General features: G+C 32.3%; 13 protein-coding genes, 2 long non-coding RNA genes and 1 pseudogene across 21 annotated transcripts; 8 read left to right on the forward strand and 8 right to left on the reverse strand.

Moving 5' to 3' along the window:
- Positions 1 to 580: 580 nt before the first annotated feature.
- LOC114375794 lies at positions 581 to 2381 on the reverse strand. The gene is made up of 2 exons (XR_003658842.1): positions 2246 to 2381; positions 581 to 1072 (listed from the first exon to the last, which is right to left on the reverse strand). It is a non-coding gene; the product is annotated as an uncharacterized LOC114375794 (long non-coding RNA).
- Positions 631 to 2251, forward strand: LOC114375792. The gene is made up of 3 exons (XR_003658841.1): positions 631 to 837; positions 919 to 1062; positions 1765 to 2251. It is a non-coding gene; the product is annotated as an uncharacterized LOC114375792 (long non-coding RNA).
- A 3755-nt stretch (positions 2382 to 6136) lies between the features above and the next one.
- LOC114373552 (B-box zinc finger protein 18-like) lies at positions 6137 to 9396 on the reverse strand. 2 transcript variants are annotated; one of them, XM_028331033.1, is made up of 7 exons: positions 9219 to 9396; positions 8930 to 9046; positions 8436 to 8532; positions 8235 to 8350; positions 7330 to 7572; positions 6518 to 6544; positions 6137 to 6432 (listed from the first exon to the last, which is right to left on the reverse strand). In XM_028331033.1, exons 2-7 carry the CDS (start codon positions 9020 to 9022, stop codon positions 6427 to 6429), a joined length of 582 nt encoding a protein of 193 aa, XP_028186834.1. In that variant the 5' UTR covers positions 9023 to 9046; positions 9219 to 9396; the 3' UTR covers positions 6137 to 6426. The 2 variants fall into 2 exon arrangements, with proteins under 2 accessions (XP_028186834.1, XP_028186835.1); XM_028331034.1 differs by lacking the exon at positions 6518 to 6544 and having other exon boundaries at positions 9219 to 9394.
- Positions 9397 to 11571: 2175 nt separating this feature from the next.
- On the reverse strand, positions 11572 to 13114 carry LOC114374526. The gene is made up of 3 exons (XM_028332183.1): positions 12768 to 13114; positions 12550 to 12667; positions 11572 to 12143 (listed from the first exon to the last, which is right to left on the reverse strand). Exons 1-3 carry the CDS (start codon positions 12935 to 12937, stop codon positions 11853 to 11855), a joined length of 579 nt encoding a protein of 192 aa, XP_028187984.1. The 5' UTR covers positions 12938 to 13114; the 3' UTR covers positions 11572 to 11852.
- A 6715-nt stretch (positions 13115 to 19829) lies between these two features.
- On the forward strand, positions 19830 to 28565 carry LOC114375556 (kinesin-like protein KIN-7G). 3 transcript variants are annotated; one of them, XM_028333383.1, is made up of 14 exons: positions 19830 to 20063; positions 20962 to 21374; positions 21686 to 21775; positions 21889 to 21989; positions 22072 to 22185; positions 22256 to 22337; positions 22490 to 22557; positions 22653 to 22718; positions 22832 to 22956; positions 24588 to 24924; positions 26190 to 26294; positions 26396 to 27319; positions 27518 to 27834; positions 27939 to 28565. In XM_028333383.1, exons 2-14 carry the CDS (start codon positions 21164 to 21166, stop codon positions 28258 to 28260), a joined length of 2862 nt encoding a protein of 953 aa, XP_028189184.1. In that variant the 5' UTR covers positions 19830 to 20063; positions 20962 to 21163; the 3' UTR covers positions 28261 to 28565. The 3 variants fall into 3 exon arrangements, with proteins under 3 accessions (XP_028189184.1, XP_028189185.1, XP_028189186.1); XM_028333384.1 differs by lacking the exon at positions 19830 to 20063 and adding an exon at positions 20091 to 20644; XM_028333385.1 differs by lacking the exons at positions 19830 to 20063; positions 20962 to 21374 and adding an exon at positions 21428 to 21509.
- A 4962-nt stretch (positions 28566 to 33527) lies between these two features.
- On the forward strand, positions 33528 to 38089 carry LOC114377341 (annotated as a pseudogene). Its single transcript, XR_003659066.1, has one exon. The product of XR_003659066.1 is annotated as a probable LRR receptor-like serine/threonine-protein kinase At4g36180 (transcript).
- A 4089-nt stretch (positions 38090 to 42178) lies between these two features.
- Positions 42179 to 44200, reverse strand: LOC114376741 (V-type proton ATPase 16 kDa proteolipid subunit-like). The gene is made up of 2 exons (XM_028334990.1): positions 43779 to 44200; positions 42179 to 42577 (listed from the first exon to the last, which is right to left on the reverse strand). The coding sequence occupies exons 1-2, from the start codon at positions 44138 to 44140 to the stop codon at positions 42445 to 42447; spliced, it is 495 nt and encodes a 164-aa protein (XP_028190791.1). The 5' UTR covers positions 44141 to 44200; the 3' UTR covers positions 42179 to 42444.
- Positions 44201 to 61920: 17720 nt separating this feature from the next.
- On the forward strand, positions 61921 to 66793 carry LOC114376940 (NAC domain-containing protein 37-like). 2 transcript variants are annotated; one of them, XM_028335280.1, is made up of 4 exons: positions 61921 to 62075; positions 63840 to 64076; positions 64344 to 64615; positions 65747 to 66793. In XM_028335280.1, the coding sequence occupies exons 2-4, from the start codon at positions 63914 to 63916 to the stop codon at positions 66356 to 66358; spliced, it is 1047 nt and encodes a 348-aa protein (XP_028191081.1). In that variant the 5' UTR covers positions 61921 to 62075; positions 63840 to 63913; the 3' UTR covers positions 66359 to 66793. The 2 variants fall into 2 exon arrangements, with proteins under 2 accessions (XP_028191081.1, XP_028191080.1); XM_028335279.1 differs by having other exon boundaries at positions 61922 to 62075; positions 63897 to 64076.
- Positions 66794 to 71698: 4905 nt separating this feature from the next.
- Positions 71699 to 72687, reverse strand: LOC114376941 (histone H1-like). The gene is made up of 2 exons (XM_028335281.1): positions 72450 to 72687; positions 71699 to 72351 (listed from the first exon to the last, which is right to left on the reverse strand). The coding sequence occupies exons 1-2, from the start codon at positions 72600 to 72602 to the stop codon at positions 71926 to 71928; spliced, it is 579 nt and encodes a 192-aa protein (XP_028191082.1). The 5' UTR covers positions 72603 to 72687; the 3' UTR covers positions 71699 to 71925.
- A 2410-nt stretch (positions 72688 to 75097) lies between these two features.
- LOC114373956 lies at positions 75098 to 79866 on the forward strand. Of its 2 annotated transcripts, none has more exons than XM_028331536.1 (6): positions 75098 to 75293; positions 75381 to 75464; positions 75573 to 75657; positions 77238 to 77326; positions 78670 to 78781; positions 79148 to 79866. In XM_028331536.1, exons 1-6 carry the CDS (start codon positions 75258 to 75260, stop codon positions 79366 to 79368), a joined length of 627 nt encoding a protein of 208 aa, XP_028187337.1. In that variant the 5' UTR covers positions 75098 to 75257; the 3' UTR covers positions 79369 to 79866. The 2 variants fall into 2 exon arrangements, with proteins under 2 accessions (XP_028187337.1, XP_028187338.1); XM_028331537.1 differs by having other exon boundaries at positions 75128 to 75293; positions 77244 to 77326.
- A 301-nt stretch (positions 79867 to 80167) lies between these two features.
- On the reverse strand, positions 80168 to 81604 carry LOC114373955 (GDP-mannose 4,6 dehydratase 1-like). The gene has a single exon (XM_028331535.1). It carries the CDS (start codon positions 81487 to 81489, stop codon positions 80392 to 80394), a length of 1098 nt encoding a protein of 365 aa, XP_028187336.1. The 5' UTR covers positions 81490 to 81604; the 3' UTR covers positions 80168 to 80391.
- A 1698-nt stretch (positions 81605 to 83302) lies between these two features.
- On the forward strand, positions 83303 to 86934 carry LOC114376003 (zinc finger CCCH domain-containing protein 6-like). The gene is made up of 4 exons (XM_028333896.1): positions 83303 to 83567; positions 85003 to 85194; positions 85395 to 85519; positions 85622 to 86934. The coding sequence occupies exons 1-4, from the start codon at positions 83508 to 83510 to the stop codon at positions 86724 to 86726; spliced, it is 1482 nt and encodes a 493-aa protein (XP_028189697.1). The 5' UTR covers positions 83303 to 83507; the 3' UTR covers positions 86727 to 86934.
- A 4600-nt stretch (positions 86935 to 91534) lies between these two features.
- Positions 91535 to 94600, forward strand: LOC114373954 (zinc finger CCCH domain-containing protein 30-like). Its single transcript, XM_028331534.1, has 4 exons — positions 91535 to 91721; positions 93089 to 93277; positions 93461 to 93585; positions 93694 to 94600. The coding sequence occupies exons 1-4, from the start codon at positions 91662 to 91664 to the stop codon at positions 94367 to 94369; spliced, it is 1050 nt and encodes a 349-aa protein (XP_028187335.1). The 5' UTR covers positions 91535 to 91661; the 3' UTR covers positions 94370 to 94600.
- Positions 94601 to 101296: 6696 nt separating this feature from the next.
- Positions 101297 to 102849, reverse strand: LOC114376945 (60S ribosomal protein L8-3). Its single transcript, XM_028335286.1, has 2 exons — positions 102325 to 102849; positions 101297 to 101865 (listed from the first exon to the last, which is right to left on the reverse strand). The coding sequence occupies exons 1-2, from the start codon at positions 102762 to 102764 to the stop codon at positions 101520 to 101522; spliced, it is 786 nt and encodes a 261-aa protein (XP_028191087.1). The 5' UTR covers positions 102765 to 102849; the 3' UTR covers positions 101297 to 101519.
- A 1423-nt stretch (positions 102850 to 104272) lies between these two features.
- LOC114375035 (filament-like plant protein 4) lies at positions 104273 to 108935 on the forward strand. Its single transcript, XM_028332772.1, has 6 exons — positions 104273 to 104493; positions 105315 to 105460; positions 105560 to 105761; positions 105921 to 107472; positions 107593 to 107641; positions 108272 to 108935. Exons 2-6 carry the CDS (start codon positions 105329 to 105331, stop codon positions 108602 to 108604), a joined length of 2268 nt encoding a protein of 755 aa, XP_028188573.1. The 5' UTR covers positions 104273 to 104493; positions 105315 to 105328; the 3' UTR covers positions 108605 to 108935.
- Positions 108936 to 113489: 4554 nt separating this feature from the next.
- On the reverse strand, positions 113490 to 114368 carry LOC114373448 (auxin-responsive protein SAUR50-like). The gene has a single exon (XM_028330909.1). It carries the CDS (start codon positions 114097 to 114099, stop codon positions 113785 to 113787), a length of 315 nt encoding a protein of 104 aa, XP_028186710.1. The 5' UTR covers positions 114100 to 114368; the 3' UTR covers positions 113490 to 113784.
- Between the last annotated feature and the right edge of the window lie 10601 nt (positions 114369 to 124969).

Raw genomic sequence — 124969 nt, forward strand, 5'->3', positions numbered from 1 at the left:
TGCCCCTTGTTGTCACGTATCAAAATTCTAGCATCATAATAAATATATTTGATTAGTGTCTAATGGTTCCATGAAAAGCCAAATTAGAGAAGTCAGTTGGCAAATAAAATTCAAAGGGTTGCATTTGCATATCAATCCCCAAACAATCATCATAATCACGATTACTATTACGATTATTTGACACCATCACCATGTAAGATATATATTTTTTTTTGAAAAGGACACTATTAAAGATAAGACTTAGCATTAATGCTAATAATTATCCTATTTTGGCTCTTTAGAACCATTAATATATATGGATTCGTATACATATATAGAACGAAAAACAAATCATTGGTTTCAAGCTGTATTTGTTTTGCTTATCGCTTTTCTTGCAGCCGGTTCTTGTCACATCAAAGGTCACGACAAGGAGGCAAAGTTATCTAAACCCAAACGACCCTGGAACTGTTACTATTCAATGACACAGTTATTAATGGGTTACTAACATATATCCAACTTTTTTCCATTTTATTTTATTTTTCTCTTTGTTTCTTTCTTTTATTTTTCTATTTCTTTCGACTTGAATACCCAAAAAATTGGATGCAAAAATTTGCCACTATAAATATAATGAACTGGCAGGAAATAAAAAGTAGAAGACAGAGAAAAACAACAAAATAACAACGTCCAAAATACACAAGAGTTAATGTTCATATCATATCACACTTTTTGAGAGAAAATGGCCTCTGCTTGTGTCCTCAAGTGAGCACCTGTTCTAATTTCCAATGGCCCCATCTGCATTGGCTATTAAAGGAAGCAGCGTGGGGTATAGCACGCAATGCTGCCTTCTCCCAGTTTAAGGTAAGTATATCACAGTCACAATGTGCATTAAGTCATTTCGAGGTGTTGGTGCTTGCTGACAAAGCAACCATTATTTTGCAGGACAATAGGTTGGTACCAATGGTTGAACCTGAGATCCTCTTTGATGGGGGGATCATGGGATTGACATGACTTTTGAAGTAACTCACAAGTTTTGGACAAAGGAAATGTGTCATTTGAAGAAATCCTCCGAAACCAAAAAGCATGGTAACTCCTGCTGCAGAGTGCAAGGATAAGGCTACCCCTTATTAATATAATTTGAGTGCTATAATAGAAAATAATAGTAATATCTAAAAGGATTCCTTGAACAATCATTTAAAAATCTAGATGCTCTAGGAGTAGTTTTAACTGCGTTATTATTATGAATGAGACTAGTTAACTCTCATGGTAAGTTGAGAAGAGTTGATGAACAAAATATCGTGTTAAAAGTTGGGGATCCACAAATGACCACGCCTCTTGTCTTGCTCACATCCGTATGTAGGTGTTGACTTTAAAATCGGATCACTTAGCCCTTTGATTATGGCTAACGGTTAATTTGATGATTTCCTTGCTTGGTGATTTTCTCACAGATGATCGCTTTAGGAGAATTAAAAACAAAAGAGAGAGTTGAAGACAATGGTAGCTAGAGTTTTTATTGTATATATAAGTCAGCTAAATTAGAAGAAAGTAAAGAGTAAATATATACAAGAGGAAGAAGATATCTACTAGGCTCGGCTTGGAGCATATATGCATAACTGCATAAGGTCATAATAAAAATAAATAGAAAAAAGATTAAACTATTCTTAACTGAAAATAAATAATAAAAATACATAAAAGATCGTAATGACTATATTATTTATCTGTTAAATAAAAAGTTTTATTGTTACTATACATCTATTTAAAAATTTATATATATATGATATTAAACAGGTTTGGAATGACCCGAAGCATAACCTGAACTTGTTTACAAAGTGCATTGGACTTAATTTCAAAATCCGAACTTGTCCTAATCAACTTCGTGCCATGCCAAGTTAGTGGGATACATTCACTGGTCACATTCAAGCTCAATACTACCGTCGAGATTTTGCTAGTCAAGAAATGAAAGTGATAAGTGGAATATGTGATTTAGTAAACAATTCAACATTTGATGAAATGACAATCAATCTTAATGTGCTTGGGGCATTCTTGGAAGATTGAGCTGCGAGTAATTTGTATAGCATGTACTTATGTAGGAGTTGGGCCAAAAAAAGAGATATCCATAGCACACATCCAAACATTTCTGCAATGGTGGATGCCATGACATGATACTTGATTTTTGTACAAGAGCGAGAGATAATGGTTTACTTCCTACTCTTTTAAGAAGTGAGAGAATGATCTCCTAAAAAAATGTAAAAGTCTGTGGTGGACTTACAATTAGTGAAATCACCACCCCGATGACACGCATTCTTGTGTATATTTTCGTCATTCATCATCATGTCGAACGAAGAATCATGATTTTGATGTTAGGGGGCATCTTGCATGTGATAACTGCAGTGTAACAAATTAAAGACAGCTAGTGAAGCAAATTAACGCCTTCTATATAAGCTCGTCAAACCAAGGCACAATGAATAGACAATGGTTGTATTAACCTACCTAGCTGGTACTACTTAAATATGCGTTTAGTAGCTGAATTTAAATCTCATCACCAACAGTAATATACTAATAAATAACATCAAATAATAAAGGTCTTAAACCTTCATGTATATAAATAATTTAGATTTCTAATCAACCAACAACAATGAACACAAGTTATATTGACTTGTGTTGATCTCTTAATTAAATGATCCATAATTTAATCCTTGAAATAAATTACGGTCTCCTAGAAACATTAATGAAATTTATGTCTAACTGCTAAGAATATTTTTACTAGCATAGGTAAGTGCGTGGCTAGGGAGAATAGTGGTTAGATAATAATTGGCGCTCTCAGTTGCAGACAAGCGGATCTAGCAGCGGAAGCACGACAGCAATGTTACTTGTCTGAATTCTCGTCGTCGTTTTGGACACTATTGTCTCCTTTCCTTTCCACGCCGCCCTCCTTTTGCTAGCCGTGAAATGCTCAAAATAAATACCCCTTCATAGATTTTGTAAATAAAAACATATCTTTTGGAACATCATTTTATACACCAAGGAATAGTAGTAATGTTTAATAATCTCATAGCATACTATTTTTAACGTACATAAAAAAAATTATATTAAATATATACATTTACTTTTTCAATAAATTAAAGTTACATGCAATTTATTTATTTAAAATTCTATACTAATAATATTGTCATAATTATCTTATTTAGTTCTCACATTAATTTTTGTCAACCTTTTATCCTTTATATATAATTACACATATATTATTACATAACTAAAAGAAAAATAACCATATATATATGAAACTAATTACCTTCTTGCGTCTCTCACATATTTACCTTTTAATTACTATAAAATATAAATAATTTATAACCTTTCACATCTTTCATTTATCAAATGTAGGTATCGAGTATTTTTTATTTATTTTTTGTATGCGTGTGCTTGTAATAATAATTCTTATATCCAGTAAACACGGCCGGATATCAATAGCAATATTAATCCATATGTGCAACATTACCGACATTATTTGTCTGTGTTGACAAAACAACCTCAATCATATATTTGATATAGAATCCCCCAAATAATACTACTATAATGAATCACACATGCATTGTTACTTACGATAAAACAATCAAAACCATAAATTTTGTCCCGTACCTCTATTCTATGGCCTTTGTCTCTTGAAAGCAGCTGCCCTATTTGTCTTCAGTGCTCAAACTTTTCTTGCACAGCATCGAGTAACATGGGCTTGTGCATAATAAATCTTTAATTCAATAGTTTAAAATGAAATTTAGGTCTTTTCTAAAGTCACTAAATTAGATAAAATAAAAAATTCAACTGTTGATAATTAATTATTGTTATTCTAATACACTTATAATTTATTTATTTTTGTGACCTATAATTTATTACCCATATATAGAATATTACTAGTTCACAAATATTAAGATTACTTACTTATTCTCTAATGCAAAATTTTCAATTTAGAAGAATCAAATCCATAAATTAAAATGAGTTATATTATTTATATAACATTTTTTTATAAAATTGATAATGTTTTTTCTTTATCATATTTATCATTTTTATCTTATACTTTTTTCTCTCTCTTAATTTATTGTATACATTGTATAAATATAATTTTTCTTTAATTAGGTCTTTCATGTTGATTAGGATCGGATTTAGTTTCTGAATATGTACGTATAAGAAAAAACTTATTCAGAGAAACAAAATTCACTTTAATAATATTAATATCATATAATTTAACAAATGATATGTTAGATTTATTTTAAAATGACAAAATATAAATTGATCATTTCTAATCTCCTCTCTTCTATACTCTACCTACAAAATCTCCTCTCTTCTTGACCAAGGCTAGTGGATAAGTTGTTAAGGAGATAATGGGTAATATTTAATTCCTGAAAAAGAGGAATAATTTTTTGCGAAAGATAAAAACTACTCTTCATATAAAATTCCAGAGTCCGTAAGCACAGTCAATAAAATCAATACCCCATCTTTAGTGGCTTTAGGCTGGAAAGCACTTTATGCGCGTGCTATGATTTCAACATTTCTAAAAGTTTCATATGCAAGAGCTTTTACTCTAGGTTAGATATCTAAATCTTTATTCATTTTGTGGTGACATGCATGTGGTTGGGTGATTTTGTTCTAAATCCTCACAATATATTATTTAAAATATAAGTAAATATTTATGATTAGGTTATATATATTTAAGATGCGATTGAGTATCACTTCCTTGACTTTGATCCTAAATAGTCCATCTCCCCCATGTGTGGTTCCTCTCCACTGAAAATTTCTAGTGAGTGAGACCGTGAGAGATACATACATACAGTATTTTTCTTTTTTTTCTTTTCTATTTCTCCTTTTCACCTATTTATTATCCCAAATTAGATTTGATTTCTCTAAATTGTTGAAATAAACTTAAAAAAAATAAAAAAGTGCAACAATAATTAATGATTAAATAATACGCAATTAACATTTTAATAATTTCATAGTTTAACTTTCATGTATGTATATGTTTTATCACAATTTTTATCGCATACTTATTTATCTAATTTAAAACATCTAGTCACTTAAAAGAATTCAGATTCTTTATTAAAAATAAATAAATCAAATTCTTGTTCATTTTAAGGAGAATGTGCAATCTCTACTTTGGTAATTGCCCAAGTTTACATTCAAAAATCAAGTTACACTTGATAAATGTCAAGATATTTTTCTCCTTTTATATTTTTTTTTATATTATCCTCTGAGTTTTATATATTTTTTTATTTTATCACGTTTTATAATATATATAGAATTACAAAAATGAAAGCATGGATAAAATTGTTGAAAATTACTGTAACGAGTGGGTTTGCATCAGTCCGTACAGGTACCGTAACCATATCCGTCCAAGTCGAACACAGATAGATGATTTGGTTCCCCGAAAGGTCGAGAAAGTATTTGTATCTTGCAAAGGTGCTCAATTATTCACAAACCATAGCTGGAAACAAGACTCTACTTCCTATGATCCATCACGGATGTTTATAATAAAAATTAAAACCATATAAGAAAATTGAAAATTGAATTAAATAAAAACCAAACATATCCAAAACCGAAAAACTGAAGTTTTTTTTATTAGATTTCAAAATTTATATATATATATAAATTTATAATATCACTCATGTTTATATTTTATATTATAAAATTATCATATATAAGTATATGAATTTATAAAAAATATATATAATTAAAAATATTTTTTAGTAACAATACATATGTATAATAATCAAGTTATGTAAATTTATTTTTAATAATATACTAGTATTTTAACTTGTACAATACACAAGATAAATGTTTATTTTATCAAGTAAATAATTTTATTAAATAAAATCAAATATTTGAATATATAAAATATATTTTGTATTATACTGTGATATAAGGTTACTTTTAATTATATTGTATTTTAAAAAAAATTAAAAAATAATTTAAAAACATAGATGAAAAGATAAATTGAATCAAGATGGAATAATTCAATCAGCAGATACTATCACATATAACTCTACACCTCAAAGATGCAATAATTTCAACCATCAGATGTGGGTTGGCTCGCTAATTGTCGCATTTTATTTTTAAGAAATCAAATAACTATTTTCCCCCAGAATTTTCTAGGGGACGTAATGGCATACAAAACTGAAACCAGAAACAAAAGTCAACACACAATTCATTGAAAGGGGTCATAGATATACAGTTAACAATGCTTTGCAGTACAGAATATGATGTGTTGAACTACCAAATTAAATTCCTACATAGACGAATAAACTCCTCAAAAGATTTTAGTGCCTCATTTGCCAGAATATATAGGATATTAACAGAGTATGTCATCCCTTGTGACTAGCATGCATGAGAACAAAACGAAGCTTTTGCCATTGGTAGATTTTTGGTTTAGGATCCTGTCAGAACTGCATTGCCTAGTTGCACCATTTATGGCTGCAAAGAAAAAGGAAAGCGCTATATGTTTCAGTGCACATCATAACAAAGATGTGTTTAGTACTACAAATATTACACAACTTACAAAGGGTTCTACTTTCATCCAACTGCACTGAAGATGGAAAGAGGAACGATAGGTTATTGAAGTTTGAGTGAAAAAGGGGGAGGGGGTGTTCAATTATGATCGATATCATTATTCACATCAACTCTTCAACCACATGTAGTTTAAGTTTTATGAGAATTTATTGAATACCTGCTTCAGAAGGAAGCAATATGTAAAAGTTCAAAATATATTCTATACTTTATGAAGAATTTTCAAACCCACAATTACAAGTACATATCAATATTGGCCTAGCAAATTTTAATTGCTGCAGGTTGCAGCTGTAGAGGGGGAATTACATGCAGGGATCAGATGATGTTCCTTCAAGTATAGCGGGACATTTGATCCCAAGTAATTTGACAATCACATCACATGACGTTTCAATGAGTCCCATATCCCAATCAAAACTATTTGGACAAGTCTATATATTTAATGCACCAAGGATGAATTTAACACCACTAAGAAGAAGTGATCCATATTTAAATGAGATGGACTTGTAGTAATAGGGTTCATATTTTCAGTTTGCAAATATTTGCAGTATGGGGTTATTATTATTATTGCATCTTACTTTCATCCCATTTTTTTATTATCTCTTTCTTTTATTTCCCATCACATCAATGACATAATTTTATCATATCTATTTTTTTTTCTCTCTCTCTTCTTTTCATACATACACTCCATTTTGGGGGTGTATGCTCATGATTTTCCTTGCATAATCCCACTTATGTGAAACAAACCTTTACCAGAAAAGAAATTTCTAACTAGGCAGACAAAGTTTACTTCCCATGAACTCTAACCTGGTTATTTGATGCTTGTTCATGTATTCTATTAGGCTTCATGTTCAAATCAATCATTTTAGTTTCCATCTTGGTTTGCCCATCAGCATCAGGTCCTGGTGTTGGAACCATAGGCATCCTGTGATTTTGTTGCTTCTCTCCCATTTTTAGCTTGGGAAGTGGATTTTGTCCTCTTTTAGCCTCACCTGGTTCCAATGCTTGTGAAGCCGGATTTTCAGCATGACTAGATTTATCTCCTGGAAACTATGGAACAAGGAGACATTATACATTTTAAGGGAACCCAAAAGTATCAAGATAACAACTGAGTAAACCAGCACTTTAATTCCAGAGATTGAAAGCCTTGGTCAATTTAATTCTTGACTTTGCAAAATCCTCACTTTACTTCCTGACTTTGCAAACTTTAGTTCTTTTTCACTACATTTAGGATCAAAGTGAATGACATTTCACAAAATTAGGGACTAAAGTTAGCATTTTGTAAAGTTTTTTTTTTTTTAAATAGGTGCAACACAAGGGAGGGCGAGCCCTGGTACAGCAGTAAAGTTGTACCTTGGTGACTTGTTGGTCATGGGTTCGAATCCGGAAACAGCCTCTTTGCATATGCAAGGGTAAGGCTGCGTACAACATCCCTCCCCCATACCTTCGCATAGCGAAGAGCCTCTGGGCAATGGGGTACGAAGTTTTTTTTTAGGTGCAACACAAGGACTTCTCAAAAAGTCACTCATCCTAATACTACTCTCGCTCAAGCAACCTTAACTGTAGAGTTTTGATGAAATTCGGTGCATTAGTGCATTTTGTAAAGCTAGAAACCAAAATGACTGGTACTTACAAACTTTGGGACTAAAATGGGGGTTTACGCAATAAACAAATTAAGACCAATCCATGGTGGAAAGGAGAGGCTCACTCACCTCAACTCTTTGCCTGAACAGAAGATATCTTCCATGCGTTCTTTTACCACCAACATGAACAATCATATCACACTGCAAACAAAGGGAACTTCCATCTGTCTCGCAATAGAAGAAAGCTACATCCAGATTGAAAGGGCAAACAACACATAAGCAATAAGCATCACAGGAACACAATAAGAACAGAAAGAGGAAAGTGCCTACCTGGTGCATTCTCACATATGTCACACCGTGGCACATCACTTGGACTTGCAAGACCAACCCTCACATGCCTACTAGCTAGCTTATTGCACATGTGAACCTGTCAGCTCCAAAAGATTAATCTTCGACCCATTGGTTGAAACATGTTGACCATAACAAGTTAACAACCAACACCAAATTAAGGTAAAAACAAACTCGGATTTCCAATTCACATGACACCACAAAAAAAGATCAAATCGGATCGAAGCCCTTCAATTTGTTACCCCATACAAGTCTTGCCCATGATTTTAATAATATTGGTACATTACCAATGAAACATCATAATTGTGACACTTTTAGAAACATCAGATCACAACATTAAAAACCACTGATCTCTAACCGAAACACCATCACATAATTACAAAACAGAAAAATCAACAACAACAAAATGAGCACCAGATATCCACAAAGAAGATCTAGCTCATAAATAAAATATTGATACTAGTAGAATCTACTACCTTCTCATCACAGGCACGACAAAGTGCAGCCTCATCAGCGGCGCAGAAAACTATAGCCGCCGCACTCTCACAAGCATCACAAAGCGTTCGCATAATTGGACTCTCTCACTTTCATTGCTTCATCCAACAAATACAAAAGAAAGTTAAAGTCAGATACAGAACCATAATATATATATATATATATATATATATATATATATATATATATATATATATATATATATTAATTAATAATAATATGGACATAATATTAAAAAGAAAAGGGGCACAGAAGAAGACAGGTGTTCACCAAATCCATGTGGGTATGATAGTTTTGTTTTTCTCTGAATGTTATGTTATGTTGTTACTGGGGGAAGATGGAGGTGGTGGATGATGACTATGATTAGAGTGTAGGATAAAAAGAGAGGATTTTTGAAGGAGTGGGGGGACCTTGTTTGGGGGTTGATTCCAGAACTTTGCATAGACACAATAAATGAGTGTTTGTCAACTCTGTTGGCTTCAAACGTTACTTCGTAGCCACAAGTTCAAAGCCAATGTGGGGTTGACAGCAACTCAAGCCTCATTCTCAACCACCAATTAATTATTTGACATGGGTCCCACATCCTTCCTAAGCCTAACCATTTTGCCCCTCTCGTGTTTCCAGCCACAAACAAAGCAATGAAATTGAAACAAACGAATCTTCACACTCTCATTTGCTTCATTTTTTTCTCCTCTTCTGCACTCTAATTCCAATTTTTCTGCTATGTGTGGGGACTTTAATTTGAGTGCAAAACTTAAACTTGTTTGTGTAGTAGTCTACTGAAATTCCAATTCCATTCCAATGTGTACAATTACAAATCCACGAGACCTGACGCGTGTCTTTAGAAAAAGAAGACTCTTTCTGATTCCTGAATGAAGTTGGTTGGTTATCTTATCTTCCAACTTCCCTTTAAAGATACACACAATATTGCTAAGATTTCTCGTGCAACCGACTTTTTTGCGTTTTAGGGGGTTGATTCGTTAATATCTATGCTAGTGAATAAATGGAAGACTCGAAAAATATGGTTTTAAACATCCTTTTATATGTAGTTGGGTAAAGAAAAGAAAAAAAGAAGACTCTACATAGCTGTTCACAATCCATAATTAGAAGGACAATGAGACATTAACAAAATGGTAAGTTTTGTTGCTCCTAGAAGACTTGCCCATATGGAAATACAAGCGGACTCGAGATTTGTGTTCAGCTTGTCCTTAATACCTCTAATATTGCTCTACATCATCACATGTTTCATAAGTTCAGTCAAATTAGGCTAACATTTTCGGAAGCTAGCTATCTACCATTTTAGCTAATACTCTTTTAAAGTTTAGAATTCCCCGTCAATAATCTTCACATGTCTTTTTTTTTTTTTTTCCTTTTCTTTTTCTTTTTCCATGGTCGAAAAATGAGGGTTGTGCTGGATTACTTTTGTTCGTTGAGTACTGTCGGTTAGTACGGAAGGGATGCGTACGAAATGCATGAAACACTAACGTGGAACAGTGGTAATTTTTTAAACAAATATTGATTAAAAATTATATAAAACATGGTTTGATGGAAACCAAAGAGTTATTGTGTTTTATATAAAAAAAATGATTAATAAAAATATTATCTTTTTAGCTATACTATGACTTTGACCAGCATGATTTAACATGATTGTCATGTGATCATATTTTTTAATTATGAAGTTAGATATTCAATTTCTAAATTCTTATATAGCATCTCCAAAAATTAATTCCTAGCTCTCACCAAAAAATGTAGTGAGTTCAACAAAAATAAAAATGTTAGACTATGACTTTGTCTTGTAGTGATTATTGTAGTTTTTTTTGTGGGATGATTATTCTAGCATGCTATATATGACCACAATACAACTATAGAAGACAAAAGAAATTGAGTTTTTCATGAATCTACACATGACACATCAATCAACCCATTAATAATGCTTTTGGTCATTTTGGTTAGGATTATACTCTATTTTTTATCGAAAAATATTAATGATTAATTATTAGTTTTTTATTTTTTCATTCCTATAAATATTAAAATATTTGAAAGTTATTCGTGTAAAATTTTGAATATGTTTTTGTTTCTGTAAAATATAAATGTATAATATTTTGACTCGAAATTAAATTTACGAGATCTGTTTCAACTTGTCAATATCAGTGATTCAATATGTCAAGTTTCAGATGATATGTGGTAAGGATCTGACATTGACACATAGGATTGGATCTACCGAATCCAATTTCAAATCAAAATATCATATATTTTCATTTTGCGGAAACAAAATCATACTTAAAATCTCACAAAAATAAATTTCGATATTTATAGGAATAAAAAATATATTTTAACTTAATTTTTTTAATAAAAAAGATCCCACCCATAAATTTTACTTCCTTTCCTTAATCAATTAACCAACCTTACATCTTCAGAAGAATACTAGTATATTATTTCATGAATAATCGCTTGCTACTTTTTTGCATTGAATTTGAACCATTCATTTGGCAACCTTGTGCCTTTGCCAGCTCTACTTTGTGTTTTGTGGAAGCAGCACAATTGTTTGGTAGGCAGGAAATTCATCACCCATTGCCTCGTACGGAAAGAAAAGATAAAGACAAATCCGCTGGTGAACATAAGATACAACTTAGCAACTCACAATTTCTTTTATTCCAAACAAACCATGATGATACAATAACAATACAGATTTACCTTGGTCCACCATTCCCTTGCAAACCAAGATTTATAGACCACATAGAGGCTTAAGTTTCTATAGGTTTTAACAAAATTAATAACAATACAGATAAAAATTAATCTTTTTATCCCCCAACCAATCATTTTTTTTTATCTTATAAACAAAAAAGAAAGGTAGGAAGTGAAGTTATTGTTCTCCAATTGTTTAAAAAACAATAGGCAGCTTAGTTAAAAGGAGAAATTGATCATGTCGGTGCTCAAGCTTTCCATCATCACATTCTCCATGAATCCACACTTGTTGGGAGCAGCCTTCTTAAAGCTGTGGCCTCGAGGCTTGAAAGAGCAAGAAGAAATAGGAATGATTGGGATATTCTCACAGTTGCAGAGCTCAATCATGTAACCATCTGGGTCATGGAAGAACACCTGGTCCACCTGGATTCCTCCTTCCTCCACCACAGCTGTCACATACCTCATCCCCCTCTCTTCTAACCTCTTCTTAACAAGTTCAACATCAGTACACTGCCCAAAATCAAAGCATCGCATAAGTCATGATCCGTGTGAACATTTCATTAGTGATGCTGAAACTAGATTTAACTTTTGTTACCATGCTTATTCAATAAATTATAATCAGTTAATAAACTTAAAAAATAGAGTAAATAATCTCTACGTCCATAATGTAAAATATTTGTATATTATCATTTAATTATAAATTGTCATATATAATAAATTTATTAATTATGATAATAATTATTTTAAAAGTTATATGGATGATTTTTGATAAATCAATGGTATAAAATATTATATGTATAGAAATTAAACTAAAATAAATTATTAGAAAAAACTAAGAAACTTAAAAAAAGGTCACAAGCCCGTTTCACAAATTAAACTAAGCTTCTTATAAACTCTCTCTTAGAAGCCTAGTTACCTGGAATGAGATATGGTTGTCCTTGGGATTAATAGGCCTTTCTTCAACCACGCAGGTATCAAATTCATCAATGTTGGGATTCTCGATCAAGTGGATTCCAATACCATAATTGTAAAACCTACAAAAAGAAATGTAACACGTGACATGAATATCCCTTGTAACAAGATATTGGATATAGATAATAAAGTGAAGAGGTAGTGATAATTAATTAAGCTAACCAGGCTCCAGTGAACTTGAAAGAAGAAGGGCGTTTGATGGGAACAAAGCCCAAGACATCCTCATAAAACCTCATAGACTCCCACACTGATCTGCACAAAAGGGACACGTGGTTCAGTGAAAGCAGGGGAAGTGCTTCGCAGTTGCCAACTTCCTCAATTTCCATCTTCATTTTCTCTTGCTTTCAGCTTAATTAATTAATTTAATTTTGCTTGTGTATTCACTTCTCAACTTTGCAGTGAATGCCATTTGCGTAGATGGTTCAGTTCTTATATAAAGCATGGATTTTGCAACATTTTACTTGTTATGCCAGTAGGAACCTTCCTGGAAGGTTCTTTTGATCGAAGGAAACACAGCGAGATACTGCTTTCCTAGGCCTTAATTAATAGCATACTAGATTTGAACCTAGTTTTTCATTCTGTACGTGTGTTCATTTGTTTGTTCCGAACAAATGTTAAGAACTAACTTTTGAAAGAACTTAAAGTGAGGGAAAATAACAGTGTTGTAATTGGAAGAAAAGCTAAAGACAATAGTGATAGTGTAATTGGGCAACTGAGGATGGCAGAAGTAGCCTACAGTAACAAATTAAAGAACAAACTAGGTTCAAACTGTTACGAAATTTCTAAGATGCTTCCCTACACAAATTGACGTTGTCTACGTTCTGTGTCTACCGCATCTTCGTAATAACGTAGGTTGCTCTGTTCTGTACGGAGCCGCTCTTTCCTCTCCATATCACTTGTATGGAGACATCCGCACTGTTTGTTTGGCCTAAGCGGACTTTTTTTTTTCTTTCAAGATTAGTTTCTCACGATATTTGTTGGACAACTTTAATGGAGTAGAGTTTTTGTGTGAGTAGAGTTTTTTTATTATTATTCATATACACATTTTAAATCATTTCTTCGGTTCTTCCAAAATTAAAGGAAATAGCAAAAGATGCCTTACTTTTATTGTATACTTTTTTTTCCTAATTCAACATTTAGAATTTTTTTATGGAGTACATGGATGTGACTAATCCAAAGTTGAATTATAAGATAAATATTATTTTTATTTTATAAATAAGTAAAATATAAAAATAACAGAAATATTTTTTTTAAAATAGTTGTTTTCATTATCCCCTGTATCCAATTTTTTTGGCCAGTGCGCAACTGCGCATGTATGGGAAGGTAGGACAGCAGCAGGGCTTAATGGAAAACCCATCATAGTGTGATACAAAAGGGCTTTCTCGTGGTCCAAACAAGCAATATAATGGGGCTGAACATGTGTAGTCTCATTCATGGTCTCAACACATGTCGCAGGGCTTTATTCAATCAATCTAATATTTAATATCTTGGACTATTAATTTGTGAGCCCAAAATATAACACTTATATTTAAAATCCTATCTGTGCCAAGTACCTACCTAACCTTTTCAGATCAAAAGAAAATAATAATTTTTATAAAGTTTTAAGTTTAAATCTTAGAGTAAAATAAGTTATGTTGGGTGTAAAGAGTTTTTTTATATTATCATTCAATTATAACATATCATATATGATAAATTTATTGATTTTTATAATAATTATCATAAATATCATATTAACAATAATTTATGATTAAATTACATTATAAAATTATTCTAATACTTGATAATTAAACCCTTAAATCTTACTATTATTAAAAACAAAAGTTTCACAATACGATTACTCTTTAATGAAATTGTATAATATTTAGTGAAATAAATTATTTATTGGTTTACATAAACAAATAGTCACAAAAACAATTATATCACATTTAATTATTTTGAAATTTAATTAATCACTTAAATATAATAAAAGTATTTGAATTCGACTTCATAAAATATATGATTTTATGGTATGATGTTAGTACTATAGAGAAGGGAACTCACACATTAAGCTTTCCATTAAATGGTAGAGAGGGCAGGCTGGGCTCCTGATTGATGGGATGACATTTTGTCAACTCAACCTCTGGCAAAGCATATGTTGCAAAACTATATTCCTTCAAAATTTAAAATAATAGAATAGAAAAGTATATATATAAAAAAATAGAATAGAATAGAATTTCGTGGGCTCGTTCCCATCGTGTCTAATTAGCTATCCTCAATACTATATGTTTTGGTGAAATTTTCCAATTCGTTGGATAATGCTATTTTGTCAACTCAACGCGGCAAATGTGTTTAGTGCTCAGCACTTTCTTTGTTTGCAGTTTTGCACTCTTCAACCAGTAATATTGATTGAAAGTCATAATTAATTTTTATCGGAAAGTATTTGAGTATATATAAAATAATATTTACGTCATACTCAATGATAGATTAGGATTGTGCTAATAATTATTGGTTGATAGTTTTTAGTTACATACACGTTGTTAGGGGCTTTTAAGAATTGATTCAAAGAATTTCAATTTGTTTAAATAATCTGAAAAAATTGAACAAAATATTAATTAAAAATAAAAAATGCGTATCTTTATTTAATTCGGTTTAGTTTTTTATTTAGATACTTATAATTAAACTGAACTAAATAAATTGATACATTTAACTCCTATACTCAAATTTCTAACTAGGAAATTTGCATTTTTTTATGTAATGAGTCTTTCTTTTTTCTCTATTTTTAACTCAAAAAAGATTGAAAAATATTTAAAACTATTACCAATATTAGGAACAAAATATTGGAAGGACCCTTTTGACCAAATAAATTATTTTCAAAAAAAACTTTTTTTTCAAATTTAAATAATTCTTACTAATTTCTACATAGGTGATTAATTATAAATTATATACAATGAAAGCGAAATTCATCATTTTCACATAAGGGATCAAATTATATCAGTATAATTTTGACAATTATTATACTATTTTTTAACTTGATGTAGAATGATTTTTTTATTGAATTATATCTATGTATTATCAAGATTGTTTGTATCAAATTTTATCAAAATTGAACAACAACAAGAAGATAATTAAATGATTTATGTTTTAATATATTTTGAAATGTTTATATTACATTGATTTTAATTTATATAAAAGATGTATCAAATGATTTTTGATTAATATGAAATTTGCATATATGATTCATGTGAAAAGAACTTTTAATCCAACAGCCAGTTTTAAAAAAATATTATCCAATTAAAAATTATAAAATGATGTAGTAATTATCAAAATTATATCGATATAATTTGATATTTTCTTATATATATATAAAATTACACTATTATAAATTTATATTAATTATTGCACTATTTTAATAACTTTTAATTGGATATTTTTTTCAAACTAGCTATTATATTAAAAGTTTCTTTGGTAAAAAATTTACATTAACCCAAAATTACTTAATATCATTTCTAACGACTAAAATCGATATAATATATACTTTTAAAACATAAAAAAATGAATTATTTGATTATTTTTTTCAAATCTTACAAATTTTTATACAAACAATCAACATAATATTTAATTATAATTTCATAGTTGGATTGTTAAAAAATATATTTTATATAAAATTATTAATGATGTAATAATTAGTTTAAGTTACACATATAATTGATCCCCACTCAATAATTTTTTATACACTTGAGCCAAACTTTAAAATAAATTTACATACTAGAAAGAAAATTAAAACCCAATTTCAATAATAAATTGCCTTCACTCGTAGAGTGATGTATGAGAATGACGTGATTTGCATAAAACATAAAATAAAAGAACAAGACTCTCCTATATTTGTATGTATGTATTATGATATGATTTAATAACAAGTTTCTAATATTGATAATTTATTGGCTAGAAGAACTCCCAGCTGGCTAGTATGCAATTAAGTAAAGTCCAAATGTTGCATGCGATTGTGATTTGAGGTTCGCCAGACCTAATCCACGCGTGGAATCGCAATATTAGGCTATGAATCACTGTTAATTAGCCCATTTAATTAACAACTTAAGCTATTTGAATTCATTTGTCTGTTGGCAATCAAACTTGGACATGTTTAATTGAGAACATTACTCACCTAGCTATTGCACCTTAGCTAGCACCTATTTACGACAATCATATGTTCATTATTGCAACTAAAATTTGTTTTTGATTATGAATGACTTAAAATAGTTATACTTGCTCCTTTTTTTTTAACTAGTGTAGTGGATTGGCTTATTTTAATTTATTTTATTTCTGTTCAAAGAAGTAAGATAGTGGGAGACGTACTTTCCGCTTAGATATATATACTGTTTTCTAAATTGAAGTTTTATGTTTGTGTAAGTAATTTTAAAACTTAGTTTTTAAGATCTTTTACAAGTATATTTTTATATAAAAAAATATATTGAAAATATACAAATATTAATTGTGAGTACTTTTAATGGACTCTTATTAAAAGATGTTTTTTTATAAGAAAAATCCTCCTCACAAAAATTAAATTCTAAACCTTATTTAAAAAATCACGTTCCTTACCTTTTGAACAATGGGCGTTAATTCTCACATATCTAGCAAGTTAAGAATGTTAACGTGTCTGCCTGTCTGGGGATATATATATGTTAAAATATTAAAAATAAAATCTTTTAAACTAAAATATTTAATATTGTAAAATTTTATAAATTGATATTTTTTGTTTTTTTATAGAAGGACTAAGATAACATATTAAAAAATAACCTGTTTGGGCAGTGTCCGGTACGTATCTACGGGCCACATAGGGGTGATGTTCTTTGGGATATGTGGAACATGAGCGTCCGAAGAGTTTTTGGTTTCATTTAATTTCATAACAATATATGCAAATTGGTATAGCCTCAAGCGTGTTGTATCCAATTGTTTCAACAATTAATTTCCTCCCTTGGACATGTGGTCTGTAATAGATTACAGACCTTTCAAATTTAGACTTTTATAATATAGATAGGTACAGTCTATGATTGACAATGTTCATACAATCTAGGTTAGATTTCAATTCGTGGACCATATATACATAATAAATATATATAATCATGCAGATTATTTGTGGCTTTGGAAATACATTCACGAATTTTCTGCAAATTATGTAGTTATGGTGCTATATATATATATATATGGTTTCATGCATGTTTATACAGAAGGCAAAGTCTGAATTAATTATGTTGAATACAATTCTTTTAAGATGAAAGGCAATGCTTGATTTAGAGTTTAATTTTGGTATTATGTTAGCATAATTAAAGATTTTTACACTATTAACTAATTAAAAATCATCTTAATGGTCTAAATGATTTTTACACTATCATCATAAGAAAAATAAATTTTTAATTTGCTTATGACATTCCTAATTTTATTATTATTGAGAATGCCGCGTCTTTTACATCAAAAAATATGTTAGAACTTTTCAATTGCGAATGCCAGTAAATTACTAATATATACTATATGTATAATGAGAATAAAGTATATTTTTTTAGTAACTGTGGTCTATTATAGTTTAATTTAGTAAAAATAATTAGTGAATTAATTGAAATTTAAAAACTTACATTTTATTATTATATAATTTTTTATTTTATAAACAAACTTCTAACTAGTAACAGACCTGTGGCATCCATGTTTAGGTAATTATAGTTATATGTTTTTTAATTAATTTAAATTCTTATAATTTTTATTTACAAAGCCAGGGAACTGTCAAGTCATGTTTATTAAACAATGTATATAAATTTTAAATAAAAATATATATACTTTCACACATAAATGAAAAGTCGTTTGTATTCTAAACAGCTGGAGACATTACCATACTATACGAGCCACGCATCTATTTCCAGAAAACTATTTAAGAAAAAAAATTGTATATTTCATTATCACGGGTCACACCTGTGCCTAAGAAAAAAACCTTATTAAGAGGAGGAGACAACTCACCTGTAAATAGAATAGATCTTCGGAAGAAAATTAAAACTCTTTTGTAATCATATGCGATAATATATGTAAATCACGAGTCTAACTCTATCAAATCCAGTTAACTCAAAGCAATTTAATCTTTAAATACATATATAATAGAATTTCCTATACATGCAAGGCATGGACATTTGTTAGTTGCTTTTAACCTTTTAGTATCTATTTATATGTTTTAAAATTCTCTGTCGGCTATTAATCTAATCAATTGAATAGGGAAGAAAAAATGCAGAGAGAAGGACTAAGAAGTTAAAGAAGGAAGAGCACGTGTAGGCGTGCTGTTTGAGCACACAAAAGTCCAAATGCATAAATCATAGTTTTGTATTGTACATTGTAGTTGATTATGTAACATTCATTCATAGTACCACACCCATAGAACAATGGAGACCCTAGTGAATGAGATTTCTCTCTCCAACTCCACGTCCTTCACAACGTGCACATGGTTTGTTGAAGTTACTTGTTTTGGTCAAAAGGACCCCCAATAATCCTTTTCCATTGCCTCACCTTTGGGAATAATTGTGAGAACGTAATACTCAAACAAAGGTGTGTTCAACCACAAGGAGAAATCTTACACATTCTAATTAATTAAATTAGATAAAAGTACAGGAATCTCTCATAACCACTAACCAACAACATTGATCACCACCCCACAGTAATATCCACCTATCCTCTATTATCATAAAAGTTTGTTAGTTTTGATATATATAATCATACACTAAGCTCAATAAATCCATAAATTTTGGTTTCTAATTTTCAATAAATTTAAAATTAAAATAAATAAATTCTCCTATCATCATAATCAATCAGATTGTTAGATGCAAGAATCTTAAAAAGCTTTATTCTCCATGTCCAAAGTACTGAAACTAGTGACCATAGTGAGGCCATTGAAACTTGAAAGTAATTATAACACTTGTAAGATGTGGAAAAGTGGGGTGAAGCCACCACGTGCTTTACCCAACTTATGGGCTAGCTATGGCATTACATGATTCAAATCCTACTTTTCTTTTCACTGCTGCTCCCTGCTCAAAATTATGGACACTTTTATTACTTTATCAATTATAAACTCTGGACGCATTATACATGCAGTGAAAATTAAATGCAGGGTTGTGGGTAGATTGGTAATTTGAGGCCTAGTGATTATCATAGTCTAACTTCAACATGATGCTGTCTGTGTAGAGTTAATGTGTTATATAATGCAATGCAACAAATAAATTAAGAGGGAGACACCATAACCTCTGCTCTCAATTTCAAAAGCCTAGTCACAGCAACACTGAAATATCCACAGATGCACACTCCCTTTAGAAAAAGAAAGGAAAAAGGGAGAGAAAATGCTATTTCTGCTTTCTCTCTTTACTTTTAACTTTTTAAGCTCTCATTAGAGTTGTTCCCTGCATTTGCACCACAATGTTCATCTTTTCCACTTGAGAAACACATTTGCATGAGGTGAAGGAATATTCACATTTTCTATGGCGTGCTCTTTTCTTCATTTTTTTTGTTTTCATTTGTGTTGACTTTGAAGATTTAACTTCCACATTGTGTTCTCCACACCAATGAACGGAATGGAGGACCAAAATTCACTGAATTCTTCCTTGTGGCCGTGTTTGTGGTGGTGAAGACTAGAATCAGAAATGGAGTTTTCGTTTATGCTGAAAATATGAGATTCACTTGCAGTTGATATTTTCTACGTGACATCATTTTTTTCTGTCAGAGTAGCAATCCTTTCAGAATCTAGCTTCAATCTGATATTTTGCAGATTTTTGGGATTCTTTTTTTGTTTTTTGTTCATATCCTGTTTGTAGCATTTTCTTCAGTGTTCTATTTGGATCATGTACAGACTAAATTTAGAAGAAATGGAAAAAACAGCCAAAAAAGAAAAATAGACAGGATTTTTAGTGAGACAATTACATCCTTTCATTATTTCCACTTCCATTTTCAAACCTTCTCTCTCTGAATTCCACTGCACAAAAAGTTGGATGAAGAATTTTCCTTGAGAAATCGACCACCCCATGTCCTTATCACCTTTGGTAAATAAATTTCCTTTTGCAAAGTTCTTATTTCTAAACTTTTTTCTACATTCCATGTGATGAAGAATTTGACAGTCTGTTTCTTGGGATGGGGACCATTTCACAAAACTCCAAGCTTTCCACAAGAATACAGAAAACCACCGCATAATTTGTTCTCATAATTATAGGACCTTATGATATTAGTCAATCACTATTTAATATATTTTTTTCCTCCCTCTGACGTCTCTGACTATAATAAAAAATTAGTACTAAACAATATTTATCTTTATTGTTTCTGCTGAATGGAACGGTAATCTGTGATTAGTTTCTTGCGGCAGACAATGATTGGAGGAATGAAGGCTGAAACCTTGAGTGGTCCTTGTGTTTCGTACCATCTCAACAATGCAACACAAGCAGTGATAATTAACTGATAGTGAATACCAAAGTGGTATTTGGAATGCTCTGAATTCAATGACATTTGATATCATTCTCATCTTTGGAATTGGAGTTTAAGGCTAGTTTTTGAGGAGTGAGTGAGAAATGGATTCTGTTGGAGGGGAAGAGGCAATTCAAGAGCCTACAGACCATGATGAGAGGATTCTTGTTTCGGTTCGTCTTCGTCCCCTTAATGAAAAGGAGCTTGCAAGAAATGATGTTTCAGATTGGGAATGCATCAATGACACCACCATCATATACAGGAGCAACCTTTCAGCTACTGACAGGTCACTCTACCCAACAGCATATTCCTTTGGTATGAACACACTTCCTTAGTTCCTTCCATCATATTTGATTTAATTTACTTCCTATAATGTATCCCCTGAATGTGTCTATATTTGTAGCGATTCTTTTTTGTAAGGAAAGAACTAATGTACACTTGGAGTCTAAGGTGGGAATTTACCAAATGTTTCTGTTGTATGTTGCAAATCTGGTCATATATACTCATGAAGTTGGTCCATTGGTTTTGTTAATGAACTTATTATTATTATTATTATTATTCCAAGATCATAATTGGCTTTAATTGCTTTCCTCTTCTGATTTGCCTTGCTTTCCTTTTGGCTATAGACAGTGTGTTTCGAACAGATTCTTCTACAAGGCAGGTGTATGAAAAAGCAGCTAAGGAAGTTGCTCTTTCAGTTGTCGGTGGCATCAACTGTGAGTTTCTTCCCTTTCTATGCTTTTCCTCCTTCATCAGCATCATCAAAATCCACGGAACTTCTGTGTTAACGTCTTCTTTTGATCTCTCCCCCTGGTGTCTAATTGATCAGCAAGCATTTTTGCATATGGACAAACAAGTAGTGGGAAGACATACACCATGAGTGGCATAACTGAATACACAGTGGCAGACATTTTTAACTACATTGAAAAGGTAGATGAAATATGAACATGTCAATGCATTACCTTGTCTTTCTCAAAAACCATTTTTTTGATTTGGTTATACCTCTTTATAGCACACGGAAAGAGAATTCATGTTGAAGTTTTCGGCAATTGAGATTTATAATGAATCTGTAAGGGACCTCCTTAGTCCAGACTGTACCCCTCTCAGACTTCTCGATGATCCAGAGGTATGCATCTTCATCATTTTCTACAGAACTAGTATTTGTGCATTTTACTTACAGTTTGTTAATTTAACAGAGAGGGACAGTTGTTGAGAGACTGACTGAGGAAACTTTAGGAGATTGGAACCATTTTACAGAACTTATTTCTTTCTGTGAAGGTAAGGGTAAGGAGGGTTTGGATGGTTCTTGTTTCAATAGAGTTGCCTAGACTGAACATATATCTTTTTGTTATATTTTCCTCTTTAAAAAAATTTGTCCAGCTAGAGCTAACTGCTTAGTGCTTATCGTTCAATTGATTGCATTTTTGCAGCTCAAAGGCAGATAGGGGAGACAGCACTGAATGAAGCAAGCTCCAGATCTCATCAAATTCTAAGACTGGTATTTTATGTTGTTATTTCTTTTATAGGGATACCAACTTTATGAACTTTTGATGGCATTTCTTCTCTTACATTTCCTACAATGTGCTTCCTCAGACAATTGAAAGTTCTGCACGTGAATTCCTTGGAAATGACAAGTCTAGCTCTCTTTCTGCTTCAGTGGTATGATTGATTCCCTTAGTTTATAGGAAAATATTCCAAGAATCAGCTTCTTGTGTTAAAGAACATCTATAGCAATTCAAATAATTTTTTTCTTCTTCTTTTTCTGGGTACAGAATTTTGTTGATCTTGCTGGTAGCGAGCGAGCATCCCAAACCCATTCAGCTGGCACGAGATTGAAAGAGGGTTGCCACATAAATCGTAGCTTACTAACTCTAGGAACTGTTATCCGCAAACTCAGGTTAGCTTATGAAGATTGTGTTTCAATATTTGTGACATCCCTAATTGCAGAACATGACTACATATTCACTCAAAAAAAAATTTCTCTTGCCAAGGAGCCAAAAGCAGAACGTTTGTTTCACATGTAAGGCACATGCTACGGTGGTCAAGTGTGTAAACTTGTGTATGGTATACAAATTTTTTTAACCCTCAGATTACTCTTTTGGTACATCGTACTATCTTGAACTTCTCACACAATATCCTTCCTCTATACAAAGGAAAACGTTCATGAACCCATTTAGAGACCTTGGATTGCGGGAAAGCCTTCGTCGGACTCGGAAAGAACTACCCTCTCCCTTTCGTCCACAATCTCAATTCTCCGTCGCGGAAACCACCGTTACCGCCATCACCGCCGTCACCACCACCGACCTTGACCGCGCCATCATCGGATTTATGCCACCATCGCCGCCTCATTCCTCCGCCAATATCTTCTTCGCCTCCCACTCCTGCTCCGGCGTGGCGCCGACGCCGTCGTGTCTACTGCTCTTCTGTGACTGGAACATTGACCAGAACGACCTCGCCGAACGGCTTCCGTCGTTTTCTCGCCGGCGAGTCCCTCGTGCTGTCGAGATCCGAAAGCCTATCTCCGCCGCGACTGCCACCGCCAGAGAACCGTGACCGTGACAAGAGAAACGGAATCGCCATGGAGTGCGAGCGGCGAAGCCCTAACTCTTGCTCGATGAGGTTGTGGACGCGGCCAACGAAACCGACGCCATCGTCGGCACCGGAAAAACGCGATAAGAAGGAGGAAGAGGAGGAGGAGCTGGTGGCGTAGCAGGAACAGGGGCGCACGTTAGCACAATCAGGATATTGTGTGGAGGAGGAAGAATATTACGAGAGAAAAGTCCAAGATACTATGATGTATCAAAAAATAATCCAAGGATTAAAATAATTTGTGCATCATACATAAGTTTACATACTTACCACCTAGACTGTGCCCACATGTAATAATGTTATAATGTTGTTCACTTTTATAACCTCATGACTCTCTTTAGTTACATGAGACTACTGTTCTTGTAATGGCTTTTGGTAACCCCTTATCAATTGCCTCTTCAAGGTTACTGATCTTTCTAATTCTAACAGTAGCACCCACCACATATAGCTGTGTTGAATACAAAAGTAATAAGTAGATACAAATAGAGTTCATTTGTTTCATTGGCCTCTCCCGTCACTACTCACTTTTAGGCTTGTACATTTTTATCAAATGGTCTATATTCTATTATTTGTTTTCCTTTTCACTTTTGATGCAAATAGGTAGCAATAGCCAGTATTGGCAAATCATTGAAGGAACTATGATCTACTATATAGAGCCTCAAACTCCTACACACTTTATCATGCATTTACATTTTCCTTAGGACGGTTTAATTTGCCAATCACCCCCTGTTACTATATATTTTACTAATATGGAACATTAGAAGTAGACAAATGCTTTCAAGGCTAGTGTTTTCTTTTTTTAGAAACTTACTCCGTAATTCAATATAATCAATATTTGACATATTGGGAATAATTTATATAGTTTTATTTTGGAAAGGGGGGTTGAATATTTCTTCACTTTCATCTTTAAAAAAAAAAAAAAAAAAACTTTGCTTGCAGCAAGGGGAGAAATGGACATATTCCTTTCAGAGATTCAAAGCTAACCCGCATATTGCAGTCCTCATTAGGAGGCAATGCTAGAACTGCTATCATCTGCACCATGAGCCCTGCCCGGAGCCATGTTGAACAAACCAGAAACACACTCTTATTTGCAAGCTGTGCTAAAGAAGTGTCAACTAATGCACAAGTCAATGTAGTGGTGTCTGATAAAGCACTAGTCAAGCAATTACAAAAAGAGTTGGCTAGACTGGAAGATGAATTGAGAAATTCAGGGCCAGCCCACCTTACTTCTGAGACTGCAGCATTGTTGAGAGAAAAAGACCGTCAGATCGATATGGTAATAATAAATATTTTGCACCAAAACTCCTTATGTTTTATGGTTTACTATAGGATTGTAGTATGTATCTGACATCTCAAGGAAAATTGCTAATAGTGAAAACTCCTTGTACTACGAGCAGAGTATGAAGAAAAATATTTCATCTCTGTATTATTTCATATGAGAAGAGATACATTATACAGAAAGAAAAGGAAAAAGGAACTAAGAAATAGGACATTCCTATAACAAGGAATCCCAAAATTACAGGAATAAAATAAAAAGTAGAATAGTTGACGGTAATCCTCCCAACAATACTGTCACTGGATTGTTGATTCAATTGTTTGTTACTGATTCTGCAATGTTATTCTGTCCACATCTGAGCATACACCTTTTCTATTGTTGCATCTCCTTTGCTATATACTCCAATACTTATTTGTTATATTGAACTGTCCTTTTCTATTATGAAGCTTCCACCTAATATGTTTCCGGGAATGTTTCTTCTTGTGCCGAAAATTTGCAAGATTAAATTATTCTTACTTCTTTCCAGTAACAAATAATACTATAATAGACCATTTAATGCTTTTTAGTTATAAAACATGGGATATTTAACTTTGCAGCACTCCTTTCATACTTTTGTTCACTTGGACCCTCATGTTATCCATCATATATATGTATTTCCCTTTCTAGAATCTTGAATTAGAAAAGATATAGGCTTTTTTTTTAAGAAAATATATATTTCCTTAGGTCCTGATACTAATATAGAAAAAATTTGAATCCATCTTCCATTTTACATGCTTATTGGACACACCAAACATTTTATGGAAAGCATAATGGTACAGTCTACTTAGGATAATTTCTTTCATTTCACTAAATAATGGGTTTAAACTTTCTAGCTCCTTCTGATCCTAAGGAGAAAAGAGAAAAATCTTATCTTAACCTCAAATGTTTCTTTGTTGTCAACAACACCTGTGGTGTGGCCTTCAACAACTAGAAGAAAATGTAAGCTTAGGCAAGGGAGTTCTCATTTTAATACCGCTTACTGAAAGTCTGAAACATCTACTTTTCAACCATTTTTTTTCCTTTTCTTTTCATTTTTAATTTCATATTGAGGTGACAGCTTCAACAAATGTGCCTTTTATATATAGTCACCGAACATTCAATATATATAGCTCAAAGGAATGAAGACATTGAATTGAAACTTCCCAACCTATGAGCATGTGTTTCTTGTTGGTTGTAATTTGTGGATACGAACTCTCTTAATATGAACGTTGTTCCTTTCCATGCAGTTAAAGAAAGAGGTAAGAGAGCTGACCTTGCAGCGGGACCTTGCACAATCTCGAATAAGTGACATGCTCCGAGTGCATGGAGAAGATGTGGCTACAATAGAACTGGTGAGTATATTTGCCCGCCTTAAAGCATTGAAAGTTGTAACTGATATGCCTTTTCTTTTTTATAAAAAAACATCTAACCAATTTTCCTGTCTAATCTCCAGCAAAGTATGGATCCTCAATATCCAAATTTACACATGAGAAATTCATGGAACTTTGAAAATCAAAGAGAGGAGCCAAATGTATTAAGTCTTGATGGTGAAGAGAGTGTCAGGTCTTTTGATGCATCTCAATATTCAGATGGACATAGTTTTAGTTCTGATGAAAACTTATTCCAACTCCCTGACCTTGAAAAGAATCTTCTGGTCAGAAATTCTCCCCCAGGGTTGCCAGTCAAAAGGACTGATGCTGTACCGAATGATTTGGATCAGAAACGCATTGAAGAACAGCATGAAGAGGACAATTGTAAGGAAGTTAGATGCATTGAGTTGGAAGATGTAATCACAAACACACATAAACACTCAAATACATCAGATTTAAGATCAAATACATACACTGATTCTAATGCATCATCTCCTAGTGCAAACACAGCTATCTCAGGATTGATTGTAGTTGATAATAGAGACAAGGAAAAAGTAGTAGATTTGAGTTCATCTGGGTCAAAGGAAGACAAAAGATTGAACCATTTGCACCAAGATTTTGTTCTTCCCTCTCCAAAAGAAATTTCTGTGTGCATGACAGGAAACAGTACAAGTAGTTCTAGAACTTTGAAGTTGAGCCGAAGTAGAAGTTGTAAAGCAAGTATCATGAGGAATTTATCTTCAGATTGGTTTGAAGATGTAGACGTAATTCAGAACACTCCTCCAATAGGGATTGAAAAAGCCTTCCCTGGAAGACCGGAGGGCTTTCCGAAGAACATTTATGCACTAAACTATAATGCCAATGCAGAAAGGCTTTCATGTAATGGCCATGGGAATTCTGTACAAAATTCTTCTGTTGATGATGTACAGAATGTGAAATCCTCCACTAACAAGGAAAGAGAGGGAACAGAAAATATTAACAGGTTGAATTTACTGGCTGGCCATGAGGTAAGTTTTTATTGTACATTATTGATCTTATTTCCCATTCCAGTCTTGATGGCCAAATATCAGTTAACAGATCCAATTGATAATTCTTTTAACCATTGCTCTATTGATTCTGTTAATTTATAACTCTTCTTATCCCATTCATGGTATAGATATATTGAGAATTCAGTCATTGATTGTTTAATATATTTTGCATGACAGGTTCCGGGGACAGGATTGGATTATGCAAAGAATGTCAAAGATATTGGCTTGGACCCCATGCAAACTGATGGAGAAAGTCTCTCACACTCACACTGGCCTTCAAAATTCCAGAGGCTGCAAAGAGAGATCATTGAATTCTGGGATGCTTGTAATGTTTCATTGGTTCACAGGACTTACTTTTTCCTTCTATTCAAGGGGGAACCATCAGATTCTATTTATATGGAGGTAGAGTTGAGAAGACTATCATACCTCAAGCAAACGTTTTCCCAAGGCAATCAGACTGTGGAAGATGGACGAACCCTCGCACCTGAGTTAAGGTATTGAGGTTTTATTAAATTCTTTTGCAGATCTTTAAATTGAAATTTTACACTTAGTAAAATAATAGAACTTACAAGGTACAATGTCTTTCACTTGAAAACAGCATGAGATATCTTAGAAAAGAGAGGCAGATGCTGAGCAAGCAAATGCATAAGAGACTGTCTAAATATGATAGGCAGAACCTGTACTTGAGATGGGGCCTTCGTTTGAGTTCAAAGCATAGGAGTTTGCAGTTGGCCCATCAATTGTGGAGTGACACAAAAGACATGGACCACGTTAGAGACAGTGCATCAATTGTTGCAAAGCTGGTTGGTTTAGTAGAGCCAGAACAAGCATTTAAGGAGATGTTTGGACTCAACTTTACCCCACAACCTACGAGTAGGAAATCTTTTAGTTGGACAGCCAGTGTGAGGCACATTTTGTGACTTTGGATTTTACATTTTAGGTAGTTAGTTTGGTATGGCCATGTCAAAATTTCCCGGCTCTATATATAATGTAGATAATTATTTTTCTCCCCTTATCTTAGAAACAAATTGCTTTCTGTTGTATGCTTCTAACTCTGATTGCTATTGATTGAAAAGTGGTTTGTAAAGAATGTGCAATTCTAAGGTTGCAGATTTGTTCATCTGCCCTAGGTTGGGTCCAGGTAGAACATCATGAATGGTTCAATACGGATTGTTAGCTGGAAAAAAAATGCAATATGATTTTTTACGTGGGTGATTTATTGTAACAGTCCATTCTTTAGTTAACCTTGGGAATCATAAAACCTAGACGAGCAGAATCAGCCTTGAAAAAAATGAGAGTGATGGATAGTGGAAATGTGTTCCGAACTGTTCTGTTTTTTTAGATTTTTTATATAAATACTCTTGTCTAGTGATATTGAAAAAAAAAAAAACTTATATCTCACATTAGAGATAATATCAATATAAAGTATATAAGTGAGGTAATCCTCACATCATGATTCCACAAGTTAATTTTTGGAGTTAAGTTAATTAAATCTAAATTAATGTTCTAAGATGATATTAGGGTTTATTTTTAAAAAAATTCTTAAATAATACATCAAATTACTTCTTAAATTATAAATAATACACTTAATTTTGAGGATTAATTTTAATCTAATGAAGCCTTTGTATCCAAAAGTAAATGAAGTTACTATAATGCCCAAATTGGTATGTGAAGCTTTGGTTTGATTGTGTAGAGCCAAAACAATCTTGATATCTTTTTTTTTATTGACCTAATCAAAAGACTAATAGATCAAGTAACTCTAACACTTTGTTTGTTTTAATAAAATTAGGGTGGAAGGAAATGGGAAGGATGAAAGTTGTTAAATATCATTAATTCATGTTTGTTCTCTTTATACTTTTTATCATGTGACTCACTTTAGTTCATGTATTTTGATATATATATATATATATATATATATATATATATATGATTTTCCAATGTTATCCTGATATATATTGGATGGTGCAATTGTCAAATTCGTATTTTATCTTATTTTTTCTTTTATTTTTTAATTAATTAAACAAGTGAAAATATTTTCTTATATTCTTTCATAGTTTCATTAATGCAAACAACTTTAAAATTTCACATTAATTCATCTTAAATTTATCTTTTCAATTGCATTCCTCCTTGTTGCAATGGCAAAGTGTAAATGAGAGAAAATATAAAATATAGTATCTCAGGCGTTATTTTTGTTGTGCTCCAATCCTAATTGAAGCTTTGCCTTTGTAACTCGTATAATCCTTTAATGTAGTTCTTTATTATATTGATTATTCACTAAAACTCTCATTTTGATTGGAAAATAACATAAAAAACATTTTAAGGTATTGTATCTAAATTTTGCCCATAAGAGTAGGACTAAAGGTTTCAATAGTAATTTCCATTTTAGAAAGTAATGACAAGTAGAACTGATATAAATAGATAAGAGCATTTGCAACACGAGTATTTTCATAAGTTGTTTAAAGTTAAATGATGTTACTTAATATTTTTTTTCTATTAGAGCATCTGATTTCGAGTCTGTTTCTTAATATGGCAAACACATATTTTTATTGTGAAAAATTTAGAACAAAAATATGCTATCGTCAAGGGTATTTTCATTAAAAAAAATGAAAAATTAAAGGGTGAACCTGACAAAGTAGGATGTGAAAACAAAAGTTGCCATGAATTCGCATTTTAAAAAAAAAATCTAAATTATTATTATTTTTTATTTTTTTTGTGTGACAATCCAAATTGGAAGATGACGAGTCTTAACCTTAGTAGTCTGATTTTGTTGGGTTATAGGGCTAACTTACGAGCGCTAGTCCGTTTTTCCACAGTTTTTTTTAAGGGTTTCATAATGTCAATACAGGCGAGTATTGGCAGCATAGGGGGGAAGAACTAGTAGCAGCACTGGATTAGATAAGTTTTTCCTTAAAAGAAAATAAAATAGATTTTTTATTTTTTTACAAGATTAATAGATATTTTACATGAATGTGATGATGATAAAAAAAAAAATTCTAACAAAATAATATCATATAAGATGAAATATAACATGAATTTATAATTTGATTGTATGCCTTTTTCAATACATCGATCCTTGTGAAACTTTACTCGATCATGGTGAATTGAATTTTGTTCAAAGTCAATAGTTTATCTTAGACTCAATAAATATTTTATCCGATCAATGTCAATCAGAATTTGGTCAAATTCAATAATTTCTCTTCGATTCAATTAATATTGTATCCAATCAATAATCAATATGAAACCGAATTTACTCAGAGTGAATAAACTTAAATTAATATTTAATAACTATTTTTTTACAGAATTAAATATTTTTGTTGAAGAAATAATATCTCCAAATACTACGTATTAAAAAAGAATAAACAAATAGATACTTAGATAATTAGGAAATATGTTCTCAATTTTATTTTCATGAATAAAAAAATATTATGTCATTCTTAAAAATAAACAACTTTTATAAATTCATCGAGTTGAAAGGACAAGGGTTTGATTGATAAAAGAATAACACACAACTCTTATCTCAAAAGTTATAATTTGTATACACTTTACTATTCAAATTTATTTGTATCACGATAAATTAGTAATTGTTTACGTTATAAAAATTTAGTTTGTAATTTAGGTTAATTTCGTGAAAGAATGACTATTTTTATTCCTCTGAAGTATTAACTGATTTGTTAATAATTAATTTTTGTTGAAATTTTTTTATCGAACAATTTTAGTATAATTTTTCTTTCCTTTCAAGCGGCTTTTTCCTTCCACAAAAATTATTAAAAGATTTGAGTTTAGTTCCGCTTGAATCAACCACAATTTAACATTAATTTAAAAAAATAAGAACTAAATTAATATACATAGGCTTTTATTAAGAACTAAAACTATATAACTGTTAACTATTTTTAAGGATGGGATTATATATTTATTTACTTTTAAAAAGGCAATGTAAAAAATCACGTCCTACGATACGAATAACAATAAAGAAGTTTTTTCTTTCTGGGTGAAAATGAGTATTGAAACTGTTTTAAACTTTCATGGTTGAAAGAAACGAAAAAGGACAGGAACATTTTCACATTAAAGAGAGAGAAAAAAAATAAAAGGCTAATTTTATAGTACATTTTTATGATCTACATCCTGATTCTGGTTAAATGGTCAGAAGGTGGGGGAAAAACTATAGGATTCTTTCACAGGCTATAATGCACCCACCAATCTGGTCCCGCCTTGGCCATGGTCTGAGCTCTCTCTACACCAAATGTGGATGTAAGGTTCCTCTTCCCTTCCAATATCCTCAAACAAATAAAGTTGTTGGTCCAGCCTAATTAAATGTTGACAAGCTAGCATTGACAAAGATTTTAAATGGAATTTGTATGATGAGTGTGCCTTTATTATTCTGTTTACCCATCAAGGCTCTGTTGCCTTTGGTAATCAAATGGGGGAAAAAATGTTACCCGTTACCCTTCAATAATTCAATCACAAACACACGCATATATAGGTAAAATTGAATGCCCTTTATGGTTGATGAGATGATGCCCTCTACCACTAGGGCACACACCACAGTTTCTTAACACCGTAAAAAGCTTTAATTTGAGGCATGGCCAAATTCCATTTCTCACCCAATGCACCATATTGGTCACTCCTACTCCACCCAGCTAGCGAGGCCTATGATCAATTTCTGGCACTTATTCCTGGGTGGACCATTGTACAATTACTACAGAATTATAAACGGAGGATCATGTTGTTAAAGTGAAACCCTTTTTGGTTGGCATAATGCCTGCTCTAGCTTAATGGAGCATTCAATAGTGACCCTTTTCTTTCTCTTTTCTTCTTTCTCCCTTTCCTTATTATTTTTTTCTTTAATTACTAAAATAGTTGTAACCCAATGTCCAAAGGCACTGCATTGATTTAAAATTATTGACACGGGTTGTCTTTACATTGTCTAAATTTTCAACCAAAGAAGAGTATCAGTGTGTGGGACTATGAGATAGTATTTGTGGTCCACCAAATTATTGATTGACCTTAATTCAATTTGCTGCTTGGGATTTAACCTTTGCTGTACTTTCCCCACTATAACCTTTATATGGCTAATAGATTCAAAAGCCTAAGTAACAGTGGAAAACTTGGCTCCTTTTGCTTTCAACTTCAATCGATGTATTGACCATTCGATTGAAAGGGAAGACACAATGCATAAACTTTTAAACTTTTTAAAGAAACACCTAATGCCCAGCCAAAATGTTGGGGGTGAAACTATAAAGTGCCAAACATGAAGAAAAATAAAATGTCCCAACATGAAAATCCCCAGCTTCCCCAGATATATATATACTCAATCATTACCCTGTTGGCGATTGTTTCGGCCGGACCATAACACCATTCGTCCATTTTCATCTGAATGGCCCCAAGAGAGAAAAGACAATGCTTGAGGTAGACCACATCGCAATCCAAATCCCCAAACTAACAGAGAAAAAAATTATCGAAGAAATAACTTTTTTTATTTATAAAACATTGGCGTTTTTTTCTCAGGAATACCTATAAAGCTAATAACCTTAAGTCAAGCTGTATTAGGTAAAAAAAAAAAAAAAAAAACACAACTCAGGCTGTATTAATTCAAATTTTATTTGACTTTTTTTTACTTGATAAATTCTATTTGACTTTAAAAATTCAAATCAAATAATTCCCTTTCTTTAATTTAGCATTCCCTTATTCACATTAAATCTTGTAACCGTTTCCATAATTATAATAACTAACAAGAGTAATTTTATACTATCTTCTTATTACCATATTAAAAATATATTAAATAAAATATATATATTTAATGCCTTTTGAACATATATAGAATGTATTTAATACTTACTATATAAAAAAGTAAGCCAAATAGTAAAATCACAGAAATATATAAAATTATTCAACTAATTAACACCCTGAAAATAAAATTTATTCATTTCTTATTTATTCATAACACCCGAATTATTCAATATTGATCAATATAATTTAAAAAACAAAAATAAAGGAAAAATGAAAGGTAAAGAGAAACTCAATGATTGAATCCATATCACATCACATGAAGTTTGTAGACCCAACAGAACATCACACAAGTACAGTGGAAAGGGTTGTTGAAATGGTTCTAAGGAGAGAGGGAGACATAAATAAAATACTATTAATAATTAATTATAATAATATAATAATAAAGAACAGTCAAGACACTATGCAGTAACGAAAAAGACAGAGAGAGTAGAGAAGAGAAAACTGCGTTTTAAACGGAGACTTGCTCTGCCGAATCTGGAAAATACGCACACAACAGCCTCTGTGTGTGCAGTGTGCTAATGTACGCGGCACATGCATTTCACTAACCTCAACTCCCAATTATAACCTTCTCTTTATTCATTACTTCTGCAACAACGACGGTAACCATTAACCATGCCTGCTCTTTTTCTCCTCCTCATGGTGCTGTGCGCACCGCTCTTAACGTGCGCCGATCGCAGCGCCGTAACCGTCGCTGAGATCCAAGCCTTGACATCCTTCAAGCTCAACCTCCACGATCCCGCCGGAGCTCTCGACAGTTGGGATCCCTCGTCTCCGGCGGCGCCCTGCGACTGGCGCGGAGTCGGCTGCACCAACGACCGAGTCACGGAGCTGCGTCTGCCTTGTCTTCAACTCGGTGGCAGACTCAGTGAGCGTATCTCTGAGTTGCGCATGCTGCGTAAGATAAACCTTCGTTCAAACTCCTTCAACGGAACCATTCCTTCGTCGCTGTCCAAATGCACGCTCCTACGGTCAGTGTTCTTGCAGGATAATTTGTTTTCCGGCAACCTTCCACCGGAGATCGCGAACCTCACCGGCCTTCAGATTCTCAACGTCGCGCAGAACCATATCTCTGGCAGCGTCCCCGGCGAACTCCCTATCAGTCTCAAAACCCTCGACCTCTCGTCGAACGCTTTCTCCGGCGAGATTCCGAGCTCCATTGCGAACCTCTCTCAGCTTCAGTTGATAAATCTTTCCTACAATCAGTTTTCCGGCGAGATTCCGGCGAGCCTCGGGGAGCTTCAGCAGCTGCAGTACCTCTGGCTGGACCACAACCTCCTCGGAGGAACGCTTCCTTCGGCGCTCGCCAACTGCTCTGCGCTTTTGCATCTGAGCGTGGAGGGAAACGCGCTTACCGGCGTCGTTCCGTCGGCGATTTCGGCACTTCCGAGGCTTCAGGTGATGTCGCTCTCTCAGAACAATCTCACTGGCTCCATTCCGGGTTCCGTTTTCTGCAACGGTTCCGTCCACGCGCCGTCGCTGCGGATTGTTCATCTCGGATTCAACGGTTTCACGGATTTCGTGGGGCCTGAGACCAGCAGCACGTGTTTCAGCGTTCTTCAGGTTTTGGATATTCAGCACAATCGCATACGAGGCACGTTTCCGTTGTGGTTGACCAACGTGACCACGTTGACCGTGCTTGATGTTTCCAGCAATGCACTTTCCGGCGAGGTTCCGCCGGAAATCGGAAGCCTTATCAAGTTGGAGGAGTTGAAGATGGCTAAGAATTCCTTCACCGGCACCATTCCGGTGGAACTCAAAAAATGTGGGTCCCTAAGTGTCGTTGATTTTGAAGGCAACGGGTTTGGCGGAGAAGTTCCTTCGTTTTTCGGTGATATGATTGGCCTCAAGGTGTTGTCTCTTGGTGGGAACCATTTCTCTGGTTCGGTTCCGGTGAGTTTTGGTAACCTTTCATTTCTTGAAACATTGAGTTTGAGAGGTAATAGGTTGAATGGAAGTATGCCTGAGACGATAATGAGATTGAATAATTTGACGATACTGGACCTTAGTGGAAACAAATTTACTGGTCAAGTTTATACGAGTATTGGGAATTTGAATAGGTTAATGGTGCTCAATCTCAGTGGCAATGGCTTCTCTGGAAACATCCCTGCTAGTTTGGGGAGTCTTTTCAGGCTAACTACACTTGACTTGAGCAAACAGAATCTTTCTGGAGAGTTACCACTTGAACTCTCGGGGTTGCCCAGTCTGCAAGTTGTTGCACTTCAGGAGAACAAGTTATCTGGTGAGGTGCCTGAAGGGTTTAGCAGTTTGATGAGTTTGCAGTATGTGAATCTCAGTTCTAATGCCTTCTCTGGGCATATTCCTGAAAACTATGGCTTTCTTCGTTCCTTGCTTGTTCTTTCGTTATCTGATAATCACATTACAGGAACAATCCCTTCGGAGATTGGAAACTGCTCTGGTATTGAAATGCTTGAGCTTGGGTCAAATTCTTTGGCAGGTCACATTCCTGCTGATCTCTCTCGCCTCACCCTTTTGAAATTGCTTGATTTGAGTGGGAACAATTTAACTGGGGATGTTCCTGAGGAAATCTCCAAATGCTCGTCATTAACCACTTTGTTTGTGGATCACAACCATCTTTCAGGGGCCATACCTGGGTCATTGTCGGATCTATCAAACCTAACAATGTTGGATCTCTCTGCTAATAACTTGAGTGGGGTAATTCCGAGTAACCTTTCCATGATATCTGGTTTGGTGTACTTCAATGTCTCAGGAAATAACCTGGATGGTGAGATACCACCAACGTTGGGATCCTGGTTCAGCAACCCCTCTGTATTCGCAAATAATCAGGGTTTATGTGGGAAGCCATTGGACAAAAAATGTGAAGATATAAACGGTAAAAACAGAAAGAGGTTGATTGTGCTGGTGGTTGTCATTGCTTGTGGAGCTTTTGCTCTAGTTTTATTTTGCTGCTTCTACGTTTTCAGTCTGTTGAGATGGCGTAAAAGACTGAAACAAGGAGTATCGGGTGAAAAGAAAAAGAGTCCCGCTAGAGCCAGTTCTGGAACAAGTGCAGCTCGTAGCAGCAGTACTCAGAGTGGGGGACCAAAACTAGTGATGTTCAACACCAAAATTACACTTGCTGAGACCATTGAAGCAACAAGACAATTCGACGAAGAGAACGTGCTGAGCAGAACAAGGCATGGATTAGTGTTCAAGGCCTGCTACAACGATGGAATGGTCCTTTCCATTCGCAGGCTGCAAGATGGATCATTGGATGAGAACATGTTTAGAAAAGAAGCCGAGTCACTTGGCAAAGTCAAGAACCGAAATTTAACAGTTCTCAGAGGTTACTATGCAGGGCCACCTGACATGAGACTCCTAGTCTACGATTACATGCCCAATGGAAACCTTGCAACCCTCCTCCAAGAAGCTTCTCACCAAGATGGCCACGTTCTAAATTGGCCAATGCGTCACCTCATTGCCCTAGGAATTGCCCGTGGCTTAGCCTTCCTACACCAATCCTCAATTGTCCATGGCGACGTGAAGCCACAAAACGTCCTATTCGATGCAGATTTTGAAGCCCACTTATCAGATTTTGGGTTAGACAAGTTAACAAGAGCCACTCCAGGCGAGGCCTCCACTTCAACATCCGTTGGCACACTGGGTTACGTTTCTCCAGAAGCAGTCTTAACCGGGGAAGCCTCGAAGGAGAGTGATGTCTACAGCTTTGGCATTGTGTTGCTGGAACTACTGACAGGAAAACGACCTGTGATGTTCACCCAAGACGAAGACATAGTGAAGTGGGTAAAAAAACAACTTCAGAGGGGTCAAATAACGGAGCTATTAGAACCAGGTTTACTCGAGTTGGACCCAGAATCATCAGAGTGGGAAGAGTTTTTACTGGGTGTAAAAGTTGGGTTGCTTTGCACAGCACCTGACCTTCTTGATCGACCAACCATGTCCGACATTGTTTTCATGCTTGAAGGCTGCAGAGTTGGTCCTGATATCCCATCCTCCGCAGATCCCACCTCTCAACCTTCTCCGGCATAATAACCCAAAAACTGCAAACTTTTCTGATCCAACTTTTCATTTTTTTTGTTGTTTTAGTCAAAACCCTTTTAAGTTGATTTAAGAAGTGTAACATTGGTAGTTCGTGGTTGTTAACTTGTGTTTTTGTCTCCACCGGGATTCTTTCCCACCAAAGAAAAAAAAATAGAGAAAAGGGAACATTTTTTCCATTTTTGAGGGCCATTTTTACGGTCTGTTTCAACCTGGTGACTGAGATGGTATGAATGGATTATGATATATATCTCTCACTTTCTCGAGCTCTAAGTTAGTCAACGTCTTTGACAGATGCAGAGTAGATGCGATACAGTGGGATGAGTGAGGACAAGGGGGTGGGGCCCGCGAAGCGTTTCGCGCCAAAGCAACGCAACGGCATCGTATTGGTATTGTTCCCGTCTGAGGAACGGACCTGCGTTTTCTGACAAATCATGTGGTCTTGGCGCAGGTTCCGGCAACGGAGTTGGATGATGTAGCCGTTAACAGTGTGGGGTCCGAGGTACACACTGTTCCCAAGGGTTTGTTAATGCAGCTTGAAAAGACATGTACTAGTATTCAGTAATCAGTATTCTCCCTTGTTGCGCCACGTGGCTTTTTCTGCTAGATTCGCGAGTTCTTTATTTTTAGTGGAAAGAAAATAGAGCAAAGGCGTGAGGGATGGCGTTACGTTATGATTGGGCATTTGGCCCACTTTTCAACAACTTTGTGGGTCATGATATCATATCAAGCATTTATTTTTTGAATTGGATTCTGTCTGGTTACCATATTTCGCTTTTGGCACTTGGCATGTATTTGGGGATTCAGGGGTGGACGAAAATTAATAAATATAGACCATGTGTGATGTGTCTCTGCATTATTTTTTTTTTGCCATAGTTTTTTAAAATCGCTTTTGCTATTAAGGAACCTTCCTATTCATGATCCGATCAGGTTACGTGGGTGTAACTGTGTGAGTCCAAGTTCTTTTTTCTCTTTATCTGATGTACCCCATTTTTTAGTATGTGGGACTGACATGAAAATTGGTAAAGGAAGCGTACTAAATCATTTTATTTATTTATTAAAGTAGTAGAATATTACTAATTAAATATGCACAAGGATGTGGAATGTAAGATACAACTTGACTGACAGTGAAGACCAGAGTAGGGAGACACATGCTCCTAATACCGTGCAGTGACCGTTAAGGGTCCTTCCAAAATTTATAATTGTTTGAATCATGTGCGAAATGGAGAACTAGAAAGTGTTTAGATTTTTAGTATTTGAGATGGAAAAACGAGATATTATAAGTTTTTATTTTGTCTTAAACTTACTTGACTATTTGTAAACAGCTCAGATTTTATTTTCTCTTTTAAAAAATCAAGTTGACACCATCTAAAATAAAACGAGTTTACATCCTAGCGCAAAGCATGCGCATTGCGCCCCTCGATCACAAAAGTTTTTCACTGGGCATTCCTTTGTCTTGTATTATTTGTCTTTTACAGTAATATATGCTTCTTCCTTTTTCTTAAGCAGTAATATAAGCTTCTTAAACAGACAAAAAGATTATAATGTAGTTGTGAATCTGCATCCCATAGGCATAAAATCAACAAAACCACATTGCATGAGTACTAAAATTCTAAAACTATCATACATACAAGGGACTGGATCATAACTTGAAAATATCAAATACCAATCTCTCGAGTAGGAGGTGAAAAAAGGCATTTTTTATTTATTTGCAAAATCAATGTTGATTGTTAATTTATTAGTTTTTGTTTGTGAGAAGATTTCAAACTTATAACATTTTCCTCTCTCGTTTTTTCTTTCAACCACCATGTAAATCTTATAATTACTCCTAAAAAGGGCATATAATAGTCACACGCATAAAAAAAAAAAAAAAAAAACTCATGAAGAGAGAAGATCAGTAGTAGGGAAAATATAAAAACTTGGTGTACACTTTCATTCTTCAATTTCATCACCTCTCAACTCTCTCATATTGACTTGAGTGTTGAAATCTTACAAGTAATACCATATATACTCGCTAGAGTTTAAAAGAGTTATGAGAAGCGACTTCCGAAGAGAAACAGTGAAGATTCATTTCCTTGATTTGGTGTTGAACACAATCTATTTAAGTATTTGGATTGGATGATATATTGATAAATGAAAGTAATGCTAGAAAAAAATAACAATTTCTCAGTTTTTAAAAATGATGAATATTTTGAAAGTACTTCTTCACTTTTAGTCTAAGTTATAATTAACATTTAATAGCGGCTATAAACTTTTAAGAATCCAAAGTAAAGTATTTATAAATTAGGGGGACAAAAATAGGGCACGATGTCTAGGGGACAAAATCGAATTTGAAAAAACTTTAAAGACTAAAAATACATTTTATCTTTTTAGCATCTTCTTAAACCACATTTTCTAGAAGATTAAACCATTATTTTGCTAATAATGATCTTTAAGACAATGATTCAAGAAATCATTAAAAATATTAAAAATAAATAAATTATGCAGAAATATATCTATGCACATTTTAAAACAATCACTTCTAATTCATTAATTATTATCATTTTAAAACATACCATATAGTGTGTTGCGAGCTTGCATGTTATACAACATGTGCCATGCCAGTGTGCCAGTTAAAAAGGTACAATACATACAAAATTTTGGATGACTGTGGTGGCTAGAAGACAGCATATGGTAACCGGTAAGTTTCGCACGTTGAATAGAGCCAATTCACTATATGTTGTCACGTGAAAACCATGCATTTTTTTTTTGTGCTAACACTTCTACACATGGGATGAGACGATGAGTGCAACACAAGGGTAAAAAAAATATAAAATAAATGATAACGTCAGATAATAAAAAATAACTCCAAATTAAGAAATAACTCGTTTATACAGTTTTTGGTATATAGCTTATAAAATTGCTGTAGTCTAATAAAAAAAATCTCATCCTCAAACATGTAACAAGTCTGGATCAGGTAGGTATATAAATCCACATGTGAGCTCAAAATGAAGGCTTACAAGGCATATGGGCCTATAGAATCAAATATTCACCACACAACAATGGCCCATGAACCCTTAAAATTTAGGACTATTGTATCATGCACTCCCACTATTACATCATGTACCTTTTATTGTACTTTGAAAAGTCCATCCTCTGGAATGTAAATTTGCATTCCAGAAGAAAGGACTTTCCAAAATATAATGAGAAGTGCTGGATGCAATACTCAGAGTGCTGGAAACAAATTCCAAAATTTAGTTGCAATTCATGATTTATTCTGAAAGCAAAGATTCAGTCTGTAGACAAAGAAAAAAGAGAGAGAGAGACTGAAAACAGTGCTCTTTCTAAAAGCCTCTTTGATAGAAACTATTAACAAAATAATAAAATTATAATAATACACTATCATTTTCAGTTATGCATAACACATGGAAACAATCTTTCGTAATTAGTTATCACAAGCAAGCTCAATGCAATGTCAAGATCCTATGTTTTAAGAGTGATCAAGGATTTAATCTAGCCATCCAACATAATTGGCCCAATCCAACCTAAACCTCAAAAAATAAAATTGTATTAGGATCCATTAAGAAGATTATTTTAACTTATTTTATAACATAAACATTTGTACGAGTGTTTGAAATAATTTATGAAAATAAATTATGATATCAATAAATAATTTTCAATTTATTTCAAGAAATTTTTTAAATAACTTATGAAAACAACTTATAGTTTATATGAAAACAGTTTAACCTTAATTATAAAAATATATATACATGAGTTATTTTTTTATATGCAGGAAATTATACTTAAGTTCTTACATAATAAGTATCTATTCATTAAACGCTTAATTAAGTTGTCTACCCAAATTGATTCTTAGTTCAATTAATTAGATTTCATTGGATATAATATAACTATATGTGGGTATACGGTATGCAGTATGCAAACTAGCCCGTTTAACCCGCTACTTGTATAGGCCTAAGCCCAGTGAGCGTAAGCCCGTAATACAGGTTGGCTTGCTTAACTCACAGGTTTAACATATTTGGTCTGAGTTCAGGACTAACATGTTTAATCCACCTATTTTAAATAAATAGATAAATTGGCTAATAATTAATTACAAGATTTATATTTGATATGTATTAGGCTGAAACTTGAGACTATTTTATGTTAGTTATTTTTTATATTTATTTAATTATTTATTTAATTTTTCATATTTTTTGTTTAAGCCAACAAAATAGCCCACCAACGCACGAGCAATAGAAGGCTAGTACAAATCAAACATTATACTAATTCATTTATTTGTTAATCTATGTAGATCAAATTGATCCATATATCCAGCTCTATGTATAACCTAACCTTTTTATTTTTTTAAGAAAAGGTATAACCTAACCATCACTGAATCTCATTAAGTTGTGCAACCTCAAATTCAATTAAGCTAGCCCTACTATTTTTATTTTTTATTTTTTTTCTTATTCTTGCTATGTTATTTTAATTATATATGATGAAAATTTATATTCTAAAATGTCATTCTATTTTTATAAAAAAAAATTTATAAAAAAAATAGATATCCACCAACCCAAAGCCCTAACCTGATCCACCCTGAGTTTGACTCGATTAGTTCAAGTTAAATTGCTTGAAAATTCTGGCAATCCCTTTGTATTTGGGAGGAATTCCCCTCCCCTGATATTTCTACCCTCAAGTTGAGGGATAGCTCCCTATAGTCCTCTCTTTATTTTTCCAATGAAGTAAAAAAAAAAGTTGAAAATTTTGGCACTCAATCAAACCCTATCAGTTTTTCCTTCCCCCTTCAAACCGATCCAACAAAATCCGCGATCACCCCTAAATGTATTTTCCGTAACAAGCCACTCTTATACACAACGACACAAATAGCATCACTCATTTACAGTTTTACCCATTACTTGCACGAAATATTAAGTCGCTCATGGGTAAGAAACGATCCATAATGTTGAAAATCGTTATAGAAGAAATCGGATTAACATTTTACATCTCGATAAAACCATAAAAAAGGGGTCTTTAGGTTGTGGGGAGAGAGCTGAAGTGTTGAATGGTATACGACACAATACTAAATGTTATTGAAATAAACACAAACATGTTTTATTACAGAGATCTCTAATCTAGTTTGGACTCAAATTAAATACAATAAATGGAAAATAAATCGTTTGAGACACTTTATTTCAGGATAACCTCAATTTTATCATAAGACGGATGCAGAGCATCACAAAGCTACACTCTTAACATGACCTAGTCCCCGGCGACATTCACCATCCAATTCATGGTTCTGTGCGCAGCAAACAGGAAATTTTATACTAATCAGCTCTGGATTGGCCAGCACGTGAAGAGAGGATGATGCCAACAATGAGTCCATACAATGCCAACGCCTCAGCAAAGATGAGAATGAGAATCATCCCAACAAAAAGCTTTGGCTGTTGGGCATTTGCTCTACAAAAAACATTTTCAGCATGTCAAATTCAATAACTAAAATAGAAGTTAGACACAATCATCCAGTAAGAGTTGAACAATCTCTTGGTTAACAAAGCGTCAAAATATTGAAAGCAGTAGCAATACCAGCATTAGATAATTATGGGACATTCAATTCAATCGATAGACAAATATTAATCAGTATCCTACATGCTGCCAAAGAGGTTAGTCAGGTCATAATAGCCGTTTCTTCATTGTAAACTAGCAACCACGCAAAATAAATTGAAATCAATTCTACCCATAAAAAGTTTGTTGTTGTCCAAACTAATTACCATCATGCTTGGATACATGTCTCAACTCTCAAGGCCTCACAATCATCTTTACGAACATAAACATGATTTTACTGTCAAAATTTGTTTAGGTTTTGTTAAAAGTGATTTTGCTCCAAAAAGAATGTTAGACTAGAAGCAAAAGACAGAACAAAAAGTAGCTTTTCCAGTAGGAGTTGAGATGTTTGGACTTTGGATAAACAACTTAATTAAGCACCATATGAGTAACTGCTTATCATGTAAATATGTATGAATAAGTTGTTTCACCTAGTGGGATAAGGCTTTGTTGTTATTGTTGTTGTATTGAAAAGATAATTGGGTTAAATTATTTTCATATAAGTTGTAAGCTGTTTTTTTTCATAAGTAGAAAACAACACATGAACAAATCATAACTGTTTATAAGTTTTCTCAAACACTTAAAAACTGCTTATATTATTAGATAAGCCTAATTAAGCTGTAAATAAACTCCTCCAAACACACCCTAATAAGTTTTATTTGAAACTTGATTATAAGATAAAAGTTTTCAAACATATATATCACTTAACTTCAAACTCACATCTAATCAAAATCAAGTTTGAAACCGTTCAGTGAAGCACACATTACATCTAGGTATAAATCTTCACCAACACAATACACAAAGCAAACTACCTAGCACAAAGCATCCAATTTATCATGTCAATACACACTCTGCCCAATTCTGATATACAGAAGATCATCGATCATTGAAATTCTCATCACAAATTCAAAACCAGAAACAGTCAAAGTGTACTAAGTGATGTGGCCTTGAACTAAATACCTAACCATACGCAAGAAAATAATTATAACTATACGCATCTTATTCGATCATGTTATAAGTAAAAAGAAAAAGAAAAATAGAAAATGAGTGAGAATACCTAACACCGGCATCGCCAACAATGCCAATGGCCATGCCAGCGGAGAGGCCAGCGAGGCCGCAAGCGAGGCCGGAGGAGAGGTGAGCGTAGCCGTCGAAGAGGTAATAGGATTTGGCCTTAGGGTTAATACCGGTGCTGATGATGACGGCGATGATCAAGCCGTAGATTCCCAACACTCCGGCCATAACAACCGGGACGATGGATTTCATGACCAGCTCCGGTCTCATGACGCCCATCGACGCAACGCCGACCCCGCTCTTGGCCGTGCCGTACGCCGCTCCCATACAGGAGAATACTAGGGCGGCCGCCGCGCCCAGGAAGCCGAAGAACGGAGCAGTTTCATCGCCGCTGAAACCAGGCATTTTGCTTTCTGAAAATCAGAGTCAGATCTATTACTGCTTATTTGCTTTGCCTCTTCCGTCTCAGGCTTCGTTTTTTTGGACCAAACCAAAGGGAAGTTTCTTGAGTGGACCCCGCCAAGTCTCTCATCACCACTCACACCACATAACATGTCATCAAAATTCATTATTTTAAGCCACGCCACGGACCTAATTATTTATTTTCTTTTGGATTCATACTGCTCTTTCTCTTGCTATCAATAATCAAAATAAATGTTACATAAAAAAATAATCAAAATCATTAAATAAATATGTTGAGACACGTCAAATGAGATAATTATTTTTTATTTTAAAAAATGCAAAGAACATAATTTGATTATTATATTTCAGATAAATTATTAATATTAAAAAAATTAAATTATGTACATTTTTTTAAATAATTATGTCATTTTAAGTAACTTTTATTCTTACTCTTCTTCTTTTTTATTTATTAAGCATACCACTTAGTTTATAGAAATTTATCCATTTTGAGCAAAAATGATTGGTAAAATAGATAGAAGTCTCTTCTAACTTTCTTAACTATCTATGCATGATAAAATGATTGTTTTTATTGAGAAATAAAAGGAGAAAAATCTTATGTAAAATTAATTAAATATAAAGCAATTACTAGTAGTTAGTCATAGTTGAGTCCTTCAGACATTTTTACTACTTACTTATAAAGTGGAAAATTTTACAGATATTTCCTCTTTTTTATAAATATTTTTTTATATAATATTGAGGTTACATTTTACTATAAATATTTATATGTGAGCTTGGAGTCTTAATATTATTATGTCTCCCATTTAAGTGAATTACATTTACTTATTAATTGAACTACTAACCTCTAATGTTGCTTAATGATTTAAAATTGTTGCTTTAAATATTGACACCTAAATTAAAAGATAATTTAAGTAACAACAAAAAGAAGCATTTTCTAACCTCTTCAAACCTTTTTAATTTCTTTTATTATGATAAATTTTATCTAAAATATCATTTATGTTATTTGTTTATCCAGTTAATAGTATTTAAGAACTATACAAGTCACAATTAAAAAAGAATTTAATGATCATATTGAGAGTTTATGATTGGATGATATGGTAAAAAAAATTATATTCTTAGTATATAATTTTTTCTCATTAAAAAATGTAATAAACATAATAAAGTAAAAGAAAAAAAATACAATTCTTTGTAACAGAAGGATTAACAAAAATAGGACTAATAAATGTGATACCTTAACCCTCATAATTCAACAATTTTGACAGGGGGGGTTAAATTTTAAAAGTCATCGATCCACTTCACCCATTGTTCCATTCTGCTCAATCTAGCATCCAAAGGGGGTTAAGCAGGTTGAATCCATGAATTTTGTGTACTTTATTTTAATTATATAACTAAAAATTAAAAGATAAACGATTTTCATTGTTATTTTATGATTTTAATTTAATTATTGCCAAATTACTTTATCGTTTATAAGTGCAAAATTTTAAAATTTTTCTTTTTTTTTATTGTTTAAAATTTTGTGCAAAATATAATTTTCATCCTCCTATTTTTCTAAATCTATAATTTTAATTTTCTTATTTTTAATTGAGAAATTTTGTCCTTCATTTTTTAAAAATTTATAATTTTAATAATTTATTTTTTAATTAAGACATCTTGTCTACCATTTTTAAAAAATCTGTGACTCTAATCTCTTTTTCTCAATTTCAGATTTGATCATATATTTTTTAATTCTTTTTTTAACAAATTAAATTCATTAGTAATTAAATAATTTAAAATAAATATTTATATATGAATAATAAATAGACATGTGTTAGTGAATATTTATTGAGTACATATATTAATGTTTAAAATTGACCACAAAAATTAAAATTGTAATTTTTTTTAAAAAAATGACAAAATATCTCAATTAAAAAATAAGAAACTAAAATAATAATTTTTTTAAAAATACAAAATATTGAAAAATTGAAAGAAACATATTTAAGAAAATAAGATAACAATGTATTTTAGTCCTAAAACTTTAAATCCTGAAGCCTGTAGAGAAAAGTTTATTTTCCCGATTGGTATACAGTTAAACAAAGGTTTATGAAAGTCAATAAGCCGCAAGATTTATGGCTCAGTGCACCAAAAATATTTGAGGTCAAGTTTGAATTTTGGCCATCTATTCACCGATCAAAATAAAGCTAAGAGGAGACCGGATTGGGCTTATGGGTAAGTTTAAGCAGCCTTTAAATTTATAAATATTGGTCATAAAAAAAAAGCCTAGATTTCAATTTGAGTTAGTAACACTTTTTAACTTTTTTTAACACATACTCTCTTATTAGTTTAAATTTATTAAAAATTATTAAATTTTGTGAGTTTTCACATCTTATATAAATTTTTTTTTCATGATTTTATAATTTTTAATAACTGTTAAAATGAATTTGAAAATGCCCTACTACCCACTTTTCAAATTTAGGTTTTTGGACCCATAATGGAATGTGTCCATAATACTTTCATGGTCCATGTTTGTTAGTTTTGGTATTTGCCAATTGTTACATAAGAGCTTGTCGGGATGTTTTGGGCTTTAAGATATTTTTTTTCAGATTGAGAAAATTATTAAATATACTTCCTATACTGGGTCTTATTTTCTTATTTTTTGTTATTAAATGTACCAAAATATCCCCACCCCTTGCTTCCCCTTTTCCTTCTTTACTCACACTTCTCTTAAAAATGGAACCAATTTAAATTATAACAGATTCAATTTAAATTATAGGCTAAATTACTATTCTGGTCATCTAATTTATTTTCAGTGTTCGATTTGATCATCTAATTATCAAATGGTTCAATTAAGTCACTTCGTCCAAATCGACGTTAACAGTTTTAACACTTGTTACACGTGTCGCTCCCATACACTTTTTGGTAATCTAATAAGCTTTATTAAATAAAGTGGTGGTTAAAAATCGTCACTACTATTATTGTAGTTTTCTAAATTTAAAAAAAAAGTTTTGAATTATTATAAAATAAAAAACTCAAATCCCTAGTCTCTTCCTTGATGTTCTTTAAACTAGAACACACAACAAATAAGAACCCCAACCCATAACCAAAAAACCCCATGCAGCCTTCATCAAGATTTAGTGTTCCCATGAGATTGACATCAAGAAGAAGCACCACAAACACGTGCTTTGGAAGCAGCACATCGACAAGGCCAACATTGTCCACTACGTTCTTCATAGCTTCAAAGTCCCACACGTTCGTTGTGATCGTTGTCACCTCGTTCCCCATGGCAAGCCACATCATGTTTTGCGTCTCCTCTAGCTTCTTCGACGATGCATGAGGATCAATTCATGCACGCTCTTCATTGCGTGGCACGCCAACGCCAGTTTGGTGTCGTTCGATAGTTGCGCTTTGGCTTGGAATGAGGCTACCAAATTTAGAAGAAGCTTCTCCAAGCCATTGAAGACTTTGTAGTACAGACAACGAGAGTGGCTAGAAATACACGAGAACGCGAGACTTGTTGAGATCGAATGTTAGGATTTCAGATTGTTGTTCTTATTTCTCTTCCTTTTTTTTTTTGGATTTGGAATATGATTTGTATTTGAGATTTTGATTTATCTCATATTCAATTAGGGATTTTGATTGAATTTGAGATTTGATTTAGGATTTGGTTAGGATTTTATACGATATGCTCATTATTTTAGAGAATAAATTTATGTTTTTGCTTTTAAAAATAATTAGTGACAACTTTGAAACTGTCAATATGTGAAAACTAGATATTGATGATTTTCAAGCACCATAAAATATAAAATTGACACATATCTTTAATTCATTGACATGTTAACTTTAATGTGGATGAAATGACTTAATTGAATCATTTTTTTTTAAATTAGAGAACCTAATTGAACTATTTAATAATTAGAAGATCAAATCAAACATTAAAAATAAATTAGAGGATCAAAATAATAATTTAACCTAAATTATATCGCACTCCATAAATGGTATCTCCCTTAAAACGCAGTTAAGTATATATCCATCACTTGCGGTAACTTTCTCGACTCGTTTTTTTCTTTTACTCACTTTCATGTACTTCAAGTCTTCAACCGAGAAAAGGGAAAAGAAAAAGGAGGAGGTGTCGGGAGGGACGGGGTGTTGAGGTTATGTTCGTGAATGACATGTAATATTATGACTGATATGAGTTCAATAATAAGAATTAATAATAATAACCACTCAAGCATTGTCAACAACTAACCAAATAAACTATGGATACCATGCGTTAGAATGTTTGACACATAATGCAGGTTGATTTAGGTAATGGGATGAACAATTGAACATTAAACTCTTGCTTTCATCATTAATGTTGTTCTTTTAGACCATGCTTTCATCATTGAACTTATCTAAACATGTATAGCGATCAAATTAATCGTTTACAACACCTTAGGTTAAATAAAATAATAAATTTTCTTCATAAGATCAAAATTGTTATCATTGGCCAAGTTCTAATAATGTCTACTGGAAGTGTTACCTCATTTTCCGGACCTTCACATTGAAGAACCTGTTTCGGCCACACGTTCATTTCTGATATGTTATGGGTCTATGGGTCCTGAAAGATGTATGATAAAAGTCCAATGAAACCATCACTGAAATAATTATAAGAGGCATTGGCACTTTAATATGGAGGTGTAATTATTCTCAAGGCTTTCGTATCACTTTCTTTCTTGAGCTGTCCAATTTCCGTAGCAAATTGTAAATTTTAATTCGCATTCATACTAATGCCTCATCATTCACAATTCTTTTAGAGCATGAATTTTTTCTTGCATTCCATCTTATTGTCTGAGAAGAAGTTTTATGTAGACCTATTATTATTTGCACACGGATTGTTTGACTTAAATTTCAATGTGCCATCATTGTTATTTTATCTTTGCCATCACCAAAAAGATGTTAAACTAAAAGCATTGGCCCATTTAATTAAATGAACATTTCATGGTAAAATTGCAGCTTGCAACTACCAAAACAATTGTAGCTGGGTAATAAAGATCAAGACTTAAAAGAGTGTGTTTGGTACGTATGGGAACAGTAAGATTATGATTGGAACTGTTAAAGAAAAGTGGAATTTAATGTATGCTTGTCATGTAATACAAGGCGAGGAGTAAAACAAAGAGATCATCATTCGTATTCCATCTTTTATACAGTACATTTTATTAAGATCATTTTTAAGATTATCTCTTTCAATAAATATTTTATCATCCACGCTAATCTAAAATCTAATCTTTAATTATATATTTAAAGAATAAAGTTATTTATTAACTATGTTACATTATATTGATATTTAATATATTCTTTAACGAAATGTTTGTCTAAAAAAATGAGATGAGAAATGTTACGATAAAATTGTTTATGTTTACAAAGAATAATATATTGTTGAATAGATTTGATATATAATCGAATTCCTTTAATGTTATATTAATAGACGGGATTTGGTTTCACTAAATTGAGTAAGAATAAAGTAAGTAATTTCAAATGTTAGTTAAAAAAATAATGTTTATGACCATTTCATGAATGACTTTTTTTTACAAGATTTGACTATTTTAAGTGATTAATTAAATAATTTTAGCCACAATAAAAAATTTAATAGTTGTGTTATGTATATGTTTCTAATAATGTAAATCATGAATGAGTTAAAATATTTATCATTAATTTTATGATAAGTAATTGAAATTATTTATTTTTATCTTTACTTATTTTAGAAAAGCTAAATCTATACAGATAATATCAATTATTAATTTTCTTATCAATAACTAGGATTGCTAACTTTACTTTCTAAAACGATTAACATCACTCAAATCCAATAAATAATAACATATATTAAAATTAAATAACTTAAATATGTTTTTAATTCTTCTAAAACTAGTGAGTTTTAATTTTAGTCTTTCTAAATTATTATTTTTTAGTATTCATCCTTTAAATAGTTGAAATTTTATTTTTGAACCCATTTTTTAAAGAATTCTTTTGTCTAAATTATTATGAGACAATCGTTACTTATCAGCTTATATGTTTAACAAAAGGTCAAGTGTCCCTCTCATGTAACACCTGTAGCTGTGGGTAAATGTCAATATGTGAAGTCTAACCGTGGGTAAATGTCAATACGCGAAGTCTTCAAAAAAAATTTATTGATCCTTAAAATAAATATTATTTTTCTATATTAAAATAAACTTTTAAGAACAAAAATAGTGATTTGGAATTTTGAGAGGTTTAAATCAAAGAAAAGTATTTTACAGGGACCAAAGTTAAAAATAATAATTTTAAACACACTCATTTTATAGGAATTACAAATATGTTTAAGGGAAATTCAACCAACAATTTATATATATATCATGTCACTTTAATATATGGTGACCAGTTCAGTACTACTTTTACTTGTACTTAAAATTTAATTATCTCTGTACTAACATGCACTCATTCGTCACCGGAGTTTCACTCATTTAGTTAATGTTTAGTTCATGAATCATGATTCCAATCCAGAATTTTTTATCATTTTTAATTTATAAATTACCCCCGACATTACAATGAGGATAAATAAAAATAGTCATGTTCATATTTAATATTAAAATACGTAATATATGTAGAGAATATAAATTTGTAAATCTGTGCCTTAAGTAAGTTATAATAATCAAAATACATTTCATTAAATAATCAGTAAATTACAACCCCTATTGTACGAGATGCAAGTTAATAATTAAATTTTATGTTGTCTCCCTCTTCAAATACATAAATTGCTTCATTTAATTTAATATCAATAAAGTAAATTATATTCTCATCCCTAAGACATTGAAGTAATATACACTGCTAGCTCTATAATTTAGGTTAGACATAAAATTTAATTTACTTAATTTAACACTATTAAAGTAAATTGTATTTTTTAATGAAAGTAACAAAACTTTAACGAAAAATTTAAACATGGAATAATGTGTCCGAATTCTCAAATATGTTTGAAGAGTGCATATTTTAGGAAGAAATAAATCACAACTACACCAAACCTGAAAATGAAAGGTTCTTTCTTACCTTAATCGGAGACAACTATACATACTATCCATTCACATCCCTACTTCCACTGCGTTATTTTGCCTCTTTGGTCAGCATTCCGCGTTCCCCGCACGTTTGGCAAAGAAAGTCAAAATTACCCTATTGTTTGTCATGACTTAGAAGTTAGAATGCAATGTCGTGTAATTTTAGTTTGACAATGCATCACTAAATCCAGAATAGCAAACCCTTTTATTAGATTTTGACCTACAAAAGCTTGCCATGGCTAGGGATATTAATGAGCATGTTATTGCAAAGTTGCACTTGCGAAAACAGTTCAGGTTTCAGGACAAGCAAATAGGTACAGTGTGAGAATTATTTCAGGACAAGCTTGCCATTCACTTGTACTTTTATATTATTCTATTCTATTAAGTTTTTTTTAGAAGATTGTTTTATTAAGGTTAATTTAGTGGTAAATGAATAATTTTATGAATTACAAGTTTAAATTTCTGCCATAATATACAAAAAAGTATATATATTTTATTAGAGATTTTATGTCGAATTGTAATATACATAAAATAAAGTATATAAATTGAAAATAACTTTTATATTTAGAGGTAATTTTTAAGATTAAGCTAGAATCAATCCGAAATTGTTGGATTGTATAACAATTTATCATAGTAATTATTGTTTGGCTAATAAGGCTCTTCCCCTTATTGGATTATTATTAGATCACTCTCGATTGTTTAATTTTATAATTTCACGCTCTAAATATTTTTTTTCCACGTGAAAATAGTGTATGAGAGAGCTCACATTAATTAGTAATGTGATTAGAGTAAAACATATATGTAGAGGATAATTTTTACTTCTTAAAGTAACTTTTGAAATTAAGATATACCTAAACTCAAATTTTAAAAATAGTTTGCACTCTGCATTCAACTCTGTGGCATCATGTAAAGAAAACGTATACCCACTGTCCTCCTCAAGAAGTAGCAAATATCTTTCATTAATTAAGAGTGGCAAGTCTCAATCAGGACTTGGTAAGGAAGTTCATTGACTACAAATTGGCGATAAAGTAAGGGAAAAAGGTAATGCGAGGAGAATCACGCCTTTTTGACAAACTAGCACAAAGCAAAATTCCTTGTCAATTGCGAAATTTGAAACAGAAACATTAAGAGGCATGTCTGTGTAACACAAGCAACAAGAGATCTAACTAGTCAATTCCTAACGCGTTGCCATTGATTTGAATTGGACCCTCCACTGAACCTTAGAAAACTCTACTCAAACACGAGGCAAAGCTGGAACCTCTCTTCATTGTAATTCACCATGATCTTTGAAGGAGGACCCTTCCGCTAGCCTGTGACCATCATGCCATCTATTTGCCAATAGCCATTCTTTCTCAATCAGAGGCCCATTTTTGTGCCCCATCATATTTCATGCCTCGAGAGTTCGTGTTCAAATGAATTATCTATCCATCACTTTCAGTTATTGTTATCCTCGGTTTTCCTCTATCTAATTGTTGATAGGAACAAACCAAATCAAATACTATGACATTTAAGAGAACGCATCAACGTGTGTTTTTCTAGTTGAATTCGAGGCTTTATCAAATGTTTTATGACCACTTTATCTCACTAAGAATGAATAATCACGCATAATAATCTTGTGGACATCATAAAAGTATTCATTGACAATGAACACAACCTCCCATTAATTTAGACACATAGATTGCACCTCCTTTTCTTTCCTTTGATAATCCAATGGGTATCTCATCCTATAATCGTAATCATTCTAAACATCCAGAACAAATCTCTAATTGGTACAACACAATGCCTTCGTTTGAGAAAATTATTGGTATGATTTTCAAACAATTCTACCATTTTAGGACTAGTAACACAAATTGGAGGTTGGAATGTCCACTCTTGATAAAAACATAATAATCATCATTGCATAGAATGAAAAATTACAAGTTGATTAATGCTTTATAATTTCACACCCACAAATTTAGAAAAAAAAAGGGGGAGGGGGGAGGGGGGAGTTCTAAAAATGTGCATTAATCATGGTGTATTGAGATGCTCTAGAAAGTGAACATACATATTGTTATTGCTCTTCCAGTGAAATGTAAAAATTATAAGCACCTATAAGGGTGCAATCATAGTTCATGTCCCCCTTGAAAGAAGCTTGATATTCACACCTAGATGCAAACAGGGAGTGAAGTTGAAGACTTTGGCAAACCCCATTTGATTCTTTTATTTATTTATGTTTTTTTTTAATTCGTTTGACGCAGAGTTCAATTCAATATGGTGATTTCTCTTCACCAACCACCGTCAACTATAAATTAAAATTATATGACATAAAAATAAATAAAAGGGTAAGATGTAATTGATAGAAAGAGGGAAAGGTTTGGAGCAGAGTCCGTGTCATAAGGGGCTAAGATCCTTATAGGACCCCGCAAGGATCTCCACCTTTAGCTGGTTACGCTAAGTCGCTAACCTTTGTTTCTCTCCTATATATTTCTTATGGGATTTTTATATTAAAAAAAAAATAATGTGGACACGGTAAAATAAATATGTAAGAGAAAGCTAGATAGAGATAGTTAATTAATTAATTTCATTGTTCCTCACCGCCATAGCTGAGAGAGAGAGAGAAAGGAGGGAATGCTGTTGGTGGGGTCCACAGGAGGTCTTTATATGAGTTCAATGATGCAGTCCGCCCCATCATTGGAGACCCACGGCCGACCACCATCACCGTCCTACGTGGACTATGCCTGTCCACATCATTGTCTAAGCCATCCAATATTCTTTACTTGACTACAGATAAAGGAGTGTTTTAAATTTTAATTTTATTTAAGGTTATATTTCATTTAACTTTTTTTGGCTTGGTTTTTTTTTTCTTTTATAAAAGTGTTTCTAAATTAAAATTTAGGCCACATGCACTTAGATCAATTAATATAAAATTATATTTTACGATCATGTAGATTGATTTTGATTGTCCAAATTATTTTTACTTAATTTAAACAAAATTATTCCCAAAATATATACTCACGATCTCTATATCGAAAGGTTAAATTTATATTTAAATAATCTCTTAGTCCTATAAATATTTTTTTCAATCCTTTTTAAAAACTTGATTTTAATTCTTATAATTGTGTTTGTTTTTGTTTTAATTTTTGTGACACAGCAATATTCCTAATTTATTCACTTGTCAAATTATCAAAAAATTTGACGAGACAATCAAATGTAATTTTTTTAGTAAATGAAATTATTACAAAGTTAAACTTAGATCTAAACAAATATAATTTATCCAACTACTCAGAGGGAGAATGAGAATTCTGTGGTGAAGCATAATCCTATACTTTTCAAATAAGATTATCGGAAAGAATTATGATATCCAAAAAATTAAAATTTAAACTTAAATAACCTTTTGATCCTAAAAGATAGGGATTTTTTTATTTTATTTTAATCGCTTTTAAAAGATTGTTTTGATTTTAGTCTTAATAGTTTTTTTTAATCCTGTCAAGTCAAGGTGTCAAGTAATTAACAACGTTAAATGTCGTAACAATGACATTCAAAATTTAATAATTTGTCATATCATTAAAAAGCGTTTTACATGGCAGTTAAGTATAACTTTTTATAAATTATATTTTTAATTTCTCATATATTTTTTATAGCTAATTTCTCATATCTTAAATAACTAATGATGTTATATTAATTGATAAGAAATATAAAAGTCAAACTTGCTGCTTAGTGATGTAACAAATTAATCGGTTGTCAATTTCACTGTTATATAATAAGTTGTGATATATATATATATATATATATATATCAACCAAAAATTAGGAGATTAGACAGACGTGTTCCATGTATTATGATTCCAAAATCACTATTAATGAGTAATGATTTTGCGTAAAAGATATAGTTCTTTTTACTAACAATAAATTGTTCAATGCATTTAACTTCACTTTTCTGCTCCCAACCATAAGTCATCTTATGCCCGTGACGCCTAATCTGCTTTCTATTTCGTCACCAATTAGGCCACATATTTTACAGGATGGACCACCATAAAATAGAAGATTCCATCCAATACCCACCCCACAGTTATACCATTTGCCATGCATGTGGCTCTTGATCAAAATCACCCAGCAATTTACTATAATTGATGAAAGATATTTTTTTTTAAGGGTTATAAATGGATTTTCTGTAAGAAAAGTTATTGATTTAATTTAACAATTTTTTTATAAGAAAACTTTATATCCTATATATTATTCCACATATTTTTTTATTCAATCATAGCTCTCAATTCTTATTATTTTTAATTCTACTAAAATAAAATGAAATAGTTTTGGTTAATCCAACCATAAAGACAGATATGAAGAGAGGCAGCAACACTAACAATTGACCAAAATACAATCCTTAAACAAGACGGAAGTTATCTTCAGCAAACACTATATGGCTAGCGATCGAATTTCCAATGTTTTTTGTTTGACTGGGCGCATTTCCAATGCTAGCTGTGAGCCTGTGACCTATTTATTGTTTATGTTATCTTTAATGGCTCTGGTGTCTACTTTTTATTTTTCTTTCCGACCGATAAATTGGAAAGTATAGTTGGCAACTCCAAATTTTTTTCATAGGCTCATCGCGTGAGAGATATTTTAGTTTCAATGCCTCTTGCAAATTAACAATTAAAGGAGGATGAGACATCTCTGCTGGAAAAAAAAAATTCCGTAAGTTAAGCATATCATTGACAAATTAAGTAACAAGAGACCATAAGCAATGCCTAGATGAGACAGTAGGACACCATCTACTATTTTGCAAACTTTTTTTTTGTCAAGTTTTATTTTGCAAACCCTTAATCTCCTTAATCCTTTTAGGTAAGTGGAGCAGATAAGAATCTTCACAAAACGGGAGAAATGGTAGGAAGAAATTACCATGTGATAGAATTAACCGTAAGTCCGTAACCATACCATTTCAAAACATTGTATCCGGAATTCTTAACTTTTAAAAAAACTCAAATAATTTGAATAAGGTAGGAGCAAACTGATTTTGACTAAGAATTTGTTATAACTAGAAACTGATTAATTCTACTACTTATATTGATAGGGGCTTTTGCCAAACATAATAATAGTTAAAGATGTCGGATCTTCTTCAAGATATATGGCCCGGTGGAGACCACTTTGAATAAATAACCCACTAGTTCAATATCTTTGTCCAACTCGCTTCACTTTCTGTTAATAATCCTATTCCTCTAGAAGGAAACTGCTACACATATATTCAATAAAAAGGGCAGTAATAATTATTGCAAAATTAATTACATTCCAAGCTATCAAAACCCCTCAACCCACACCCCCATCTTCGTACTCGATAAAAGACCATGAAACAGGCCCCGATAACAAATCTTGTTCTTTCACCATTGGCCCAAGTGGTCCACACGACGTTGGCAATCTAAGAAAAAGGAATGAACTATTCACATATTAACACTTGTATATATATAAAAGAACCTCTAATTTTTACATGCCATTGCCGACATTTGATGCTCTTCTTCTATTCGTGTGTATATTATGCTTGATAGTTACTGATCCAATATCTATAGCATAATGATGTATATAAAAACAAAATATCATAGATTCCTCAATCTTCCACCCTTTAAGTCCATGTGTTTATTTTCTTTAATAGTTAAAGTAGCAGGAGTCGCCACTCTATCAACTGCTACTCTTGGGTGTGCAGCAATTGCCATATATTAAATGCCAGCTGATATTTGTTAATTTTTATATATTATTTTGTAAATATGTAATCATTTAATTAAAACATTATGAAAAGGATTAATTGGTATGAAAGGAATAATATTATTGTAATTTGAAGACTGATGCTAACTCCATTAAAAGAATTTTACTTCAACTATAATTCCGTTGGAGGACCAAAGAAGGTGGGGTTCCGGGGTAATCAAAGGCATGGCCTTAAGGAGGAATGTTTTTGAGTTATTTTTGTCTTTTCTTTGTTTATCTTCTACGTAAAGTTGAAAGACAAATTCACCAACCCGTGACTTACACGTTGGTTAATCACACTGTTGTTGATCAACTTACGTTTTCTCTCCTTTTCCATAGTTCCTTCCTAAAAATACTTGTCGAGAAATGATTTGGCTACCGTAAATTTGTACCTTGAAATGGACACTGTTAGGCTTCAGAAAAAGAAGGCCACGAAAGAAAAAGAATTTCGTAAGGTATTGCGCATAATCTGATTTTGTTATTCCACCATTAAGGCCATAAATAACCAAAGTGATAGCTATAACCTGTTTAAAACATTTAATTAGCAAAATATATTATCCTAACATTAATTTAATTAGCTGTTTTGCCAGATGAAGATAATGAACACTAATTTAGATGAAGCATAAAGAATTCTATCACTCACGTGGAAAACTGAATATTCTCACAAATCACAATGTTATATCTTCATCGTGAAGTTATGAAGCCGCATAAGATAAAGCATTTTCATTAAATGAACGTTTCTCAAGTTCCAACTGCAGTGAGTGTGTGTACACACACATATATATAAAATTTGAGTACAATTCTACTTGTGCCAACACAAAGTTGGTTAAAAAATTTCTTTATGCATCTCACATAAACTTATTTGTTAACATATTTTTTCCTGAAGAAATTAGTCTTCAATTACAAAATTTAGGAATTTACATTAGAGTTCATTATTAGACTAATAGTGAGCTATGTAAAGTGGACGAAACTAACGTGTCCAAGGTGGACAGTGGACTTAGATTGGGCTCTAGTGGATGTTAACTAGAATGTGTTCCCTAACAAAACAAAATTTGAGGCCTTTTGAATTTGGTTGATTCTCCAGCATGATTGAGAGACATTGTAGAGATAGATGAATACTTGCGAAAGACAATGGCGTAGCGGAAACTCCGTCAAATTGATGATATATTTACTGCATATCTATAGCATTAGCTAACGTTGTATTTTTATGAGTCTAGGATGGGACAGATTCCCTAATACAGAGTCCAAAGTTGTTCAAAGGCATTTGATACATAGATAAGTGATGTTTTCCTCAAAAAAAAAAAAAATATTATATATATATATATATATATATATATATATATATATATATATATATATATATATATTTGTAAAGTTTGAAATCTGATATTATTTATTATAGAGCGAAAAAGGAAAAAAGTAGGCATTATATCGAAAAAGATGAAATAAAAGGGTTATAGCTTATAACCAAAGAGTAATCAGGAAAGGGGAGAAGCTTTTTTCTATATTAATTTAAAGTTTAAATAGGATTTTTGTCTTTAAAAGTATGATGGATTTTAGGTTTGATTACTGTAAAAATATTATTTATTTTAATATACAATTATTTCTAAAAAAAACCATGTCAATCTTTTCTTACTTCTATTTGCAACTCATATGCTATGTGGTTGTTTTTTGGACACTGGATATAATGGCGGCGCCAGCTGGTAGAGAAATATATAGCATTCAGTAGTATACTCTTCATTTTGGTCGAGTTTCTCATGGGTTTAGTGGGGGTAGAGGATATAAGATCTCTTTTGTATTATCATGGAACTTTATATTCTCTAGGTTATCTCGTAATAGGGTAGGGTACTTCTTATACCTTTCATCCTCTTTTTTATAATTTTTTTTTAGTGACAAAAAAAAGAATTAAAATTACATTTTAAAAAAAATATTCATAGTAATTAATTGAATTCAAATATAAAAAAATTTGCAACAATATACATATATGTTCAACCAATTAAATTAAATTTTCTCGATTATTTATATTATTTTTATTAAATGCACAAACTGAAAATGATTATTTGTTTGATAAAAATTAAACCTATATACTGCAATATTTTTAAGCACTGGAAGCATATTTGATCTAATTGATAGATTTGGATTTGGGTTTATGACTTATGGAATGAATTATATGTATGCAGTGAATTTGTGTAGACCGATGACATAGATAACATCATTAGATAACAGAAAGGCACTGTGATAAAATTTAGTTATTTATTTGTTAAAAGGAAAGAAAAAAGAACTACAACACTACAGAAAGAGGAAGAGATCGATGCACCCCGAGCATTATCAAACACAACAAGAGAGAGCATAGGGGGAAAGGAAAGAGAGTGTGGTAACCGAATAGCTTCTATTTGCCTCTCTGCAAACATGATCTGAGGAGGTATGCCATTCTTAATCAGATAAGCTATTTTTTATATCCCTTATGATCGACGTTCTCCAGATAAAGTGAGGCAAATCTCCTTTAATCATTTGAACTGCAGCAAGAGTCCATTTCAAAGTGGAACAGAGGGAAGGTTTAGCTGCCTTGCAATTAGACACTAAGATAACAATAAAGTTCATTACAGTTGAAACTTGAAAGATTAGTATAAGATTTTTAAATATGATATCTGAGTACGTAATATGCATAAGGAGAAAATTTTAATGAGAAAAGCAAAACTCACTTCAATAATTTATATGTTTTGAAAGATAGTCTCGAATAGTTAATTGAAAATATGCATAGTTAAGAAAACAAAAACACTGTTTCTTCAGAAGGTCATTTGGGCTAACGTCGCATGTTGTCAATAGGCGGATAAAGTCCGTTAAATTTGCCATCTTAATGAACTAGACTAAAAAAATTGAAATAACTATCCGGATTTTGAAAAAATAGACTTGTTATCTGCATCATTCGTGGACAAAACATTAGAGGGATAAAGCTCCTTTTGCGAATAATCAAGAAACTTGCATATCAAATACTACAAAGTAGTATCTTGACTTTATTTTAAAACTAATTTTTAAAAGCCTATAAAGTCTGATGAATCGATCCGTTTAGCAAAATATTATTATTAATATGATATATAATATTATAATTATTTTATTCAAATTATAAAATTATTTTAGTAGTCTGATGATTTAAATTATTTTAATTAATGTTTGAAATATGTTAATTTCTATAAGCATAGTTGAGTAGCAAAAATATTGTATGTCACATGTAATGTTTGTTAATATATTGGTTTAAAATTATTTTATTATTTTTAATAAAAAAAATTATTTAAAAAATAATATAATAATATTTTTACACTTTTTAATATGAAATAAACTTTTAAATGGATTAACATGCTTATACAAAGATCAAACTCAAAATAACATGTTGCAACTTGAGTAATAAAGATATAAAAACATATCAAGTCAGACTTAGGTAGGATGCTCTCTAACCCAACCTATTTCCACCAATACAAGTACACACCAAAGGCTTGATAATATCATGATATTTATAGTTATGAAAGCCACAAATATCATTCATTTTTACTTATATATAAACCATTTTTACATAAAAATATAATATAATTTATTAAAATTATTATTTTTTACTCAATACTAAATTAGTTACTCAATAATATTATAAATAACATTAGTTTTAATTTTTACATAATATGAGAAAACAAATATATTAAGGTTAATTTATAAAATATATATTTATTATATATTGATTATGCGAGTGAAAAATTAGATAAATTTGAAATTTACTCACTCCATTATTATGATTTTTTTAGAATCATTATTATGATTATGTGCTATAAAATTAGACTCACATCCTTAATGATTTTAGAATTAAGTTAATTATTTTTTTTATCTTTTTTTTCTTGTTTAAATATTAATAAATATGAAATGTATAATTTATAAGAAAATATTTAAATATTTGAAAAATTACTTTGATAAGATAAAAAAAATATTTTAAAATTTTATTAGATATATTTATTCTAATGTTGGATAAAAGATAATTATGATATCAATTTATTAGATATAGTTAGAGTATTTTTTTAAAAAGACAAGAAAAATATATTAATAACACTCTAGCTTTTGTACAAGAAGTGCTAAAACCAAGTCCAAGAGGCCCAGTTCCACCGTAAAGCATTACAAAGCAACATTCTTTTAGCTAAATTTCGAGCATTTTATTTTCCTTAGATAAATTTAAAATTTATTAGATAATATTTAATTATAACTGATTAATTAAAAATTAATTAGATAATATTTTGCCATATTTTAGGGATTGAATTAAGAAGATTAGAGATAAAAGAGTTTTTTAATAAATCATTAAATTAAAAATAAAAATATCAGATTTACAAAAAGATTCCTAAACTTTAATCACAAAAAAGAAAAAATTAACCATGACAATGTAAGTTACATTGGCAATAAATGATTAAACTATACATAAACCACACCAATATAACCTATTCATAAGTCACACCAAAGTAACATATGCTTATTCAAATATCTAAATCATATTTGATTTTTTTTATAAAAAAAAACCCACAGATACAGACATAATTTTACAAATGTTTTATTTAGATTTTTATATTTTAGTACTCGCTACTCATTTTCTTTTCTCTCATTTTACCTTTCATTCATCTCTCCAGAATAATTCCATTCTTGGCTCTTTTTCTTTCCTTTTCATTCTTTTTTTTTTCTCACGCTTTCTTTTCTTTCTTTTTTTTTCACCCAACCAAATACTATCTTAAAAAGCTCGTTAGCATTTGATAAGTTTTAAATTAAAATAGAAAACAAAAGTATGGATTCATGTTATTTTATTATTCATTTTTCTCTTCAAATGAACGCAGACCGAAGGTAAAGAAGGAAAACGAAAAGAAACAAAAAGAAAAGGAAAAGGTAATGGTGTAGGAAAGATGGGCAAATGACGTCAGCTACTGGGGGACAGCCATAAACCCATGCGCAATTCAGCGGTCCTTCCTCTCTTCTTTTATATTCTTTACAAATCCCTCACTCACTCCTAACGGAATTTTTCTTACTTCTCTCTCTCTCTCTCCATCATCATTCATGTTGTTTTCTTCTACCAAGCTAGCCTAGCTTCTTCATCTCCTTCAATTTGTCTTCTCTTCATTAATTCCAATTGTCTTTAAACCGCTATCTCATCAGGTAAGCCTTGCATGTTTTTTCTTTCCACAATTCACCAAATACAAGGGTTATTTATTTCTTCTAAATTCAAGTCCATCAAAAGCTTTTCTTCTTCTTAATTTGCAGTATTGTTTTCATACATATAATCACTGTTTTCCAATCTCCCTTCACCGTTCCCTGGAAGTGTTAAATCAGCAAAGTATGGCAAAAACTACATGGAGTCTTAGTAAACTACTATATATAATAAATGTAGCATTTTAGTAATATATATCATCTTCTGTTTGCCCTTGAACTTGATCCCACAGAACTGCAGCTCCAAAACCAGTTTTTTCAATGTATATTTATAAAACTTTAATTTGTTTTTCTGATCACCAGTATTCTCCTTTACAGGTAATTCTTTGGAAAAACACAATTAGATACTAAATATAAATATCTCTCCATGATTTAGTGAAAACTAATCTAGACTTGATTGGTTTCAAGAAACCTTGATTCCATCTATATGTATTTTTTTTTAAACTTAATTAACCTAATGAATTATGAGTGTTTGTGATTGAAACCAGAGTTATGAGTGCAGCTAGGCTATAGGGTGGTAGGCCACAAAAGTAGTGGTTTTAGGGGTGAGCATATTTCCTCAAAGTCCGTCAAGAGAAGGGGTCAGAAGTGCCATGGAAATTCTCGACAAAGAGACAAAAAAGTCAGAGCCCCAGTTTCCGCGCTGAGACGAACCAAACCAACGACTCAACCTCAACACTAGTACTACTGTGCTTTCTATTTTCTCTCCCTCTTTTTCTCAACCCTTTGCTGCTTTTTAGTTTTTATCATCGCTCTCAGTCTCTGACCTTGATCCAATACAACGGTGCCTCTCTTTTTGCCTCCCAACCCCTTTTCTCTCTTTCGACAAACGCGTGCACATTTTGTGATCACGTCACTCCCCATTTCCCATTCCCTTTCTTTATTCATTCATTTCACCACTCTTTCCATCTCTACTAATACATGTGTTCATTTAATTAATTAGCCACCTCATACTAATCAGATGTAAGCATGAACATTCCGTTCTGTGCCACTGCCTCAAAAATGTTAATAATATTGTTTCCTGAAAAGTTGTTTTTGTTTGATTTATATATCCGTGTCATATAGTACTATATATGTGTTTTGTTGAGCTTAACTTATGTGTCTAATTATTTGGGAATATACATAATTATTAATGGTAATGCGGAATGGGGAACCCCGTTCTGTGATGAATCATTCTCACCATTCACTAACTCAAGACAACATCATTAGCACCAGCCTCTAGCTGTCCGTTTCTCACCCTAGCCCAAACTCACGGCTATGCTTATAAGTTTCAACTCCTTGTTTTTTTTTTTCATCAAAACCAAACTCTCATGATTAACTTGCTTCTCTCTTTCCCCTCCAACCCCTTATCTTTTTTTTAACCCGGCCCAGGGAAGAAAATCATTGTTTCTGAAATCATGGGGTTTTGTTTATAACACGCGCTTATATTTATTTCCTATTCAATTTAGTGAGTGTTGCTCACCACCAAATGAGCTTATGATTATCTCTGATAACACTTGTCACCTTTTCATATAAAAGGCCTTATACTATAGTATTTTTTTTTAAAAAAAAATAGTTTTATTAATGTTTGCCCTGTTATTTTTTTTTATCACTTCACTATAGTATTAGTCTTACTATTAGTCTATTACTAGTATTATCTCGAGGCTTCTCTTCTCTCTCGTGTATATATATACTAACACTCACATCACATATTGGTGTCGGTTATTATTTAAGCATGATGAAGAAAGTCAAGTGTGGTGGGTATTAATGGTGGTGGTGAATTTGATGCAGTACCAGTAATTGCTATCATGGAGTCGATGGAGTCATGTGTCCCACCAGGGTTTCGGTTCCACCCAACAGATGAAGAGCTTGTTGGTTATTATCTCAGGAAGAAAGTCGCTTCTCAGAAAATTGACCTTGATGTTATCAGAGAGATCGATCTATATCGTATTGAACCATGGGATCTCCAAGGTATATATATAAACATATATAGTTACATACAAACATATATATAGCACTACGTACATATCTTACACTACTGCATGCTTCTAATAATGTTTTTGTCGTCATCACTCATTTTAAATCGACTATTAGGGTTTTGAATGCTTCATTTTATTTTGTTTGTAAATTGAATGCTTCATATTTGATCTAACATTATAATTATTATTTGATCTAATGTTAGCAATAGATCTGAGTTAGTTTTTATTCTTTTTTTTGCTGATGTGAATGATATGGCAGAGAGATGCAGGATAGGGTATGAAGAGCAGAATGAGTGGTATTTCTTCAGCCACAAAGATAAAAAGTATCCAACAGGGACAAGAACTAATAGAGCTACCATGGCTGGGTTTTGGAAGGCGACAGGAAGAGACAAAGCAGTGTATGAAAGAGCAAAACTTATTGGGATGAGGAAGACCCTTGTTTTCTACAAAGGAAGAGCCCCTAATGGACAGAAAAGTGATTGGATCATGCACGAGTATAGGCTTGAATCTGATGAGAATGGACCTCCACAGGCAAGCATATGTTACTATGCATATTAATCTGTAGTGCATGAGTACTCTACCATTTATTCTTTTACGCGCTTTGACTTTTGTTACCAACTTAGTAATTTGAGTGGTTCAGTTTGAAGTGTTACGTTCAAACTTTGCTTTAGATGGCCGCCCGTTAATCATGGCATATTCCTTAAACTTTTCCTCTTTCACACACACATACACAAAAAAGCTACAATACATATAAGCTGGAGATCAAGCATTGTTTCTATTTTCTGTAGCTTTCTTAATGACGTCAAGGATTTTGAACTCTAAAATAATTTCCTTTCCCATCTTTATTTGAATAAAGTCTTACATAATATTTAATTATAAAAAAGATAAAATAAATTAATTTTTTTTATTGTTTAAAATTTACTTATACATCTTAACTTTTATAAAAAAATCTTTCATCTAAATTCTCTACAAATTGAAAAACATATATTAATTTTAACTTATTTTAACAAGTTTGATTTTATTTTTATTTTCTTCTTTTCTAAGTGTTTTATACTTTATAGAGTCATGATAGTAGTTATGATCTCTCTCTACTTTGTGGCTACACTGTTTTTGAATTTTTATTATATGCATTAGTTACTGTCTAGAAAGAATGCTTCATGTGAATTAATGAAAAGACTTCGTTAATTGTTAGCACTTAAGTTAATTCAATGCAATTGGTTTGTTTCTCTAGACTCACTTTCTTGGCTTTTTTAGTAGACCACTAACTTCTGAATAATCACCAAGGCACGTACATGCTTTCTCTCAACACAACTTTCACCAACAAGAAGTCAAAAATCACTGCTTTCAACAGCGAATAATTAAACTTGTTTCTTTAGCTTCCTTTTCTACTAGACACTTTTCTTCCCATTTTGATTGTCAAATCGTAGTTAATTATTTGACGACATATACCACCTCTCACCAAACAGATGGAAGATTTTTCAAAAGCTAAAGCAAAACCATACTTAAAACTTAAAAGGAGAAACATGCACCAATAAACTTTTCACTTTTTCTCCCCTAACATGTAGCAAATCTGGTCAACTCAAACAAAAAGAAAATACAAGTTATCTGTATTTTATTCTCTCTCAACTTTGGAGCTTAAATTGTGTGTCATGCATGCATCAGGAGGAAGGTTGGGTTGTGTGCAGAGCCTTCAAGAAGAAAACCACTGGGCAAACGAAGACTATAAATATTGAAGGATGGGAGTCAAGCTACTTCTATGACGAAGCAAGTGGGGCAACAAGCACTTTGGTCGATCCAATTGAACTCATTTCAAGGCAATCTCAGAGCTTTCTGGCTCAAAATTTCATGTGCAAGCAAGAGCTAGAAGCAGATAACTTGACTTGCATGCATCAAGATCCGTTTGTGCAACTTCCTCAGCTAGAAAGCCCGTCTTTGCCACTAGTAAAGAAGCCAAGCACAGTGTCCCTAGTATCAGACAATAATAACGAAGGTGAAGACAATCAAAACAGGTTGTTATTCAACAACAACAACACAAAGAAAGTCACTACTGATTGGAGAGCCCTTGACAAGTTTGTAGCCTCTCAACTAAGTCAAGAAGTAAACACGCATGAAACTAATGTTGGAGTACTCTCATCAAGCTTTGAACCCCATGATGATAACCACGACATGGCACTGCTGCTACTGCAGAGTAGTAGGGATGAAGGGAACAGGTTAAGCCCGTTTCTAAATACAAGCTCCGACTGTGACAATGGGATATGCGTATTCGAAAAATGATCCAAGAAGAAAAAGAAGTGCGTGGAAACGATTTTTAATTATTTGTAGTAGTACCATGTGTTAAATTAATGTTCTATGGATGCTGGGACAAAGACATACTATATTTTTGTAAAAAAAAAATATGTGTGGATCAGAAGAATTAAAACTCTCTATATATGCCCTTCTGCGTGAGTGAAGCATGTGTGCGCAAATTGAGATGCATGCGTCCAAGTGGCTCTAGAATTTAGGTAGTTTTTTATATATATTTTAAGTTATCACGATAAGCAGAAGGTACAGTAATAGCCTTGCCATAAAACGAGTCTTCTAGGCTCTCATGCCTAAGAAGGCAGGTGTGACAGCATATGTTTGTGATCCTTCAGAATTCTGCTGCTATTTTAAAATGCCTGTGTATTCTTTAATTTTCTCTGCTTAAGCATGTTGTACAATTGTTCTGCATTGATCTTTATGTCACGTGCATGCACAGCATAATATATATATATATGTATGTATGTATATGTGCGTTTGTGTGTTTACTGCCATATATACCTGTCAGTTGGCTAACCTGACTTCCATTTTATAGCTGAAAATGAACATGTTTTTTGTAAGATGTAATCCATATATAGTATTAAAGATGTAAAATCAGTTCATTAATCTTTACCTTATGATAACTTTAATTAAGTGATCTTTGGGAGGATCTGTGGTTAACACACGTAAAGGAGAGCCTTTCAACAAAAACAGAAAAACACGTAAAGAAAAATGTGACACGCAGAATATGTTATTGGTAGCTGCTATATATTCCACCTCGCTATAAAGATTATCTTCTATATATATAATAGTAAAGATTATGATTAAATCCGTGACTTTTCTTGACATATTTATAAGTGACAACTTCAAAGTTCTTATGCGTAATGCATGCTCAAACGCCAGTTAGTCATATCAGAACGCTAAAGCGATCGATATAGTTTAATCAAATGAAATAATGATGTGTTACTAGCTGATTTGTTTAATCAATATAGTTTGACTGCATAAAATTCACACAAAAACTTTTCGTCCACAAGTACATACAGTTGATCATATGAATGATCCATATACTTCAATAATTACGCAGAATATGTTATTGGCTCGCCACTTTCTTTTCATGCAAAGTTCTCAGTTCGTACTCGCATTAGAGACGTTTTGGACTCTCATATTTGAACAAACTTAAGTTTATGATATTTTGATTTATATATAATATTAAATTCTTATATGCGGGATTTACTATGTATATATCTACCTTATTAAACAGTTAATTATTGAAAGATAAATTTCATAAAAAAATTTGGCCAAAAGCCTCAATGGCTTGGTCCCTCACCAAGTCAAATAGGCTGGGGGGTTATAGTGACGGATCATCATTCATTATTTTATTCTAAGAAAAGTACTAAAAAAATACATGTTGTTGGCCAACAGTCACTCCTCATGATTAACCATTCCTCCCTAAAGGAAAAACTAAGAACTGTTCGTATTTTTCCTGGTCAAATAATAAACAGAACACAAGATAAACGAGAAAATGTACGTCAGTACATGTAAATCGTAATTGTTATCTAGAGATCAACATTCACAAAAGGAAAATCTCTATTTTTTATGTGTAAATATTAATTAGTTTGTTAATTTTATTAAAAATATCAATCAGAGAAATTCAAATTCTCGATTTCTTCTTTCTTCCTTTGTCCTTCTCTAAACACTATCTTCGGCCAATAATATATTAAAATATAAATAAATGAAGAGTTCTGCAAATATATGCTTGAGATGTTATCTTCAGTGTAGAAGTTTTAAAGAATTAATTAATTGTTCAAAACGTTAATAATTAAATTCAAATCATTCAAGCACTTTGCAGATTAATTAGCTTTTATAGCTAGGTGTATATATATTGTGATCAATTTCTCATAGTATGTATAGGTAAGATCAAAAAGAGAAAATGAACACTATATCCACCCCAAGTTGATAAAGAATAATATTTGATAACCAGACAAGCCTAAAGGACGGAGAGAAAGGAAACTAAATGAATGATTATGGGACAAAAGTTGAAATTGAAGTCAAAAACTGAAGATGAAAAGTAGCACCAATCACACATTTGAAAAACTATAAAGTATAAAATGGATAGTGTGCATGAATTAGATTCATCGTGGTCGTCGTTGGTCAGCATGGAGAGTTGTGGTGGGTCCGTATGTTGTCTAGCATGCGTTGCGCGCCATTGCTCCTGTTGAGCATGCTTTGTCTTACGGTGCACAAACCTCGCAGCCCCATGCAATTTTTTTTCTTCTTTTTACCTTTCTACCTTAAAAAGTTTCTTTTCTTTATTCTTCATTTTCCCGTAGTAGACTCTCTTCTGAAATTAACTTTGGTCGAAATCCTATGAAGAATATATGTGTCTGTTTATTCTTGTGTGTATATGTGCGTGTGTTCTTTTGTCAAGCACGTAGTTAAAATCTTTCAATGACATTTAAAGATAACTGATGTGACACTTGTAGTAATATGGTCAAAACTCAAAAAGAAGGCGTTTGTTTACAATTCTTGGTTTCTTTTCACATAAAAATTCTCTCTGGTTCCGATCGAAGAGAATCATCTTTATTCATAAGATTATGACAGTAGCTGCTTGCTACAGCCTATATTAGGTGGACCAAATGGTCCAATTTTACCACTTAATCAGCTTATTCCCACATTTGTGAGCCTTATATTTGTCTTTATTTGCTATAACACAGAAAAAAAGAATTGTATGTGCGTACCTTAACTATACCCTACACACAACCTTAAGGTGGTGGTTTCTAATTAGAGGCACATATAAAAGATTTAATGATTTTCCTTTTCTTTTATTTTGTACAGAATAAATTCGTCAGTTCTACTTTTATGATCAGCTAGTGACTGGAAGGACCAGATGGTCCAATTACCTCCGGACGGATACCCCTCCCCCGGCCCTAATCAGTTCACTCTAAATTCGTCGCAATATATTTGTTCTTACATATGTTGTTAAAAGGGACGGCAACCCCCAAACCATCAACTTTCCACATACATCATTATTATGCTTTGATACTATTATTTAATATAAATTAGTTGAATGTAAAACAAATACTTCCTAATATATATATATATATATATATATATAGAGAGAGAGAGAGAGAGAGGGAGAGGATCGATAAGAAACATATCAAGAGGTGTGAAGAGTTTTTTTCTTACCATATAATTAAAATAGATGGTCAAAATTAATTCATTTATAATGTATTATAATTAGAAATATACAATATTTATAAATATTAAATAAATCACCTAACATGTGATTGCGTGAAGTATATTAGGTGAGATGTGAGAGGATGAGAAGAAGAAATTTCAACATGAAATTAAAGGAAGACTAAAATTATAATGGATTAAAACTTTTCTTACTATTCATATAAGTGCTGATAAGGTAAACTATAGAGAAATCCGGTTGCCATATGGATCCTCTCATATAAGTGCTGATAAGGTAAACTATAGAGAAATTCGGTTGCCATATGGATCTCTTGACATATTAGGTGATCAAGGTCCAATTGAAGGGGCAAATTAAGACATTTTGGGTCGTAGATTACACTTGGTCCAAGGTCGTTATAGATATTTAGCCTTACATGGATTATTTGGGCTTACAATTACATTCTTGAAGTTGCTATATGCATTTTCCAAATCACTAAGTGCACCCACTTTGAAATTTTTGTTCATCTTTCACCCAAGAAACTCTATCTGTGGACTTTCTAGAACGTGTTCTCAACTAAAAGTTTAAGCATTCTGTAATGTAAAATTTGGTTAGTATTAAAATTTTAACACTTCCAAAAACTAATTTCCATAAGTGTTAAAATTACCATAACTTACTTTTTGGTACTGAAATTGAAGAAAGTAATGGTGACTAGTATGAAGATGCAAATCAAACTCCATGTATGCCAATAATTTTTCACTTTTGGATTGTGCAGTGCCCTTGGTCAAGCTTGATGACCTCACCAAAATTTGCAATTGTCGAATCAAAACATCAAAGAACCCCTCTATGGTGCGACAGATCATGATGTAGCAACCAGAGGTTGACGGCAAAAAAGTATCCTTCCATAAAAGGGGTAGTGGAGTCTCCCTAACTAGCAAGAAAGAGGATTTGTGCATCACCGATCTAGAGCAATCTACGATGACGACTGACATGTAGGAAGATACCATAGTCGATGATGGCCACGGGTGCATGGCAATTGGAAATGTGCAATTTTCAACTTTACTTTCTCAACACAAACACTTAGCGAAGTTTTGTTATGTCATATGCACTCTCTAGGGTATGCATATAACTCATTCGATGAGGGATATTTTTGAAAAATAAGACAAAAAATGCAAAGCTAAGCGTATTTAGTAGATAAGGGGAGTACACATAGCAATAATCTTGCATCATTTTATCCCAAATAATGGTTTTTTCAGGCAAAACAAGGTCATGTAGTTTCATCCCAAATAAAGTTTTTCTAGGTAAAACAAGATGATAGGATAGATGAAAGAGAAGTCCTATAATTGACTAACAAGACATGAAAACAATGTCACCTTAACTTCAGTTTCATCTGAAATAATGGTTAAGCATAACTTCTTTCACATCTCATTAGAGTTAGTAAAGTTTTGTAAACATTATCATTTTTTTATAAAAAAATGTTTTTGTATAAATATTCACAAAAAGTTATGAAAAGTAACAAAAATTGAGATTTTTGCTCCTAACAATAGTCTCTTCGTAGTCTGATGAGACATCCAATGAGGAGTAACACCAAAGAACAAATGTGATTACTTAACTACTTTTAGTTACAAGGACACATCATAGACACCAACCATATGTTGATGGTGTTGGTTAGGTTTTGTGTCTTCTATTACAACTTAAATAAAGAGGAATTTGGTCATTTTTAGGACTTAAGAGACTTTTCACATAATTAGACTTTTGGTGAAATTCTCATATTCCTTTTCTTGTTACAATGCATTTATAAAACAATTAGATAATGTTAGCTAGAGTTCAAAGATTCCTGTTTAAGCCTTAATGGGGAGAGCTTCCATGCCTTCTTGTCTCCCTTTCATGCTATGCTGTTGTTCATTTTGTTTGTAACAATGAAACCGTTATTTTGAGCTTCTAGTTTGTTCAGTTTAGCTTTAATTTCACGAGAAATAATATACACAACATCAAATCACTAAGGAAATATCACGTCCCACTTAATCATGATAGTTTAGTGGGCAACTATTTTAAGCCCAATCACAAACCACCAAAAATAAAAAAGAACAACCGGCCAATTAAAAACATTCAACCGCACCCGCATGGCATCACAAACCCTTTCGGCGTTCCAGAAAATTCGACGATAAAACCAACAGTGAAAAACAATCAACTTGAAAGAAGGAGATTGATAACAGTAAAATTCATCTCCAATTGATCACTTCTTAGAGCGAACATTGCAGAACACTAAACTATCTACGATCCTAAACCACACAACTATATTCAAGATTGTGCAACAAGGTTAACACACACCTTTTCATATCTACATATATTATATGCCAGAGTTTTAACTAAACAAGAAAAACATCAAACATCAAGCCGCAGCGACGGCAGCTTTACGGGCCCTCTTGGTCGGAGACCTAATGGACCTGGGCTGCTTGGGCTTCGCAGGCGTCGACACTTTCTTCGTTTTCTTCGGCCCGACCTTCTTCGCGGGCTTTTTAACCGCCTCGGTTTTCTTCGGAGCAACGGCGGTTGCGATTTTGTTTCGTTTCGGACGCGATTCCTTCGTCGCTTTGGCGGTGCTCTCCTTCACCTTCTTCGCGGCTTCGGCTAACTTGTACGAAGCCTTGATCTTGACGAGTTTCCCTCTCGCAGCTTGGTTCTTCAGTTGCAGACCTAGTATCTTCTTGAAATTCGCAGGAAGCACCGCCTTGTGCTTCTCCTCCATGTACTTCGCTATCGCATATGGACTCGATCCTCCTTTCTCGTTCAGAGCAATCAAAGCGTCCTTAATCATCTACAAACAATAAGACAACCAAAAAAAAAATCAACAAACAAAAAAATAACAATCACGTAATAATTGTGGATTCATGAAAGAAATTTACGCGAAATTACCTGGAGATATGGAGGATGAGAAGCAGTTTTGGCCTGTTTCGGCTTCTTTTCCTTCGGAGCCTTAGGTTTCTTCTCCTTGGCAAGCTTCGGCGCCTTCACCTCCTCCACCGGCTTTTCGACGGCGGGAACTTTAGCTTCTTCGGCGGCGGACATCTTCGACCGAATATTCAGTGAGTGGTTATTTTGTATTGGAGAGCGTTAACGGAAACTGTGGATTCTGATGATGACCCGAACGCTACCTTCGTGTTATAAATAGCGTCGGAGCAATCTGAGTGCTGGAAATATTGCTGCGTGCAATTGGCCGAGAGAGTGGCATGAGGATTGCCAGCGTGGCAAAGAGATATCTAGAACGTACACGTGGCGTCAATTTATAGCGTTGTTTATGGACAACGATAAAGGCGGTGATGTGACTGTGGCTGTGGATTGGAATGCCAACAGATTTTTATTTTGTTTTTTGTTATAAGTGAGTTTTGTTTGGTTAGCACGGACTAAATGGAGAACTAATCAAGGGTGTGTTTTCTTGAGGGTTTTCTTGGTTCATTTTCTTCAAGCATGCTTTGCTTCTCACCCAATTTTTTTTGCAGGATTAATCATAAGGGAGATTAGATTACAATGTGGGCACAATTAGGTTAATTGGTAGACATTTAGGACCCAAACAAAATAATCAAACACATATCCCCATTTTTCCATTGTTTAGTATAAAGCCTTTATCCCAATCAGTGTTTATGCTCTAGATAGTTAAAAATTGTAAAGCAGTCAAAAGCGGTTTTGAATGACTTGTAAGACAAGCATAAAGTATGTATAAAACTCATCCCAATTTTTTATTTTTAAAAAAAACTCGACTAAAACCTTCACCATTTTCTCACAAATTTGGATGTCATGAAATAGATAGTGCTATACAGTATTTTGTTAAGAGGTTTACTTTACATTAAGCTTAAAATCTGCAGGTTAACTTTATTTATTGAAGAAATCAGGTTATATTTTTTAAAGTTTGTTTATTTAATAAAAAGTTTGTATTTAGACAATTCATGTGTTTTATACGTAATAAAAAAATCTTACTTAATAAATAATAATAATATAAAATAAGCTTTTAAATAAAGTTAGATTTAAAAAAATTAAAATTATACCTTAAAAATAATATCAAATAAATAAGTCGTATCACTATTAAATTTAAGAAATAAGTTAAATTCATACTTTAAAAAAACTATTTAATTCTATCCATTTTAATACTTGCAAAGTTTAATTTTTACATGTATTAGATTGATTTTTTTAATTTATTTGCATAGTTTACTTTAAACCTCAGGGTTTAGGTTGATCAAAACAAAGACAACTAAAAATTTCAAAGATAAGATATTTAGTGTGCACTTTGCACACGAGAATGAAAATAATTTTTATTGTAGCATGATAATTTCGTACAAAATTTACAACAAAAATGTGTTTCTATCGTAATAGATAATATACATATAAAATATATAATGAAATATAGATTCTGCATCAAAATCCAGAACGAAAACATCTTTCTGTTAATAGAAAATATACATATAAAATACTCAATGAAATATAGATTATGCATCAAAATCTAGAATGAAAACATCTTTTCATTTTAATTTTTTTTTGCATATCCTGTATCATATCCGTTGTGAATTTTATACACAAACATACAACAAAAATATATTTTTGTGAAAAGAGTATTTAAAAAAAACAATAATAATAATAAATATTTCAGCCACTTGATGAGTACTACTAGCAATGGTAACAACTCCCAATAATTTATCTGACAGATGTTATTCCATCCTTATTGCTGTTGGCACCCCTGCATTGAAAATAAGCAGCTTGAAATTACTCTTTTACCCCACCGTTCCCTCGCCACCACCATTTCCTTATCACGGAAATACATTTTGGTTCATGTTGGTACGTAGTAATTTTAATTTCACTTCATTTATCTTTTAAAATTCTTTAATTTGAACGAGTGTAGAAGATTGCTAGCCCTTAATCTATTATAGGATTCGGTAAGAGACAAATTAATGATGTTGTTCATGAACTTGTTAGGGCGGCACAATCCTTACATTATATTTTTTTTTTTAAGACGACCTAATCCTTAGTCTCATTGTTATGATGTGATTTCTTGTTATAATAATTTGTGATGAATGAAATGGTATAAATATGTTTTTAAAAGAATTAATTTGAATTTTGTGAAATTTTAGGCTCTTGAAATTTTTAAGTAAATTTAGTTTGGTTTTTTTTTTTTTAACTTTGTTGAGTGATGTTTAGTTTAAGTATTTTTTTTTGTTTTAATTTTCACCTAAAATAAAAAAAATAAGTTTGCTTAAAATTTAAAATATATATTTTATTGAATATTTTCAAAAAGAAGTCAAAAATTAAAAATAATAAATTAATGTTTTTAACTTTTTATGAAAAAGTGAAAATACATTGATATCTTAAAAAAATTGTCTATACATATTTTCTAAATCATAAAAATTTGAAAATAAAAATTGAAAATAAACCCTCACCCCAATCACAAATGCCCAACTTCTCATATTTTAAATTTTTCATGGAATGAATTGATTAAATGGTTTTAAACTTTTTTTTTTATTTGAGATTAACTAATCAAAGCATTAAATTTCATCCAAAATAAAAGCATGACTTTTGTCCTTTTCAAAATGAATTTGATTAAATTGTTCCAGCGCACGAATTCGTGTTTGTGATGAGAAACATTTTCATTTCCTTCCCAAATTCACCCGCACGTGAGTGAGAGTTTCGTTTCAGAGACTGATTTTTGAGCTACGATTCCACACCGCATTGCCAAACATGGGTGCTTCAGAATCTACTCCCTCAAGCAGACAGGTATTTATTTAACTCTTTCAATTCCTTCTCTTAGTTAATTCTATCCTTCTTCATTCACTGAACTCTTTCGATTTGCTATGGCCGAAGACGCCAGATGACAAAATCACAACCATAACTGAGCGATCGGAAGCCTCTGACCCTATCTTGGAGCGCCTCAAATCTCTCAAAATTGTATGCACTCTTTTCTTCACATAACAAAACCAATCCTTATTGTGAGGGGTTTTTTTTGTCGTTGATTATTTTTATTTGTTTATGACTCACTTAATTGTTTCACTGCAGACACCGCCCATATTGACCTCACCCCCAACAGAGGGTACCTTAACTGATATTTTAGTGAGGAAGCCTTCGTCGTCCTCGGTTTCAGGTGATGATCTCTTATTTCTCAATCATTCTGTTATTCCTGATATTTGCAATAGAATTCAACAGAGGGCTTATTGGTCTAAAGTATCTTTTTTATGCATCTAGCGGTGCTCCTTTTGGTGGAATTTGTTTTTCCTAAAATGACTGTGGTAGGCTATTTGGCTAAACAATAATTCTGAAACTTTGGTTTTTAACTGTGCCAAATAGTGTCGTTTGGTCCACGTAGCTGACCTCACCTACTGGGATAAGACTTTGTTGTTTGTTGTTATGGTTGTAAAAATGATTGTGGTAACTTAGATGTTATTCCTGGCTCAAGACATCTTTACTTAACAATGGAATGTTTGTTGACGTGGCTATTTTTAAATAAAAATGAAAATGTAGAGTTCTATCTTCTCCCAGTTTTTGCTTTTACTCATGGTTTTAAATTGCGGCCACATCAGTCATATTTTCTGGCAATTGCCTGCTATGGAAAGGTTTTCTGGCTTACAGCAACACAACCAAATCCGCGACCATAACCGCAATTTAAAACCATGCTTTTACTGGTTGTGATTTCAACACATGTTGCATAGCTTCTGTTGCAACTGATTAGTTATTAAAAAAGTACTTTAGCTAGTTGGCAGTATTCATGAACTTTTCCTCTTAATACAAGCTATTAATTTACATGGGTATATATGACCCTGGAAAAAGGTTTCAGATTTGAAACTGAGCTGGTTTTGACTTATAACATTGACAAGGATATTGATAGGCTCAAAAGTGAAAGAGTAAACTGTAAGGTTTATTTATTCATTGAAAGATAGTATGCTCCTCTAACAGAAGGAATTTCCCTGGGTTACCACAGCAAGAAGGCACCGGAACCGGGGAAATTAACCTCCTGTTCAGAACAATAAGATCCTAATTCCCAAAATGGAAAATAAAAAAAACCTCCATGGTCTATCCATTCCCCATGACAGCTATAATAGAACGCAGTGTTGCTGTGCAATGCATTTCCTAACAGCAGCCAGCTCAACTCTCATCAATCGTGATTATTCCCTGTGCCCCACATCTTTTCCGCACATAAAGCTTCCACATTCGTGTTTGGTTGTTTGCTGAGGGTTCTGTTATGGGCATGCTATTCTTGACCCATAGACCTATCATATTAGCAAGGATCCTCTTATGGTTCTTACTGTGCTAATAATCCCAAGTCTACATCTGTAAATGCTTGAGAGTTTGAGGAATCATTTTGTTCTCTGTTAAACTTTTTACCACACATTCCCTTATCGTATAGTTCTCAAACAAGAGCTGAGAGCATAAATATGTCATGCGCTCGTGCTATATTGCAATATTAATAATTGCTGAAATGCTATATTGCAATATTAATAATTTCTGAAAACCAACATGCGCTCGTGTTTCAGAAACACATTGATGTGCGTATGTTTCCTATATGATTTTTTTGTTTTTCGATCACATTTAAGTCCTAATAGAACTCTTTCTCTGATATATCATGTTAGTTGGGATCATTCTATTCTATGGTAGCAGCTGCATTTAATATTCGTAGTTTTATTGGGGGCAATTACTTGGTTGCTCTCTTTTTCATGATTGAAACAGCTACAGTCAATCCGAAGGTTATACTGGAGCTCTTCTCAATGTACCATGATTGGCAGGAGAAGAAGGCCCAAGAGATAAGCAAAAGACAGGTCTGTTCAATACAAAAATAGTTCAGTGAATACATGCACCCTTTCCCATCACACTTAATCCCTCCGTCCCTATTTATAAGATCCTTTAAGAAAAGTAGTTAGTTTAGTTAATCACATTAAATATGTCAATTATTTGTACTATCATTCCATAATTATTCTTTTCTTATCTCTCTATCCACTTAATTGTTTTTCATTAATGTTCGGAGAGAGAATAATTAAGGATATGTAGGAAAAAAATAATTAATGCATCTAAAAATTAGAAAAAGGTCTTAAAAAAAGGGCCAAACAAATTTTTGAAAAAAAATCTTATAATGAGGGACGGAGGAGGGAGTAGTCACTTACACAAGATGAAACTTTTTCCTTGCAAATGTATAATTCGATTTCAAGTGAATTACATACAGCTCCTCTACCCAAACTCAAACCACCCTTTTAGCCTCTTGATTTTCAAGACATAAAACACTTATCTTCTGTTAATACAAGGGCCTGCAGTGTTAATTTTATCATGAAATAACTAAAATACTGTCAATGGTTTTAGTTAAAACTGAGTTATATGATAAGCATGACCTGTTCCTTACTTGTTAAATAAAATAAATATAGTTGACATGCATTTAAATATAATATATAGTTGACCAATATTTGTTAGATATAACAAATTGACTTATATTTGCTAATTAGAATAAGCAGTGTTGCTGCACCAGTTAGTAACCACAACAAGGGGAAGAATATGTCTCTAATATTTGTGTTGTTGTCGCCATTGAGTTAACTGTTAACAAGAACTAACTTAAATTGGCTGCTCGATTTAGTATGTGAAATTCAAACAAAAATTTAAAGTTTGTAGAGGGGAGGTGTATGTAACTTATTCTTGAATTTATTTTCAAGTTGGGCATATTTTTATGCAAATAAATACAGAATACTTGTGGTATTAACAAAAAAAACATAATTATGATTTGGTACGTTGTGTCATTCTCTTTTCAATTTGTGAATGGTCATGGTTAGTATCTGTTAAACAAATGGGGAGATGAGAAGAATTGCCTTTAAACACATACTTTCTACCTTTGTGGATTTTGTATATACAGCTAAAGCTGGGTCTGTTTCCCCCTTCCATGCTGGAAAAAACTGATTTTGGCACCTTTCTAACTATTTAATATGTAAATATTGGTAGTGAATAATTGAGAAAAAGATATTGTTCAAACTATTAATATAATTTTTTTAGTGGGAGAATTTGAATCCTGAAGTTAATTTTCATTATTGTTTAGAAGGAAAAAATGAAAAGGCTGAACCCTTCCTTATTTGGTGATAACTCCCTACTCAATATTTCTAATAGGAAAATGCAATTTTTGCAGGAGGAAATAGAAAACAAAATAGAAGTTGCAGATGCTTTAGCAATCAAACTTCTTCAGCGATATAATCATTCAACATCTACAATGAAGACTGCCTCACAACATCTATCGGGAGGTAATTATCAGACACAGTTCAAAAAATATTTGGAATACCAGGATTATCAATTTTATAGTGTTTGTCTTAAAACACACTTTCCAATGCACGTTCAACTGAATGCTATACTCACAATGGATTGACGTTCAACTGAATGTAACGCTCATTCAAACAAACCTATAGGCAGTGACTAACACTGTAACACGTGCTTTTGTAATCTGTTGAACAAGTTGAAAGGGAAATTTCCTCTTTCATTGTTTAGAAGGACCACGAACTCATAAAATCTTGATACATTTGCACTTATGTCATAAATCACAATGTTTTCATGTGGTATTCTATGATTGCTTGTGAACTATGTTAACTCTATGTTGGAACACGTGCATGCAGTTCATGCATTGCAGGTGGAAATTGGAGAGCTCAAAGGAAGGTTGACTGAAGTTATAAGTAACTGTGATGCACTGTGCAATAGGATTGCATCAGAGGGCCCAGAATCTCTCCGGTCATCTATCAAGCCTTTTGCAATTGCTACAACTGACCAAGAAACCTGCTCAAGTTCATCTAGTTTGCGGACAGTTTCAAAAACAAATTCACCTTCAGCAGAAGAATAGTCAGACCAACAGTTTTGATTCTTGCTCATATTTTCAGAAGCTTCCTGCATTCTTATCGAATGAGGCGCTCGATAGTCTGCAGAACGGTTGGATCACATTCACATGATAGACTATTTTTTTATGGGACTATGTTTTGGATTTGGAGGGCATGCAACTTTTCATTGATGGGGACCAAGTTATGGCAACCACAGAGTAACCCAGCCATGTTATAATGCTTCTATGAAAAGGAGCTATGATGCTCATCACCGACACGCACATATTGAGTTTGGTTGCTATCTTGAGGCAAAAAAATGAAAGGACGTGTGATCAGATCTAAAGCATTTGTCATTTTTTGGGTGGGGTTTTTTTTTTTTATAAGTTCACGTCATTGTTTTCGACGATCTGAGTTGCACAATATTGCGGTAATTTCAGTATAAAATGAGCACGTGATCGTGTAATTAGTTGTGCGACATGTTGCCATTGTCTTATTATGAAATTTACACAAAATTGTTCGCAAAACAGATCCAAGTCCCCTTCATCTGCCGACATGTTCTGCACCGACACAGATCATCCAAACTCACATCAGCCAAAACCAGTGTCATCTCCTAGAACACAATCTCAGAAAAAAAATCCGACAGAACCCCCAAAGCATAAAACTCAAGCCCCCCAATTTAACAGTTTGGTTTTTAATTTAAACACGCAACAATATAGTAGTTTTACAGTGAAATGAGGAGCCATACTTGATACTCCCATTGGAACCATTTTGTATTCCAATCCAGGGAGTGAAATATAGTAGAAACCAAGGAAGAAACAGAACAACTGGAAGAACTTAATAGATTCTACAAGAAAATGGGCGTAGATGTATATAGCTTTTAATTGAATGAATCAACGGGCTTACAAGAAGAAGAAATCCGACAAATGCACATCTAGGAAATAACAGTTGCAACAAGAAAACAACATAAATTGCCCATAAACTAAACTATGTCAACGGCATTATATGATCAAAACAGCAAAACCCCCTCTTCCTCAAGTTGCAGATGAGATTCAAGGTTGTTGCTGAGCATCAATGTAGCCAGCATCAACAAGAACCTTCTCTTTCTTAGCCATCTCAATGTCCCGGTCAACCATCATCTTCACAAGCTGCTCAAACCCCACTTTAGGTTTCCAACCAAGCACCTTCTTGGCCTTGGAAGCGTCCCCTTTGAGGTTATCGACTTCAGAGGGGCGAAAGTATCTCTTGTCAATGACGACATGGTCCCTCCAATTGAGTCCCACATAGCCGAACGCGACTTCCAAGAACTCCTCCACGGTGTGGGACTCTTCAGTGGCCACAACATAGTCATCGGGCTTCTCCTGCTGCAGCATCAGCCACATGGCTTCAACGTAGTCCCCAGCGAAGCCCCAATCTCTGGAGGCCTGGAGGTTGCCCAAGAAGAGCTTGCTCTGGAGCCCGACCTTGATGCGGCCCACGGCCCGCGTGATCTTGCGGGTCACGAAATTCTCGCCGCGGCGGGGGGACTCGTGGTTGAAGAGGATGCCGTTGCAGGCGAAGAGGGAGTAAGCCTCGCGGTAGTTCACGGTGTACCAGTGGGCGGCGCATTTGGAGGCGGCGTAGGGGGAGCGGGGGTGGAAGGGGGTGGTTTCGGACTGCGGCGGAGGGGTGGCGCCGAACATCTCGGAGGAGCCGGCTTGGTAGTAGCGGATGTGGGAGCGGCCGGAGGCGGCGATGTGGGAACGGACGGCCTCGAGGAGGCGGAGGGCGCCGGTGGCGACGACGTCGGCGGTGTAGTCGGGTATCTCGAAGGAGACGGCGACGTGAGACTGAGCGGCGAGGTTGTAGACCTCGTCGGGGAGGATGGTGTCGAGCCAGCGGCGGAGGGAGGAGGCGTCGGAGAGATCGGCGTAGTGGAGCTTCATGCGGGCCTTGTGGGCGTTGTGGGGATCCACATAGATGTGGTCGATGCGCTGCGTGTTGAAGTTCGAGGAGCGACGGATCAGACCGTGCACCTCGTAACCCTTGTCTAGAAGGAATTCCGTCAGGTACGAACCGTCTTGGCCGGTAATTCCGGTAATCAATGCCACCTTGCGCGCCAGAGGCAGCACCCCGTTCGTCGCAGATCTGGATCCCTCGGTGTTCTCCATTGATTGATGATGGAATAGAGACCCTTTTTCTTTCTGCGTTTGCGTCTCAATTTATTATGCAGCTCACCACTCTTGAACGCGCTTCGCCTTCTACCCTGCCCTTCAATATTACTATTACTCATTTTTACCCAAAATAATCCTTATAGGCCGCATAAGAGAAATATATGAATTATGTTTGGATGTTAAAAATTTGGATAGGTGCTTATTTTAGAATTGGATTTTTTTTATAATATATTAGAATTAGATAATAATATATGAATCATGTTTGTGAGATTAAAGAAAACGATTTATGAAATTCTTTATTCGAGTGTTAATTTTGAATAAAAGTTTTTATGTAACTTGTAAGAGTGAAATATCCTGTTGGGTGTGTCGGTGACGGTGACGCTGGTGAGTGTGTGAGCTGTGAGTTGTATGCGTCAGGATTGATAACTCGAGGTCCCAGGACAAGAGAAGGAATAAATGAAAGTTATTCATTTTTTTTATATTTTTTGCGTAAGTTAAATATAATTAATTTTTTATTTCATTATTTCATCTGTTCTATTTTATACCACATTTTAGCAACAAAAAAAAATTTTAAAAAATCCCAAATTAATTCTCATTTCACAAAATCAATCAAACATCAAATATTTTTTTTTTCATGGAGATGGAATACTCTTAGTGGGAGTAATTGTTACTACATACCTTTATAGGTGCTACAACTAAAGATAACTAAAATCTAAAAATCATGTATGTGTGAGGTTAAGGTAATACCTTTATAGGTGTTACAACTAAAGATAACTAAAATCATGTACGGATTAATTGAAAAATTAAATTTGAGGCTTAGTATATAGTTAAACAATTGGAGTATAAATATAATTTGAAAACTATATAAATATTTAGGCAATTGTCGTAGTACTCATCCTTGTTGTTATTGTTGCTATGATGATTATTGTTCCGTAGCGAAATATAATGGAGATGGGTTTAATTCAAGAAATTAGTTTAGATATTAATTTGCTAGAGAGGACGAAGGATGATTGATTAGCTTGAATTGTATGGCTTTATAAAATTTTACATTTTTTTTTAGAGTGTGATTCTTGTGTTTTTTTTTTTATTTAGTTTCTTCATGGACGGTCCTCGTTCTGATTAAAAGACCCAAGTTGACTAGTAAAAAATAAAACAATATTTAAGCTAATTATTACTAAATTGTAGGATTAATTTCCTTGACTTTGACTTTTGGGTAGATTAGGAGGTGCTAGGATAAATTAATTTTTATGACCTAGTAACATTTTAATGGAGTCATTTTTTAAACTTAAATTTGTTGAATTTAAATATAATAATTGAAATGAGATTAAATAAATGAGATTTATTTGTATGAATAATCTCATTTACTCATAGTTTAATCTTAAATGATTCCAAATAAATCTCATTTGCTTATATTGTTATAGGAATAATCATGACTTTTGGGATCATTCAAGACTATGCTTATAAAACGAGATTAAATAAATCAAGATATTCAATGAATATGCATGAACATATACCAATTTAATTTTTTTTACTGTATATTAATTATATATATATATATATATATATATATATATATATATATATATACGGACGGTAAAACCTTATCTAACTGTATCTGAGTATAGGAAAGTATTTGGGCCTGGGCCCTTCAAAACGCCGCTGGTTTTCGGCTGACTCGGATGCGGTTTCGTTTTCTACGCGCTGTCGTACACATCCACGCGGGCCCCACTTAATTACTACCTTGACGCGCATTATCACTATCACTGAACTGAACGTTACGTAACTGAACCCATCACTCACTCACCGCTTCTACTTCTAGGGTTTTCACAGGATCTCTCTTTCAGAGTGAAGCAGAGAGAAGAAAAGCCCCTTATTTTGTTTAAGGTTCTGATTTCTCAGATTTACTTGCATTTCTCATCCATTAAGAGTATAGTGCACCTAGCCTCTTCTCCGAATCGATCATTTTCTCTTCTTGATTTGAGAGAATTTAAGTACCAGCAAATCTGAGATTTAACATGAAGCGTTCAAGGAAATTGAAGAAGGTTTCATGGGCTCCTGGATCTAATCTATGCCAGGTATAAACGCCACATCATTAATTTCGTCTTAACAACAAATTATGTTTTTGTTTTTTCTCTTTTTATTTCTAGTCTCTACTCTCTACGCATGCAGTTCCATTTTCTGTGTCGTTTATTAGTTAGCCAACTCAAAACCCATATTCCCTTGAATCAGTAATTCTGGTCCGTCAAGGGAGAATCAGGGGGGCACTGTGCCAAAAAATTAAAACTGAACATAATCCAAACGAGAGTACTCAATGTGAAAAAACATTATAATATTGTTATGTTTTTCAATTATTGATTTATTTTTATTGAATTAGTAAGTGCATAGGTAGTTCTCTCTCTCTCTCTCTCTCTCTCTCTCTCTCTCTCTCTCTCTCTCTCTCTATATATATATATATATATATATAAAATAACCTGATTGATGAAGTTTTGAACATAGAGAAATTTGATGTAATTTTGTATCCTCGAGGACTTAATTTGACACCAGGGCAATACATTCTTTTAAATGCGGGTGGAAAACTATGTTGGACTTTTTGCACCTGCAGAAAATGACGGAGTATGCATTACTGAAAGTATGAAACCTAAGAGTATTTTTGCAGAATCAAATAGTCAATAGAAGAATAATCCCCATAACTTGATGACCATGAATATAGTTTTCATTTCAGGCACAAAATTATAAAATCATAACATAATTTAAATTGCACCAAACAGTAGGACTTTCATATACAATTGCAAATATGCAAAGTGAGATGTGGTCAAGTCAGATAAAAGAAAACCTGATGGACTTGGAATACAATAAACTGGATGGTCACCGGAAAATATAATGCATGCCATATAGTTGACTAGAATATTTTTTGAGTTTAGTTTTTACGTAGTATGTAAAAAAATTATTTTATTTATAATTTTTTGTAATAATAAAAATTAAAATTAAAATTTCATATAATAAGTTATTCAAACTTAGAATCGTTATTATATCAATCCTATAATGAATTTAAAAATTTAAATTTGACTCTATTTACTTATTTCTTTAAATTTTACGTTAAATTTGAAAGGAGTACTATATATTCAACGTCAATCATGGGGTTAACTGGTTGGGGGTATTGTACAATCCTATAATGAATTTAAAAATTTAAATTTGACTCTATTTACTTATTTCTTTAAATTTTACGTTAAATTTGAAAGGAGTACTATATATTCAACGTCAATCATGGGGTTAACCTGGTTGGGGGTATTGTACTTTCTACAGTGATGATTATACCTCTCTGGTGAAAGCAATGAAATAAAAGACTTACTTTAAGAGTCTCTTTGTACCTCTAAAAAACAAAGAGTCTCTTTGTATTTGATGTGAAAATTCTCCAACAAATATTTATAAATTAAATCTTTTATTACATTGCTTTCTAACTGTGTTTTGGTGCTTCCCCCTTGAAAACTGATACTAGTGTGACCTTGACAGGTAAAATTGTTCTTATCTGAGGATCTCCCTTCAAAAGTTGGCGAGAAATTTCAAGATCATTTTCAAGCAAAGAAAATGTCAATAGGGTCTTCAGATGATTTTCCTCCTGGTTTTGAAGACAATCATTTGCGAAATCAATCAAAGGCTAAACTCTCTCACATCCCTCAGATTAAATGGGAATGCCCTTCTTTGGTAATAAATATTAGAATTTTTTAAGCAGATGTTGGATCTTCATTTTCTCTCTCTATATATGTTATTTATAACTAAATTTCCATTTGCAATATTTGTTTTAAGAGCTTTCCATTGTTTACATTTTCCTTTAATGTTTTATACTTGTATATTCTGTTTACATGGTTGGTCAGCGTTTATTAATTTATTTACTTTGAATGCAGTTCACTTTGAGTAATGATTGGCGCGTTGCAGCTGGTGAAGACAGTACGGAGACATGTGATCAGAAGTTAAGAGAAATGAGAGTGCCTGAAGCAATTTATCCTCGTATTTCTGCCATTCCTGATGGGTAAATGTCATATTTAGTGAGAAAATCTTATGGTACTTCATTTTCCTTTCTAGCTAAATTTAATTCCTTTTTTTTTTTCTTTTCTTTTCTTGTGGTTGGTAGACCTTCTGAATCGGAGAAGGAATTTTATGATGATAATGAAAGCCTCATTCCTCTCATCCCTCTCATTCCTGTTGAGGAGGAAGAAGAGTCAGCAGAGGATATTGAACCTGACTCTTCCATCAAAAAATTGCATAAACAAAACTCTCAGCAGCAATATATACCACCGGCAATATCTCTTGTTAACCCAGAATGCAGCAATGTTAATTCACATTGCAGTGGAAAGCCATTAGGTGCAACATCTTCTGAGGCAGATATAATTGCAGCAGCTTCTTCTGCTGCTGTTGCTTCCATCATAAAAAGGAATGAGCAAGGAACCTTGATTGATATGGATTTGCTCGTTAAATTATTTACTGACCCAACAATGATTGAGAAATTAATTGAGCAAAATAGAACTGCTACCACCACTGTCAGTGTCAGTGCCCCCTCAAGTATTTTGAGTATACCAACTTCTTATTCTAAACCTGCAGCTGTAGCATCTGAGACTACACCAACAACCACAAGGCCATCAATTACATCTGTTCCATCTGTTTCATTGCCTAAGCCTGTACCTCCTCAAACAGTAACAAGGCATAAACCTCCATCAATACCTACACCTCATATGCACAGGCCTGTCAAGAAAAATATTCCCCATATGGCAAATAGAGTGCTTCCCTCTTTAAACACTCACTCTCCACAACAAGGGCTAAAGAGAGCAGCACCATCATTGGCTTCTGTTTCTTCCAGTGAATTGAAAACAGTGACAGTGTCTTCTGCTTCTGCAAACATGCATGCAGTTGAAAAACAGGTGCAGTCCACCACAACTGGTGCCGTTAAGGATGTCAATTATTACCTAAACCTGGTTAAAGAACATGGTACTCATAAGCAAGCTGGCAACAAGAGTCTTAAGAACTTACAAGGTTTGAAACCGTCACAGGGAGAAGTGAAATTCAAAAGTAAGAAACCATGCATATACTTTAGAACTAAAAGGGGTTGCCGTAATGGTTCTGACTGCCCTTATCAGCATGATATGTCAAATCGGGGGGAAGCTGGTAAAGTCCTAATGGCTCAACAAAATGCTAAAAGATTGAAAGTAGGACCAGAAATTAAGGGGAGGCTATATACTTAAACGGCATAATCTGAGGGTTGAGACCGAAGACTGTAACTCCTCGTACATTAAATTGTACAGAAAGGAAGGAGACCAGCTGTATAGAGTTATCATGTTTTTTTCATTCGTTTTTCATTCTCTCATGATATTGTTGTAGGTAATATCCTGGAAACTCCTGTAATAATAATGTTTGCCTTGAACCTTGGGTGGATGGTTTGGTAGTTCTTTGACAGAGTCAATGAGATTGAAAAATTAGTTTTAGACTTTTTGAAATTTGAGCGAATAGGTTTTTTTCGTTGACAGATGGTAGCCACCCATAACATTTTATAAATAAAAGGGAAATAATATATATATATATATATATAACACGCAAACTCTGAAAAATAATGAGTTGAAGTGAAAAATGATATTAAAGGACAAGAGTCTTAATTTTCTCATTAGATTGACCAACCCAAAAACATCCGCAATCAATTATTACTAAAATAAATTGTGTTAAATTTATGGAGTCTATAATGCCCCATAAATTAAAGAACGTTACACATATATTCACTCTAAGACTAAGGTATTAAAATGACTGTTTAACATATATTAAAATATCTTTTAAAAAAACTTATATTAAAATAGATTTTTATAAAATAAAATTAGTTTAGCAAAATAATGATACCTGAAGAAGCAAATATCAAAACATATATTTTAATAAATAAAAATTTAGACATTATATATCTTTTGGAGTTAAGCAACTTATATAAACAATCCAGTTATGTATGCTTTAAGCTATAAGTTAAATTAAGAAACTTTTAGGTGTATTACATTAAATCGAATCATTAATTTACTATTCTTTTATTATTGTAAAAACATTAATATTTTTATTAGTTCAACAATTTGTTTGATTTCTTTTTTCCGATTTAACATTTTTAATTTGTTTACCCTCTTCACTTAATATAAACTTATTAGGTGCATGGTGTAAAATTAGATAATTAAATTGGCAAAAAATGTAAAGTCGACTAATATATTTTATAACTATTTTATATTAGAATCAAATATAAATTTAAATGTCCAATATGATGACAAAACAAACAAAAAACAATAATTGTAAGATGAAATAAGGTATATATAATAATAATAATATTTAAGATTTTTAACAGAAAAAGTGTTAATTGCTTAGGAAGAATTATAAATGTTTATAATTGGAGGAAAATAATAATATTGAAAATAAATTAATTTTAAAAAATAAAAATAATATAGCAATTACAAAAAATGCTTCTCATAATGCTAATTTTATTAAAAAAAATGTTTGACTACTTAACTGTGTAAAAAGGTAAAGAAGATGAATGTAAAAATTAAATATGTAACATTTATAAATTTTTATTTAATCTTATAAATGAGCAACAAGTTAAGTACTCAATAATTTTTTTAATTTCTTATGAGCAAATTATTTTTTTAAATGAGCAACAACACTCCACTTATACCATGCAAATTTGCTGCTAAAGTGTTGAAATGAAATCCTCACCCCTTGAAACTTTCACTTCCAGTGGTTAATATTGTATAGATTTTTGCCAGTTATTTCAAGTTTATATTCTAGTAGAATCGTATAAATTAACTAGAATTTAATCCTATCCTCTTATTAAATAAAATGATTTAATAGTGTTAAAGCTATAGATCGAACAAGATACATCTTAAGTAAAAAAAAAGGAAAAGAAAAGAGAGAGAGAACAAGATACATCTTTTATTAAATAACTTATCATAATTAGTTTCAAGATTTATGAATTCTATTTTATAGAAGTTATATTTCTCTCTCAGGGTAACCTAACTACAACCTATTATATATTTATCAAGAAAGGATTCAAATCCTTTAATTTATGACAGATTTAGCGAAGCATATCCATTTTAACACGAATTTAGTGTAGCAAAAGAGGTATAGTAGTGAAAATTGAATGTCCCATAGAAACCTTAACTATGAGTGAAGAAACTACAGCAAGAAAAAAAAAATGAAATTTAGATTTCAGAAAAACAATATTATCAGAAAAATCCACCAGTAATCTAACATTCATTTGTTATTACCTTAACTTTAAGCATATTGCAACCATGTCCTTTGACTTTTCCAAGAATTTTGCTTGCTTTTTTTTTTTTTGGAACAAAAAGAAAAGGGTTTCATTTCTAACTTTCTAATGGATGCAACACGTCTTATATTATATGATTTGAACTAGCCGCACAATTCAGCTACACCAGTAACTGAATAACAAGGAATCAATGATTGTTGAGTAATACACATTAACGTACTCTTCAATTACTATGATAAAAAGTAATGGCCTACCTAAACAAAATAGTCACACCTTGATATTTGAAAAACTACCCAAAGACAAGAAAATTGCGCTTTAACACTAGCAAACCAACCTAAATTGAACTCAAATGAAACTTTGGCTTGGTGCTGCTGCAACAAAAATGACACCACCAAAAGCAGAAAAGCAAATTCTAGCATCTAAAGTTCAACTAGTTGAAGTCAGCAAAAGGTTGGCAAACCACATGATATATAATAGATATATTTTTTTTCTCATTTCTTTTGGATAAGACAAAAGTATATTGATGATAAATACAGTACCAGGGTACGCCTAGCTAACCCAATTACAAAAGGTACTGTTCTACATCAGTGAAGAATCTAGTTATAGCTCAATTACACATCAATGAGAATACCTAATTGCAGCAATGCAGTATCTGCTAAAATGCCCTTCCTTGATACCACTACCTTCAAATATCAGTGCATATTTTTGTGAGATAATGAATAGATCTTAAACAAAAATAAAACGTCTACTTCTATTACACACTTAATATTAATTTATATTAATACAAAATCATAAACATGTGGTTCAAAATAAGAACATGCGGTACCTTTAAATCTCAAATGACTAAGGGTTTGGTTAACAGATATATATTGAAGCCGCACACAATCTGACCTTCGTCCGTGTGTTGAAAATCGATAAAGGAAAAATAAAAAATGATGGTGAAAAGATAAGCCAAATACACTCAAAATGACAATGGCATTCATTACAGAGTCAAAACAAAACCCAAAAACCCCTACCTACGATCGAAGCAAATATAGAAGAATGACATATACCTACTTACCAGTTCGTACGATATGAAAGCACCGCCACACACCTTGAACAGGGCCTGAGTACGACAGAGTTCTCTTCGATAGAGCTTAGTGATGGGTTACAGAGTTCTCAATGTGCACTGGGTGAAGACCAAATTACGCTGGGTTGTATTCGAAGACTGGGTGAAGACGGAAATGGACGACTGTAGGTAGTATCAAAATGGTGGAATCCCTAATGTAATATAATTTCAGGGAAATAAAACAAAGGTGGTTCTTGTCAAAACCCGTCGTTAAATTTTTTCCCATAATTACAAAAATGTCACCCTAAAACATTCTAAGACGACTTTTCATAACCACCTTAGAATTTGCGTTGTAAAAATCAATTCTCAGCTTTAATAATTATAAGTTTGCCACCGTGTTACTTTTTAAGGCGGTTTCGAATAACCGACTTAGAAACCGTGTCGTAAAAAAACAATTTTTAGTAGTGTTATGGGTGGAATTGCACCTTGGGACTACAATTCCTCCTCACCTAGAACTTGTGGTAAGCATTACCAGCCTTAAGAAGAGAGAGGCTTCTTAGTTCTCCCTCCACTTGCAATTTGCCTTATATATGATCATTGCCTTACCCCCACTAGGCACAATCTTCTTTGCACCAGAAGAAATCTTGATCCAACCAACAAAATACGTACACGATCTTGACTAATCATTGACAAATTCTAGTAAGAACGATTTTTTTAAACTTGAGTATTGGATAGAATTAGACGTGTTAGGATAATTTTTTTTATTTATGACGTGAAATTTTATTGAGAAATTCAATTATTGAGTTATTTAACATTGAATATAAATGATGAGACAAAATAGACTCAAGAGAGATATTCAATATATATATATATATATATATATATATATATATATATATATATATATTATTGATTTTTTTCACTTGAATTAATCTCAAAATATAATCATGTAATTATGCAATTTTATAAAAAAAAATATAATTATGTAATTAATTTAATTTGAATGCAAAAAATAAAATATTTACAAAAAAATTCATGACCATTAAAAACATCATTATTAATAAATCTCATATTTGACATGAATGAGTACAAAGAGAAAACAAATTAAAAAGATAAAATGAATTAATATTGAGATAATATTGAAATGAATAAAATTCACTTATTACATGAATACAATGTATCTTATATAATATAATTAGTTGTAAAAATAACTAAATCGTAACTAATTAAAGTAATTTGTAATTAATTAACCTAATTTGTAATAAACTAAATTAATATATATCTCTAATAATTATTAATGAATGAGAAAAAGGATAGATGAGAAATCCTATAATAAATTTAATCAATTTTTGAAGTTAATAAAATGGGATTAAAGAATAAATATCAACTAAAAATTAATAATTGCTGATTTTAAATTGAAAATTTGGAATAAAATTAATGAATATTATTTAAGAACTTTTATAATATGGACATCCATGATTATGACGAGCTTTTAAAGCCAGAAATGGTCAGTTCAGTTCCTCAGGAGTTACGACTCATGATCAGTATTGAACTGGATGTGCACCTTACACAGCTTTGTATGCGAAACAGGGAACTATTCCAAAACGCCACCAGTAATTTTAATTTATGTCTCTCCTACATGCACCGTTTATTTATTTCACATTTGGCGCAGCATTCGTAAGTAAAGTCAAAAGTAACTGAAGTTCACCGCTTCAGCCTTTACTAGGGTTTTCAGACTCTATATTTAACCCCGTTTTTCTGCTGCGCTTCCAACACAAAGTAGAGAGAGTGATCATAATCAAGTCTTCTGCGGCGCTTCCTCATTTCAATTTTCTCCTGTGATTTAGCATGGATCGATCAAAGAATTCGAAGACAGTACGCTGGGCTCAAGAATCTAGTCTTCGTGAGGTATAAAATGTTTTCATCTTTTCGATCTGTTTCTACTTTCTAGTCTCTGCTGCATGTATGCTTGGATCTGCTTTAATTTCTAGTCTCTAGCTACTTTCGAACCCAAATCCCCTCTCCACTTAATTGGATATATATGGAAGCAAGCAGGTACACATGCACTACCCTAAAGTTAAAACTGAAAATAATCTTTTATATATGTCAGTAGATAATAACCACATATAGATCTGAATCGGAGAGGATCGAAACGAGTTAAATGCCGATCATTCAGATCAATTGGACTCTTTGCACGCCAAGCAGAATATGAGTTCATTTGCACCAACCAAAATATGATGCATGCCCAAGCATACTCCAATGCAAATGAAAATTATTTTAAATACTACAATCCAGATGGTGACCAGAGATCTATAGCATAATTTAATTACCTCATAAATCAATCTTTTAGCATATCTTATCCTTTACCTACTAAAGCGCTGCTATTACATACTCTCAAATTTCATTTTTTTTAAGTATTTCTTAACAAGAAAATATGTTTTTTATGACACGTGTTAGTATTTATATCTTTTAATTATTAACTCGTTATTTATTTTCAAATTTTACTTACTTTTTTTTAAAGACAAAAGCATATTTGTATGTCTCTCTTTTAAGTATTTCTCAACAAGAAAATATATTTTTGCAGTAAAAAAACAAAAAAAAAATATTATGACACGTGTTTTTATTTACATGTTTTAATTATTAAATCATTATTTATTTTCAATTTTATTTAATTACTTTTAAAAAAATCTTTTTTTCTGAATGGCTTTCAAAAAAAATATTTTCATATTATATTATATATATTATTGTTTTAAATTTCATCTAATTATAATTTTAAATTATATTTCAATTTTTTAAATTCCTTATATTTTACATTGTTGTTTGAAATAAAAGACTTTGTTAAGATATATTTAAGTAATTGTTTCATCCCCAAACTTATTACCTCGTATATAAGATTTTATATTTATTGTAATGTGATTGTAGCATAATCATATATATATATATATATATATATATATATATATATATATATATATATATATAATGAACTAATCTTTTTGTGAAATTTTGCATGTATTTATAAGTACTATGAATTTCTTCAATTTATTTATAAATAAGAAATAATCCATTTATCAAATTATTTTACAGTTTTCATATTCTCAATTTGAATATTATTTTTTGTATAATATCTGTGTCAAAGAATCGTGTTACAGCTCAAGTGTTTTTTACTTGATTGCATGGTGCTATTGTTTTTTATTACATACTGATCTATATATTCTTTGAGTCTATTCTTAAAAGCTGATATTAATTTGTGTGACTGTGACCTTAATTAACAGGTGCATGTTTTCTCACCTGATAAAGATTGTTCTTCAATGGTTGGCAAAAAATGTCAAGAACATCTTCAAGCAAAATCATCATCAATATCGCCTTCAACTACGGATGATAATAATGATTTACCACCTGGTTTTAGACCCATTATTGATGTCTCTAGAATTCCTCAAATTAAATGGAAATGTCCTCCTTCGGTAATGACATGTTAGAAATTTATAAAAATAAATGTTGAATCTTTTCCATCTTGTCTTGCCCTTTCATGTTTTACACTCACCGTACCATGTTTTCTTTTATATTTTTTATATTCTTTTTAGTTTGTTGGTTTTATATTATTTGTTCTCCTTCATAAATTTGTATATTTATACTTTTGAATACAGGTTGTTTTGAATTCTGGGTGGCGTATGGCAGCTGGTGAAGAAAGTACAGAGAAAGATAATCAGAAGCAAAGAGAACTGAAAAAGCTTGAAGCAGTTTATCCTCGTGATTCTCACATTCCTGCTGAGTACGTAAAATATCATATTTATCGAGAAAGTCTTGCGCAGTACTAATTTGTTTCCCTTTTTCTTACTAAAATTGAATTCATTTTATTTTTCTTCCTTTTGTTGCATAGTCCTTTTGTTTCTTCGGATGTGGAGAATGAATTAGGTTACGATGATAGCGACACTCCTCTGGTCCCTCTTGAGTCCGAAGAGGATGTGGAGAATGAATTAGGTTACGATGATAGCGACAGTACTCCTCTGGTCCCTCTTGAGTCCAAAGAGGATATTGCTATTTCAACAGTACCCCCGTCAAATCTGGGGGAGGCAGATGTTGCTACAGCTTTGGCTACTGTAATGGCCATCGTAAAACACAATGAGGAACCAGGGAACTCCATTATTGATGCGAATTTCATCCTTCGATTGGCCAATGACCCGAAAATGTTGAAAGAATTGACTGATTCAAACAATAATAATCCTGAAAATGCATCTCTCACTATGCCTGCACCTCCTCAAATTACAGCAACAGCACAAACATCTCCACCACCTTCTCTGAAACGAGGAACAAAGCGAGCAATACCATCTGGGAGCGAAAGGAAAAGTTGCTCCGAACAGGCGTGGCCCTCTGGTGGTTCAGTGTCTTCGTCTCAACCACGTGTTGTGAAGAAAGATGTGGATTATTATAGGAACCAAGTAACAAAAAATGACTCTGGCAAGGTTAATAAACAATGCAAATTCTACAACACTTCGAAGGGTTGCCGCAATGGCTCTCGTTGTCGCTTTCAGCATACCTCAGTTTGGAAGATGTGAAATTATTCTGATGGTGGAGGCATATGGAGACTAAGAAATGGGAAACTGTTTTTATTTTAATATTTATGTAGGGTTAAGTTTAAGTACCTGTGTTTTTCTTTCTAATATTGGGAAACCCCGATAAAGTTTACCTTGAACCTTGAGTGGATGCTTTGGTAATTCTTAATTTGACGGAATCAATGGTGGGATTTAGAAATTGGAGTTAGCTTTTTTATATTTCTAAAATTTGAATGAACAGGTGTTTTCGTTGACACCACTCCTATTTTTTTTTTTTATAAATAAAAGGTAATTATTATTATTATTGAAAAAAATAGTATTTCAGTTATGAATTTTGTTTTATATTTTTCAGATTTATAATTTTTTGCTAACTGTTTGCTTTTTACTAACAGGATAAACTTATAAGGTGTTGTAAAATTAGATAACTAAATTCACCAAAAAAAGTATAGTTAACTAATATATAATTTTAAATGCCTAATGTGATGATAAAAAAATATTTTGTAAGAAAAAATAAGATCTAGATAATAATAATAATAATAATAATAATAATAATAATAATAATAATAGAGGATAACTTAGAAAGATTAATTTGAAAAACGAGTTATTTTGTTTATAAAGAATTATAAATGTTTACAATTCAAGGAAAATAATAATGGGATGATTGATTGATTTGTAAAAATAAAAATAATATATAACAAGTACATAAAATGTTGTTCAAGATGTCAATTCCATAAAAAATTGTTTTACGATTGAAATACGAAGAAAATTAAAGATGATGAATGTGCAATTAAATATGAAACTTTTATATACTGTTATTTGATCTTATGATTTATCATTTACTATTTTCACTTTAATATTCCAATTTTTATTTTCTTAATTTGGTCCTTTAATTTGCATCGTCCAACAAGCTTATCATTTAATAAAAAAAACTAAATTAAATAACAGGATCTAATAATTAATTTTGCTTATATATAGTTATAGAGATAATTCTTGCTCCAAAATACTTAAAAATCTTTTGGATTAAACAGTGTCGTATTGCTCTCATGAGTCATAAAGAGTTCAAGTACGTAATCTAACAAGTAACGATTAAGTATTCAATTACATTGATAAATCAAAAAACTATTCACAATAGTTATAGATGTGATTCACTCCAAGAGGCTTTTTAAATGCATATTACTCGTTTCACCAAAAAAAAATGCCTATTACTCTCCTTTTATAAATATTAATTAAATATTTTGTGCATGATAAATATGAATATTACGAAGCTAATCACATAAATTCTTTCAGATCTGGAAGACATACAAGACTTCAAAATCAATTCCTATTTAAGCAATTATTACAAATAATTTATTAAAAATGGCTGCGTCTTGTCTCTCGAAACAAATTAACCGTAGTTATAGAACTATCTTTTTGTAAACAAAAAAACTCCTTCCATAACAAGTCAGGCACTTAGTACTAGCTAGTCATCCAATTTTCTTTATAATATCAACCTTACTTTGTGTATGATATCCATTATGCTTTTGGTTTACATTGCATTGCATGTAGCACAAACTATATATACTTATTTGTCTCACACAAATTATAAATTTTTTTATCCTGTGTTTGGATGGAGAAATTTAACCAGGTAAAATATTTCAACAGAAATATTAAATTGTCTTTCAATAATCTAATATGTTTGGATGGAACATTTTAAAAGTAATTAAAATGCTGTCATTTTTACAAAGTATTTTAATATACTAATTTGAGAGAATTTGAAATTCTCATTAAAAAACAAAAAAATTAAAATTCCCGTATCCCTCCCTCTCGCCGGTGGAAGCAAAACAACGGTGGAGATAATTTTCGTCTATCCAGTGATGCAAATCACCGACCCAAACGGTCTTGTTCTCGGCGCTGGATCCCAGGTGGTGCGCTTGCGGCACCTGCTGCTGCTGGTACTGGTGGTAGGCCATGTAGGGCTGCGGCGGCGCGTAATGTTGAGGCGGCATCATGTGGTGCTGCATTACCATCGTCGTCGTCGGGTATTGCATCGGCATCCACTGCGGCGGCATGGCCACTGGCTGAGGCGGCGACGTCCGCTGCTCCGTCGCTTTCGAATCAGAGCTCTCTCATTATTATTTCCTTTTCTAAGACCGAAAATACGAAAAAATAAAAAATAAAAAACACAAAGAGGCAACGCCAGGCAAGTTCGTTGGTTACGCTTTTGAGTGAGAGAGAGAGAAAAGGGTTGAATCTGGATTTTGAGAGAGGTCAGGGTTGTGTAAAGGTCTAAGAAGATGATGATGGATTCATGGGTTGGCTTCGTGAACGCGGTTGTCTTTTCCACCGTTGGATCAAGGGGTGGAATTCGATCTCAACCGTTGATCTATTACCGAGGGATATGCATAACACTAGTTATTAAATATTTTGATTAAAATTATTTTGATTATTTAATTATTAAATATTTAAATATTTATTATTATATATTTTATAACATTAAATTTATTTTGAATATTTAACTATTTAAAAAATGACTCATGTTTATTTTCATTCAATATTAAAATTTAAATTTTTAAATAAATATTTAAAAATGAAAATTTGAATTTCATTAAAATTGAATTAATTTATCCAAACAAGAAAATTAAAATACAAGAAATTGAATTACCTCATCCAAACAAAATATTTATAAAATGAAAGGAATTTAAATCAAGGCAATCAAAATAGAGTGAATTTGAATTTTCTAGAAATCTTTAAATTCCTCATCCAAACATAGTTATAGATTTTATTAGGACAAGTAAATATATATATATATATATATATATATATATATATATATATATATATATATATAATTCAGAACTCATTGATTTACCCTTTAATCCGTTATCAAGAGGAAGTATACATGATACAGGATGGATGGGTCGTTTAGGCGCAGTTTGGATAAATTTTTACTGTTTGAAAGGTGGATGAACTCATGGTGTAATTTGTTTTAGTGGGAATTGTGTCTAGGAGTGTGTCTGATCACTGTGTTGTGGTATTGAGGGAGAAGGTAGGATTGGGGACCCAAACCCTTCATTAGTTCCTAAATTGTTGGCGGGAGGTGTAATTCAAATACATACCGATATACATGTAAAACAATTAAATAAAACAATTAGATCAAACAATGAAAACTAAATACAATAAAGTGCATACCTCCAATCATTACAGCTCAAATTCGAATCTGACTTCAGCTTCATTATTCGAAACTTTCACTCACTCAAATCGATGGTGTATTTATAGAGTTTTGCTCCATCACAAAACTGATTATGGTAAGAACGAAAAACTTGGATGAGAATGATCAGAACAATTGAAACGTGGGTTGTTGTTTGTTACTCAACATTGTAAAGATAAGGATTAAATATGGGAGAAAAATGGATCATACACAGAAACTCACTTTTCATAGAAACTGCAACGAAAAAAAATTAATCCAAAAGTAAAGGATCTAAAAATTCCAACAGGAGGTTGATGGTTACTTTGAGTTTGTCAGGAAGTAGCAGAAGGATATAAGAGTTTAGGGATGGAAAACGTATATGTTGGAGGATAAACCAAAGGATTTTTTATATATAAAAAAACGCACTAAAGATGTGGAATAAAGAGAATTGTGGAGTTATAGAGCCAAAAAGTTCAATGGAAAAAAAGGAGTTAGAGGAATTGGATTTTAATTGAGTCAATTTATCCTTCATGTCTAAGAAATTCAATGATTATGAGTTATTTAACGTTGAACATAAATGATGAGATAAAATAGATTCAAGAGAGATATTCAATAAAGATGATATATATAAACATATATTATTGATTAATTAACTAATTATGTTTCAAAATATAATAAATATGTAATTAAGTTAATTTCAATACAAGAAAGATACAATATTGCTACAAAGTAATTCGTGACCAATATTAGACGTAATTATTAATCCGGTGATTTTTTTTTTGCTGAATCTTAATTATTAATCCGATGATAAATGACGAAATCCAAAATTCAGAAACCATGTTAACACTTGAATAACCCCTTGTACATGTACACTGTACGTACTGACAAAGGGGGAGCCATATAGATGGTTAAAAATGGGAAACACATTTTTATAGGCTTACCGTGTTTTTAATTATTTTTTTCTTTCTCTTCTGATATTATTATAGCCTAATATCGCGAAATTCTGGTAAAGTTTACCCTTGAACCTTGCGTAAGATCCAATGACCATTCACGTTGCGTAAGAAAATATATAAATCATGCCCTGATTATCGGCATATAAAGGTATGCATGGGGATATATAATATTTTCAGACCAGTTCTGAAAATGCTGAACAAAGAACAACCAGTAGGCATTCACTTTCACAAACAACACAACTGTAGCGTAGCCAAGGTTCCACCTTATAAATATAGTATATAACATACAGTATAAAAAAAGTTACACAAACATTCAAACAAATGTTTATACCTCCATATATTAGTCATTCCTTTAAATATATTATTATTTCAACAATCCACCCTTTATTATTTCAGGTGTTGGGTGGGTGGGGGTATGATACACGTACACTGCTCTATAACACATTACCACGGAACATCTCTACCAAAAATAGTATTGCCATGGAACATTCACAAATTTTTTTTATACAACTTACAAGGAGGAAAAAAATAAACTAGTCTAAACTAGTTAAGTCAGCAAGATCTAAAGCAGCAGCAGGCGAAACTGCAAATTCAGATACCGACTGCATACGAGCTCCTAAACCAGCAAGTTTGTCAGCAACCTCCCAAGGCTGGCGAAGAAGGCCCTTAATATCAAAGATAACATCCCTGTGCATGTGCATTTGAACTGCATCAAGAGAGTTAGTCTCACAATGAAGCTTTCTATATCCCAACCTCCATACTTGTTGGATGCCTTCTCTTAAAGGCTAAAAGCAAAACACGAGGGGGATCCCTAGGACCCCAGAATTTAGCAAAGTCAAATAGCCACTCCCCTTGAGATCCTTTATATAATAATAATAAAATCTACGGTTTTAAAAATAGTATACCATCTATGAAAAAGTTTTTCATGGGTTCATCCTATGTGTGACCTCCTAGTGTATATGGCACTATGGTAGGCTTCTCGTGCTTCATTCGTGTAAGATTTAGGTGGGCTAAACCGTAGGTCTAATCATTAATTACTGTTTATCTTATCAACCTTCACCTCAAACACGTCCTTGGGCTTTTATTATTTATTAGTTCATAAACAATTATAATGAGAGTTGTTATGGTCCCAATTCCTTTGTTATTGGTTCCTATCATGTTTGAAAATTTAAAATTTATTATTTTCCAATAAAAACAATGAAATCAGTATTCCATTAGGGAATGTAAAAAATGTACAACAAAAATAAAATTATGATTCTTTGTTATTTTTTTTTTTACTTCTACTAGTACACTAGAATTATGATTTTATTGTACATTTAGGTATAAAAAAAAGTGCTCGAAAACATAATTTTATTATGCAAGAAAGATAAATACAACATGAAGAATAAAGTATGATTCTATTGTATATTGCACAACAAAATCATATTTTCGTAAAACAAAAATTATAACACAACAAAAAATATGAAGTAAAAAAACAGAATCAAGGAGTGAAGAGGGGGAAAGTGACATGAATGAATGAAAAAAAGAAAAAGAGAAAGAGAAAGATAAAAATGGAATGAAGAGAGAGAAGGAGAAAAGAGTGGTAAGAGAGGAAGAGTGGGATTAAATGCTCCGGAAGTAGTTTGGTCTTTGCTCTTCCCTTCAGAGAAGGGAATAAAGCATCCTAATCGACACTTAATTATAATTTTCTGAAAAGTAACTATCTCGATTTATATATATCATATACTTTATACAATATTCATTTCTATAGAATCTTGGAAAAAGTCTTGCCAAGGAGCAATTAGTTTCCATTTCAATTGGGTCCATAATTTGGAAAGTTGTGTTTTTTTAAAGACATTTTCTATTTACACCCACTTTTTCTAAGTACACCCATTGCCTTTTTATATTTTAGTTATCCATTATGCCTTTTTTTTATTATTAAAGTACACCACTTGGAACTCCTTTTTCTCTTCCGGAAATGTGTTTTAACTTGACTCAGCAATAAGAAATATGAATGTAGACCATTCTTTAAAATTTCTTGATGTTATTATATATCAGCCAATTTTATTTTGTTCTTTAAAATTTACAAATTTTCTTGATGTTATTTTATAACTTGACACTTTTTTTTTCATGTCCAAAGTTTTAACATGGGTTATCTTTTGAAAAAACACAAAAAATGAATAAACGAAGTTTGTTGTCAATTTTTTTCGTTGACTTTTAAAAAGTCAATATTTTATGTGGTTCAATTCAATTTTCAATTCAGTTTTAACATGCATGTTTATTTTTTACAGTCATTGTACCCATCATTTACTGTACAATATTAAATGTGGGTTTCTACGTTTGGGGATGTGGCTCCTTTTGTTAAAAAAGCGCAACGAATCGATTGTTATCATGCATGAATGTGCATGTGCATATGATTCAATGGCATTGTTATACTCGGTATTACATATCAGTCAATTTTTGTCCTTTAACAATTTGTATTTTTGTCCAAAGTAATTTAACATGTTCAATGTATCTCTTAAAAAAACACAAAAAAACTAATAAACGATCGTAATTGGCCATCTGGTGGAAAAAGTAAATTAGTCTAGGAAATCGTCATAGAACAATGATTCTGAAAGTATCAGATAACAACAAATAAAAACAAATTGTAGCCTTCGTGTGATTTTGATCTAAGGCACCTGGGCTTTCTCTTAAGTGGGTTAGGCTGAATGGAGTTAACTCACAACTCCATATCAAACCTATCGATGAAGCTATGGTTAATCAATTTCTCAAATCACTTAGAATCAAAATAGTAGACTGCACTTCAACAATAACTCAAATAAAACTATGGGTGGTGCAGCTACAAAAAAGCGGGAGCTATATAAGTGCATTCCAAATTCAAACAGTTGCAGGATTGAATAGATCTTAAAACCAATGTAAAACACCGCCTGTTACAAGCTTTCATATTTATGGCAGAAATGGTGATCAAAATAGAACCCAAACAGATGAGCATAGACTATCAGAGAAACAAAATTTGAGAACTTATAAAAAAAAAAAAAAAACTCTAACAATCTCTTCAGGTGGTCTTATCCGCTTTAGCAGCAGTAGCAGCAGCTTGCCCCCTAAGACGACCAGTCCTCCTAGCAGCAATGAGACCAACCTTCTGGCCAGGAGGAGCATCACGCCTGACGGTACTGGCATGACCAATATGCTGGTGATTACCTCCTCCATGAGGATGCTCAACTGGGTTCATCGCCACACCACGCACCTTAGGCCAGCAATTCCTCTTCACTCTGAATTTGTGATAAGCATTACCAGCTTTCAGAAGAGGCTTCTCAGTCCTCCCTCCACCTGCAACCTGCCCAATCATCGCCCTGCACCCACTAGGCACAATCTTCTTTGACCCAGAAGGAAGCTTGATCCTGCCAACAATGTGCACACACGCATTCAAAACCCTTGCATAGTTTTTTGCAAACCAACACTTGAATAAATCCAACTCCTCTAAATTGATCAAAACAAATTATTATTACAGTCATGAATGTGATGCAATATTAACAAACTCCTAGTGTTGTTTGAAATATTAACTCCTAATTTTGTATTGAGATTACTTATATCATTATAACTTATACCTTACTTGCTATGGAGTAGGTAAATCTCACTTTACACTCACATTATCCTTTTAATTCTTAATTACTATACTAAAGTTTAACTTTTCCTGATTTTGCAAAATGTTACAAAATATAATTCACTTAAACTAAATTTAATACAATTTCGATAAGTAATAGACTCAGCTCTCAATCACAGATTTTGAATCACCAAAACAGACAGAGATGTGGCAAAACCAATAATTCTCAAACATAATAAAAGGGGAAAGTAAATACCTAGAGGTGTCGTTATCAGGGTTGTGGCTGATAACAATGGCATAGTCACCGGAGGCTCTGGCGAAGACGCCGCGGTCGCCAACGTGGTGCTCGACGTTGCAGATAACGGCACCTTCGGGGATGGATCGGAGGGGCAAGACGTTGCCGACGACGAGGGTGGCCTTCTTGCCGCAGTAGATGAACTGGCCGGTGTAGAGGCCCTCGGCGGCGACGAAGAGCTCCATCTGCTTCTTGTAGCGGAAGGGGTGGCGGAACGCCACCTTGGCTAGAGGAGCACCGCGACCAGGGTCGTGGATGATATCGGTGACGACCCCTTTGAGGTAGCCGTTGCGCTCGCCGAAGTCGAGGCTGCGGAACCTCGCCGGACCCTTGCGGTGGTGGGTGTGGGACTTGAACACCGACCCCGCACCCTTACGCTGTGCGCGAATCACCCTTCCCATTCCGACGAAATGTGTGTGTCTGTGTGTGCCGCGCCGATGGAAGAAGGAAAATGCAGAAATTCGGGTAGAATATATAGCGGACGCGACACCATTTTGTCTCTGACCTAGATTGCAACTTAAATCCAGGTCCGAATGAGTTTATGGACTGGAGATATGGGCCCAATTGGTATAGACTGACAAAAAACAAAATAAAAATAAAAAGCTGAATTGATTAAGGCCTGATAAGATTGCCTGGGCTGAGTTTGACGTAGTATAAAAAATGAAAAGGATACAAAAGTAATGTGATTGACTTTCTTTTTAAACAGAGAATTTTATTAAAACCAAGTCGGGAATTAGTGATTGTTGATAAAGATTTTTTTTATAAACAATAAACATCCAATATAAGTTCTAAATCATATTTATGTAGTACAATCAGAGGTGTCGATTTCGAGTTTACTGAATATGCAACTGCTTAAATACTTGAAGAAAAAAATTATCATCCATAATAATCATATCCGATTTAAACATGATTGCTCCAATAAATAATATACTTAAAAAAATTATATTATAAGATAGAGTGCTAAATCAAATTTACGAATTTGGATAAAAACTTAACGAAAATATATTTTTTTTGTCAAATAAGTTTTTAAATTAGATAATAAATAAATTAAAAATTGATTGAAAAATCTTGTCAACTGCACTCCATATAATAAATTTGGATAAAAAATTATTAACAAAAATTAATATGTTTTGGTCAAATAAGTTCTAGTAGTATTAAATATAGACAATAAATTTGAAATTGGCTTCAAAATCTTGTCAACTACAATCTATAATAAATATGGACAAAAACTCAGAAAAATAAATACCCCTACCCCAACAGGAAAAGCTTGTGTTGTTGTGCATGCATATGTTGATATGTTTTAGGCATAGTAATACTAAAAGTGGTGTACCTTAGCCAATAGCCAGCCATACTCACTCCCACCCAACACACCGAAGTACTTAATCACTGATTTGTCTTTAGAAATTTTGAATTGGTTTTTTGCCCAAAATATGGAATCAATACAAACCTTGAGCAATGTATAGAAAAAATCTATATGAGCCTTAAGCAATTAATCAAAGCAAAATAAAATGGAAGATGGATAACTGAATCGCTATTCAAATTCACGCACACACTGCAAAGGTGCAATTGGACAAAGGTCTCACGCCAACGATTTGCCCGCTCCAGCTTTGCTTTTGATTTCTGATTTGTTGACGTAGATGATGGGAACTCGCGCCTCCCAATGCCAACCTTTGAGCCACATAAACGACAACAACGAAGGTGGAAAAAGAAAGACAAAACGACAGTAGAAAACAACTAAAAAATTTCTCATGGTTCAAATCAAATATACGTTTTATCCATTAAAAAGAAAAATATGTATCTTTTTGTTTTTGAGTTTGACTATGACGTTCTTTCGTCACCTTTTCATGTCACAGTAGTAGTTTTTTCAAATTATTATTTTATTTTTTTTATCGAGGTGGAGCCGCAGGAGCGTTTAAACAGTGACCACACACACGCGCACATTTGGCCATTTTGTTTGTTCATTACCTTAACCCCCGCTCCTTTCCTCGTTTGTCTGTCTATCTTCTCTTCACAGTCCAAGTCAAACACTTCAGGAGCCAAGCCAACACACCCCATTCAAATCCAATCCTCATTTCCATTCTGCCTTTGTTTCTTCCACCGCATAAACCAAAAAAACTACATTCTTTCCGGGTAAGTTCTATTTCTTTCTCTATATTTTTAGTTCCATGTTGTGTGTTTATGTCAGTGTGTCAACTTAGTGTTGCTAACAAATCATGTTTCTGGGGCCTGGGGCGGTGTTTGTTAGTGCATTCTTCTTTGTTACTTCTGTTTTAATCTGGGGTTCTCTTTGTTGGATTTTGAAATTCATGAGGTAGTTCTTTTGTTCTAAACTAAATTTAAATATGAGAAACAAAAGAAAGTTGTTAATGACTCGGATTTGCACTCCCAATATATTAGACAGTGGCTTTTTTCCCCTTCAAAGTTCGAACTTTTCATGCTCAGTTTAGGTCGTTTAGCAAACTATACAAATAACAATAACTTCTTAGGCCATGGTAATGTTTTTATATTTTATTTTTTTACTTCAAGGCCATGGTAATGTCGATATAACATTAAGAGCTTGCAAAACTGAACAGTATGTTAAAGAAAAAACAGATTATGGTGCAAGGTCTTATTTGCAATTATTCTGTGGATGGAAAGACCACATTTTTATTACAAGACTTCTATAAATTTATTTTCTACGAATGCAATTGCCAGAATAGCAATATATTTTTCCGTCATTAACAATAATTATGAAAAAATTACGTAAATTTATTTAAACTAGAAAGCTTATAATTTGCAAGAGTAACAGATTTTTTTATTATAAAGTGTATTTCTATCTGGTTTCTTTGGTTCCATTTGATTTTATTATATCAAGTTAATAACAATATTTGAATCTGGTATTGATCTTAGCCCATCCATGCATATTAATACTATAAAATTCTTATCGCCTGTTGATCAAATTATGTGAGCAGGGTAGAATTTTGAGATGGACCGCCGGGGTTGGCTCTGGAAGAAAAAATCATCTGATAAAAACATAAAGGTTGAGAATGAGAAACCAATGCCTACATCTGAATCTGTTGGCCCTACCTTGTCTTCTGTGGCACATGCAGGAGATCAGGTATTTGTTCGTTTTAGAGGTTCGGGATGGAAGACGTTTTTACATGAAGTCGCTTGCTAAATTTCTCACTAGCCTTGCTCTTCTCTCTTACTTTTTCAGCAAGACAACATCAAAAATAAGAATTATGTTCAAATATCAATGGAATCATACGCACATATGTCTGGATTGGAAGATCAAGTTGTAAACTTGGAGGATCAAGTAAAAGCTTTGGAAGAAAAGCTATCTGCAGTTTATTCAGAATTAAATAACAAGGATAATCTAGTTAAACAGCATGCAAAAGTTGCTGAGGAAGCAGTCTCAGGTAATACTTACATATACACAAATGTACATAATTCCAAGTGATTATAAAAGAAAACTCAGTTTTAACAGTTGAAATAATTATTGCAGTCACTCAATTTCTATATTCCACTTGTTAAGTAAAAAGGAGAGATGGTTAATTAAGTTTTCTATGCATTTTTAGGTTGGGAGAAAGCTGATGCAGAAGTTGTTTCCTTAAGACGTCAACTTGAATCTTTGTCTCTCTCTAAGCTCACTGTTGATGAGAAAGCAGCTCACCTAGATGAAGCCTTAAAAGAGTGCATGAAGCAGATAAGAACTGTAAAGGAAGAAAGTGAGCAGAAACTGCAGGAGGTGATTCTTATGAAATCTCATCAGTGGGAGAAAATCAAGTTAGAACTTGAAGCACAAATAGACAATTTGGATGAAGGACTTCGTGAGTTAGCCAGTGAAAATGCTGCCCTTCTAAGATCAGTTCAAGAAAGTTCGAACAAAATAGTGAAACTAAAAGAAGAGAAGTCTGAAGCAGAGGCAGAGGTAGAGCATCTAGAGAAGAATATTCAGTCAAAGGAAAAAGAAATAACCTCACTAAAGTATGAGCTGCACATGATTTCTAAGGAGATGGATATCCGTAATGAAGAGAAGAATATGATCATGAGATCAGCAGAAGTGGCAAACAAGCAACACACTGAGGATGGCAAGAACATTGACAAGCTAGAAAGTGAGTGTCAACGACTCCGTGGTCTTTTGAGAAAGAAGCTACCTGGGCCTGCTGCATTGGCACAAATGAAGCTAGAAGTTGAGAGTTCACACCATGTCATCAGTGCACCCCATCTGAGAAAAACTAGTTCAAAAACTGATGGCCTGCAAGCATCTGAGTTTCTTACCAAACAATTGAAGGTGTTGGAAGAAGAAACAAAGACATTGAAAGAAGCATTGGCCTCAAGTAATGCTGAGCTGCAGGCTTCTAGGAACTTGTATGCTAAAACGGTTGGCAGACTTAAGCGCTTGGAAGCAGAGATACATCAAGAAAGAAACTCCCAGAAAGCAATGTTGGCAACCAATTATGGAAACCCCTTCAGTAGAGTTTATAGCTATCCACCAAGCATCACTTCTATCTCTGACAATGGGCATGAAGATTCAGAAAGTCATGTTGAGTCATGTGCAACATCAATTCCTGACCATTCTGATATCAGGAGGATTGGAAGTGTAGGTAAATTAGAGAATCATAAGAGTGAAACTATCTCAGAACTGATGGATGACTTTCTGGAAGTGGAGAAGATGGCATGTTTATCAGACAATGGTGGTGTACCTCTTGGCATCATTAGTAAAGCTAATGATGATGCTGAAGATAAAAAGGAGACTAGCTGTTTATCTTCAAATAAAAATTGTTTTGACAGGATAAACCAATCAATAGAACCTGAGGCAGCTGAACATGTCGAGCATATGCAAGATCTTAAGGAAAAAAAGATGATGTTACTGGAAAACATGCAGCTTCTAGAAGAACTTAAAGCTCAATTGGCATCGTCTAATAAATCATGTAGTTTAGGTGAGATTCAACTGAAATGCATGACTGAGTCTTACAGGTCACTTCAAACACGTGTAGAGGTGTTAGAAGCTGAAAATAAGTATTTAAAGGAAAAGATGGATGAGCTAAAGAATGATCTTGCAGAGGAAAAACAAAGTCATCATGATGCTTTGGTGAGGTACAAAGAAATTGAAGAGAAAATGCAAAGGTTAGCTCTGAGCCTCAATTGGTAACAATGGCATAGTTTCTATAATGTATAATTTGAGCTTTGTTCCTTTAGTTTGATATGAGATCCTTTCTGAAATTTTGGTGTGTTTGCTACTTGAAGGGACAAGTGCTTGGTGTGTGCATCAAACTCAGCAGCAAATTCTGGGAAGGTATTTACATTTACATGATTTACAATGCATTGTAGCTACAGTCGGTCTTGCATTATTTCCTATGTATCATCATGATTATTTTGCAAACATAAGTAGAGTATATGCAGATGAAACAATGAAATATATTTGAAATATGGTCTCTTTGATCAAAATTGTGGTTAATTTTAGCTACTTTTCTTGGAATCATCAAAAGGCATCTCCTTTTCAACCACATTTTGAAATAATTACATGTACTGCTAAAAAAGTGGTGTTTCGAACAAATTTATTTGCCCACCAGAGAGCAAAACAATGCATGGTTTTCTTGATTTATGCAGGGAACTCCTTTTGCATTTCTATTGAATTGGTATCTGAAGTAATGTGCACATTTGAGTTCAAAAGGAATCAATCATAGTGTAGCTAAAAAACTGAAACTAAAAAATGTGGATATGACGTATCCCTATTCTAAATAAAACTGTTGTTTAATGCTACTAACTCTAGTGATATGTTTGTCTTTGCACGTGTGAAATAAACTTCTTTTTCTATAACGTGAAAAAAAAACAGTTATCCCTATTTCCAATGTTATTTGGCTTCCTTCATGGCTTCATCACCTTTTTCTCCTCATTTTTTTTTCTAATATCTTCTTGACATCAGGATAAAGAACTAGCAGCTGCAGAGAAAAAGCTGGCAGAATGTCAGGAGACTCTGTCTATACTTGGTAGGCAGTTGCAAGCTATGTGCCCTCAGATAGGTGTAACCATGACTCATCATAGTAAAAGGCTTCAAATGAATGAAAAGTTCGCCAAACCAACTTATGGCTGGTCAAATTCTTATGGTTCATGTAACTCAAATGAAATTGATCGTGCTGAGGCATGTAGCGTAGTGTCTGACATTCAAGGAGTGACTGATGAGTTATCATCGCATAATAACTCTGGTGCCACATCATGTCTTTCAGACACCGAAGGGAACTATTGGTTAAACCCTTGAATAAGGTTAAACTCTTACTGAATCAAATTCCTATTCTTCAGCTACTGCTAGATGAAAGAAAGCTCATGGTTTGAGCCACTTCTTTTTGTCAAAAGAGTAGTCACTAACATTGTTAATTGACTTTATTCTCAAGTGTCATCGAGAGCTCCCCGATGATGTTGTACATAGACAGACTATATAGTCAAAATTTGTATTGAGAATGATGTGTTTAATTCTCTTCAATATGTTGTTGATTTTGGGTAAACTTTGATTCTTATTCCAGCACTTGTATTACATGAATCTGTGAGGCTTCACCAATCTGGTTATAAAAGATAAAGATCCTTTTTTTTTTTCTCTCTTTCGACCTCCATGAACAACTAGACAGTGATTTCACTTCCTCTTATCACGCCACTTTTATTTCTTTCTCGGTGAACAATCTAGGCTTGTGTTGCCAGTAACTCGCAATTGTGTAGTGAAACTGATAAGTTGCTAGCAAGATAAGAGTAAATTTCTATTATAGTTGACTTTGGACGATTCATTTGGAAGCAATTTTTTTTTTCTTTGGACGAATCATAGTTTTGACCTTTCGGTCTTATAGTTGACTTTGATAAAATTAATTTAAAATTATTACTTGCGATGTGTTCAAATTAATCGTAGTGATAATTTTTTACATTGATGTTATTTTTATTTACTGCAACGTTGATGTTAATGAAACGTGTTATGTTGTGTAATTGACTTTAATACTAGTATTTTATCTAAATGAACCCTGAGCCATTGCGAATACAACAAAACAAACAAGTATACATTAGATTTTAATTTTATTCTCCTACACTTTTTGATTCATTTCAGTCGTGTAACTTAAATTTTTTCCTCCGACATTTTTAATTGTCACTTCCTTCTTTCAATTATAGTTTACTAGCATTTAACATTATTAATTCATTCCAGTGACAACTAATTTGGAACAATTTTCTTTTTTGTTAACCCCTCAATCAACTAATATTCTCAATTAACGACTTTAAACATTATGAATAATGCCTTTTGCTAAATTAAAAGATGGAGGTAATGATGAGAGCAATGTTCAAGCGAAATATAAAATTAGATTACTGAAATAAATAAAAGATTAAATTGGAACTTAAATCAAATTTAATTAGATGATTAATATGAAGTTATAAGATTGATTTAATGGTTAAAAGTAGAAGAAAGATTAATATGAAATTATAAGGTTGGTTGGAAAAATATTCTTTTTATCTATTATTTTTAACGGGTATTTTTAATACTAAAAAATAGGCACCGTCCTTTGGAAGTTAAGTTATATTGATAGAGGGTAATAAAAATGGTCTAGTACTATTTTCTTAAAATAGCCAAAATGAAAAATAAGAGTTCATCTGACTATGTGCAATGAAGCTAACAAGGGTACATCTGACTTTATAGAAAAAGTCAAAAACCAAACATTATTTCAATATCATATATTGAAACTTTTTCTTCTTTTATCAATTATAATATTATATTATAGCTATGACTTAGAAAGAAGAAAGTATATGTTTCTATAGGCAATGTTTATTAGAAGTTGAACATCTTTAGAAATTGTTGATAGCATTGTCCAAAAATAACGTGGACCGAACACGTGTGTTGATAAGCTCGAATTAAATGGAAAAGTCAACTAATTTAAAAAGAAGAAAAGCTAACCAATACCATACACTCATTTTCGAGCTCAATCACGGATGAAATATTGAAAACATTTCACGTGCAAGCTCAACTAAAATTTAAAACCATCGTCTAAACTATGATGGACAATATTTTAGGATGCACCTGGAATCCACGTTTGTATACGGAAGCAAAAGCACCCCAAGAGGACGAGGACAGTGAACCATTACTTTGTCTCCATTAAATCGTGCAAATAGATGTCATAGTTGAACATTAAGTTTGAATTTTCGGAGACATATATACTTGATATACTGATTTTATAATTTCTTAAAGTGGTTGAGCTTGTGTGTTTGGTATTAGTTTAGGACTTATTGACGTGATGTTGATGAGTGTACAACATTGAAAATACAGAAAAATGGGTACGTGGGCAACTCTAGGCTTTATTTGTGTTCATGAACCTGACATGTCTGCCCTACTACTTCTTCAGCAACCGAACCTACCTTATGTGCTTCTTCAAATAATCAAATGGAGGGTTTTAGATTTGGAAAACAGCGTGCAAAAGCAAGTCTTGTCTATGAAGTACTTCTGAATATATACAAGTCAATATTTGAAATTTATTATTTTGTTGGACTTTTTTGCTTTGGGTGCTTTTAAAATTGATAAACTTGAATAAAGTCCAACATTATGATTAGTTCTAATTATCCTTTTACATTTAATTTTTTTGCTTTAATGATTTTCTAGAGCTGTTGGCAAGGAGTTTACTAAAAAAGTTTTATACTAGTAACTTACATATTATGTCTGCAAGAAAGAAAAAGGATAAATTAGACTGGCCACTCTCTGGTCTCTAGGGATTGATCAGTTAGCTAAATTGCCAGATTGTTGCTAATTACTTAACCTACCATTCATTAGCCGCATGTGTTTTCCATGTAAATTTTCAGAAATTTCTAATTTCTCATCCAATCAGTTTTGGTGTTTAGACAATTTTAGGTTGTACATGCATATCAGCACATGATGATGCATATTAGCAATAGAGGCCCATTTTCTGAAAGAACACATCTTGCAAATAAATACATCATTATCTTGAATGGACCTAATGTCTCCTTTTATAAGCTTCATCCATGTCCCACTGATCATCAAAAGAATCTGGATTTACAACTTGAATACTAGAATACAGTACACAATTACACATGACTTAACCAGTGAATATTTACAAGAAGAACATGAAAAGTTCATCTAACAGAACATGGGAACCAAGGGATCCGTGCTTACCTTCATCATTATATTTGAATCATGCAGTACAGAGAGCAAGGTCGACGGCATAAAGAGTTCATGTCTTGTACAATAGTACTTTCACATGTGAACTTTAGTGGTTAACTTGTCAATATTTTCTTTTCCTTATCGAAAAGTGTTGCTATCATTTCAATTTGTTGTCTTTTTCTTTCTTGGTCAATAAATATTACTATAAAAATATTATTTATTATAATTTCTTTTCTAGGACAATTATACAGTGATTAATTGATCCCCAATTCCTTGTCCTCTATACATGCAGACATCCGATCGACATTAGTAATAGTGAGTGGGTGACTAACAACCTAATTAATTTAAAGTTCTAAGCTAATTAATAAAAAATATTGAATGAATCGGACAAAGGTTCGACTCTGACTGGACTAGTGACTCTCTTATGACACACACTTGTCCATAGCATATAGCAGCCTAACAATATCAAAGAAAGCAAGCTGAACTTCTGCTTTCTGCTTTATTTCTGTGGCTTAAGATAATTAGATTATGCCATCTGTTAATCAAGGAAGGGACAAAAGGACTACGCGTTTAATTGCCCTGGGATAGTTCCTTCATTTCCGTGTGCACCAAATGGACAGATTAAGAAGGCATTTGCCAAAGGCCTATAATTTAATTAATTATGGTAAATTACGGAATTTACACCTACTCTTAGTAGATACTGTATGGGGCCAATGTATGTACTAGAATTCTCAGGTAATTTATAAGGAAAATATCTCAGTACTTATGATTGTAAGGACAGGTACTGTTGTTGTCCCATGTCGGCTGGAAGAGTAAATGAAACATTATTGAGAATGTCCATCTTCAGATTAGGGGTGTGATTGGATAAATTACATATTATTAATATTATATATAAAATGAAGCCCTTTTCAAAAATTACTATTTATAAATTTATGAAAATATTTATTTTAAAAAACATTTTTTAAATTTAAAAATAAAACATTGATTTTTTAAAAAAAGCACAAACAAACAGCGATACCTTAATCATGGCCTGAGACGATGAATTTAAACACGTCCAGATTTGGTTAATTGGATTTTGGGTCACGTTAGCTGAGATAGCAAGATGCCAATGCATGAAAAGAGTTCGTGGCTAATGAATGATGAACAAACTTTTCCCATGCAAGGCTAAACATGATGCTGGCTACTTCTCGTACTGCTTGTCATATTTGCAGTGATTATTAATTGTTTTGGTCAATAAATAAAATTCTCTCTATTCAGAGATAGAGAGAATGTAGCGTACCCCGCATCGTATCCGAAGGGGATGTGACATAATGATCAGTTATGTATCATCATGCATGATTAATGATAAGTATTACTACATTGCAGCTTTTTATTGCATTTCATAATGCTAATAAACTATTGCAGTTTTAGAATTTTGTAACAGCCTGTCTGTGTCCAACTTTCAACTATTGATGCACCACTTGACTTTCATCTAAATTACAAGATAATGGATACGACTATAAAACAAGAATATCAGAACGCTAGTAACTGGGGACACCCAAATTTTGTTTGAGATTTGAGAAAATGGAACTTGTAAAATACTAACATTGAAATTTACCCTCTGTAATAACTCCACTTCCATTCATTTGCTTATTCCCCTTTTGCTCGTAACACCTGTGACTGACCAAAACCCCCATAACTAAATCCGGGTTGGATATATGTATTTGGAGACTTGCCTCCTCCAAATTATGAAATGCACAACTCCAATTTAACTTGCCAGTTCTCAATTTTTATTTTTTTTTTTGCCAAAAGTTTTGAATGGCATTCATTTTTTTGGATTTAACCACAACTCTTTCAAGCTAATTTGTCAAGCAAGCATTTTATTGGGTTTTCCTTCCCATTTGAGTAGGAGAAGGAGTTACCCCAGAGCGATCGGTAGGTTGATGTATTTCCAAGTCAACCCCCAAAAACAAACAAAAAAGAAGACTTAAAACGTATCAAAATGCAAGTTAAAGCAAAGAGGATATAAAAATATTCAACGGGGTAATACCCCCCATGAACAACACTGCTTCATTTAAATCACCACTCATTAAAGAAACAAATAACACTGCCAAGGAAAAACTAATTGGACATCGATCTATATATCTATCTTCCATACTATATACAATTACAACACCAAACGTAAAATGTTAATAGTAGCGACCAAGTCATAACCTCCACTAGACAATGGGACTTTTTTACTAGTAAATCACCACTTGACAAGGGAATTATGATGATAATCCTCCGTTTCTCAAATATGTTGTAGTAGTCCCTCTCCTTTCTCATCTCATCATGGAAGTTAATGACTCAAATGCAACTTCATCGCATGGTATGGTAAGTCCCATGTCGTGGTTGAAGCCAAACTCCTCCTCAGCTCTTTGGAGCAAAATTTGAAACTGAGGGTGAGCCAGCCATGAAATTGGGATAATATATCTGGTCCTGTTCTCTCCAACATAGACCGCAAAATGGCCTTTTGGCACATCATCAGGAAGACCCTCTTCATTGTAGGTCTGCTTCTTGCCAAAACTTGAGCATCTCTTGACAATTTGCTTGAGAACAATAGCTTGTGGTAGTTTATTGGATTTTTTGATGGCCATTATTTTGCTTCTCTTGCTTGCACCTTGTTCAAACTAAACTTAATTTTATTTTTTTTGTAGTGTGGATTATGGGGTAGAGTGGAGGGGGGGTATTTATCATGAGTTAGTATAGTGGAAAAAGAGAACCAGAGTCATGTGGGTGTGGGGACTAGGAGCAGACCAAAGTGTTTTAGGCGAAACTTGTTTACCGGGGAACGCAAGTTCCAACACCAGTGAACGTTTGCTTGCCTGCTCCTTCCCCAATAGACAAAAATGTGGCCCACTTCTTCTCTTAATTCTAAAATTTCCCATCACTTTGTCTCTATTCTCATGTTGGAAAATTTTCACTTGCTCACAATTCAACTTCCCATCTTTTCTTGCCCCTGGTGGATGCTGCATCTCAGCATTTTTGCCAAATAACTATCAACAAAATTATTTCCACTAGTAAAGGGCTAGTGGCACAATACTTGTTAGTTAATATAGGTGATCCTTTTTATCCCTAAAAATTTAGGTGAGTTGAGTCCAAAACTCTCAAATTATGTAATAACACATAATAGCAAAATTTGAGGTCATGTCTAGTTTTATCCTTATCAATTCGACCAATTGTTAGCTACTATCTTGATTTTAAAGAAAAAAACATTACTTCTTCATGTTTAACATGGTTGGTACTGAATCAAATATCATATGATACGTATATGTTTAAAGTTAATAAAAAGACTTGTTTCTGTGTATTTGAGAAACATGCACTAACTCTTACCATAGTCACCACTAGGCCAATTGGATTGGATTATGAAGGGTTATTTTTGCGTGCTTTCACTGAAGAAAATCTACACCGAAATCCCCTCTTTTGCTAGCATGGTGTAAAAATTTGTAATCCGCTCAAATTCAATTGAATAGAGAGAATTGCGAAAGCAATATAAAATGCGCCTTGATAGCATTAACTAGCTAGAATTTAAGCTTTAATCAAGATATTTATATTGATGTTTTTTCGTTTTTGTATAAAGCTAGTTTAATTGTCATACCAAATCAATACTTTCCCAATTAATTAGGCATGTCGCAAACACAGATAAGGTGAAAATCGTTTTCAGATTGAGTGGTAGCTTAAAACCATATAATATAAGTCATGGCCGAAAGCCATTTAACGGAACATTCAATGGTATTGCCTTTTTTGGGTGCCTTGACCCAATAGTTTTTTTCACTATTTTGAAGTAATTATATACAATGAGAATACCAAATGGAGCAGGCCCTGCTGAACCATGAACTTTGAGAATGAAACTGAAGCCATTTCTTTTTTCTTATTAGATGAGATGAGACTAATACTTAAACACATGCATGTTTCGCTTAGAAGGAGGAAACCACGAGACAAGCCTAATTAACTTTACTATTTCAACGGCAATTGATCTAGTTACATGTATTTACCCGCCAAAATATCGGCAAATAGAAAGGGTAATACCCACTTTATTGGAAAATGGTCTGGGATGAATATTCCTTAGAAAATTTATAAATTTCAATAGATAATCAACAGGAGGAATGTTAACCACATTTTCTTTCTAACACTCTTAATAATTACCTGAAACTAATCGAAAATAGTATATTTAAAAAAATGTGTTGCTGCTTGATAAAAAATATTAATAAAGAAATGTTACTAATATTTCTCTTTTTAACTATTTATGCACGGACTAATATTTCTCTATTTAACTAGTTATGCATGGATCCTGGAACAACTTCCGCATTACATTTCCAAGTGAAAAATTGGTGATTTATACAATGTTGCAACTACTCACAGATCAATAAAAAAATTTAATGGGGACAAAGGAGAAATTTATAATATTTCCATAAAAGAAAATATTATATTTTTTTCAAAATATATAATCTCATGAAAAAAATTAAAATACCCAATTTTTATGAATTAAATTGCTCTCTACACATTTTTATATTTTAAATATTTTGTATAATGTGTTTTCATTGTTAATACAATTAAAAAAAACTCAAAATACTCATTTTTACGAATTATTTAGTACCAATTTATCCTTTTTTATAATTTTTGACATTTATTTAAAAATTATCTTATGGAAGTAATACTAATTTTTTTATGGAGACAAAAGTATTTTCTTCTAAATATATTTAAGTAAAAATAAAAATCTTATGGGGGCAAAAATATTTTCTTTTAAATATATTCGGGTAAAAATAAAAATCCCATGTAAGCAATTGCCTTCATACCATCAAACGTGAGTGAGTGATTATCAGGGATTATATTTGGATACCTATAAATTTCAAATATTTTATCAGTATCTCTTTTTTTTTTTCTTTATCTCTTTATTCGTATTACACTTTATCATTAATCAAATCGATCATTTATGTTTTCTCTGTTCCTATCTCACTCAAGGTGTCTGCAGTGAAGGACGTGTCCAAATTTTTATTTATTTTTCCATTTTACACTATTTTGCACTTCAAAGACCAAAGGTGTCTGAATCAACATACTGTACAACTCAATATTGTGATTAAAACCTATGTTTGTTGGTAGCATGTTATTGTCGAAGTCCCTTCAAATTGGGCTCAAAGGAATGTGTCACGAGGCTTTTATAACGTCCAGTGATTGGATATTACCGTATTTCTCTTTCTTATGTAAACAACAGGTAAAAGCAACGTTTAGATAAAGCCTGCAACAAAAGACAGAGTGGAGTAAGGATCTGGGCTAAAAAGTCCTTGGCCCAACGAACAAGACGAAGGCATGGTCCATATATCAAGCCGTGTTGAGCAAAACAAATATCAATTCGGACAATAACGAAAAATTATATAAAAAATAATAATACTGATTTAGAAGATACTAACCACTAAGTAAGTTCTCCTAAAAAAATATTTATGCACTTACGGCATAAATAAATCACCGTTTAAATTAATGGATAATTCTTTTTCTGAAAAAAATTAAAGTTTTTTTTTAAAAAAAAGATATTATTTAAACATTGATTTCTCATATTGTGGACGACTATCTCCTTTTATTAGACTCAATTTCTGTTAACTTTCTTGTAGTTATTGACTATGAAATTAGTAAAAAAATTTCAGGAGACTTATCATTGAACATATCATCACAATAAATTTAAATAATATCCATGCTATTTTATATCCTTTTTTATATTGGAAAATGAAATCTCTCACTTTTCAATGAAAAAACATGCGTTTCAAAATAAATCTATAATTGAGATGAATTTGAACATCTATATCAAATTGACAATTTCATTTAATGGTTTGAAAATAATTTTATCAAATTTTAAAACCAATGTAACTTATCAATTTTTTTCAAGAATCTTAATTTAGAAATTTCACTTTCAAGATTTTTTTAAATAATAATATTTTTTAAATGTGAAAGGTTGAATTGAAATATTAATATCAATATACATTTTTAGAATTTATTTAGAATATACATGACATTATGAAAGTTTTTATATTATTATATAATCACAAATCATCGAATATGTTAGTTTTTATTTTATTTTTATAATAATGCTATATTTTAAAATTCACCTTCTTATTATATATATATATATATATATATATATATATATATATATATATATATATATATCTTTATGCCAAACGTTTACTATTCATGCCAAGCAAACTTTCTTTTTTGCCAACCGTTATCTAAGACTAATGATCGTTTTAATATCAAACAAAAATATTAAATAATAATATATTTATTATTTTAAAAATATAAAATATTCAATATTTTCGGTATCTAATTAAAAATAAAAGAATTGATTAAACGAAAACTATCCAAAGATCATACTACTACGTAATAATAAGGCGTTCGGGTGTTTAGATTAATGGTGATCCTATGAAATGATAAACATCATGTGAAGCCATGTTACTTTTGTCTCCCAAAGTTTTGTAAGAAGACAAAATGGGGGAGGCGCTAAGGTCGCAGAAACAGTGAATGTTTACAGTCATCTCAACTCTCTCACTTCATGCCAACGATTCTGTCAGCATCAGTTCCTGTAATCCTTGTCATGTAAGCTTTCCTATATAGGCTATTAATTAAAGGTATATATAGAGCTTTATACAAGGTGTTGTTTTTTATGCAGAAAGTACTTTAAGTACACAGTTCAAAATTTAACCGTGTGGGGATATAGCCATATATAGCCATTAGGCAATTCTTTATGGAAGGTGTGAAAGTGAGGGGGGGGGGAAATATAGATAGTGACGTATTTTTATTTATTTTAAGAAAAAGAGGAAATTTTGAATTTTAGAATTTTTCTTTTCTTTTTAATTTTAATTTATTGGTTCTCTCTTTTCCATTTTTTTTTCTTTTCATCCTATTAGACATATAGGTAATTATAAGGTGATAGAATAAGCATATAATCTTTAGACATGATTAATTTTGAGAATTTTTTTTAAGATTAGAACTTTTTCCCCTAAAACCTTAATTAGTGTTTTTAATAAAATAAAAAATTCATGAAAATTTTATATATGATTAATACTTTATATTATTTTTAGTCATTTTTAAAATATAAGTACATAATTTCTAAATAATTATTTTTAATGTGAAACCAAGTTCAATAAGCAAAATTCTACCCTTTATAATAATACCATGAAGTAATTTTTTCAGATGATAGTCTTAAGTAATAGATAATAATTATGTTTTTTTATCTTTCATAATATTACTGTAAAGTATTTATTAATTTTGTTGATTATTTTTTTAATATGTGGTTAAATATTTTATCTTTGATTGTGTGCATAGAATAACACTAATTTCTTAAATGAATCTTGTCTCTAAAAATTAGTCTCTTATTTATTTTTAACTAAAGGATACTTTGGATTTTAAAAAATAATAATAATGCATTGAATTTCGTCTGAAGTTCAAAATCACTGTATATCTCGTATTGAAAAACAAAATACTTAGGATGTGTTTGATTTAATTTGTTTTTTATTTTTTTAAACCATACCTGGAGTATTATAAAATCTTTTTTATAAATTGATTTTGAGAGAATAGAAGTTAAAAAAGATCCGAAAATATAAGAAAAAAATAAATTAAAAAAAAATCGTTTTAGTTTTCTATTTTTAAAAATTAAAAAGGGATATATTAGTTTTGAAAAAAAAAAGTATTCTTATTGAATTATTTTATCTATCCCTCTATTTTTTAAAATAAATAAAAAAATTAAAAACAGGAAAGAAACTGTAGTTAAAAAGAAAAGCACCGTACTTGGATTTCCACAAGCAGCTACGAACACATGCAGCTGGCATCTGTATTAAAATATGCAACTAGAGATTCAAAAAACATCATCATAAGCTAAAAGCAAATATTAATAATATGTCTGGGTTTGATGTTCCCACAAATTATACAAAACAACGAATTAACAAATTATAGAAGCAAGAAAAAGTGTGTATATATTGTTGCTAACAAATTATACGGGACTTAAGATTCATATGCTTTCAGTGACTAGTTCTTTTCTTTTCTTTTTTTTATCTGTCATGGAGTTTACCTGCAAAAGGTAGGGTTTTGTTAATTTGCAAGAGTTCTAATTTTCAAGTCAATATATATTCAGTGTTAAGAGGTGAAGACTAAAAAGAAAGTCATTCTGTAAGAAAAATATATCATATATAACTTAGTATCATTTCACAATAAAGACAACTATAATGACCATGAATATTATTTTTAAATATTAAAAAATAGTCAATTATTATGTTGATTAATCTTCAAATTTCCTCTGTTTGTAGGCAATATATAATTTTCATTATAAATCTTTACTAAAGTTGGTGGTCTTTCTTATAACCTTGTAAGAAAACTTATTTTCCCCTTAATTATCTAAACTTCAATTTTCCAAAAAAAAAAACATTCTATTTTTCACCACATGCTGAATAATTTTAAAGGTTATTTAAATGCTTGATAATTCGAATCTAACTGTTGGAATACAGAACAATAGTTAAATGATTATAAAATAATTGCAAGAAAAAAGTTAAAAGTAGCAAGCACAGTACTAATATCAAACCCAGACGTATCCCACCAATCATAAAACATTGCGTCAGAAAGTTAAGCGATGACGCCATGCATGGACTTTAAAATAGAAATCCCCATTTGCAAGTTGTTAGATGTAAAACTAATCATTATTTTAAAAGATTCGACTTTAAAAGAGTTAAGCCTTATATTAAAGTCTTCATGATGAAGTAATTAGAAATTTAATTATTGTGGCTCATACCTTTTAAAATCAAATAAAAGTTAAATTTTGGCGTATGATCAATCGTTTACATGCATGCACGTTATTATTCGAACCCCTTAAAATTCAATGCAAAATTTTCCAATTTTCCATCATCGAGTTTATGGCTTGCTAGAACACACAATTGGATGTGGGTAAGAGCCTAAGAGGCCACGAAACTCCAACTAAATGTGAGTAATAGACGAGGCCATGCATGAAACTCCAACCATATATATGTGAATGTGACAATTTGTTGGGGCAACCGTGCATTAAACAGAAGTAATGTTTAATCTAAATCAGCACATGTAACCATGTGAGACCTTCCCAGTCAAAGACAAAATTTGAATACAAGAGTAACATGAGCAGGCTCGTGTTTCCACTTTTCTCCGTGAGGCTCATAATAAGCAGTTGGCCTTTGGCTCAATATAAACTTCACCCATTATTTAATTTGTAATTCTGTGCTGTACTCGTACGCATTTGTTTAGCAAACCTACATATAGTTAATTTAGACAGATATTGACTAATAGGATTAATTTAATCTAATAAAACCGTCAGCCCTTAACTTCCTCAATCTTGCTTAGTCATAAAAAAGAAGATTACGTTCAATAACAAATAATAGCATTAAACACTAAGTTTCCATGCACTCCACATAATAGTCAAACTTTCTTAGTTGGAATGCCAAAGTAATAAGACCCATCTAGATTCCATATAAGAAAATAAAGTAATAGTGGACTGTAGAAGGCCCTCTATTTTCTTTCACTGTTCTAGATTCAAATTATCTTGGTTCGTTGTTTTCTTCTTTATTTTATAATTAAAATTAATTCTTAATTAAAAATGATATTTTAATTTTCTTAATTGTACTGTGAGGAAACAAATTTATCTTATACATACGATACATGGAATAAAAATCATGCACTTGTCTTTCTTTTCACCTATGTCATATATATTAAATATGTCTCATTTGATATCTAGATAAAGATAGATATAAACTTTAAAACATAATATGTGATGATAAAATTCCATATATAATAAAAAAAATTGTTTTTCCTTGTAGATTAACTTTATGGGTTAAGTAAATAAAAAAATATTTATTCAAAAAACTATTAAAAATGTTTAATATTTATTTTGTAAGTATTTAAAATATTTGAGTCGATCTGCATGTGTATTTAATTCCCTTAATAACTTATTATATATGCATTAATACACAAGATAAAATATTTAATATTTTATTAAAAACTAATTTTTATCCAGGAAACTAATTTGCGCTTAAATAAACATTTATAATATAACACACGCATGAATCCAAGCCAGCCAAGGCCTCACACACATCAATCCCGCAAGACCAACTATACCAACATATATTTACAAACACTTGTTTCAAGCAATAGATTCTCTTTTATATATATATATATATATAGTGCTCCCCAAGGAATAGATCCATATAGAGAGGAGCATTGAACATAGTTTTACATAGGAAAGAAAAAAACATGATGAAGGGTCAATGCATGCCCCGGTTGAAAAGCAGCTCCTGCAAGAACAAAACACCTTCTCCAATGACCTTATTAGAGCGTTTCAGAGAAGCAGTGCTCCGCTTAATGATGTTATCTGCACTTTCTAAAGCCACAAACCACCGTCGCTCCGGCGACGGAGAACGCCAGAATCGACATTTTAATAGCCCTCATGATCCTCACCACAGTGAAGCCGTAGCAGATTGCATCGAGTTCATTAAGAAAAAGGCTGCTACCGACACCGGTTAATTAAAACCGTCACTGTAGTGCATGCTAGTTCCCACAACGACATGGCCGAGACCGTCGTTTAGATCACTATCATGTCATGTAATGTAACAAATTAAATGCTAGTAATTCTTCTTATTTTTCTTTGTTCCAATTCTCTTTTTGTTCTTTTTTTCCCTTTTTCTTTTCTTTGTAGTTTGATGTGATGGACTTATAATATTTGCCTCCCACTGATATATATTTACGCAGGGTGTGAGATGTAGACGTAGAATTCGGGATTTTTATGCGTTTGTGAAGTTCAAGTAATTTGTAGATAATAATTAATCAATATAGTATTTTCATTAATTGTTTTGTTTTTCCTATTTCCTTTATGTTTGTTTCTGAAAGGGTTGTTCGTAGAAAGGAACAGGACAAAGTGGTAGATGCAAAATTAATGCTCATGCATGTCTTCTGGTTTTGAATTAATGGGCCAACCATTTTCCAGTGTGTCTCCTTAGGCGGATAGTGAATTAGAATTTTTTGCCGGTGTGTGATTTGGACCCTTTTGGTTGAAGAATATTGAAATTTGAAGGCAGTACCAATCATTAGTTTTCTCATTTTTTACTTGAATATTATATACCTTGTTCTTGAGATGACAATTTTTTATATTGTTAAGTGTAATGTTCTCAACATTGATTCCGGCCGGTTAAAGAATCAATAATATAACAAAAAAATATGCATTAGAAAAATTATGATGGTACTGAAAATTACGTTAGAAGTATATTCATATATCTTTTTTTAATTTTGATTCCTTAACTGTGTTGTAATTTGTAAGATCAAGAATATAACTCGTTAGCATTTGTTTAAAAGTTACTGTAAAAAAAAACATTTGCCTAATTTTTTTTTCTTTTTCCAAAGGACACATTCTTCATTTAAAATACTCGTAATTATAAAATTTGTTTAGTTTAATTGGTTAATCAATTTCTTAAATTTTATTTTCTTAAATTGTATTTTACTGAAAGTTCCTTAATCTAGCTCTTAAAATTTTTTCTTAAAAAATCACATATGTTGATATTAATTTTATATTTTTTTAGTTTTTAAAATATCCTCTCACTCGATCAATCGGTAAAAAATTAATTTCTTCAAATACTTATACATCAATTACTGAAAAGTGACACATCAATATAATTAGTTTCTTTTCTTATAAATTTTGAATTCAAATTCCTTAAAGGCTTAAACAAATAAATTATATATATATATATATATGTATATTTTTCTTTTCTTTTACATTTTTAAAACATATTTGAACTAATTATGCACATTTTTTTGAGTTTAATATTTATATATTAACGATATAAAATAATTTTATATTATCATTTAATTATAAATCACCATTTGAATTACTTTAAAGATAATTATTCTAAAAATCAATAAACTTATCATAAATGATAGATTATAGTTTGATGACTATGTAAAACTTTTTATCCTATCAAAAAAAAAAATATATATATATATATATATATATATATAATTTTAAATATTTTTATTGAAATTTTTTATAATAAAATGTTATTTAAAAAATCTAATTCTATAATATTCGTATTCATATTCAATATAAAAAATCTTACTAGTTATGTACACCAACTGCTACAGAGTTCTAGGAAAGATTTGAACATTAATTCGACATAATGTGAAAGATTAGCATTTTTACGAAATCCAATTCCCATTGGTAATTAATTAGTATTTAATTGAATATATAAGTAAAATTATTATGATATTTTTAATTTTATAATTTTTAATTTTGAAATTCCCATTGTAGTATATAAAATTTAGTGTTTTAATCTTATTTTACGTTGATATTAAAATTTATTACCGAGTGGGGCCAATTGTTGTAAAGCCCATGTGTTTTGTGGTTTAATATGAAATGAAGCCCATCAAGTTACTGTTCCTGATTTTATCGGCAACGAATCCTTGGAAGGGACACATTAGGACAATTTGTGTCTGTTTTATTTTTGGTCGGTGGATAATGTGTCCTTTATTTTTTTGGTCCAAACTGGACAAGGTGTCCTTCATGTACTAAGCAGAAAGAGGGAGAACCGGAGAAGCACCCACTTCTCAAACAGACATTTGGGCTGTACCTTTTTTCCCATTGTTTGGGGGCAACATCCAACTCTGCTGGATTCCTTGGTATCGTTGAGTAAATGGGCATCACGAATGTGTTTGCAACGTCAAAAAATACAATACAAATTTATTCCTAATTGAAAAATAATTGACTTTTTTATTAATAAAATAATTGAATTTTAAGATAATTATTTATTATTTTATAATTATATTTAAAATAACTTTTAATTGTTTGACAGTAAAAAAAAAATGAATAAACTATTGTGAATCTCGATCACAAAACACTATATCGAAACTTCGTTGAAAAGGATGGGTATATATATCTCTGTTTCCTTTATAATAATAATAAAAAATACTACGAGAAGTAATATTACTTTTTTAACTGTATAAGAGGAAACTAAAACAAAGTTATCTCAATCAATCTGATGAATATGCTATGCCTTTAGTTGCTGCAAAAGGGCATTACGTATTTGATGGCTCAAAAAGCTTCAAAGATCTTCTCGGATTTGCAACTAAATCGCTATCAACCATGAATGGAAGTAGTACTCATGCTCTCCTCTTATATATGGACACCCTTACCCTGATGTGCATGCCTCGAACGACATGAGGCCATTTTAAGCCCTAAAGAAGTGATTTTATATCCAACCAAATAAGGGAAAGCGTCCATCCCAAACTCACGAATGGAAACCTCTTACGTTTGTTCATTCACAAAGCCGTTCCTATAATGAATGACAAAAGGCACAACGCAAGCAAAATGAACTGAATGTGTATAGCTTGTGTGGTTGTTGAATCTCTTAGTTTTCGAAGTTTTGTTCTCTGTTAACACTCGTGCGCTTGCACATGCTATGTGAATCTGATGGAATTTCT

This window comes from Glycine soja, chromosome 11 (genome assembly GCF_004193775.1).
Source record: "Glycine soja cultivar W05 chromosome 11, ASM419377v2, whole genome shotgun sequence".
Lineage (NCBI taxonomy): Eukaryota > Viridiplantae > Streptophyta > Magnoliopsida > Fabales > Fabaceae > Glycine > Glycine soja.

What these genes read in the sequence shown, in the direction of transcription:
- LOC114373448 (XM_028330909.1), bottom strand. Translation starts at nt 114,099, where the DNA reads ATGGCCATCAAAAAATCCAATAAACTACCACAAGCTATTGTTCTCAAG.
- LOC114373956 (XM_028331536.1), top strand. Translation starts at nt 75,258, where the DNA reads ATGGGTGCTTCAGAATCTACTCCCTCAAGCAGACAG. An exon ending in CTACTCCCTCAAGCAGACAG is followed by an intron (nt 75,294 to 75,380) that starts GTATTTATTTAA and finishes CTATGGCCGAAG; the next exon opens with ACGCCAGATGACAAAATCAC. An exon ending in CTCACAACATCTATCGGGAG is followed by an intron (nt 78,782 to 79,147) that starts GTAATTATCAGA and finishes ACGTGCATGCAG; the next exon opens with TTCATGCATTGCAGGTGGAA.
- LOC114374526 (XM_028332183.1), bottom strand. Translation starts at nt 12,937, where the DNA reads ATGAAGATGGAAATTGAGGAAGTTGGCAACTGCGAAGCACTTCCCCTG. An exon ending in TTCAAGTTCACTGGAGCCTG is followed by an intron (nt 12,668 to 12,767) that starts GTTAGCTTAATT and finishes TTCTTTTTGTAG; the next exon opens with GTTTTACAATTATGGTATTG. An exon ending in ACAACCATATCTCATTCCAG is followed by an intron (nt 12,144 to 12,549) that starts GTAACTAGGCTT and finishes GATTTTGGGCAG; the next exon opens with TGTACTGATGTTGAACTTGT.
- LOC114376945 (XM_028335286.1), bottom strand. Translation starts at nt 102,764, where the DNA reads ATGGGAAGGGTGATTCGCGCACAGCGTAAGGGTGCGGGGTCGGTGTTC. An exon ending in CCTGATAACGACACCTCTAG is followed by an intron (nt 101,866 to 102,324) that starts GTATTTACTTTC and finishes CATTGTTGGCAG; the next exon opens with GATCAAGCTTCCTTCTGGGT.
- LOC114376741 (XM_028334990.1), bottom strand. Translation starts at nt 44,140, where the DNA reads ATGCCTGGTTTCAGCGGCGATGAAACTGCTCCGTTCTTCGGCTTCCTG. An exon ending in GTTGGCGATGCCGGTGTTAG is followed by an intron (nt 42,578 to 43,778) that starts GTATTCTCACTC and finishes TGTTTTTTGTAG; the next exon opens with AGCAAATGCCCAACAGCCAA.
- LOC114373955 (XM_028331535.1), bottom strand. Translation starts at nt 81,489, where the DNA reads ATGGAGAACACCGAGGGATCCAGATCTGCGACGAACGGGGTGCTGCCT.
- LOC114375556 (XM_028333383.1), top strand. Translation starts at nt 21,164, where the DNA reads ATGGATTCTGTTGGAGGGGAAGAGGCAATTCAAGAGCCTACAGACCAT. An exon ending in ACTTATTTCTTTCTGTGAAG is followed by an intron (nt 22,338 to 22,489) that starts GTAAGGGTAAGG and finishes GCATTTTTGCAG; the next exon opens with CTCAAAGGCAGATAGGGGAG. An exon ending in ATTTACTGGCTGGCCATGAG is followed by an intron (nt 27,320 to 27,517) that starts GTAAGTTTTTAT and finishes TTTGCATGACAG; the next exon opens with GTTCCGGGGACAGGATTGGA.
- LOC114373552 (XM_028331033.1), bottom strand. Translation starts at nt 9,022, where the DNA reads ATGCGAACGCTTTGTGATGCTTGTGAGAGTGCGGCGGCTATAGTTTTC. An exon ending in GTCGTGCCTGTGATGAGAAG is followed by an intron (nt 8,533 to 8,929) that starts GTAGTAGATTCT and finishes TGGAGCTGACAG; the next exon opens with GTTCACATGTGCAATAAGCT. An exon ending in AACAAGCATCAAATAACCAG is followed by an intron (nt 6,545 to 7,329) that starts GTTAGAGTTCAT and finishes TTCCATCTTCAG; the next exon opens with TGCAGTTGGATGAAAGTAGA.
- LOC114376003 (XM_028333896.1), top strand. Translation starts at nt 83,508, where the DNA reads ATGAAGCGTTCAAGGAAATTGAAGAAGGTTTCATGGGCTCCTGGATCT. An exon ending in AATGGGAATGCCCTTCTTTG is followed by an intron (nt 85,195 to 85,394) that starts GTAATAAATATT and finishes CTTTGAATGCAG; the next exon opens with TTCACTTTGAGTAATGATTG. An exon ending in ATTTCTGCCATTCCTGATGG is followed by an intron (nt 85,520 to 85,621) that starts GTAAATGTCATA and finishes TGTGGTTGGTAG; the next exon opens with ACCTTCTGAATCGGAGAAGG.
- LOC114373954 (XM_028331534.1), top strand. Translation starts at nt 91,662, where the DNA reads ATGGATCGATCAAAGAATTCGAAGACAGTACGCTGGGCTCAAGAATCT. An exon ending in AATGGAAATGTCCTCCTTCG is followed by an intron (nt 93,278 to 93,460) that starts GTAATGACATGT and finishes TTTTGAATACAG; the next exon opens with GTTGTTTTGAATTCTGGGTG. An exon ending in GATTCTCACATTCCTGCTGA is followed by an intron (nt 93,586 to 93,693) that starts GTACGTAAAATA and finishes TTTGTTGCATAG; the next exon opens with TCCTTTTGTTTCTTCGGATG.
- LOC114376940 (XM_028335280.1), top strand. Translation starts at nt 63,914, where the DNA reads ATGGAGTCGATGGAGTCATGTGTCCCACCAGGGTTTCGGTTCCACCCA. An exon ending in TGAACCATGGGATCTCCAAG is followed by an intron (nt 64,077 to 64,343) that starts GTATATATATAA and finishes ATGATATGGCAG; the next exon opens with AGAGATGCAGGATAGGGTAT. An exon ending in ATGAGAATGGACCTCCACAG is followed by an intron (nt 64,616 to 65,746) that starts GCAAGCATATGT and finishes TGCATGCATCAG; the next exon opens with GAGGAAGGTTGGGTTGTGTG.
- LOC114376941 (XM_028335281.1), bottom strand. Translation starts at nt 72,602, where the DNA reads ATGTCCGCCGCCGAAGAAGCTAAAGTTCCCGCCGTCGAAAAGCCGGTG. An exon ending in CTCATCCTCCATATCTCCAG is followed by an intron (nt 72,352 to 72,449) that starts GTAATTTCGCGT and finishes TATTGTTTGTAG; the next exon opens with ATGATTAAGGACGCTTTGAT.
- LOC114375035 (XM_028332772.1), top strand. Translation starts at nt 105,329, where the DNA reads ATGGACCGCCGGGGTTGGCTCTGGAAGAAAAAATCATCTGATAAAAAC. An exon ending in TGCTGAGGAAGCAGTCTCAG is followed by an intron (nt 105,762 to 105,920) that starts GTAATACTTACA and finishes ATGCATTTTTAG; the next exon opens with GTTGGGAGAAAGCTGATGCA. An exon ending in CAGCAGCAAATTCTGGGAAG is followed by an intron (nt 107,642 to 108,271) that starts GTATTTACATTT and finishes TCTTGACATCAG; the next exon opens with GATAAAGAACTAGCAGCTGC.